The sequence below is a fragment of the Macrotis lagotis genome, chromosome X (genome assembly GCF_037893015.1).
Source record: "Macrotis lagotis isolate mMagLag1 chromosome X, bilby.v1.9.chrom.fasta, whole genome shotgun sequence".
Classification (NCBI taxonomy): domain Eukaryota; kingdom Metazoa; phylum Chordata; class Mammalia; order Peramelemorphia; family Peramelidae; genus Macrotis; species Macrotis lagotis.
The window spans coordinates 18626737-18770915 of NC_133666.1; the positions used below are offsets into that span (position 1 = coordinate 18626737).

Here is a 144179-nt window from a genome sequence, read left to right on the forward strand (position 1 = left end):
ATTGTATTGAACAGAATAGAATATCTGTGACCCAGAAAATAGACAAACCTTAAGGGGTGGGTCAGACTGTAGGCACCAGATAATTTTATTATCATTCCAAGCCCAGACTGACTTAAGATGGAACCACTGGACACTAACAATGGGGAAAGAGGAGTTTATCCTTAGGGTAGAACTGGGGGGAGGGGGAATGTAGGGATCAGGAGTAGTTCCAGAACTTGGAGGGGTGGAAGAAGACAGATGCCAGCAGCTTCTAAGATACAAGATGAGAAGGCAGTGGGGTTTCCTTGGTTCCCAGATTATAACCTCATTGTATCAAGATATGAAGTCATAATTGGTCCAGATAATTTGATACTGAGCTGCTAGACAATGCATTGAGGATCCTCTATCCTTCTTTACCCCACACTAGGATAGGTTATTATTTGCATTAATGGTAATTTAAAATTTCTATTCAACATTAAGGTCTTCTAGGTATTTCTCACGGGTGCATGATGGTCACATGTGGGTCACATCTTACATGAATCTCTTTTCTGGCCTTGATAATAACAATACCCATCAACATGGACCACAATACACATCAGTCTCACATGTTTCCATGGGGCTTTATATTTGGATCCCTGGTGCTGACTGTAGATCTGACAAGTAGCATTCACTCAATAAGTGCTTGTTGATTGATTGAGCTCTGTTCTAATCCAATTAAATTGATCTCTGTTCTAATCTACATTCCAACTTCTCCTTCCAGCCTTCTGGTACCCCTCCATGTCTGTTCTGCATCACTGTACTTTGCCACAACTTCTCATCATACATCTGTCCTGTCCCTTTACTTGTTCCTACATCTTCCAGGTATGCATATCTTACCTGTAGCTCAGTATTTTCCCTCCATTCCCATAATAGCTGTCTGTAATATGAAGCTTGATGATGTTTTAGTTCTAAAGTATAGAATTACATGGTTAACCCCCCGGGTTTGCCCTAAAGTAAACACAAACAGAAAATTAGGTTAACATATATGTTTACTGGTTCTCCTAAGCTCTGCAACCCAAAATGCATATACAAGGAGGGTTTGGCTTATGGGGCCAGGCACTCAAAGTGAAATCTTAGGACAGTGAAGTTATAGTAGATATTATAGTTCCTTTCCCTGATTCAGGATATCTGCCTCATGCCATGTTCATCCAGGGTCCCTAATTGGGGTCAAGGAATGTCACATAGTGAAAAGTTCTCCCATAGACAATAGGATTTTTTTTTATCTTAACTCAGAATGTCTTGGTTTTAGATGCCACAGAATTCCAATAAATATCAGATTCTTCTCTCCATGATATCTGCCTCATGTCAGGTTCATCCAGAGTCCCTAATTGGGGTCAAGGAATGTTACATAGTGAAAAGTTCTCCCATAGAGAAGAGAATGTTTTATCTTAACTCAGAATGTCTTGGTTTTAGATGCCACAGAATTCCAAAAAATATCGAATTCTTCTCTCCAGGATGTCTGTTTCATCCTGTCCCAAAAGGATGTTTTAATAAAAGTATCCCCTTTGGTCCACTAATGGTGATTCTGATTTCTTGAGAAGATGTTTGTTTGTTACAATATGAAATCAGTCCAGTAAGATAGATTGGAGTCAAATTGTGAAGAGTTTTAAATACCAAAAAAGAGTAAAAATCTGGCATAGAATTTTAACTCTGATATGTGCCATGGAGGTATGAGATGGAATGATCTTGGACAAATCACTTATTCTCTCAACTGCCAACCCCTCTTAGTGATCTTTCAGATTACTTCAGAGATACATGAGTATTTCATAATTTTAAATAAAAATACATGTGTGGGACATAGTTTCCAGATAAAACAGGCCTTTAAAGTACTTCAATTAGTAGATCAATTGAGTCTGTTTATAACCATTTGAAATAACCAACTCCAGGGACCAACTTGTCTACTTGTTCCAGGCTTGGTCAAACACCCTCACCAGAATGAGCATATTATTTGGCATCTATAGAGTTCTTGATGGTTTATGATGTGCTTTATAGATATAACCTCACAGCAAGCCTATGGGGTCTATGCTACAGATATTATTATCATCATTTTGCAGGTGAAGAAACAGAGTCATTCCCCCATCCTCAACTGACTCCCACCACCATAGCTGATCAGAAGCCAAGACTTGTTAACCTAACTGAATCAATTTTATATTTCCCCTTCTTTCTTTTTTAATCATTTATTTATTTATACATTAGTAAAATAGTCTTGTTGTCAGAATAAACATAATCCTCCCCCTACAGAAATAGAAAAATGTTATGAAAAATAGAGAAAAAGAAAGAAAAAAATGTACTTCAATCTGTGTTCAGATTCCATCAGCTGTTTCTGGGATGGATTACATTCTTCATCATAAGTCCATCAGAGAAGTTGCTTCCATATTTTTTCCCACAGTTGCTATTATTAATTATATTTCCCTCCATCCATTCTTCCCCACTCCCATTTATTCTATTCTCTCTTCTCTCCTTTCCCTTTGTCCCTCCTCAAAAGTATGTTATGCCAAGTGGTGCAGATGACAGAGCACCGGCTCTGGGGCCAGGAAGACCCAAGACCAAGTCCCGCCCCAAACACCTAATGACCACCCAACCCCAGAACCCTGCAAAAAACAAAAAAAAGTGTGTTTTATCTGACTAACCTCTCCTGGAATCTTCCCTCTCCTCTATCACCTATATCCCCCCCGCCACCTCTCACTGTCCCCTTTCTTCTATTCCTTTCATCTCCTTTTTTCTCTAGAGTAAGATAGATTTCTGTACTCTATATAAGCATGTGTGTTGTTTCCTCTCTGAGCCATTTCTGATGATAATGAAGGCTCACTCATCCCCCCTCACCTTCCCCCTACCACTCCATTGTAAAAACTTTTTTCTTGACTCTTTTACATGAAATATCAGCCTATTCTCACTCTCCTTTCCCTTCCTCTTTGTACAATCCTTTTTCATCCATTGACTACATCTTTAAAATATATTATACCTTCATATTCAGCTCTCTCCTGTGCTTTGTCTAAATATGCTCCTTTTAACTTCTCGATTAATTGAGATGGTTAACATGAGTTATCAGTATCATCTTTCCATGCAGGAATACAAGCAATTCAACATCATTGAATCTCTCACAATTTGCCCTTCCTTTCCACCTCTCTATGCTTTACCTGAGTCCTGTTCTTGGAGATCAAACTTTCTATTTAGTTCTGGTCATTTCAAGAGGAAAGTTTGAAAGTCCCCAATGTCATTGAATGTCCATCTTTTCCCTTGGAAGAGGATGTTCAGTTTTTCTGGGTAGTTGATTTTTGGTTATAATCCAAGTGCTTTTGTCTTCCAGAATATCATATTTCAAGTCCTATGAGCCCTTAATATAGTTGCTGCTAAATCCTGTGCAATCCTGATTGTAGTGGCATGATATTTGAATTATTTCTTTCTGATTGCTTGTAATATTTTCTCTTTTATTTGGAAGTTCTGGAATTTGACTATAATATTTCTGGGAGTTATTTTTTCTGGGATCTCCTTTGGGAGGAGATCGATGGATTCCCTCAATTTCTATTTTGCCCTCTGCTTCTAGAATATCAGGGCAGTTTTCCTGTAGATATTCTTTAAAAATGAAGTCAAGGTTTTTTCCCCTGGTCATAACTTTCAGGTAACCCAATAATTTTTAAATTGTCTTTTCTCAATCTGTTTTCCAGGTCAGTTGGTTTTCCACTGAGATTCTTCACATTTTCTTCTAGTTTTTCATTATTTTGGTATTGTTTTACTGTTTCTTGATTCCTCGCAAAGTCATCAGCTTCCTTTAACTCCATTCTACATTTGAAGGAGTTGTTTTCTGCAGAGAGCTTTCTTATCTCTTTTTCCATCTGACCAATTCTTCTTTTTAAGGTACTATTCTCCTTATTAACTTTTGGACTGCTTTTCCCATTTGACCTAAACTGGTTTTTAACATGTTGTTTTCTTTGGCAATTTTGTATCTCCTTGACCAAACTGCTGACTTGATTATCATGATTTTCCTGCTTCGTTCTCATTTCACTTCTCAACTTTTTCCTCTACCACCCTTTACTTGATGTTCAAACTCTCTTTTGAACACTGTCATAGCCTGAGCCCAACTCCTATTTTTCTTGGAGGTTTTGGATACTTTGGATTGAGTGTGTATTTTGATCCTCCATGGGACCAAAGTAATTGTCTAAGACTGGATTTTATTTTTGATCACTCCTTTCCCCAACCTTTGCCCTGGTTTGGGGGTGCTTCCTGAGCTTTTGAGAGTTACTGGTACAGCCCTGCAAGGACCACTGTTCCTTCAAGGTCTTATAAGAGGCTTTGACTGCTCTCCTGCCTCTGCTTTGGTCTATGGATGACCATAAGCACTCCCCTCTGCCCTAGAGCTGTGAGGAGGTTCCCTGTTCCTCTGTGGTAGTATGGGGGACCACATTGTGACCAGGGTTTGAATATGGACAAAGCACCAGAGTCCTGACCTAGCAACAGAGGAGAGACCTCAATAGTCTCCCCCCACCCCTTACCTTCCATGGGCTGAGCACTCTAGAAGCAGCTGCCAGAAAACTCCTTGCTGGGTAGCTCCGAAGGCCTGCTTCCCTTTCCCAGGACCCAGGATGCACTGGCTTGGGGTCCACACTCACTCTATCAAAATTTCCCTGCTTATCTTCCAAATTGTGCTTGGTGATCCTTGGGTTGGGAGGTCTGGAAATCCCTTATATTTCTATGAGCCTGGGTGCCCCACAGGGACCCAGGAGCCCCATGGACTGTCCTTGGAAGCCTCTGGAATAGAGTAATCCTGGCTGTGCTGCTGAATCCTCTGATCCTGGTAGAACAGGGCCTTTATACAGATCTTTCAAGTTACCTTGGGCTGGACAATTGCCTCAACTGTGTTTTTCTGTGGGGCCTGCCTCTCCAAAATTTACTTAGAGTCATAATTTTAACAACTTTGGAGTTTCCTGGAAGTAAGCCTCTAGGAAATCCTGCCTTTGTCTCCACCCTTCCCCTACTTTCTACTTACTTAGGCAGCTAGGTAGCATGATACAAAGATACTTGCTAGCTGTGCAACTCCACACATGGCATTCAATCCTCTCTGTGCCTCACTTTTCTTTTTTTTTTTAGAAAGATTTTATTTATTCCCCCACAGAAGGCAGTCTGATAGTCTTTACATTGTTTCCATGGTATGCATTGATTTAAGTTGAATGTAATAAGAGAGAAATCATATCCTTAAGGAAAAAAATAAAGTAAAAGAGATAGCAAAATTACATAATAAAATAACTTTTTTTCCTAAATTGAAGGTAATAGTCTTTGGTCTTTGTTCAAACCCCACAATTCTTTCTCTGTATACAGATGGTCTTCTCCATCACAGAGACCCAAATTGTCCCTGATTGTTGCACTGATGGAATGAGCAAGTCCATCGAGGTTGATCATCACCCTCATGCTGCTGTTAGGATGTATAATGTTTTTTTCTGGTTCTGTTCATCTCTCTCAGCATCAGTTCATGCAAATCCTTCCATGCTTCCCTGAATTCCCATCCCTCCTGGTTTCTAATAAAACAATAGTGTTCCATGACATACATATACCACAGTTTTTTTAAGCCATTCCCCAATTGAAGGACATTCACTTAATTTCTAATTCTTTGCCACCACAAATAGGGCTGCTATGAATATTTTTGTACAAGTGATATTTTTTCCCTTTTTCATAATCTCTTCAGGGTATAGACCCAGTAGTAGTATTGCTGGATCAAAGGGTAATCACAATTTTGTTGCCCTTTGGGTGTAATTCCAAATTGCTCTCGAGAAAGGTTGTATGAGTTTATGACTCCACTAACAATGTATTAGTGTCCCAGATTTCCCACATCCCTTCCAACATGGATCATTATCCTTTCTGGTCATATTGGCCAGTCTGAGAGGTGTGAGGTAATACCCCATAGATGTTTTAATTTGCATTTCTCTAATAAGTAATGATTTAGAGCAATTTTTCATATGACTATATATCGCTTTAATTACCTCATCTGTAAATTGTCTTTGCATATCCTTTAACCATTTATTAATTGAGGAATGGCTTGCTTTTTTTTGAACATTTGGTTCAGTTCTCTGTATATTTTAGAAATGAGTCCTTTGTCAGAAATACTAGTTGTAAAAATTGTTTCCCAATTTACTACATTTCTTTTGATCTTGGCTTCAGGGGTTTCGTCTATGCAAAAGCTTTTTAATTTAATGTAAACAAAATTAGCTAGTTTGTTTGTAATGATCTTCTCCATCTCCTCCTTGGTCATAAACTGCTTCCCTTTCCATAGATTGACAGGTCAACTAGTCCTTGATCTTCTAGTTTGTTTTTATTGTTTTTAAATTGTTTTTATGGCTAAATCCTGATCCATTTGGATCTTATCTTGGTAGAGGGTGTGAGGTGTCGGTCTAATCCAAGTTTCTTCCATAGTAACTTCTAATTTTCTCAACAGTCTTTATGGAAGAGAGAGTTTTTATCCCAATAGCTGAACTCTTTGGGTTTATCAGACAGCAGATTACTATAATCATTTCCTGCTATTTGTGCCTCACTTTTCTTATCTGTAAATTGAAGATAATATTAGCTCCTGCCTCCTAGGTTGTTGTAAGATATCATATGGAAAGTTCTTTGTCAACTTTAACGTGTTATATTACTTAACCATACTTAATCCAGGGTCTCTTTACCTTTCTCTCCCAGGCAATTGGAATAGTCTTCTAATTGAACTCCAAGTTTTTCAGTTTCTCACTTTTCCCAGCTGTTCTCACCACACACATGCATATATATTCATACACAAACTAACATAAACACACAAATCCAAAATTTTCATAATAAAGTACCTAAAACATATATGTCTGTCTGACCACATCACAATCCTGCTCAAGAATTTTCAATGGATCACTATTACCTTTAGAGTAAAATGTAAATGCTTTAACTTGCCTTTAAAGTTCTTTGAAATTGGGCCCCAGACTTTTTTAAAACTTCTTTCCCACTATTATTCCTCTCCTTGTACTCTCTGTTTCAACTAAATGGGACTTTGGCAGCTCCTTTTTCTCCTTTGCCAGTGTCAGACAAAGGATTCCAACCAATGAGACTTCTGTTAAATTTGGTGTTTTATGTTCTTTGTTGACAATTATACAATTCTTTTAAATTTTGAACTTTATTGGCACAGTAATTGACAGTATTAGTCTGACTTTACTTTTCTTCTCATTATAGTCTTTCATTTTTGGTCTTCCATGTCTGAGGTCAGATTTCAACTCAGGTCCTCCTGACTCCAGGCTCAATGCTCTGTTCACTATACAATGTAGCTGCATCTAATTAAGAATCTTTTCTCTGTATTGAAAATAAGTTGCCATCCAATATCCATTTGAAGACATGCAGTGAAAAAACTCACTACCTCCCAAGGCATCCCATTCTACTTTTGGACACTTTGAGTTATTATTACATTGAGCTTATAATGAACTGAAATACAACATTTCATTTTCTTTTTCTGTATTGGAATATTTATACTGTTGATGGTTTCTAGGTGGCTCTGCAGTGGAAAAAGTGGCAGACCTGGAGTCAGGAAGACTCATCTTCCTGAGTTCAAATTCACTCAGTTACTTACTAGTTGGGTGACCCTGGGCATATCACTTAATTCTGTTTGTCTCAGTTTCCTCATCTATAAAATTTTCTGGTGAAGGGAATGGAAAACCACTTCAGTATCTCTGCCAAGAAAACCCCAGTGGGGTCAAAGAGAATTGCACATGACTGAAATGACTAAGGAATAATTTCTGATTTTGGTGATTTAGTCTTTCTCTGCTTAAAAATTAGACTTGCTAATTGTTTCTAATTTTATTGGACTTTTAAAAATACTAACACTTGGAAGTGTTTCTTATGTAAGATCTTTTAAAATTATTATTTTTTTTTATTTTGAGTTTCAGATTCTCTCCCTTCCCCCATCTTTCCCCTATGCATTGAGAAGGCAATACTATGATACATATTATACAAAAAGTTATGTAGAGCATAGTTCTGTATTGGTTATAATCTTAAAATATCAAGAAAAAGAAAGAAAAAGGTATACTTTACTTTGCCTGTGAGTCCATCAGTTCACATAAATAGTTTTTAAGATGATTAATTGTACTACCCTTTCCTCTTACTTTGATGACTCTTTTTCTTTTATCTTTTTACTCACTGTTGCTTGGTTGGCATTTTGAGTTTTCAAAAGATAATCATAATTCCATTTTCTTGCTTTTTCCTAAAATAGAGTTTGGTGCTTTACCTTTGCTTTTTAAAACTACCTTTTCCATGGGTTTTGATCTGTAATTTGTATCTGTGTTGTCATTATTTTTGATGTTATCGACTACTGTTTTTGTCATTTTTTTCCCCTCAGATGTTATTTATTAGAGTGTTTTTTAAATTTTCATTCATTTCTCTGACATCTGTTCCGTTCTCTCCAGTCATAGAACCACCACTCTTATTCTGGCCCTTATTATCATTCTTCCTCTCAGCTGAGAACTTTGCCTCATATTTCACTGAAAAAAAATGATGTCATTCTCAGAGAGTTCCCTGTTCTCTTCTCATCTCACATTGCTCAGTTGCCTTTTGCCACAATTTCCTCCTTCACTCCTGTCTCACATGAAAAAGTGACCATCTTTCTTGTCCCTCTACATGCTGAAGTGATTCCCATTCTATCCTGTCCTCTTCAGCATTTTCCCCGTTTATCATCAACCTTCTCTTACTTCCATTCAGTCTCTCTACTGGCTGCTTCCCTATTGCCTACAAACACACATATGCTTCCCTCATCCTTAAGGAACCCTCACATAAAGGGGAAAAGGACCTATACATGCAAAAATATGCATAGCAGCTCTTTTTGTGGTGGCAAAGAATTGGAAATTGAGGAGATACCCACCAATTGGGAATGCTTGAAAAGTTGCGATATATGAATATAGGAGAACATTATTGTGCTGTAAAAAATGATGAGCAGGTGGATTTCAGAAAAACCTGGAAAGACTTATTTGCAGTGATGCAAAATGAAGTGAGTAGAACCAGGAAATCATTGTTACACAGTAATAAAAATATTGTACAATGATAAGCTATGAATGACTTAGCCCTTCTCAGCAATATAGTAATTCAAAATGAGAGAACTGATTATTAATAACCAATTACTTATATGAGGAATCCAGGTTTTTTTTTCCCTTTTCTATTTCCTTATTCAAAACCCAGTCCTTGTGAGGAATAGGGCTGGCAGTGAGACATTTTCTTCAACTTTGGAAGGGCTCCATCCAACTGGAAGATTTTATTTCTGATTAAGGCAAATTGAGAATCTAATCTAGGTGAATTCCAGCCCCTTGTGATTTACTCAGGCAAGACTTGATGGACTTTTGTCTAGATTGTGGGAAGGTAGGGGTGTTTTGGATAGAGATAAGTCTCTTTCTCCAAGAATGATATGATCAAATCATGGTTCCCTCAGTCTCCTATTAGAATAAACTTATTTCTCATTATAATATTCACTTTCTCTGATTAATTGACAACCAATCAGAGTTGATTTACACCCTTCAGGGACAAACTCTTTTCCAAGGGTATTTATGCATTCAGCGACCACCAAGATTAAGATTGTCTTTAGTTGCCAAGAAAAACCACCTCAATTTGCTGACCTCAATTTGCTAGACAAATTTAATAAACTGATTATGAATTATCCAGAAATTATATTTCTCAGACTTTTCATTTGTATCAAAGACAATTCTAAAGCACTCATGTTGGAAAATGCTATGCATATTCATACAAAGAACTGATGAAGTTTGAATGCAGATTGAAGCAGACTATTTTCACTTTTTAAAATTTTTTCATTTCTTTTTGCTTTTTGGTCTGTTTCTTCTTTCACAACAACATTATTGACTTGGAAATATTTTTTTATATAATTACACACATATAACCTATATCAAATTGTTCATTGTTTTAGGTAAGAAAGAGGAAGGAAGAAATTTGGAACTCAACATTTTTTTTAAATGAATATTAAAAATTGTCTTTACATGTAATTGAAAAAAAGTAGATTACTATTAACCGCCCCCCCCACTTGATCTATCCAGCCTCACCAGTTGCTGTCTTTTATCTCCCCTCCCTTTTGCTGCTGCCTTGAGAAGGCCTTCTAGAATCTATGCTTTTATTTCTTTTCTTTTTACTCTTTTTAACTCCAGTTTGACTTCTGATCTCATCATTCAACTGAAACTGCTCTCCAAAGCTACTAATGACCCCTTAATTGCTAAACCTATACTCAATCCTTATCTTTTTGACTTCTCTGCAGCCTTTGATACTATTACCCTTTTTTCTTGATATTCTTCTCTCTCTAGTTTTTTGTAACACTAATCCCTCTTTGTTTTTCTTCTACCTGTCTGACCACTTTTGTGCAGTCCCTGTCATTTATGCTTTCATCTTCACTCACTGACCTCTGATGACAACTTGGTCTAGACCCTCATAACTTTGTGCCTATGTTATTGCCATTGCCTTCTGCCACAGTCTTCTGGTTGGTCTCCCTGCCTCCAGTCTTTTCCCATTCCAATCCATTCTCCACTCAACTATCAAACTGATCTTCCTAAAGCATAGGTCTGACCAAGTCACCTCCTTCCTCCCCATCTAATAAAATCTGATGGTTCCCTATTACCTCCAGGAACAAATATAAAATATATTTAGCATTCAAAGTCCTTTATAACCTGAACCCCTTTTACCTTTCCAGTTTTCTTATACCCTTCTCCTCATATACTCTATGATTTAGTGAGAATGGTGTCCTTCTCTTCCTCTCACAAGACATTTCTAGCCTCTGGGCATTTTCACTAGTTATCTCCCATGCTTAGAATTCTCTGCCTTTTTATTTCTACTTCCTTGCTTTCTTCCATGTTTCAACTAAAATTGCACCTTCCATAAGAAGTCTTTCCATTCCTTCTTAATTTTAGTGCCTTCCATGTAAGATTGCCTTCAATTTATCCTCTTTATATCTTGTTTGTACATGTGAAGACTTCCCCTGGTGGAATGGGTAGATGAGAACAATTTGTTACGTTGGCAATGAAGGCACTGAAGCAGGCATTGTGGAGTGCCTAGAGCATTATCACACATCAAAGACATCAAGGTCATCAATTGCATTCTGTGCCATTGTTAGTCATCCTGAATTTTGTTTTGCCCCTGGACTTTGATGACTCTGGAAGAGCAGTGACATGTGGTGGTTCCATGACTGGGGAGGAATGAACAGTATCATTTAGGATTTGCACTGTATGATCCTAATAGAAGTAGCTTAAATTCACCATTATTTCTATTAACTGGATAAGAAGTAGCAGTATGTTATATATGTTCTATGCTAACTGGCAGGTTGTGCACTGCTGTTTTAGTAACACATATTTCTCATATCTGCATTCTTTACTCAGGCAAGTCTTCAGCTAAAGTAGACCATTAAATATATATATATATAATATATGTATATATATATATATATAATATATATCAACTTGAGGAGAGAGAAAGAGAGAGAGAGAGAGAGAGAGAGAGAGAGAGAGAGAGAGAGAGAGAGAGAAAGAGAGAGAAAGAGCAAAGAAAATACAGTTTAGAGTGCAGACATGATTTTACCTTTATTTGTAAATGAAGTCCATTCACCTATCCTTCTGGACAAAAATCTCTTGACTTTGTTATAAAAGTCTTCCTTGTCTCTTTTTACTTTTATAAGTCTCTTTGTCTCAATGGTGATGATTGCAAAGGCTGCTACTGCAGTACACTTGACTCTTCAGTTTGGACTTGCAACTAGGCAACTTTTCATAGAAAAAAAGTAACAGCAGGACAAATATAAAACTGATGTGTGTACTTGCATGCCCCCTTCAGGGAGGCAGAAGTAGTGACTCCCTCATCTGGTGGTTTTTTGGTGACTAAAATCAAGATCAGCAATATTAAATATCTTATATACATATACATGAAATGCATCATCCAGATTATGGAAAATGAGCCTATATAATAAAAGGATCTACAAACATTACATAACATGGTGACATACAGAGAAATAGCACAGGCACACATGCTCAGTGTGTGTGGGGTTACCCAGTCTGAAGTTTGGCACAGTTCTCTACTGCCTCACATTGAGTCTTTCTCTATATTTGAGGCTAAAATATGAAAATTCAGCTGTTTTTGTCTATGAAAGTGTTTGGAATCATACAGAAATCATATATATATATATATATATATATATATATATATATATATATATATATAGAGAGAGAGAGAGACAGAGAGAGAGAGAGAGACAGAGAGAGAGAGAGCATATACCAGTGAGTAATTATTAATATTTTTTTTATTTTATAGTTAGTAATTTTTTTTACTTTTTGAGATGTTGGGGAAGGCTCTTCTACCTTCCCTGTCCACAGATCCTTGTGGAAGAGAAAGTGAGGCTTCAAATCAAATTCAAATCAAGGGCAAGTCAAGATAGCCCCCCCATTATATCATTGGTCCTCTTTAGAAATGGAGGACAAACCCCCCCATAACCTCCAATTTATCTTGACAGTATCATGTTTGTGCATAGCTATTTGTTTGTTGTCTCCCCCATTAGACTGTGAGTTCCTTGAAATCAGAGGCTTTCTTTTTACCTTTCTTTGTGGACAGGTACATATATAATTTTTGTTAGTTCTTTATGCATTTAAAATATAAATATACATGCATATATATGTATATATATTCTTTGCTTTTCCCATTAAGTTCTTTCCCATTACTTTTTAGTCAGTGTATGTAACACTATATCAAATACTGTAATTTTTTTTTTTTGTTTGTTTCTTTAATGTGTTTTTCATAGTGGGTGTTGAACAGCTATTTCTTTTTATAAGATTGAAAGATTTTGACTTTTTGAATTTCACTGCAAGATTATTAGGTACATATATATTATGATGTAATTCATTTTGATAGAACCTTTTTAACATATCATATAGTTATCTACAATTTAAAAATACTTTCTGGTTTGAAGCTAACTTTGTCTAATATTAATGCTATTTTCTCTTCATGACTTGGCAGTAGCTCAGTCATTTCTAGGCTTCTCTTTCCATTTGAATCTATTTAAATTCTCTGTAAACAATATGTTGAATTCTTCTAAAACTCCACTCTGTAATCCTTTTTTTATGGGACAGTTCAGATCATTTACATTTACTGTTGAAATGGCTAGTCCCCCCCTTTTTGAATAATCACCCTTAACACAATCTTACTTATAAAAATTCTTCTTTGCCATTAGTATATTTCTTTTTATAGATTTTGTAAGCAGGGACTTTCCCTTTATCAAAGAAAGGAGCATCACTTTGGGATTACCTTAACCCATCTTTCTTCTATTATTTAATTCTATCACTTATGCATTCACCTGTCTGAAACATTCTGAAACACTTTCTCTAATGCGATACTGTTAAGGTCATCACATTTTATTAGCAAGCAGTTGATACAAACCTGAGACATAACATAAGAAATATAGCAAGGGATTAGATTGTAGAATGGGGAACCTGGGATCAATCTGGAGACCCTAGTTACATAGAGTCTTTAACAAGGAAGCAAAGTGCATATATTCTTCCCTTGCAAGCTAATGCATGCATGCCCAGCTCAATGGGAAGGGTTCAAATCAAAGTTTTTTAAAAGAAGTGTTTTGATTACTTTTTGGGTTGGAGATGTGCTTCTTGTTTAAAGAATTCCTTGAAGTGCAAAAACTTTTCAAAGACCCATACCAGGCTTGCTTTTGTTGATGATTTATGTTTAATTCTTTGTGACCTCCTTTGGGAGTTTCCTTTGTAAAGATACTGAAATGCTTTTCATTTCCTTCTCCAATTTATTTTACAGATGAGCAAATTGAGGCATACAGGATTAAGTGATTTGCCCAGGGTCACACAGTAAGTGTCTGGAGTCTTCCTCTATTCATTACCACCACCTAGACCAATGTTTCTCAAATGTTGGTCTTCAGTCTTTATATAACATCCTATATTTTGCTGAGTCTATGGTCACTGGTTCCTAATGTTATACATGTGATCTTCCAAATTTTCCCATTGTCCTTTGTCTTTCTGTGGAAGTCAGCTGTGATTTTGATTGATATATTAATTAGCTCCAATGTTCAGCTGTGATTTGGAACCACCAGCTGTGTATGGATGGAGCTTGGATCTGAAATTGCTTCAAGACATGTCTTTGTAATAGTTAATACTCAACAAGAGATTAGCATCCCCCGAGGAGCTGCCCAAGGTGCAATGGGAAATGTAAATGAAAACACTAGAAATTCCCATTTCCCTTGGGGCAGGAAGTATCATTTACGGAATAAAACTGAAAGATCTAATTAGGAAATTAAAAGCTCCATCACTCCTCAAAGGAGGGCTTTTTCCTAGTGCTTTGGTTTTCCTGGAAAATTAACCAATCTCTCAACTTTAGCTAAGTCTGTTCTTTACCCTAGGACAATTCTGTTCTTCATGATAGCAAATATGTTGTTTATTTTTTTTATTGATTTTGGGGGATTTTTCAATTGTTGGTTTTAGTTCTTTCTGTGATTTATTTTAATTTTCTACAATCTTTGATTTTATTTGTTCTCACAATTTTCTTATCACTGATAATTTATAATTTCTTCACATGAGTAATATGACTAGCAGAGTAGCAAGACTGAGTGTGGAATCAGAGAACCCAGTTTTAAGTCCTAATCTCTGTATGTCCCTGGGCACATCTTTTGCTTTCCTTAGTTCTCAGTTTCCTCATCTGTAAAATGAAGGGATTTTACTAGGTGGCTTCTGAGGTTTTATGATTGTGTGATAAAGTCATTTAATTTCTCTGGTCCTTAGTTTCCTTATTTGTAAAATGAGGGGGCTGTACTCTACCAGCAGTTCTCACGCTATAGTATTCCTGTGAGAAACTGTGGCATATGAATGCTGACGTTAGCTACAGAGAAGAGTTCCTCAGTGATATAGCTCCAGACTCATTGCTCAGGCCTTCAGATCCCTGCCACCCCCTATCCCCGGTCTCTTTTTTATTTTGTGGTGGTTTTGAATCTCCTATGACAGGTATGCTTTTACATATATGACTCTTAGTCTGGTTGCTCTTGTTTGACCTTAGTTCTCAATGACAGCAGTAGGGTGATATCTCTACTTGCAAGTAAATTGGGTTCAAGTGAGGCAGGGCTGTGCAAATTCATTGACCTTACTCTCTTCTAGGGTCATGAGATCCAATAGGAAGACATAGGTCAGGACAATTGGCAATGGCCCAGGATGCTGTGGGAGATCTTGGCTTTTTTAAACTGACATCTTTCCTAGGTAGCCAGAAATGGCCTTTCTAACACCAGGTTAGAAAGACCAGGCAGTAAACTATGGTTGAGGACTGGGGCTAGGAAACAGGGAAATCATAAACTATGTAGTGAAGTTTCTTAATGATCTACATCCTTTGAAAATCATCTGAGTACAAGTTTTCTAAGGCCCCTTCCAGCTCTAAACCTGGGATCCTTAATTCTTTTGGAAATGTCTTCTGTTCTTCTTTTGGGTCTTTTGCAAGGCAATGCAGTTAAGTGACTAGCCCAAGGTCATATAGCTAGGTAATTATTAAGTGTTTGAGTTTGAATTTGAACTCGGGTCCTCCTGACTCCAAGGTTGGTGCTCTATCCATTGCACCACCTAGCCACCCCTTCTGTTCATTTCTTATGTTTTTTGACTTTATATATGTACATGCTGTCTCTCCCAAAAGAATCTAAACCCTTTAAGGACAGGAATTGTTACACTTTTATTTTTATATGCCAGTTCCTAACACAGCACCTTATAGGTAAGAGGAACCTAATAAATGTTTGTGGATAATAGCAATAAATGCTACAAATGCATATTTCATGTGCATTGTTTCTACATAGATCTTATTACTAATTTTTTATAATATACAAATGTAGTTATATATTGCTTCTATATCTTTTCAATGGGTAATCTCATTAGCTCCCATGTATTCAATTATCATCTCTATGCTGATTCTCAGATCTATTTATGTGGTCTTAACCTATCTCCTGACCTCTAGTTTCACATCTTCAGCGGCCATACATTCAAACTGGATGTCCCAAAGACATCTTGAAATAAATATGTTCTAACCTGGACTCATTATTTTCTCTGTTCTCCAACCCATTTTCTCTTCATAACTTTTCTTTCAGAGTCTAAGGTATACCCAGTATCTCAGTACTCAGGCTCACAACTCTTCTCAATACCCTCTTCTCTCCTCTGAACCTGCCACCATCCTGGGCTGGATTCATTGGCTTCTCTACCTCAAGTCTCTCCTCACTCTAATCCATCCTCCTCCAACGTCATTGAAATTTTCAATCATTATCATTGAGTCTCCTGTAGCTCAGGTCTGACTATGTCACCTCCAAACTCCATTCAATAAACTTCAGTGGTTCCCTATTACTTCCAGGATCAAATATGAAATCCTCTATTTTACCTTCCAAATATTTCCTTTACAACCTGTCTGTCTCAAACCTTGCCAATATTCCTTCACCCTCCTCTCTTATCACCCAGCAAACTTTTCCTTACTGTTCCTCTCCCAAGACACTCCATCTTCTAACTGTGCATCTTCTCACATGCTTGGAACTCTCCCCCTTTTTCCTCTTGTTTTTAAAAATAAGTTTTTATTGATATCTTATTTCTTATATCATCATATTTATTCCAAGTATCCACTCTTCTCCCAGAGAGCCATCCCATAGAGCAAAGTGTATTTTTAAAGAGAAAAAAGATGAGCATAACTGATCAATACATTTAAAAAATCTTATAACATGTAATATGTAACACCAGTGGGGCTCCTTCCTCCACAAATAAATGGCTCGGTGGGGGGGGAAACCTTTCATAGCTTTTCATTCTCTCCCTCTTCAACTCTCTTCTGGCTTCTTTGGCTTCTTCCAAACTTCAGCTAAAACCTCATCTTCTCCAAGAAATCTTTCTCCATCCTACTTAATTCTAGTGCTTTCCAACTCTTGATTATCTTTAATTTGTCCTTTTGATATTTTTTCTTTTGCATAGTTCTTTGCTTGTGTCCCCTGAGCTCCTAGAGGGAAGGGAATTGTTTTGACTTTCTTTACATCCTCAGTGCTTAGTATAGGATCTAGAAAGCAGTAGGTGCTTAATAAATGTTTATTGACTGTCATGTACTTTAGCTATTTCACTGACTCCTTAGGATCTTTTTCTTTAAAGCATCCATACTCCTTTATTCTTCTCATCTTATATTTTGGTTCATTTTTATTTTCTTGAGGGGAGTAGGGTTAGCTATTTTTTATCCCTTTGTCATTTCTACTGGTGGTTGTTAAGGCAAGTGTGAAGAACCAGACTCTCTTCAAATGTCTCACTCTGTCATCTTGATTGCAAAGCCTTGATGGAATCCTTCATGAGACTTCTTGGATACAATAATTCTTGGTAATATTTCTTGCCACTACTTATACCTACCATGAGGCCTCTGCAATGTCTATGATTTTGATCCCTTGGAGAGAACAGTGTTCCATGATATATAGCCATTCAGCATCTCACAGATAATAATGGTGTGAAAAGATGAGCTTTTGTGACAGAGTCTGAGAATACTGAGAGTGCTTTGCAATTTCTTCAATGTGAGTGAGCTTACTAACCTATTACTAGTCTAATTCTGATCTAGCTTAATGTATTTCTGTAGCACTTGCTCAATTACACACACACACACACACACACACACACACACACACACACACACACACACCCAGGGTTGTGCTGATAAATGTTTAACAACCAGCTCTCAAAAAATTGTGCACATAACACATTGCTATACTCAATATTTGTTCTAAACATTTTCTCTGTCTCACTTTCTTAAGTCCAGACAAACATCAAAACAATGAATCTAGCCCTTATTCATTCTATTTGCTGCTTTCCAAGGTGCAAATTCTCATGCTGATCATTTAACCATGTCTGATCTAGTGCCAGAATACCCCTGCACATATCCCAAATGCAGTAACTCTGGCTGCACATCATAATCTGAGCAATGTGCATCTTGGAATAAGGGAAAGAATATTGAATGTGAACTCAAGTCCAGGAATAGGAAAAAGTCCTGGCACATAGCAGGCACTCAATAAATGCTTATTTTTTGCCTTCCTTATTAATGATGATTATGCAACATATAATACCAAAGATCTAGTGTGTTTCTCATAAAACCTGGCTATGTAGCTTGTTCATTTAGAATTGAATTAAATGGGAAAAATATACCTCTATCTATTTATTCACCTCAAAGAGTTGTATTGAAAGCACTCACATTCTATAAATATTGCTTTCTTTTATTCGTTCCTCCTAATCCCTGTCAGTCAGTAATGACCTTCCTCATGCTCACATAGCACTTTGTTTTGCAATCACTAATATTCTTGTCATGTAATATTTTACAATTAAACTCTTAGTGTTCTTGTCCTATACCCCTTACACCAGACTATAAGTTCTCTGAGGGTAAAGGCAGACTATGGCTTATCTAAAATTCTGATTTCTCCCCCTGCCTAGCACAGTGCTTTATGAACAGTTGGTTTTATATACATACATACATACATACACACATAAAACCAACAACATAAAGATTGTATTTCATTATAGTCATCAGCCATTTGCTTTTTCCTATGCAAATCTTTATTCCAACATAAGTGTTTTCTTTGTAATTGGGATAATTTTTTACGTTTTTCAAAGCATGATTTTGAAGATAGGATTCACTAGACTGCCACACACATCTTAAGAACCTCAGATCTGGAGAGTGAGGTTCAGCAGCTAAAAAGAAACTTTCCTTCATTTGGACTTTGCATGGAATAACCTCAACAATCCAGGTTTTTTTGAAAACGACTTTGAGAATATATCCCTCTGCTTTATGCTTCACTTGTTATTTATGCTCAGTGGCTCATTGAACAAAGTTATCTCTGTAACTATCTGTCAAAGAAATCTCATATGATTTAGCTTATGTATGGGAGAAAACCTTTTTGGAAGAAAACATCTGAGGCAGTATTTTGTTCTAAGAGAAATTCTTTTTTCTGTTAATAATCAACAGTAGGAATAGTAGAATATTAGCTACTTTATCCCTCTTTGTCATTTGCATGACTTTGGAAGTAGGAGATGATTTAGAAAATAGTCTTTAAGAATCTGTCCAAATGTTTTCATCAGATACATCCTTGCACCATGAATAGACTATATTTATGTGACCATCTCCTCTGCTCACTTTCACATTGAAATCACCAAATGTCAAGATATATGTTGACTTGATCTGGATCATCTTGTCAAATTCTTCATAGAATTTCTCTATTTCTTCAGCCTCCAAAATATTTCACAGAATTAGAGATTTTGAGAGTTGGGAAGGACCTCAGTAACCCTCTGGTCTAAATCAGTGGTATCAAACTCAAGTAGAAATGAAAGCCACTAATCTCTACAGGGATAGATTGACTTAGAAAACCACATAATAACATTATCTACATTCTATTACATTTTATTTATTTTGTCAAATATTCCACAATTCTATTTTAATGTGGTTTAGGTAGTGGGTGGTACCTGGGAATATTGTAGCTGGTCCAGGGTACCATTTAAACCACACCAGAAAGGAACCCCTCATTATAACATACCTATCAATTTGTCATCCAACCTCTGCTGGACTTCCGATGTGGGTTGTACATTCCCTACCAGGCAGCCAATTCCATTTCTGAGCCACAAGACTTAGAAGAAATTTTTTCTCTCCATCTAGTCTGTTTGCTTCTTTGAAATTTTCACATATAATTACTATTTCTCTGTCAAACAGAATAAATAAAATTCTTCTTTCACATAATTCTTTGAAAACTTTAATATTTCTATCTTATCTAATCCTCTGCCACCTCTCCTTTTACCCCTGCCAAATCTTCACACTTACAGGCACACTTCCTTCAACTGATCTTCTGTATATCATAGACTCAAAACCCTTTCACATCTTGATTGCCCTCCTCTGAATACTCTCCACTTTATTAGTGTCCTTCTTAAGCTGTGGCCCATGGAATTGAACACAGTGCTCCAGGTAACTCTGGAAGAATAGAGAAGAAAAATGGACCTCTGTGCAACTTTCCCCCATTGCACTCAATGCTTGCTCCAGAGGAGACAAGCAAATAAGCCTTATCTCTCTTTCCTATGACCAATCATTATATATATATATATATATATATATATATATATATATATATATATATACACATACATATACACACATGCACACATATACATACATACATGTATAGATATGTATGTATATATGTGTGTATGTATATATGAAGATAGTCACCATGGCCTCCCCTTACCCCTCAAAATCTTTTCTTCTCCAGGATAAACATCTCCAATTCCTTTAACTTGTCTCAAGACCCCTTACCATTCTGGTTGTTCTTTTCTGGGTGCTCTTATCTTGTCAAAGGCCTTCCTAAAATGTGACTCACAGATCGTCTGTCTAACACTTCATTGTACAGAGGAGGAAATTGAGGTCCAGAGAAGGGAAATAACTAACTGAAGATCACCTCCCCAAACCCCAAATGGCAGAGCTAATTCAAACCTAGGACCTTTGGTTCTTTTTCCACTGCTCTATACAGCAAAAGTACTAGACTTAAAATCAGATGATTGTGATTCAAATTCTGGCTCTGACATTAAGCAAATTACATCCTCTCCATTGGACCTCTGTTTCCTGATCTTCAAAGTGGGTACATCCAAACTAGATATTCTCTAAAAGTGAGATATTCACTTGGAGTTCTAATTTCCCATGAAATCTGTTCTGGGCTTTGTGAAAATTCCAGACCCATTGGAGTTGAACAAAGGTTACATTCACATCTGAGGGGACAAAAATGTAGTAAGTTCTAGCTACTAGAGCTGAAGTTTTATGATGATGAATTGGAACTTCAGCCCATCATTTGTTCACACTACCTGGTTTTTCTCCCATCTGCTCTTTAGTTCCATGTGCACAGCCTAGAGCATTTTATAATGTGTCTTTGTGATGAAAAGAAAAACTGTGATGTGAAAAAAATGTTCTCAGAGGAAACAGAGAACTCACCACCTCCCTTTCCTCCTTTGACAATTACTGGCTCTATGTCGGGGCAAAGCCCATGAAGATAAACTAATGTGCCCTCACATATTCTTCTAGTTAATGCATTCATTTTTTATTTGAGATAAGTACTTAAAAATGTGTTTCTCCCGCATTCCAGGAAGCCCATTTTAATTAAAAATGCCAGGCTCATTTGTCTCTCTCTCCCTAAGCCACCTGTATTTTGCCTTTGGGCTCTTGTGTAGACTTTGCTACCATTTGCGTGAATATAAATAACTCTCATTTTCACACTTGTCTTTTACTGCACTTATTCAAAATGGCTGCATATAGCAGTACATTAATTTCATACCCAGCCAGGCAATTTTTTGTAAAGTTACTTATCAACAGAAGTTGATTTGATCTTATGTGAAAATGAAACAAAAGCCGCTGGCATTGCCAGCTGCAGAGGTTTTTTGATAGAGGGCTGACTTCCAAATAGGTGCTCTGGGAAAAATGAAGGGAGAATAGCCCTCTGAGTCTCATAGGAGTATAACGAGTTAAAGCTGGAAGGGACCTGCTAGGTCATACAATTCTCCCAGTCCCTTCATTTCTTGGAGGAAGAGCCAGGCATTCCAAAAGGCAGAACCAGGAAAGAAGACCATTCTCAACATGGGGGACAGCATAGGCAAAGGAATAGAGATGGGAGATGAAATGTTGTCTACAGGGGATGTAGGATGTGTGTGTGAAGCAGAATGATATGAAATCAATCAAGAAAGATTCTTTGTAAAGGGATTTAAAACATATTTAATTTGCACAATGTATTGATTCCCATAGTATGGGCTAGAAGTGGGTCATTGGTGAAGGATTCAAGGTGGATTGTGGGGGTTTAAGAGAAGATTTAGCCCCTGTCTTGAGTGTAATTAGCCTGCAAGTAGTTGGGAAAATGATCCAAAGGATGCTCAAGTTATCTAAACACTAAGAATTGGGAGATTAGAAGATGTATCCTAAGCATAGTACTAATCTATGCAAATGGATGGTATGATAATGATATTGGTCCTTCATTCTCAAAGAAGACCATGACATCAGGGAGGTGATATAATGACGAACAAATGAATTGGATTTGAGTGAGGGGGTGTTGTGCTAAGGCAGCAATCTCACTTTCTCCTCCATAGTCATCTGGGTCCAGTCACTAGACAGGGATTAAGATGACTGGAGATGGATCTGGATATGAGGCAATCAGGGTGAAGTGACTTGTCCAAGGTCACACAGCTAGTAAGTGTCAGTTGTCTGAGGCTGTATTTGAACTCTGGTCTTCCTGACTCCAAGGCCAGTGCTTTATCCATTGCGCCACTTGGTAGCTCTCAGTGGATGGTATATGGAATGGCTGAATGGGTATCTTGTGGAGTCCTAAAGTACAACTTTGAAGAGAAGATAATTTTTTCACATTTTCAAATTTGGTTTGCCAGATGCTGATTTTTGTGTAAATTTCTACTTTCTCTAGTCTTGGCAACCAGCAAGAGTTGTCACATATGTTGTAGATCTCTGAGGTAGCCAAAGGAGAAACTTCTGTGTTCAAAGAATGGCTGCCTATACCTCCTTCTATGCCATGGGGATGATGACCATCATACTTTGAAGTGGTTGCCTTTATAAAACCTAGTATTATGTGTCCTTCTGATCCAGTTCACAGAATACATAGAACACTGGACACTGAGTCAGAGGAAATGGGTTCAAATATTATTTCAAACACTTGCTAGTTGTGTTATCCTGAGTAATTCACTTAACTTTCCTCAATTTCAATTTTCTCATCTTTATAATGGTGGCAGTAATAGCACTTACTTCATAGGATTATTGTAAGGATCAAATGAGTTAATAATGGAAAATTTGGAATCATTATTAGAGAGAGGAATTTCAGGGTTCTTCATCATTGAAGTGGAATACTTATTAATAAACAGTAAGATCAAGACCTTTCCTGATGACCTTTCAAGTTGTTTTGGGTTGGAAAATTGTTTCACCATATTTTTTTGTTTATTCTACCATTCCATGTTTGAGGTTCTATTTTATAGTTATTTGGAGGTGAATTTCAGAAAGTTCAGGCAATTTCCTGACTTTCTCCACCTTGGCTCCTGGAAATTGACAATGAGATTAAAAGAAGAGGCAACATGGCACAAGGGAAAGCTCACTGACTAGATTTAGAGGGCTTATGTTAAAATCCTTCCTCTGTAATATGGAACAAGTCTGATCACCTCCTTGGGTCTTCTCTGGAAAAAGAATAGATTAGGTCAAATGGCCTCTGATTTCCTTCCAGCTCTAGAGTCCCATTTCCCATAATTGCATAATAAGATGACCTCTGAGTTCCCTTCCAACTTTACATCTAAGATCCTATATGTATGCTTGTGGGCAAGTTAGTTCACCAATCTCTGACTAAGCTTCTTCTTTTGGAAAATAAAGTACCCAGACTAAATGGTTTCTGTGGTCTCTTCTTGCTCTAAATCTAGTATTCTATGTATGGGTGAGGTAGCAAAAAGTATAGGTCATAGAATTTGAAGAAATTTGTGAACTGGGAGATAACAGGGTGTTTGGGGAGACATCACCATGTATATGGACATACTCAGGCTTAAGGGTGGAGGTCAGAGGGGAGAGGAAGACTATGAACCATGTACTGAACTTGAAAAAGGAGGAAGAGTGACCTGGGCCTGGTAAAAAAAAAAGCCAAGATCTTGTTAGAGTGACCTATCTGGAAAGAATGAACTTCAGAGAATGAGAGGTTGCAGGTCTCTGTGAGTGCCAGAAGATGGAAGCAGTGCAAGAAAAAAAGGTCAGGGAAAAGGGAGATTTCTCAGTAATAAATGAGCAGGAGGATTACAGAGGCCACAATGGAAGGAGAGAGCAGAGCTAGATGGGAACTTGAGAGAAGCACAGTGGAGAGAATGCAAACAAGAGCATGGCAGTGAAGTCATAGAATAAAGATGATTTTCACTTAGGCAGCCTGAGAGGGATCAGAAGAGGAAGAAGTCGTTTTCTAGCTACGAATGCATCTTAATTTTGCATATTAAAACAGGGTCTGTGTTGTATAATACCCCCTTATTGCTCCCCCCACCCCCATAGCTATGATCTCCATGAGGGCTGAGACTATATCTTGTCTAAATGTCTCCTAGTGTTTGGCTCAGTGTTTTGCTGCATATAGAGTGAATGTCGGTCCAATAAATGAATGAAAGTACTTTCACAGATATATTCTCATCCACTCCTCCCCTCCACAGTCAAATGAGATGAGTAAATGAAAAGACTATTACACTCATTTTACATATAAGGAAACAGGCTCAGAGAGAAGAAAATGCCTTGGCCATGGTACTTGTGCCAAAGCTAAGAAACAGAAGAGGAAAGACTGCCTTCAACTTCTGAGGGGAAAACCTTAACTCTCAACTTTCTAAGATAGAGGTTCTTAACCTGGAGTCTGTGAATTATTTTTTAGTGTTTGGATAATTGAATTTCAGCATAATTGGTTTCCTTTCAAGATCTATGTATTTTTTGCATTAAAATTATTCTGAGGTTTATTATTCATAGGTTTCCCCAAATTCACAAAGGGATTCATGACACTAAAATCATTAAAAATCTCTGTTCTAAGAACTTTTCTGGTTTTTATTTTTTGATGGTTGGAAATCAGGTTAGTTTCTGGATACAGTGTCTGGAAACCAAAGAATGATGGGCATATCAAAGAATTTAGAACTGGGAGAGAACCTTAGAAGACAGGCAGTCTAACCTCCTCATCTTACATATGAAGAAACTGAGACCCAGAGAAGTTAATTAACTTCCTTAGGTCACAAAGGAAATGAATAGCAGAACTGGGATTCAAACCTAGGTCTTCTGACTCTGCAGTCAGTGTTGATTTGACTGTACCTAAAGCCTACTACCTGTGAGCTGTCCTTGGTTCTGGTTTTCATTGAATGAATCATAACACTCAGGATCTCTTTAGAGAGCAAAGCCTTTTCAAGGTTTTCAACTGTTTAAAGAATTAGGAATGAGAGGAACATTTAGTCAACGATGGTGACCATTTCTCTCTCAGATGGCTCCTTGCTGTCTAACTGCACTCCAATAAACAGCCTCTCAGTGGATAAGTGTATCAATATTCTCAGCCTTTCTTTTGAAAAATCCCTTGAGTCTCAGTTCATGCTTCCTAGGAAGCTTCCGGAATACTAACAGCATCAGCTGGGTATTAATGAAGCAGCATTGTATTATCAGTCAGGTGCTTGATGTCCTTGGCCTGTACACATCGATTTTCCAATCGTGGGAGCAAACGGCAACTGTTATTTGATAAGTATCTGAATGTTCTTCTTGTTAAATATGTATTTATCTTTGAAACTTTGGTTCTAGGAGTACCTTTTATGAATAATTTTGACTAAAAAAAGTTTATTGATTTCTTTTTCAGCCATGACTCCAGTAATTCTTTCATTTATGTCTGTTCCCAACTAGAAATAATTCTAAGTGGTACTTTCAAGCATATCCTCAAAGCCATCTTATGACTTGGAGGGAAAGTCCAGCTTACTGAGTCTCTTGTTTACCATTTCACTGATGCAATTTTCTAGGGGAAAATGGACAAAATGATGATCCAGACAGAAATACTTGGACTTCTTTGGAGGGACTCAGTGTGGCTAGGAGGTGGAGCAGGAGCAGGATATACTTGTTTTAGACTAACTTGGTTTTTTGTTGTTGTTGCAAGGCAATGGGGTTAAGTGACTTGCCCAAGGCCACACGGCTAGGTAATTATTATGTGTCTGAGGCCGGATTTGAACTCAGGTACTCCTGTATAGACTAACTTGTGAAGATTCTTTACCCACAGCCTCTCTTTTCTGCCTTCTACTCAAAAGCCTACTATTGAAGAATATAAGAATTAGCTAGACATTACTACAAATTTCAGAGCAGCATAGATTTAGAAGAGGATGATACCTGGGAGGTCATCTCATTGCACTAATCTCTTTTGATAGAGGAGGAAACTGGAGCCAAGAAGCCATTGAACCATTAATTTATTTTACAGATAAGAAAGCTGAGGGACACAAGAGTAAGCAACTTGCCCACCAGCACCCTAGAATCATAGACCCAGAGCTGGAAAAGAACTTGGAAGTCTGCAAGTCAAATCCTCTAGCTTAGAATTAAAAAAGGGAGGACCAGAGAGAAGAATTGACTTGCACAAATTCGCACGAGTCTTAAATATCAGAGTCAGAAATTGAACCGGAGTCCTCTTACTCCATGTCCAGTAGTCATTTTGATAACATTTTCTTCACATGAATGACCAAGAAAATTCTCATTTCTGTTTTACAAAAGAGGAAAGTGGGTCTTGGAAGTGAAGTACCTGTCCAGGATCATATAGATATTAAATATTTGAGCTGACATTTGAATACAGGTCTTCCTGATGCTAAGTCCAGTGCCACATTCCCTCAGAAAGAAGTCTTGAGATCTACTTAGAGCAACTGAAGCAGGGTCTCATGCTCTATCCTGCTTCAAGAAAGGGATGGAAATTGTATCCAATTAAGATGTTCTTTAAAGGAAGGCAGACCTCTCAGTGGAATATGAATCCTCAATTCAGTCAAGTTAAATTCAATTCAACATAATTTTATTAAGTACCTAATATGTATACTGGTATTTAGTAGCAAATAGAGAACTGGACATAGAGTCAGAAAGTCTTGTGTTCAAATTCTTCCTAAAAACTTACTGACTTTTTAATTTTTTTATTCATAAGTTAAGTGTTTGCATTTGATTGCTTCTAAGATTCCTTCCAACTTTAAATTTAGGGCTGTTTCCTGCCTTTGTGACTGAGTGGGCTGACTGTTGAATAAAGGTCCTTGTTCATACCAGACACTTATCTGAGAGATTGCCTCTGGCTTCCTTTAGTGGTGATGACTTGCCAACTGGGCAGGACTGAGTAACATAGACTTATTTGTTACTCTTGTCTAGAACGTAGCTTTTATAAGTAGGGGATGCAGATTGTTGAGACTGAAGTCAGGAAGACTCATCATGAGTTCAAAAATCTGATCTCAGACACTTACTAGCTGTATGACAAGTCACTTCACCCTGTTGCCTCAATTTCCTCATCTGTCAAATAAGTGGAGAAGGAAATGGCAAACCACTCCAGTACCTTTGTTAATAAACTCCCAAAATGGGATTATGAGAAGTTGGATGTGACTGAAAAGTGACTGAACTATAGAAATAACAATAGCATCCTATCTGCCTGTTTTAGCCACCCTGTGATGACCCCTGCCTCTGTTAACCATGTCTGTACGATTCACCCAATGTATTGTTATGCAAGCTTAAATACCACTCCAGTGACAGGTAGCTCATTGACCCTTGAAACAACTCATTCTATTGTTAGATAGCCTTAATTTTTAGGAAGTCCTTCCTTACGCTGAACTGAAATCTAATAGCATAACATGATCTAATACCTGATCTAACACCATACTATGGGCATATGTTTTGATCTTTGCAAATGAATCCTTTTGTATTTCCACATTTCATCTATTTGAAATGTTTTACCCAGATTTTGTTTTTGTCAATTCAATTAAATTTTGAACTCAGTGAAACTGAGTTTAACCTTTAAACTCAGTGAAAGAGTTTACTACTTAAACCAAAGAATCTTAACCTTTTTTTGTATCATGGACCCATTTTTCAATCTGGTGAGGCCTGTGAACTCTTCCATAAATGCATAAAATACATAAGATTACAAAGGAAACCAAATACATTGAAATAGTTAAATATATCTGCATATATGTATGCACACATAGACTCATACATATAAACACACATGCATACATATATATGCATAGATGTATATATATATATATATATATATATATACACACATACACACATATGTGTATTTTTGTGTGTATGTATTTATGTATTTATCTTCCTGGACCCCTGATTAAGAATCCCTAATTTAAAGTGCTCTTTACAAAGCAAAAAAATTCTTTTTATGAAACCAATCAATAATCCAGTTAGTCTATTCTTCTATGACTACCTATACAACAGATATAACCCAGACACAAAGTAATCTTGGCAAAATGTTTTCCTATTATTGCTTTGGAAAATTGTGCTCAATTGTTCTCACAGAACTTTCTAGACTATGCAACATGTGGCTAGCTAAAGCTCCTCTCAAATTCTCCTTAGAGATGTGATCACAGTCCTGTATTTAAGAAAAATACAATCAGCAGCTACTTGTTTCCCTTCTCACTCTAGCTCTAAGATCCTATGTATAATCTTAGGTAACTCATTTTCCCTCTGTGGGTCTTGGTTTTCTCTTCTGTAAAATGAGAAAGTAGGATCAGAGGGCCTCTGAGATCTCTTCTAAGTCTACATCTAGTACTCTCTACATGATCCTGGAAAATTCACTTACTTTCCCTTGCCCTCAGTTTCCTCCTTTGTAAATTTCTTTCAAAAGCTCAATGGCTTTTATTAGGAAAACATAAACAGAACTTTCAATCAGGGCAAGTTTAGAAAATTAAATTGTGCTCTTTTTAAGTGGGCAATTTAAACTCAGGCTCTATTGCCACGAAAATTGGAACCACCTCTATGATTGAATTTTTGACATTATATATTTTAAAGGTCATTGACCAGTCCATTGGGTTTTTTGCTTTTATATTTTATTAGCTTCTTGTTTGCAATTCAAAACAAAATTCTATTTCAATGGAGAGTCATAGTTTAAACCCATCGTGCTTCTTTTCAATGACTCTGGCCTAACCTTTATCAGAAAGGTTACCTCTATGTTCTTTCTTTCTCTAGCAAAACCATGTATTAAGTCTTAGAAGGCCTTTTATGCAAGGAACTCTTTCATTTTCTTGGTATTAGCAGTGCTAAGTCTTGGCAAATTGTAAGGAAACTATTAAGGGCTTAACAACCTGAGAATTTTAGTGATAATAGGACCCTAGTTGTCCAGAACAGGATGTTGTTATATCTTGTTCCTGGGGTAATAATTCTGCCACATGGGGAAAAATGCACAGTGAAAAACATTCGTCATAATGCAATTGGAGCAAATACAACTGAAGTTCTCAGTTCCAAAGTCCAGATCCTGAGCAGTCTATCTGTAACAAGGTATATAAGTTGGCAGAGCAGAATGACATTGCTCTCATGAATAACACCAGTTTTATTCATTGGAGAACCTAAAACATACTGAAGTGTCCTCAGTTTCTCCCAAGTCTAGGAATCCCAAATGATCACATTGGTGTCAGAAAAAGTGGTGAGACATAGTGCTGAGTCAAGTGAAAAGTCAAAAGAAACAACATTGCCCCGATGTCCCTCTAGCTTCCCAATTAATGTGTAGACTTTATGGTCCACTGAAGAACAAACTTCTCTTCAGATGCAGCACATGCTGTAGAAGAGGGAGACTGAATGGCAGTAGACTCACTGCAGAAGTCTAGACAACTCCTGAATCTGGTTACCATCCTTATTTAGGTCTCCAATACAAAGGGTCTTATCCAATGATAGACGCAAAAATCAGGTTTCCACTTGGAACCAAGGTCAGCTCTCATACCATCCTAGAGGTCAGACAGAGTGTTAACACTTCTCAAATTTTGATCTGCCCAACACTAAGTCCTGTAGCAAGAATGAGGCAAGAGAAGTACAGTGTTTGGGGACTGTGTCATAATCAGAATTCCCTACTTGGTAGGGATGGTCATGGGTCAAATCTCAGACAATCTAACCATAGTCTTCAGTCTCCCTTGCCCTTGGGATTTTGCTGTAGAGATGAACTGTTCTTTAAGGAACCCTGAAATCAGCTTGACCAAATACAATATCTTTAAGACCATGCAAACCAGTAACTGTTGGGAGAAAGGCAACACTATAAATATCATATCTTGATTTCTTTTTTTTGAATTATTAAAACTTGGTTTCCAATCAAACCTCTAGAATAGGAGTTCTCATTTGGGGTACATAAACAAGGATTTTAAAATATTTTGAAAGTTGTATTTCAATGGGTTTTCTTTTAAATACTTTGTAATTTATTTTATATCTTTTTCAAAAGGGGTTTATAGACTTCAGCAGGCTTCCAAAAGGGTTCATGGTATCAGCAAGGTCAAGAGCTTTTGATCTAGAGAATCTGACACATATATAATTTAAAGTCATTCTCCACATTTAAATTTTGGGCTTTGCCAGACATGGTCCCATCCTTTTGAATTCTCCATTCCTCTAAAGGCAATATTCCTTCAGACCAAATCAACTCTAACCCTTCCTATCTCTTTTTGCCCACTGGGTCCTCATTGAAGATTGAAATTAAAAATATTGCATTACTATTTAATTTTTAACAATGTGTATTTCTATTCCCAGAGGGCATGGCAGGCCAGGCAGAGCCTTGCTTGAGGATTTCATTTCCTTAATCACCATTTGGCATTTGACTATTTGAAGCTGTTTTTGGCTGAGTATACAAACAGGAAACTTTGAAAAATGTGGGTCAGGCCTAGACCCATCAGGAGGTTGCCTACAGTACCAAGTTTCCAGTTCTCAGCTAGTCGTTCCCATGAAAGTTGTATGCCTTTAATTGGAATGATTAAAGTCTCCCCAAGAAAAGTCATGCGACTCTGGATTTAGTAAGGATCTCAAGACCAGCCAGCATTGTCAGTACTTAAACCCCCCAAGTGCTTCTGGTTGAAGATTGCTGACAAACCAGGGGCAGTAATATTAATGGAAAGGGTCTCAAATGTGGAGTCTTCAACTCTGAGTTCAAATTCTAGTAGCTCTGTTGTTTTACTACCTTTATGGCCTTAGAGAAGTCACTTGATCTCTCTGGGTCATATTTTCCCCATAAATAAAATAATAAGGTCAGATTAGATGACTACTAAGCTCTCTTGCTGCTCTTTATCTATGATCTTTGGTACTACAATCCCATGATCTTATGATCCTATGATCTTTATTCCTCCAGAGTCAATTATTCATGACACACTATTTTCTTTTTTAAAGCAAATTTCAGGGACATTGGACACATTGTATCAGTGAATAAGTCCCTAAATAGGTTCCCAAACCAGATGGAAATGCTTTGGGGATATCTTTAAATTTTCAACGTCTCTTTTTACTACTAAAAGTATAAAGTTATTCAAAGGCTGAGAGTATAAAATTTTTCCCAGTATGACAATGGTGCAGAGGACAAATATTAGGAAGAGGTAAGTTTTAAAAGTTGGTATTGATGTATCTGTCCCCATTAAATGTTTAGTGCCTAGAAAAGTTAATCTTATTTAAAGTTCTCATCTAACCTTCTTTACTTAACTCTGTTAGGTGACACCACTCCTAGTTTATATGTCAATTGGTGACAGGCGTCTTTGGAAATCTTTTCATTCTTTTCATTTCATCTTTCCATCCAGTTTCCCCCTCCCTTTTGTTTTGTCTTTATGTTTTTCCTTTTCAGCATCTCTTAGTCTCTGTGTCTCTTGTCTGTTTGTTGGTCTCTCCATGCCACCCGCCCAGCCCCCCCCCCCCATTTAGAAGTAAGAAAAATCACACCATTATCAACTTTGTTCATAAAGAATTGGAAATTTAAACAACTGCAGCATAGAAATCGGAGCCAGGTTGGGTCCAACTTTCCCACAGGACAATTCCCCTTCTAAATTGGGACCCTGTGGGTGTTCGCTGCTGACTTCTTCTTTTCAAAGCCATTAATCAATGGCTCTATGCTGCTCTTCATGCACTTCTAGAAATTGGATCTCATGTGGGTCGGTCTTACAAAATTATTTCTGAGTCTTCTAGATTGCAAATAACTTGGTTCCCAGCTGCTTTCCAGCAGGAGTCATCAGGATGCGTCTCTTGCTGTGCTGCTTGTCAGCAATTTTCCCCTTGCCTTGTCATTCAGCTTCTTCCTATTTGAGTTGCATCTACTTACATCCTCCTGGACTACTGTACTCCTCACTCCTGCCCCTGCCCCCGAAACCCTTGCTTGTTTTTTTGCCTTGTAGCAAAAAAATTGGTTTCTAAAGGAGATTGTGTTTCACACAGTTCCCCAGATTTCACTAAATGACTTTGGGCAGATGGGCTGTGTTTGTGCGTGTGTGTGTGTGTGTGTGTGTGTGTGTGTGTGTGTGTGTGTGTGTGTGTGTATTCTTTCCCCCTCCTTTCATAAAGACAAATTTGGTGGTGATGATGGGGTAGAAGGGGGAGGAGTCCCTCTTCTTTCCATATGTGGTATTCCAAACATTTAGTTGCCCTTTTCTGGTTAGGTACCATGGTCAGCTCCCAACACCACATGGACTTTTCAAGATTGTTTGCCTGACCCCCCCCCCCCATCTTAATACAATTTTGAGGAAGTGTGGGTACAGTGAAAAGCATTGAATTTGAAATCTGCAGACATGGATTGAATCTTAGCTATATACTATTTACTCCAAAAGGTAAAATGAGGATACAGAAAAAGTATAGATATATACGGCATAACATTTCATCTAAATGTGAAGATGGAAGCAGGTATGGTATAATGGAAAGGACAAAGGAATTTAAGCTAGGAGGAATGGTGATTACACTGTGATCTTATTGGTATTGGGATTCCTGGGTGAGGAAAATTCCTCTGCTTTTGCAATTTTGTACCTTCTCTAGAGCTGGCTAGAGCATTAAGTGACTTGTTCAGAGTAAAAAGTCATTAAATTTTAGAGTTGGGACTTGAACTCATATCTTCCTGACTTTAAGATAAGTTTTCTATCTGATATGTCATGTTTCCAGTTAGGTACCCTAGTACCAAATCCAAAACATTTGACTTGGACAAGTCCCTTCCCATCACTGAGCATCAGTTTGTTCGTCTAGGAAATGGAGACAATAGTATCTGCTTTATCCGCTTGGCGTAGTTGTGGTTAGTGTATAGTGCATTGTATATTGAATGTATAGTGTATTGTAATTATAAAATTCATTCACGCTAAGGCCATACCAAATGGGTCTTCCTCTTTTCCTCACATAAAAACTCTCCCTCCTGTCTACTTGCCTTTTCACAGACTTCCCTCTATGTCCAGAATTCATATCACTTATCATCCTGGTCTTTCAGAATCCCTAGTTTCTTCCAAAACTCAGTTCAAACATAACTCCTACATGAAGCCTTTCCTGACCCCATTTCCAGTGTCCAGTTTCTCTCCCTCAAAAATGACTTTGGATTTATTTTGCATGTATTTCAAATATATTTAGATATGTATATTTCTCACTTAAATGTATGTAGGCTCCTGGAGGGTAGGGAGATTTTTGTTTTTATCTTTGATACATAAGGCCTATGGACAAGGAATGTTGATGCAGGAAGCTATGACATTGGATATGGGACTGGACAGAATGAAATCTACAGAACCCAGGTTATGATAATAAGGGAAAGAATTATGGGTAATTAACACTCACCTTCTCCATGATCCTGTCTGCTGACAGGGCCAAACCTTTTACAATTAGATTTTTAAAGAGATGTGTAAATAAGATGGAAGCAAGGTAGCAGAGAATGAATACAAAAGTGTGACATGACAGGGTCCTGTAAAAAATGATGTTAAGAGTGCTAAATCTCAGAGTGATCTGAGGCAAGCAATGAAAGCTAAGAAACCAGAAAGGATCTTTTAGCTACATTGGGGATAAGGGGATATTTATAAATCCTGACTCTGCCATTCAGTGCATTAGCTCTCAGCTTTGTATCTTCTGAAAATTTGATGAGCATGCCATCTATGCTTTAATCCAAGTCAGTGATAAAAATGTTAAACAACAGAGAGCCAACTATAGATCCCTAGGGTACTATACCAGATACCTGCTTCCAGACTGTCATTGGACCATTAACAACTGAGCTTTGAGTCTAACCATTTAAATGATTTCGGAACCATATAATTGTATTATAATTTATCCATATCTCTCTATCTTATATATTTGGATAAAGTAAACACTCAATAAAATCAAGATAATTAATATTTATCACATTCAAAAGGTTAATTTAGAATTATCTATTCAAAATGAAGCCATTTTGGACCTTTGTGATCACTGCTTAATTTTCTAGCTGTTTTCTAACCACCCTTTTAATAAAGCTGCACATTCCAGAATTTTGTAGGAAATTAAGATAAAATTCACTGACATGTAGCCTGTAGACCATTTTCCCTTCTATTTTGAAAACAGGGACCTTTACCCTTCATTAATTCCATGTCACCTCTCAAGTTTCCCATGATGCTTCTTTTTTTAAAATTTCAGTTATTTTTTCCAATTACATGTAAAGATAGTTTTCAGCATTCCTTTTTGTAAGATTTTGAGTTTCATATTTTTCTCCCTTCCCTCCCCTCTCCCCATGACAGTGAGTAATTTGATAGAGGTTATACATGTACAATCATGTTAAACATATTTCCATATTAGTCATGTTGTGAAAGAAGAATCAAAATAGAAGTGGAAAAAGCAGAATAATGGCTCAGGAACCATACCTGCCAGTTCTTTTAATGCCTTAGATCCTATGATGTGGTTATTTAGGCCTAATGAATTGGAAGATATTAAGGATAGGTGTTGTCCTCTTACTATCTCCCTATTTCTATGGGGAATCAAATCTTTTTAATGAATTTTGTTCTGGTTTGTTTTGTACAAGCTCCTTATTTCTCCTTTGGGGAATCCTAGAAAATTCCTTGGCATAACTTTCTACTGAGTTCCTTGTAGAGACATGAAGCCTTCTTTCCTCAATGTTTCTAGTTTATCCTTGGTTACTGATGCAGACACACCCACCAGTCACTGTTGTTCAGGAATATTTTAGGATGCTGATAAAAAGTTCAAAACCAAAGGGATTTCCTCTGGTCAAGAGATTGGGGAGGAATCACAGACTCTGCTTCTTCATTCCAAGGCATTCCTTCTCAGGTGTTCAGTTTGAACTGTTCTCTATTCTAAGCCAACAGGTAATCAAATAATTCTGGGTTTCAAAGTGGCTTTCTATTTTATAGAAGACAGATTATGATATGACATATATTAGTTCAATACCTTTGATTGACTGACTGATTAAATGGGCATATTAATACCTGATCGTGGTCAGATTATCTTGTTATTTTAATTGAAATGAGATGATTTATTGGTTGATTCAATTGACCCTGATCATTATAGTAAAAAAATCTAAACTGGGAGAAAATTCTGGAAATGTGGTGAGGCAAGAGGTAAACTACGACTCACCTCCTCCCTTAGGATGTCAACTTAACAAGAAAGACACCCAACAATGCAACAAAAACAATGTCAGAAAGGGGAGAAATGAATGAAATTTTGAGTTATTTCCTTAATAGAACCCAATGTGATATGCAAACTCTCTATAAGATTATAAATTCCAAAGCAGGTGCTAATCTGTTTTGGGGAAAAGTATTTCATTGCTGAATTTTTCCCACATGGCTGAAATCATAATTCTAATCTGCCCCTCCTCCCCAAAGAAATCACCAATATCAGAAATTCAAATAAACACTGGAAGATTTGTATGAACTGATACAAATAGAAATAACAGAATTTGAACACACCTTATCTGCATTGATGTAGATGACCTATCAAAGAAAACAGTACTGTGAGTAAATGAAAAATCAGGAATGGTTCTGGAGATGAGATAGTGAAATATACCTCCTTCCTCTTAGCAGAGAGGAGATAGGATGAAGAAAAACATAGACACATTGATGTATATGGTCAGTTAGTCAGTATTTATCAAGCACCAACTTCATAACAGGTCCTGTGCTAAAGGCCTGATGATTCAAAGAAAGGCAAAAAATAGTTTCAGATCTTAAAAAGTCTAAGGGGGAGGAGGAATGAATGCATAAACAACTATGTATAAACAAGGTATAGATGGGATAAATTGGAAATAACCAATTAGAGAAGGCACTAGAATTAAAGGGAATTAAGAAAGGCTTCCTGTAGAAGTTGGAATTTGAAGAAAATTAGGGAAGCCAAGGCAGACATGAGGAGGGAAGAATTGTAGCCATGGGAGACAGCCAATGAAAATGCCTGGAGCTGGGATCTCTGGGGTTGTATGAGGAACAACAAAAAGGCCAGTGTCAATGGATGATAAAGTGCATGGAGATGAGAAGACTGGAAATAGAGAAGACATGGTATACAAAGACTGGAAAGGTAGGAGGCAACCAGTAATGAAGAAAGGAAAACAAGTATTTATTAAACCCTTACACTGTGCTAAGCACTTCACACATATTATTATATGACTATTATGATAATATGTAGACCTCTGAATGCTTCTGAGCCAGGTTTGTGATTTCTGAACTTTTCATTTCGTTTCTCTCTTCATTCAATTGGTGTATAGTATATTTTGACAAGAGTCAACCCTTTGGACTTGTCCAAATACTCTTCACTCCTGGATTTTCTCTCATTTGTATATTTTCTTAGTATGCAATACTCCTCATACCCCTTCCCCTTTCACTTACCTTCTTTCTTATGCAAAAGGTTTACTCTCACAAAGTCGTTTTCTAAGTAAGGTTCTAGTCTCATAAAATCTAAATATCTTTGAGTTCTAATATGACTCCTTACACTTTGAACACAGACCTGATCCAAAGCTCTGCAGCCTTGCATTTTATTACTGGCTTATTTCATGGATTGTTTTTTTCTTGTGGGCTACTGGGTGCTTCTTCTTCTTCTTCCATTGCATTTTGGTGGTTATACAAAGACAGTTTTCCTTCTCACTCTTTCTTTCCAGCTTAAAGACCTTTTGATTAGATTTTCACACTTCCAGATAAATGCATATTTACTAGCTCATATTCAGTGTGCTCCATCCATGACCAAAAACCATTTTCTCTTCTCAGTCTCCCCCACCTCATTTCCATTACTAGACCGTTTCCAGATTCCCTGTGACTCTGATCAATAGTGCAAGCTATTCATCCTGGCTTATTTTACATCTTCTTCAAATAATTTCTCAAATTAAATGATTAAATCCCCACTGAGCACTTACTCTCTGCTTTGGACTCTACTAGGAACAGAAGGGAGAAGCATAGAATGTCAGATCTGGAAGGGAACCCAGAGACTGTCTAGCCCAAACCCTTGCTTTTACTGAAGTGGAACCTGAGACCCAAAGAGGAGTACAATATTTGTCCAAGTTTATCTAGTAAGTTTGTGATGGAACTGAATTTTATAATATATAATATATATAATATATATTTATATTATATTTAGATATTTATATTATAATATATTATATAATAGATATTATATAATATATTATAATATAAATATATATTATATTTATATATTATATATATAATTATATATAAACTCAGACCATCATATCAGGAAGGGACCATCCAGGCCAACTTCTTTGTTTTACTGGAGGAGTAGAAGAGAGTTGCCCAGTCTCACAACCCGTGAATGGCACACCTAGAAACTAAGAAATGGATTCCTAGTTCCTAGCTTGTTACATTGTATCAAATGAAATTATGCCTGCCCTCAAGCACCTGCAATCTAGCTGGCAAGAAAGTCCTTGCAAGCATTAATCAATGAAAGAGCAGAGGTAAACAAAGTCTAATTGAGCAGCAGTCTGTGGCCTTCAGGCTACTAGCCCAGCCAGAGCCCAAGGAGGGAGAGACTAATGGGGGCTTGAGAGCTCTGGGAAAGCTCTCTTTTCTCTTCTAAGTGGATTTCTTCATCCAGCCTCCAGAGCTATGACTCACAAATATTCTGACCAGCTCGCTCTTTTTGACTGGCTCATATATCAGCTTTTTGAGAGATGGATGGGGTTTCAGTACTGATAGCCCTGTCCTTGACTGTCTCTCTCTCCCTCTCTGGTTCTGTCTCTCCTCCCCCACTCTCCTTACCCCTTCTCTTCCCCTCTTCCCTTCTTTATCTTTAAATCTCTTTTCAAATCTCCCCTTCCTCTTTATGTTCTTGTGTGTCTCTCTTCCTTTCCTGTTTCTGTTTCTTCTGACTGTCTATCTCTGTCTCTGTGTGTGTCTCTCTCTTTAAATCTTCTCTTTTCAGTTCTCCCTCTCATTTCTCTCTGTCTTTCCTTATCTTTTGCTGTTTGTCTCAGCTTCTCTTTTTTTCTCAGTCTCTGTTGAGCTCTCTCTCTCTCTCTCTCTCTCTCTCTCTCTCTCTCTCTCTCTATATATATATATATATATATATATATATATATATATATATATACCTCTTCCCCCTCTCCTTATCTCTTCCTATCACAATCTCTTTTTCTGACTGTCTCCATTTCTGTCTCTGTCTTTCCCCCTTTCCCTCTCTTTTCAATTCCCCCCTTTCTCCCTTGCTCTCTATCACTCTTTCTCTGTTTCCCTCTTTATCCCTTTCTCTTTCTCTTTGTGTGATTCTATTTCTCTGTGTCTCTTTTTGTTAATATCTCTGGGCATCTCTTTCTTAACTGTTTCTCTCTCCTTCTCCCTCCCTCTCTCTCCTCATGCCTCCTATTTCTGAGTACCTACATTTTATCCTACTGGCCCAACAAACCCCTGTTACCAGGTTCCTTTGCAGAAGGGGGGACTTTGGCTTGGGGAACAATGGAAGTGTATATAGTCTCAAAGGAGAGAAAAAGCATCAGCTAGCTGGACTTACAATTGAGAAGATCTGAGTTTAAATCTTGCCTTGGACTATTAATGGCCAAGGGCAAGTTAGTTCAGCTTTCCTAGTCCCAGTGTCCTTAGCTAGAAAGTCAGGTTACTGGGTAATGACCTAGAGTTATTGTGAGAAGCAAATGAAGCATTTCGAAAACCCTAAAGAACTAAATAGATTTGAGTTGTGATTGTTTGTATTAGGGAATCTACATTGATTCAACAAGCCTTTCATTTGTTGTTCTTATTGTTCAGTCGTTTTGGTTGGGTCTGATCCTTTGTGACCTTGGAGTTTTCTTGGCTAAGATACAGGAATGATTTGCTAGTTTCTTCTCCAGAGGTTCCAGTGGATCCATTCTATCAGACAATCAGAGGTTAGGTGACTTGATCAGTCATACAGAAAGGAAGTGGGTGAGGTTGGATCTGAACTCAGGTCTTCTTGGTCCATTGCTCTATCCATTAAGCCACCAACTGCTTCCAGCATTTCATTGGGAGCTACTACAGAGAGTCAGCACGATATAGAAGAAAAACAGATTAAAAGTCAAAAGTTCTGACTTCAGGTCTCAATGCTGCCACTCTTGACTGTGTGACCTTGGATAAATCAATTTATTTCCCTGGGCCTCAATTTTTACCACTGTAAGATGAGAGTGTTGGCCTCTGAGATCCTTTCTAACTCTAGAGAAGGAATTCTGGAATCTGTGAAGTAGTCTTTTTTTATATTTTGATGACATAATTATTTTGTTTTATAACCCTGTACATTTTGATTTATGTATTTAAAATATGATTCTGATAAGTGTTCTATAGGTTCTACCAATCTTCCAAATGGGTCCATAATACCCCAAAAGGTGAAGAATCTTTATTCTACATTAGAAGTATAATCTGTGTTGTCCTGGGAAAGTCACTTAATCTTTGTTTCTTCATCTGTAACATGAGGGAATTAAACTAGGTGAATTCCCTTTCAGCTTTAAAGTGGTAATTTTTGATACTTCCAATTCTAAATCTAGGATCCTACTTGACTAGAAGGTGGAAATTCCAAAAAAGAAAAAGAAAAAGAAAAGAAGCAATCCCTACTCTCAAGGATCTCACTTGCTGGAAGGGGAAGAGTTGTAGAATAGCACAAATAAGTGAATACCACATATATACAAAGTAATCTAGGGGTGAACACTTGAGGTATCAGGTAGATCGCCATGTAGGAAGTGGTGCCTGAGCTCAGCCATGAAGGGAATTGGAGATTCTAAGAAGCAGAGGCCAGGAGCATGTGCATTCCAGAATGAGGTACAGCCTATGCAAAAGCACATAGGTCGGAAATAGATCACTGGGGATGGAGAACCACAAATACGTCAGTTAGAATGAAATATAGAATGATTGAAGGGAGTATTATAAAATAAGTCCAAAAAGATAGGTTAGAGTCAAATTCTAATGGGTATGAAATGCCAGAGGTATTTGTATTTTATACAAGAGGCAAAAAGGAGTCGTTGAAGCTTCTTGAGCAGAAGCGTGGCATGGCTAGATATCTATGAGGAAAGAAATGGGAGATCATACCTATAGCTTATGCTATGGCCATTGAACATGAGATAGTGCCCATTTTCTAACTAATGACTTTGAAGAGGCATCCAAAAGTCATTTGGACTGCTTGGGGATAGCAGATGCCAGCTCAGTGAAGACTTATCATATCTAGTCAAAATCATTTATGCCTCTTCCTCTCTTTTCCCATGATTCTCACTGCACAGAGATGACCATGTTTCTCCTACTCAAAAATTTTTCAGGGGTTCTCTCTTACCACTACGATCAAAAATCAAGTCATCCTATCACTTAAAGTCTTCAATCATTTGACTCCAGGCTTGCTTCATATTCTTCCCTTTTCATTTATTTTCCATTCTGGTCAAACCAGTTACTAGCTTTTTCCCAAACTCAACATTCCATCTCCAACCTTCACAGGGGCTGTCTTCCATGTCTCCAATGCCTCCTTCTCATTTCCATTTCTTATAAATATTATTTTTCCAATCAGTAGATCAACAAATATTTATTAAGCACCTACTTTATGCCTGTCACTGTAGGAAATCCTAGGGGATACAAAAATATGTAAAAAATACAGTCCCTCTTCTAGAGGACCTCATTCTGATGACAGAATATGCAAATAACTTGATTCATTGCAGAATAGATGAGAGGGCATCTGAGACTGGAAGGCATAGGGACCTGTGGGAGGTCACCCACAGAAGACAGTTACTGAACTGAATTGTGAAGGAAGGTAGCTAAAACAGGACAAGGGGAGAGGATACAAGGCATGGGGGACAAGTACAAAGGCAAAGAGAAGGGATATGGCATATATTGTGCAAGGAATACCTCCCCAGTGCTACCTTCTTTTTAGATTATCTTGAATTTACCTATTTGTAGACATGAAAATATTTCTTTCAGGTAGGATGCAAAGTTCTTGATACTCTGCCTAGACTCATTGATTACCATGCTCCCATTCCCTTATACTGCATTCCAATGATCTTCAACCTTTAATTGTTGCTGTAAACACCACCATGTTTCTATACAACTCCAAATCCCTCAATACTCAACTCCTAAATTCTGTCCCCCACCATATTTTACTTTAGATTTCCCTGCCTCGTCCCCCATGGCCTGATCTATAATTAAAACATTCTTTTCATTTTAAGGCTTTTTTTCTCTTGTCCCTTCATCTTCTATGACTCATTGAGACCCCTCTTCTTCCTGGGGACGCTGGCCACCTTTTGAGTCCTAGTCCTTTCTCCCATATTTAATAGTTGTGGTGGAATCAGAATATTCCCTGTATCCCAATGCCACTCCCTTCTACCATAATCACTCAGCAGCCTCACCTCCTTTGTGATTCACATCCAAATTTATCATAGAATCCAGATTTGTGTGATTATCTGCTGAGCTCAAGGACACTCTCCTTCCTTCCTTATTGAATTCTGTGCCTGGCTCTCAGACTTTCTCTCCACCCCTAGCTCCTGTCATACAGGATAACCACATTTATATAGGAAATCTGCCAAATGCATTGATAGGGCAGTGCAACAACTATACTCTGCTCTACATTCAAATACCTTGTTCTATTAGTGATTACATGTTGCTTTACCCCACCCTTGGATTACTTTCTACATTCCTGTCTTTCACTCTTTCCCCCTCATATTCATTTTACATCCCTCAGACATCTTCCTTCACTAAATTCTCCTAAATCTCTCATATAAAGAAGTAGGTCTTTTCCTTGCAAAAGTAAACTTCTACTGCTGGGAGTGGACCCAAAGGAGTGAACTAGAAAAAGTTCATATTTGAACTCTCCAAGAATTCTTCTCCAAACAACCTTCAAATAATGCCTCTTATTGGATTCCGGAATGGCAGAACCAACAAAAACTGTGCGACATTCTTGTAGCCCAAGACAACACAGGACATTAGAAAGAGAGATCCATGACATGGGGGAAGAAACTGACTGGGAGCTTGCTTAGATGAAACACTAGTGGTGAGACCAAGTGGTTCCAACAGAAGTAGTGGCAGCTTCAGGAGTTCTCAAGCCAGAGAGGGTAAGTTGACCTGGCAACTTGTCAAGGGACCCAAGTGCTAGTGATGGGTGTCCCAATAAATGAGCCCTCTCCCCAACATTCAGATCTGCTCTGGGTGTCCTTCCTGGTTTCTTGCTAGAGTGACAAATTCTAGTTAGGACTTAATTGCTGCCTCTGTTGCCTCTACTTTTGCCCAAGACCTTTTTGTCTCCTGGTTGTCTGTTATCAGTGCCCACTGCTCCAGACATGCTTGAGGCCATCAAAAAAGGTGCCCTTGCACCTTTTATGTGAAGGTCTGCCTAGAGATTCAATTATCTATTTTCAACACCTGGGGTCTTCTTTGATCTACAAAAGCCCTCTTTAACCAGCATATTTATAACTTAATTATAAGTTCTAACTGTGCCTTCATGACACCAACTTCTGACATCCAGAGTTCACCTTTCCAGATTTAATCACCTACTGAAATTATTCTTTTTCCTCTTCTTCCTTCTTCTCTCCCTATATTAATGAGAATATGTCAGATCTCTCTTTGCTAGAGTATCTTCCAACTCTCAGCTCACTGCACCATCACAGTGCCTACTATTTTATTAAATACCTACTTACCTGAGAGAGAGCCACTGTCTAGTGAATTCTTTCTCAGGTATCCTATGCCTAACACCCACATTTTGAAATTTAGTACTGGAAACAACATCAACAGAAAAATTCTAAAGTTCTAAAGAGTTCCTTTGATCCTAAAAATTAATCTCTGACTTTTATGGAGTGGATGTAAGTAACCAAATAGCTGTATCCCCTTTAACTTATTCATATTAAACATCTTCTCAGGGGTAGCTAGGTGGTGCAGTGGATAGAGTACCAGCTCTAGAATCAGGAGGACCTGAATTCAAATCCGACCTCAGACACTTAATCATTATTTAGCTGTGTGAACTTAGGCAAGAAGCATAATCCTGTTGCTTTGCCACAAAACAAAAGAGAACAAAACATATTAAGCATCTTCTCTAAGGGGGGTACTGGAGGACAGACTAGGAGTTTTGTCTGTTTCAAAAGATGCAGTCAGGTTGTGGGATGAAATATGGGGTGGGGAAAATATCCATGTCTAATTTAGGATACATTAATAACTGCTAAACTGACTGGAAAATATGCCCTGTCTTACAAGTATATAAATTTCAGTCAACATATCTCATGTTTTTCTCAAAGAGATTATGTGGATGATGGCCTTGCTCATTCCATCAGTGCACAATCAGGAACAATTTGGGGCTTTCTGCAATGGAGAATACCATCTGTATCCAGAGAAACAACTGTGGAGTTTGAACAAAGACCAAAGACTATTACCTTCCATTTAGAGGGAAAAAACTGTTATCTTACTATGTAATTTTGCTATCTCTTATACTTTATATTTTTTCCTTTTTTTCTTTAAGGATATGATTTCTCTCTCATCACATTCAATTTGGATCAATGTATACCATGGAAACAAGGTAAAGACTGGCAAATTGCCTTCTGTGGGGGCTGGGGGGAGGGAAGCAAGAATAGGGGAAAAATTGTAAAACTCAAAATAAATACAATCTTTCTTTATCAAAAAAGGAGATTATATGGGTATTTAATACAGGGGGAAAGTAACTGACTGAAGCTTAATGTTAACTGTTCATCTTCTTAACGTATATTTTGTTTTTTCAAATAGTTTTGTGTAACTTTGACTAGTATGGCCTCCTATTGTTCAAAGGCTAGGCGTGTTACATTTTATTCTTTCTACAGGGTTCTCTGGTACACTTAAGGAGTTGGAGATAGGGGTGTCTGGTCCATACCATTGACTCAAGCCCCTAATTGTGTTTCCTCACTTTTAGGGGGTCTTTAGCACCCCAGTTTTATTCAACTACTTAACAGTCACCTTAGCTTTTACAAAGGAATATTTATTTAAAAGATCTTTTAGGAAAAACAAATATATAAACAAACAACCCCCCCCATAGACACACCTAGGGGCATATTCTTTTCTGTCTCTCCTTAGGCCTCAGAGGAGGGGAAGTAGATTAGATTTATAGATTAAGTTCCAATATAGCAGAACTCCACTAAATTTCAGGTCCAACTTGCCTGGGCTTGCATCTCAGGAAACTCACTTCTCAAGGGTTTCCACCTAGGCTAGTGGCAGTATCTGGCCTGGAATCCAGATTTCCCAACTTGAAAACTTGTCTACATGTATAGAATTCAAAAGTATAAATGAAACAGACTCAAAGCCTTACCTCACTTCTTGAGGCCACAGAGCCTATGAGATGAGGAGGAAGATAACCCTTCCCTTATCCCATTCACCCTATTATAAGGTGTCCATGCTGCAGGTTAACAAGGTCTTCTATCCTAAATGGCATCAGAATTAGAGTGAGTATGCCTCCCTCCGGTGGATTTAAAAATACATCCAGTTCCAGCTTTGAAGTTAATGGAAAGAGGCTATTTCCACTCAGTAGGAGAGGCATGTCTTCTCCCAGAAGGAATTATCTGTCATATGGGTATCAAATCTGGCCTCAGACACTTAATATTTACTTGACTGTGTAACCTTGAGAAAAATCACTGAACCCCATTGCCTTGCAACAATCCAAAAAAAAAAAGAAAGAAAGAAAATATACACAAAGTAATTTAGCTGTGTAGAGGAAGGTATTAGCAGCCAGGAGTGGTGGAGTAGGGCATCAGGGTGGGTGGCATAGTGGAGAGAGCACAGGACTGAAGTAAGGAAAGCTCATTTTCCTGAGTTTGAATGATTGAACATCTAAATAATTCTAAATGGGGCAGAATTCTTAGGAGAAAACCAAGAATATCCCCAACAATTGATGGGTATGATTAGCAGAGAAAGAAGCATGTTTCCACTTAATTATGTTTTTCAAAACACAGCCTCTGTTAAAGAATTAGGATCAGGACATAGACCATGCCTTTGGTCATAGACATTTATAGATAAATGTATAGAATATAGATCATGGACAAATAGAACATGAACAAAGTTGTAAGTAGCATAAAGGAGACTTCCAACTAAGGTGATGGCATAATAGGACCTACCTTGGAAAGTCTACATGATCCAAAAACAATTCTGTAAATCTCTGTAAATGCCCTAGATGGAATAATGCTATCTATCTATCTATCTATCTATCTATCTATCTATCTATCTATCTATCTATCTATCCATTCACTTATTTGTTTGTTTATTCATTTATTTGAGACACAAGATATCCATTTATTATAAAACAAGAGACCTGGAATTTATTTGCATGATGAAACAAAGATTTCAGAATTGCAGTGGAATGGGCAACTTTCAGATGCCACTTCATTAAAGATTTCAGTCCACATATTTCTCTAAACAAGAAATAGTCCTTGTCCCCTATAACTGCTTTGGTGCCACCATATTCTGGAAGAAGAACTCTGTCTCCAACTTTCACACTAAGTGGCTGGATCTCTCCACTCTTTCCTTTGGATCCTGATCCAACAGCCACTACTGTTGCTTGTAATACTTTTCCTTGAGACTTCTCTGGAAGCATACCTCCTTTGGGAACAGTCTCAGGAGCACTCCTTCCCATCGAAACTCGGGCAAGGAGGGGCAGAAACTTTCTGAAAGCCTGCCCTGCCATGACTCCCACAGTGCCCCGCAGCTAGCTCTCTTGCTCAGTCTGTTCCCTCCGTCCCTTCCCTGGCACCGGTAGATTCATAACCCGAGCCGTGAACATGTGAACATCATGAGGGAGAAGACTAACTTCTGCACAGGCACGTCCCCACCCCCTATCTTGCCCAAGCTATTCGTCCTTCAGGCCGCTACTCAGATCCACTTTGGGGGAAGGGGAAATAGAAGATCTTTCTGGGCTTTTGGTGCTAGATAGTTTAACTCGGGAAGGGTCTGATATCTTCTCCTGCCAGGTGATCTTCAGAATCTTCCTTAGACCTTAAATGGAAGTGACTCAGTTTCCTGACTTGGTGCTGATAAATTGTCCAGGTTCCTTGGGCATATAGCCATGAGGTCAGCACAACGGCTCCATAGACCTTCAGTTTGGCGATCAATCTAATGCCTCTTCTCTCTCACGCCGACTTTTGGAATTTCCAAAATATTGAGCTTGCTGTGGCAATGACTGTGATAACCCCATTGTCAATGTGTATCTCCCCGGAAAGAACATTTCCAAGGTGATTGAACTTATCCACATTACTCAAAACTTCCCTCTGCTATAACCGATGGCTCCACGTATGAATAATGTGGTGCTGACTGATGAAGCACCTGCATTTTCTTGGTGTTCATTGTTAGATCAAAATAAGCACAAGCAGCAGAGAATCAATCCATACTTTGTGGCATCTCAGCTTCAGAGGCTACATTGAGGGCACAATCATCTGCAAACAGAAGATCTTGCACCAATGTTATTTTTTGTGCCTCTTTTTACTAAGTAATTCTCTTTTCATTATTTTCTTACATCACTCTCATTTCTTTTCTCAATTTTTTCTCTACTACTCTTATTTGGGTTTTAATTTCTTTTGTCTTTTAAAAATCTATTAATGTTATTGCTTCTAGGATCTTATCAAGCTTGTGTTCAATCTGTGTTTTGAGCTATATTGTCTCCTTCTGAGTCTGAGACTTGAGTTTTACTGTCATTATAGTAGTTATTTATGATCATGTTCTTTTTTGTTTGTTTTTTGCTCATTTTTCCAGCCTATTTCTTGACTTTGAACTTTATTTTAGAGTTGGACTTTGCTAGTCTCTGTTAGTTGGAGGAGGTAATTGTTCCAAGTTTCCAGTTTTTAAGTCCTGCCATTTTTACACCTGTAAGTTTTCAATCCTTCCAAGGTAGGGTAATCTGTGTTTCAAACTGATTAATGCCTCCTTTGTCTGATCCTTACCTTGCTCCCTCATGGCCACAGCTTCTCTAATCTGCTCTGAATCTGGGACCTGAAACTGGGTACTAGGTATTAGAGTTACAAAATGGAACCTGATCTTCTACCCAGTGCTAGCATAGAAATCTACCTGAAATATTTTTTCTGACTAGGTATACAGTTTCCTTTTCAACCCTAGCCACTGACCACTTCCAGTATTGCAACCACCATGCTGCCACTGCAGTCTCCAGGGCCCACAGCCAGTGCTGTTTCTACCACATTTTATTTTGGACCAGCTCTCACCCCAGTATCCAGAGACCTCTATTTCCGTCTGTCTAAGCTGCACTAGGCTGAAAAAATGGCTTATTGTGACTTGTTCTTGGTTATCCCACTCAGAATTTGATTTGAAGTGTTCTCAAAAGTTGTTTGGGGGGGGTAAATTGAGAAAAGCTTGGCAAAATTGTTGACTTCACTCATCATCTTGGATTCATCCCTCACAAATCACTAAAGTGTTAAAGCATTCTCCTTAGCTGAAAAAGGAAAAAGGGATATTAGGATAATATCTTGAGGGAATTGTTGCATCTAATAAAGGGTTTGTTTTTTAAGGAGTGGAAAGACTTAGGCATATTTTCATATGGCAAAGAACTAGTAGATAGGGAAAGTCTGAGTTGTGAGAGTAGTGACCCTATGTCATCAAGGGAAGCAAAATTAGTTGGGAGCCAGAGACAGTCCCAGTCCTCTTCCATCACCCCACATATCCACTCTGTTACCACATCTTGTTGCTTCTACTGCCACAGCATCTCTAGCATCTGACTCCCTTTCTCTCATTTACAGCGACCATTTTAGTTCAAGGCTCACATCACGTGCCACTTGGATTACTGACACAATCTCTTGATTGATCTCTGTACCTCATTCTCCCCACACCAGTGCATCCTCAGCATTGTTGCTAAATCACTTTCCCTTAAGTGCAGATCCAATCACATGACTGCTCTACTCACCTCTAGATCTTCCTATTACCACCAGAATAAAATAAGATCTTTTTAAGATTTTGAACCTTTCCCAACTTGGTCCCAATATATCTTTCCAACCTCATTGGAAATACATTAACTCCACTCCCTGCACTCTGCAATGCAACCAAAATGGTCTTTCTGCTCCTCACACAGAATTCTCCACCTCCTCTTTCCAGGGCTTTGCATTGGCTGTATTTCATTCCTGCAGTGTATTCCCTCCCATCTCAGCCTCAGAGTTCCAGTTCCTCTCATCCTTCCGGAGGCAGTTCAAGTGCCTCTGTCTAGATGAAGTCTTTCCCGGGCCTCCTTATTGCTAGTTATCTCCCTCCCAAACTACTCTGTATAGAACTTCCTTGTATTTGTATTCATTCTCTATAAATTTATTGTGCACATTCTTATATATGTACCTGTCTTCCCCTATAGCATATAATCACCTTCCGAGGAAGGCTAATTTCATCCCTGCTGTTTGTATTTCCAGTGCATTGTAAAGTATTTAGTAAGTGCTTAAAATGGTTGTTGATGGATGGATTGAACTGAGGAACAGTGTTATAAGTAGAACCAGGAAAACAATATACACAATGATTATACCAATGTAAAGGGAGAGAGCAGGAAGATGAAACTGTACAGAATGTGATTTTAATAACCCAGGTTGAGTCTGCAAAGAATTGAGCAAATGTACTGCCTTCCCATCACAGCAGGGGTGGAAGACAGTGGTTGTGGAATATTGAATATACTGTCAGATGCCGTCAATGGGTTTTGTTGAATTGTGCTTTAATATTCTTTCTTTGGAAAGTTTGGCTCCATGAGGTAGCATCCTGAGTATGTGTGAAAAAGGAATATAGCTGGAAATATATGTGATGTAAAGAGAAAGATAGTAATTTTTTTAAAAATAACAGCCTTGGGTAGGACATTAACAAATGTTTCACTTCCTGGGAATGTAGGGTAGGTAGGCTTTCGAATAGTGCCCGTATGGTCTGCTTGGGTCTCATCTTCACACATACACAGATACACACATAGACACAGACAGAGACACACATGGACACAAATACAAACACAGGCATACACATATAGCCACAAGCATGCAGACACACATATCACACACACAGACACAGAAAAATATGCACAGACACAAATACAAACAAAAAAGACACATGCACCACACAAAGACATACACAGACACAGAGGCACACAAAAACACACATCAAAAACACACACATGCTCCCAAGCACAGATACAAACAGACACACACCAAACACAAAGACATATACCATAGGAAAAAACATGAACACATAAACACAGAAGCACATACACCACACCCACAAAGACATACCGAGACTCAAACAGATGTTCACAGAGACAGTCACCTAAAGACACATACACAGACACACAGACACATACCACAAACAAAAACACACAGACCTCACACAGACACATCACACAAACACAATCCCAGTTACACACATCACACACAGACACATACAGAGATATAGAAACTCAGACATACACAGACACACATAGATACACACACTTTATATACAAATGCACATACAAACATACACAAAGACACATCCAGATGACTATTGTTCCTTCGGCATAGAAGAGAACTACACTGGCCAACAAAGTGATTGGTAGTGTCAGTCATACAATATATTTATTATAGTGAGAGGTATATTGCACAAGGCACCCTTCTCACTTGCCTTTACCAAATTCATTCCACCCCAGGGCCTGATTGTTAGGAAACAGCATTATTGGAGATGATTGGACTGCTGTGAGAATTTCTTGATATTAAATTGGTTTCTCTTCCTTCTGCATCAGTGAGGCATCATGGTGGCGCTTCATCAATGCCAGGGAACCACCATCATGTGATATCTGGCGACAACCCAATAGATCCTAACCTGTCTCTTGATGGCCTAATCATCTCTATTTTTCCTCTCAAACTTTCCATCTTTGAATTGTGAGCTATTTATCTTATGATACAATTGACAATAGCTAATAGGGACAATGCCAACGTGTCATTCTTAGGGTTATAGTGCTCTGCTATTAGGAGCATCTCAATAGATGTGGCTAGAACCGAGACCAGGTGTTCCTTTCTCTCAGGGTGAACCCATTCCAGGGTGACCTGCCCTTCACTGAGGAAAGAGAAGTCTTCCTGGGTTCCTGCAGGCTTTTCTGGCAGTGAGTACATTATTGCACTGGCTGCCTCTTGATGCCTGTTTCCACCACTCCAGTTTCAGAGATCTGAACCTGAGTCCCTTTCAATCAGCTGAAGGCAATGGAGGCCATCACCTGTCCCTTTGGACTGAGGCTTGCCTACCTCTTAGGACCCAGACACTCATAGATAACACAGATATGTACAAACATATACTACACACAGAGACACATACACACCAAAAACACAGGCACATGAGAAACACCTGCACACCACACACATACACAATACAGATACACACCATATCCAGAGACACAGAGGCACACTTCCAGACACATGCACAACAACACATAGACACACACAGATATATACACAGAAAGACACACACATACTCATACCCCTCTACACACACACACCATAAAGAAACATAGATACCCCTGAAATATAGATACATACCAAAACAGACACACACAGACACATACTCCCACAACACACACAGTTAACACAGACACAGTCATAGACACATAGACACATACAGATATGCAAAGAAACAAACAATAAAGACAGAAACAAAAACAGACACCACACAAAGACACACACGACACAAACAGAAAGACATATACTCACATAGACACAAATGAGACGTATAGAAACAGACACACAGGGCATACACACAGACAAAAAAAGGGTACACCCAGGCATATGCAGAAGCAAACACAATACACCCTGACATACACAATATATATATAGACACATACTACACACAGAAATACACAAAACACATCATACATGCAGAAAGTAATACAAATACATAGATATATACAGACATACACAGAAAGACACACAAATATAGACACAAAAACAGAAAAAGAAACACACAGTCACAGACACTCATAGAAACTACACAGAAACATTCTGACAAAGAGACACATACAAACAAGAGACACATGCAAACACACAGGCACACATAGAGATACACATGGCAAGTAAGGACACATACTGCACATGGAGATACACACAAAGAAACATAACATACAACATATGCAAACATAGAGACAGAAATAATCAGCACACACAAAGACACAACATACACAGAGGCACACAGAGACAAAAAAAGAGACACATAGAAACACAGAAAGAAACAGAAATACAGACAGACTCACAGGGACATACAGACAGACACAGTGGAAGAAACAGAGAGCTACACACACATGCACATACATGCACACACACAAAGACTGAGAGGTTCACATAGACAGGCACAGAAGGAAAGACAGATAGACACTCAGACAGAGCCAGAGGAACACTCAGAAAGACAGAGATATAGACACACAGACAGACATGGTGGGGTATACAGACAGACAGACCCAGAGGAACACATACACAGTCATAGTGGAACACAAAGACACATATGGACACCAACACACAGACACTCCCACCCCCAAACACACACACACAAACACACCTACCACACATTTTTACCACACTGACACAAATACCACACATACATACACATAGTCATACAGATATAGTCTGAGGGAAACAGAGAAACACACAAGAGCACACACACACATACACAAATCACACTCATGATACAAACTGAAACAGAAAGAAAGACACATACAGACATGCACACACCAACACACAAAGATAGACCCAAATACCACACACCAACACACATATACAACAAACACTAATAAACATGGATGTCCACATATGGAGACACACAGAACACACAGATGCAATGAAACAAAGATACACATCACACAGGCACACACAGAGACACATGAAGAAACACATACACACAGAAATTGAAACACAGAAACAGAAATATAGGCACATGCTGATATACACAGATCCAGCCACTGACACACACAGACACATTCACACCACAAGCAGGGACCACAGACACAGACACAAAGCCACAAAGACAGGGATACACAGGCATCCACACAAATATAAACCACAAACATACAAACACTCATATCATACAGAAATGCACAGTGACACAATCAAAGCACACAAGATATACCCAGACATATCACACACACGGACACACACTCCACACACTCCACACACACAGACATAGAGGCAAATAAACATGCACTTAGACATACACATTCCCACATGCAAACACACAACACAGCACACAGACACACATCAAACACAAATATACATATCACACCCAGAAACACACACAGAAATACACACAAAGATATATACATGTATACACACAGACAGAAACAGATACACATGATAATATACACACAGAAACTCACCAACACACACACAAAGACACACACAGATGCACAAACCATACACAGAGATACACAGACACCACCACAAACACATATACAAACATACAGACCACACATACTACATAAACACAGACACACAGAGATACAGACACACACATAACCACACAAAGACACACAAGCCAGCACATTCACTTAGATATATACACAAACACAGACACAGTCCAAGACATATATAAAAAATACACAACACACAAAGACACATATACCAAATGGATGCGTGCACAGACACAGGCAGACATAAATTAAATTCACACCATGTACAGAAAAACATAAACACATAGACACACAGACATACATACAAAGACAAACATAGACATACACAAAGAGACACACACAGACACCTACAACCAGGATGCAGAAATACACAGACACACAGAGATAGAAAAACAAACACAGTGACATATATACACATACATACAACTTTAACAGAGACACACACATATATAGACACACAGAGATATAATCCCAAACACAACCAGACACATAATCAGACACACACAGATAGACAAACAGATACACCCAGACACAAGATATTTAAAGGCACTACTGATACACATAGACACATACACACCACAAGCACACAGAAGTACACCTACCACATTCACACACCACTCGGTCACACACCCTAACACAAAGACCAGACACAGGCACATATAAACATAGACATACAGAGACACACACAGCCACATAACAAACAACACACATAGAGACACAGACGCATGCAGAGACATGCATACCACACATAGAGACACACACACTGAGACACACATAGCACCCCCCACAGCCATACACAGACAGAAAGACAAACACACAGATATAGAAACAAACACACCACACAGACATACACAGAAACACAATTAGATACACAGATAGAAATAGAAACATAGGAACACACAAGCATATGCCCTGGAAGTAAAGATGATACCAAGAAACGAGGAAATTTCTATGAATTGATGTGAAGTGTAGTAATCAGAACCAAGAAAACAATATGCACAATAATTACAACGATGCAAATAGAAAAAATAACAAAGAAAGTGAACTCTGTGTAAGTATACGGATTTAATTTGGATCCAAAGAAGAGGTAAGGGAATGCAACTCCCTTTCTTCTTTGCAGATTCTGTGGATGTGGGCTCCATATAATGTTAGTTTTACTGAATAATTTTTCTCCTTTTTATATTTCCATCTTACAAAGGGGAGGGATATATTGGGAAGTGAAGGTGATGTAAAAACAAAAAGCAGCATGAAAGAATGCTTAAAACTTGAAATTATGCTCACAGAAAAAAAGCATACTCATCTCAATGCTATCATGCTAATTAATTCCCCTGGAACTTACATCTACTTATCAAGGAGAGACTGTAGCTCTCCTATGGAAAATCCAAGCTGTTGGTTTGATGCTTGGAAGGGGAAAAGAACTTCATTAATAAACATACTTTATTTTTTGAAGTAAATCCTAAGTACAAGAAGAACTGGTAAGACCAAAGGACTTTTGAAGTTTTTTTCCTGGTAAACTGATTGCAAATGTCTGTCAGTCAATTTGATTGATTATAGCACATATAGAATGAAGCATACTTCAGACAGTTCACTTGCTCACTCAGCTGAAGCCTTGCTAGTAAAATCTTTTGTGAAGTAATTTAAGATTTAACCCCCAGAGAATCCCAAACTGCTCTTTGAAGGCGACAAGCTGTAGGAAATACACAATCACTGTACAGGAAAGAAGAAAGAAACAAAAGGAAGGAAAAAAAAAAACCTCCATCAGCTTATGTGTTTTAACAATCAAAATGAAAACTGTAATACCATTGACAGGATTGAATTTTTTCAGAACCCCAGATGCAACTGATTCCAAACACAGGATTATTGATCCTCAGTGGCCTGTCAAATACATGCCACTGAGAAACAGTGAAGTGGAAAGGGTAGATCACAGGGATGAGAGAAGGGCACCTGGATTACATTCCCAAATCTGTCATGGACAATCTTCTTAAACATAGCTAAGCTGCTTAAAATGCCTCATTTCTTTCCCATGATTGTAAAAAATGAGACTACATGTGGTATTTATCTTCCAGGTGACAGAGGTAGTGAAAATGACCATAGCATATCCAAATTCACAATGGCCAAAGATGAGAACATTTCATGTGGTCATACATGGATCCTGGTCTTTAAAAAGAAGTGTTTCAGAAATTGCAAAGAAGTGATACTTAATTCCCAGACCAGGGACCATAAAGAGAAAATTGACTCAAAGGGATAGGAGCAGGTGTGTCTTGAAGCCCAATCTGAAACCAGTGACTTATGTGAGCCAATTGTTAAATGCTGAGCATATTGTTAAATGCTGAGCATTTATACTCCTAAGAAATTAGCAAACACTATGAATCAGGACTAGTTTTGTTGTTTTGTTGATTTCTAGACTTAAGAAAGAGATGGGGGAAATGTTGATATGCAGATTAAACTTAAAAATGTATCATGCATTTTTGAAGAACTAATTGTTAAACATTTACCAGTGCATCCCTAGATAGAAGACTCTACAAAATTCAGTTTAGATGATACTATCCCATGTGAAGGGCAGTTAGGTGACACAGTAGGTAGATTGCCAGTCCTGGAGTCAGTAATTCTTAGCTTCTTGAGTTCAAATCCAGCCTCACTTAACTCTATTTGCTTCCATATCCCTATTTGTAAAATGGGTTGGTGAAGGAAATGGCAAACCACTCCAGTATCCTTGTCAAGAAAAACCCAAAAGGGCTCCAAAAGAGTAAAACATGAATGAAACAACTGAACAACGGCAGCATCCTGAATGATCCTGATGGAGGAAAAAAAGATGAAGATGTAGAATCAATATCACTATGGGGAGCTCTCCAATGAACTCAGATTTTAAAAGGACAGCCTGGAAAAACAATCTAAGAGAGAGCATGTATTGGAGCATGAATCAAAACACTGATGTAATCCTAAAAGAATGCTGTTAGTATTGTTATGGCCCATGAAGTTTTAAATCAGGGATGGGGAACCTCTTTTCTTCCTAGGATCATTTGGCAATGTATAACATCTATCACTGGCCAAAATGATTAACTTAACCTGCTATATTTGGTCAAACATTTAATTAAATCACCCCTAAAAAGCTCCTAGATTTATTGAATTTTGAGTCCCAACTGTGGTTTCCTTGGCAGAGTCAGATCAAATGATTTCACCTGCCTTATGTAGCCATGGGTCAGACATTCCCTGCTTTAGATGAGTTCTAAGGGTAAGCACTTATTTAGCTAAGTTTGGAACAAGAAAAATAAAGAAGGAACAGATCCACTTCTTACAAAAGATAGTGGAATCTTTATTGCCAATAGTGATAACAGAATTATTCAACTATGATTTTATCTCCTTCTTCTTAGTCCAAATTAATGTATGATCTTTCAACCAATTCCAGTTGTGAAGGAATTGAGTATGAGTTATGTAAGAAAATAGGGACTACTTTTTGTTGTTGCTCAGTTGTGACCAAATTTTGCTGAATCCATTTTGGCTTTTCTTGGCAAAGATACTAGAGTAATTTGCCGTTTCCTTCTCTAGTTCATTTTGCAGAGTAGGAAATGGAGTCAAACAGGGTGAAGTGACTTGTCCAAGGTCACATAGCCAGTATCTGAGGTTGGATTTGAACCCATGAAAATGAGTCTTCTTGACTCTAGACCCAGCACTCTATCCACTATACTGTAATCTAGCTGTCCCTTCCATGTACGTTGTATATTATATAATGGTGATGTATGTGCTAGCTATTAAATTTCTTCATGAGAGCTAAAATAATAGGATATCATTGATAACTCCGTAGTGGGAAAAGTATGCGTTGCCCTTCAGCAGATATATTCTCCTCATACACTCTTTGTGTATCTACTCTTTCCACTGGATTGAGTATTTGTGGGAGAGTATCCTCTAGGGGCAGCGAGTGACACTTCAGTAGAATAGAATGCTGGTCCTGAAGTCAGGAACTCATCTTCTTGAGTTCACATCTGACCTCAGACACTTACTAGTTGTATGATCCTGAGTTTGTCTGCCTCAGTTTGTCCCAGTTTCCTCTCCTGTAAAATGTTCTGGAGAAAGAAATGGTAAACCACTCCAGTTGCTTTGCCAAGAAAATGGGGTCATGAAGAATCAGACACCACTGGCCAACAACATCAATGATGTCCCAGGTATGGGGGTATTGCTCTAGGACTACTTTTCTTATTATGTGATATAACTAAATGCTTTGACCTTGAAGAAGTCGTTTTCTGGCTGACAATTCATACTTCACATATTTTTAAGGGGTGTCATCTGTTGTTTGTAAGCAGAAGCAAGTTCAAGGAAGAATGTGAACTTGGAATACTTCACCTTCAGTGAACCACGTACAAGTGTGTATTTGTAGGGCTAGTGGTGGGGTATAGGAATGTCCCTCTACATTAACTGCTTTAACCTAATTTTTCGAGCAGGGTTACTACTGGCTTCACTGCTTCAAAATTTCATCACTTAACACCCATATTTTCTATGTGATTCCATATAACTGGAAATCAGGGAGTTTCAGGATCTTGAAAAATTTAAATGATCTAAAATCCAAAAGACTATGCAGACAAATGCTTTGCATGGGTCAAAAGTCGCATGTTGGGGCGGCTAGGTGGTGGAGTGGATAAAGCACCGGCCCTGGAGTCAGTAGTACCTGGGTTCAAATCCGGTCTCAGACACTTAATAATGACCTAGCTGTGTGGCCCTGGGCAAGCCACTTAACCCCATTTGCTTTGAAAAAACCTAAAAAAAGTTGCATGTTACCACTGATGCACCATCAAGGACATTTATGATTAGAAAAGATTAGTAGTCCATGCAGTGTGAATAAGGGAAGATAGATGTATGTTTCCTCCATATTCAGTGCTTACTCTTCAGAGAGAAAAAGAGGAAGGCCTTTAGTTTGGTGGGAAGATGAAGAGTTTATTTTTGAAAATATGCCAAAGAAGACATAGATAGGACAGGGGGAAGCTTATGCACTGGAAGAGAAAACAGCCAGGTGATGTGGTGGATAGAGAACCAAGGCTAGAGTCAGGTAGACTTGAGTTCATGTCCAACCTTGGACACTTCCAAGATGGGTGAAGGTGGACAAGTCACTTAACCTCTATTTATCTCATTTTCCTCATCTGTAGATTGGGAATAACATTATCACCCACCTTCCAGGGTGGTTGTGAGGATGAAATGAGATCATATCTGTAAAACACTATGCAAACCTTAAAGTGCTATGGAATTCTATCTAATACTATGATTATTGTACCATCTTAATAATAATGGGGGTGGAAAGGCACATGCTCTTTGACCAATAGGGGGAGAAGAAAGATTCTTCTCTTTCCTTCATGCTTTCACTACACCCAAGTAGAAAATCCATCTAAGACAATTGATTTTCCAGTGGCAAGAACACTGAATCCACAGGGACACGACAATTGAAATCTAAAATTAGTCATTTGCTACCTGTGTGATGCTGGACAAGTCCCTTCCACTCCCTGGGTCTCATGTTACTCCTCTGTAAAAGTTGGGGATTGGACTAGATCCCTTCTAAGGTACCCTTCAGCTTCAAATGTATGATCCTATTGCTTCCTATCCTCTCCCTCCAAAGTCATGAGCCTAAATGCCCCTTCTCCCTCACTTCCTTAGCAAGACTGAAACTCAAGATATGACTCTGCTTGTATTGGAATAGCTTCAACGGCCTCGTTTTTGTTTCTTGGCTCCCATTTTATTTAAATATCAAAATCCTTTTTAGCAACTGCAGGTGTTTGCTGGGAGTAGCAGATGCTTCTCTGGATCTCTTTAATTTTAGACGTTCCTTTCTTTCCTGCAAAATCTCAATTTGGAGATTGCTATGGATGCAGCTGTCTAGGATCTTGTTTGAGGCTGGTGTGATCTTCTGTGAATGACCCAAGACACGAGGGATGTGCTGGATGCCAAACTTGCTTCTTCAGAAACCAGGCAGTCCAATCTGTGTGTTTGTGTGTACATGCATGTGTGGGATGTGTTTGTGTACATAGGTGGATGTGGGTGTGAACTATTTTAGATAGATTGTCAGTATCCTTCCAGTTTAGTGAAGAATGCGAAATGAAGAAAGATCAGACAGTTCAAATTCCCCTACAAAGAACAGGCCCTTTTAGAAAAGATCTCTGAGTAAAGAGAGAGAAGAGAGACACAGAGAGATGGAAACAGAGAGACAGAGAGGGAGAGGAGAGAGGTGGAAACAGAGAGACACAGAGAAGAAGATGCAGGACCATAGAGACAGAAAAATAGACCCAGAGACAGAGGGAGATGAAAGCAGAGGTGGAGACAGAAAGACAGAGACAAGAAAATAGAGATAAAGAGAGATGGAGGTAGAGATAGAGACAGAAAGACACAGAGACAGAAAAACAGAGATAGAGAGAGATGGAGGCAGAGATGGAGACAGAAATAAATACAGGCAGAGAGAGAGAGAGAGAGAGAGAGAGAGAGAGAGAGAGAGAGAGACAGAGAGATAGAGAGAGACAGAGATTGAAAGAGATAGAGGGAGAAAGACAGAGTCAGAGACAGAGAGAGAGAAAAGGAGGGAGAGACAGAGAGATAGAGAGACATACAGAGAGACAGAGAGACAGAGATAGAAGCAGAGACAGAGACAGAGAGAAAGAGAGAGAGAGAGAGGAAGATGGAAACACAGACAGAACTAGACAGAGACAGAGAGTTGGAAGCAGAAATGGAGGGAGAGAAACAGGCAAACGGACAGAGAGAAAGAAAGACAGAGACAGGAGATGAGAAGAACAAGTATAAAAACAAGAACAAGAAGTACAAGAAGGGAGAAGAAGAAAAGGAGGAGGAGGAGATATAGAGTCACTGAGGCATTCCTCAGTTCTGGCAAAGGCCCCAGTACCTGACCCAGCTATATTCTCATATGCCAGTGTAGCCGAAACCACCCCTTGAAAGTTGTCAATGAGGCTAGATCTGACAGTTCTGTTGTATAAAGTAAGGCAATGGCAATGGTCTGTCCGGATTGGTGCTGAGAGATGAAGCCAACACCTGGGGTCCAGTGAAACAAAACAGCATTCAGGTCAGTGGACCCTCAGGATACCAGCTGAGCCCCAATTCCCCATGAAGACTGAGCTTGGAAATGCTGCTTCTCTATGTTAGGCTTGATTGTGCCAAATGCATTGTTTGTACTCTTCTGCCCATTCCATGTGCCAACTTCTGGATGGTTAATGGAATTTTGTGAGTGCTTTTGATGAGTTAAAAATTAGTCTTACTGACTTGGACATGAGCAAACCTTCCCAAAGGGAAGTCAATGACTTGTTTGCAATTTCTAACCTTAGTTTCAATTCCCTATTACCAATTTTTGTTCAATCCATTCAAATCCAAGTATTATTCTTTGACAGAAAAAAAGATGAGCATGGTTTCTGTATGCAACAATCTATTTCCCACCTTTAAGCCTTTGATATTCAAGGTATATAAACTCTCTAAGGGTAGAAATTACAGACAAATTACTAAAAGATATGAAATGTCATTTTAAAAATGCTTCTCATTAGAATTTTTCTCTTTGTATAATTCACAATTTCCTTCTTGGGAGTTTCCTGTTTCTCCTGGATTGAATTCTCTGACATATTAGAAATATTAGGAAAACTACCCTTTCTTTGAACCTTTTGAAATCTCTTCTCCCATAACTTGGGGTGGATGACTATTGTCATCTTTCTCCTCTTTTTCTATTCTAATATTCTAATTTCAAATTCTAAGACTACTGACTCATTTCTTCCCAAGGTTTCCATCATTTCTATCTCATCAAATGGACACTCCTTATTGTTTCAAATCAGGTCCAGATTTTACCCTTAGAAGGGTAAAATTATCATGGAGGACAACCATTGAAGAATTAATTGTTTTGTCTTGCATAGGTCCAGCAGATGTCTGAATAAGTGAAGTCCCACATCACTATCATTTCATGCCTTCATGCTTTGGAAGTGTGATATTTCCTAAATTTGGTATAGTTTCTACTTTTGTTCAGATGGCCTGTAGTATATTTCAATTAAAGTATCATTTCTATTTCTGTCTCTGCTGAACTTCACTCAAATGTTGTGAACTATCGATTCAGTTATTCTTCCCTTTTATTCTTGAATTATTTCATAAATCTATCTTCTATGATGACATTCCTTTTTTCTCCACTGAATGGGATTTGTGACATGACCAACTTCATATACAGGCTGATCCATTTCATTTTTCTTTGGAGATACATAGTGGGGTAGTTGTACCCAAATTACCTTCTAATTTTTTTTTTTTTTGGTTTGGTTCTATGATTTCATTAATGTAGGGGACTTTTAGAGTGGAAACTCTACCTACCAATACAGATCAGCAACTTAATTACAATTTATAGTCTTTAAATGTTGTCTGCCACATTGTTGCTTGAGTATGGTCACACAATATGTGTCTGAAATGAAACCTGAACTCGGAACATCTTGATTCTAAGGCGGCGCTACGCTTACAGCAGCCAGCTGGCAATAAACAATATGTCACAGATTATCGAGGAATTGAATCTTCTTTATGAAATAAATGGAGCACTAGCTCCAACCTCCTGCCCTTTTATGTCTGACTGAGTAGAAAGCACAGACACAGCAAGGTGGATCTGTTATGGTTTCCAAAGTGATTAAGTGGATCCTCTCATTCCTCTTATTTCCATCAAGGCAGAACAAGTCATGTATCCCCCAGAGGTGGTAGCATTCATCGGCAACAAGCCATTGTGATGCTTCTCTCTAATGAGGGATAGCAGGTACCCAATTTGGAGCATTTCTGAACCCAACCCTGAAATGACCATGTTTCCCTTCATATGTAACAAGTCATGATAGGAAGTTGGGTTTAGAAGCAGAATGGGAATTCCTAAACCTTTTCTATTCTCCTTTTCAAGTTATGCACAAAAATGGCACCAAACACTTATTTAGTATCCTGGTTTGTTTTCCCCAAGCAGCCAGGAAAGCAGAGGGGGAGCTACTTCTCTCTGAACACTCCAACGGATTCATTTGAGCCATCACTCATTTTCCAAAAATGAATCTTCCATGGCATTTTGTTTCCCTTTTCTGTGTTCTTTTTATAAACTGCAATGGAAACACATTTATATTAAACTTTCAATTACAAAATCTACTTTGACTCTCTCCTGGAGGACGAAGCGTCTCTTGGCTAAGAGAAAAAAAAGATCTCATTAAAGCCCCAAATGATATACAGTGTCTATTCATCAATGAGCTGGAAATACTTTATGCTTTCAATATGAAGGTCTGAAATGCATCTTTTATGGATCAATATTGTTTCTGAGGGACTAAAACAGAATCAATACTAGACCTACACTTTGTTTTGGTAACAAATCATTAGGTCTTAGTGTTTCTGAGCCCATAACTACAAAATCGGACTGCCCATGAAGGAATTCCCAGAATCCATTTCTTTCAGTTTATCTCTTTAGTTACTGAATTGTGTTTCTGTATAAAGTGGGATCCTTCTGAGGTTCAAAGTATAGAGTGGTTCTAGAAGGCTTTAATGCCAGAGAGTACATATGTCCCAAAGGGTCTGTGCTTATTATTGAATAAGATCCAATTGGACTTAGTGTCCTGGACATCTGCTGCTTCATTCAATGGTCCTCCAGTTAGGTGGTGCAGTGGATAGAGCACTGGCTTTGGAGTCAGAAGAACAGGAGTTCAAATCCAGTCCTCTGATACTTGACACTAACCTAACTGTGTGATCCTGTGTAAGGCACTTAACCCTGATTGCTCCGTATTGAGCCATCTCCAGTTGTCCTGATTCATTTGGACCCAGATGGTTTTCGAGAAGAAGGTGAGATTGGTGACTTAGCACAGCCCTTCCTTACTCAAAACTACTACATATGACATCACCTCTCTGATGTCAAGGTTTCTTCAAGAATGAAGGACAAACATCATCATCATCATTGGCCCTCCATATGAATTTGTGGCATGAATCAATGATAATTTATGGGTCCTCTTATTGCCAAAACTAATCTTTTTGTTTGTGTCCTGGATCCCAGGGTTTCCCAGGAGTTTGTTCCTTCTAACCCCCCTCTCTCTCTCCCTCTCTCTCTCTCTCTCTCTCACACACTTTCAAATCTTCAGTCTTTGCTGAAGCAGTTAGGATGCAGAGCTCTGGGTCTGGAGTCAGGAAGACCTAAGTTCAGGTATGACTTCAGATACTTAGTAGCTATGTGACATGTGACGCTAGTCAAATTCCTCAGTTTCCTTAACTATGAATAGCAATATTACTAGCTGTAGGTAGCGTCTACCTCCCAAGTCGTTATGAGTATAAAATGAGAGAACATTTGGGAAGCTCCTAGAACCTTGCCTGATGCGTAGTAGACAGCGCATAAATGGCGGCTCTTATTATTGTTGTTACTGATATTATGATTATTATTACTATTCTCTGTTGCCAACAGTTCTATCAAAATCTTCTCATCTTTCAAAACCCTTAATTCAACCCTGGCATCCCTTCAAGCTATCACTTTTACATTTCTTCTGTTTCCTAGCCAAACTCCTTTAAAAATCTCTGCAAACCTGCCTGTACTCATTGTCTCATTTCTTCACTGCTGCCAAATGGATGCTTCTCAAACATGTCTGATTTTGTTATTTCCCTCAGCAAGAAATTCAGTAGCTCCTGATTGTTACCAGGAGCAAATAAAATCTTCCTAACTTGGCTTTAACCTATCTTTCTAGGCAAAAGCACCCTATGTTCCAACTACAATCCTTTATTTTTTGTCCTCTGTACATAACATTCTATCGACCACCTCTTTGCCTTTGTATATGTTGTCACACATGCCTGGAATGCTCTCCTTCCTCACTTCTGCTTCTTGTAGCCTCTAGCTGCCTTCAAGGCTCAAGACTTCTCCAAGGGGAATGCAAGGTCTTTTGTTTTGTTTTCATCATTGTAACTCCAGAGTCTAGCATAGTACCTTGGTACACGTAGCAGGTTGTTAATTTAAATAACTGTTTAATTGAATTGCATTCAGGATATGAAATGGGCCATAAGATAGACTCAGATGTGAGCTTTTTAAAAGAAAACCTATTGTCTGATAGGCTCACAAAACAGATACATTTGGAAGGCAATGATTCTTCTTACAGGGAAAATCTTTGATTTGCAAGAGTTGATTCAAAGATCTCTCTACCAGTGGACAGAATATGGATTCAAAGTCAAGAAGTCTATGCTCAGATCCTAGCTCTGCCACTTACCTTTTGTGTCCTTGGCCAAGTCCCTTAAAATCTCTGGGCCTCCCTCAGTTTCCTCATCTCTAAAGTCAGAACTATGTCTCTTTACTCCTAATACGTCTGAGAGGTGTTCTTGACAAAAGTGAGTAATTATTTGACAAGACTATGTCAAGGATACTTAAAGCAAATGTGTTAGGTTATTGTCAATTAAAGAACAATCAGAAGTGATGATGGGAAAAAAAGAGAAGGACTATGATTATAAAAGTTGAATTTACTTATTAAGTTTTCTACTGCCTTGGCTGTTATTTAAATCTAGACACATTTCTACCATGCTTCCATGACAAAGCTTTGATGAAGCTGGTTGCTCTTGCCACTGGGTGAAAAGCTTTGAGGGATTCAGAACACCTTCCTCACTATAATCGTGTGAGATTAGTAGTATATAAGTTATTTCCATTTGACTGATGAGCAAAGATTCAAAGATAAGAAACAATATACTCAAGGTCATCACAATGATGAGTGGTAGAACCAAGACTAGATCCTTGGTTTCATCACTCCTGAATCAGTGTTATTTCCCTTTCCTCGCAATTGTCTCTTTAGCCTCACTAAAACATTCTTTAGCACAGTGTAGTGAATAGGATCTTAGTCAGGAAGATGGGTATAAGTTCAGCCTCTGACACATACTAGCTGTATGACCTTGGACAAATTATTTAACCTTTCAGAGGTCCTGGTTATGTTCTAACATAGGAGTTCATAAACTGTAGTCTATAGACTTTGTAAAAAATTGATAATTATTTCAATATAGTAGAGCACCTGTGTGGTACAGTAAGAGTGTTGGAATTAGAATCAGGAAGAACCTAAGTTCAAATCTCAGGCTATGTGACCCTAAGCAAATCATTTAACCTCTCCCAGCCTTGGTTTCCCCACCTGTAAAACGGGAATAATAGCATGCACTTCTTGGGGTGGTTATGAGGAAAAAATGTGATATGTACAGATAATATGCAAAGTTTTTCAAAATGCCATTATTATAACTGTCAGTATTAATATTTTTGTTAGTCCTTTATAATCTTATGCATTTTGTTTTACACATTTAAAAACATTTTCAGAGTACAAAAATTGAATTCTATAGAAAGAAAGGGTAGGTAGAGTGGGGTTTACTCTCATCTGAATTGGTCAAAGGAGTATGCACAACATATGCAGTTGGGTAAAGGGATACATTTCTCTCACTAGGGAAATATGAGGAAAAGGGAAAAGGAAGGATAAGGGGGGAAGATTAAGAAAGGAATCAATTTTAAGCAAAAAACTGTTCAAATAAGGAAAATAGATTTCAGAGAGGTGTTTAAGAGAAAATAAACAAAAGACAAGAATCTGTTATTGAGCTCTGGAAGATGGAAAGAGAAAAAAAGATAAGGGAGTAGAAACTTAAAGCCCTGGTGCTGAACTCACTCTCTTCCTGATCAAGAGGACAAAAAAGTAGAAGAGAGGTAGAAGAAAGTACACAATTAATTAACTGTGAATGTATATAGGTTAAACTCAACCATAAAATGGAAGAAGACTGTAGAATGTATTGGAAACCAGAATAAAAAAATATGCTATTTATAAGAAAAATCTCTTGAAACAGAAAGATGCGCTTGGAGTAAAAATCAGTGATTGGAGAAGAATCTATCATGTTTCAAATGATCTGAAAAAATAATAGTAGATGGAAACAATGTAAAGACTGACAGACTGCCTTCTGTGGGGGGTGGGGGAGGGAAGCAAGATTAGGGGAAAAATTGTAAAACTCAAAATAAGTAAAATCTTAAAAAAATAAAGATAGCAATCATATTCACCAATAAAGCAACAGGAAAAAAAGAGAATTAAAAGAGACAGAGACAATACATTATTCTGAAAGGTACCACAGACAATGAATGGATATCAAAACTAAACATATATGCACCAAATGACAGAGTATCTAAATTCCTGAAGGAAAAATTAAATGAATTACAGGAAAAAATAGAAAGCATAATTATAATAGTGAAGGACCTCAATTTACCCTTGTAAAATATAAATGAATCTAACTAAAAATAATCAACAACAGCAACAAAAATAAAACAAGGACCTGAATAGAATTTTAGGGAAGTTAAATATGATAAGTTGCTAGAAATTATTGAATGGGAATAGAAAGAATAATCCTTATTCATAAGTGTGTATGACAACTTCACAAAAATTAGCCATGGATTAGGGCATAAAAGTCTCACAAAGAAAGGCAGCATACCAGAAATATTTAATATATCTTCTATAGACTATACTGCACTAAAATTACATTCAATAAAGGACCATTGAAGAAATGACTAAAAAATTAAATGGAGTCTAAATAACTTAATCCTAAAGTATATTGGAATCAAAGAACAAATCATAGAAACAATTATAGTTCCATTAAAGATAATGGCAACAAACAACACATCAAAAGTTTGGAAATGTAACTAGCATAATCCTTAGGGAAAAAATTATATCTAGAAACACTTTCTTCAATAAAATTATAAAGAACAGATAAATGAATCAGGCATGGAAAAGAAGAAAAATAAAACCACAAGAGCAACGAATTAAAATCCTGAATTAAACACCAAATTAGAAATTCTGAAATTCAAGGAAAGGATTAACAATCAAAAGCAGAAAAGCCTATTCACTTAATAAATAAACTAGCATCTATTTAAAAAAATAGAAAAGCCATTAGCTAACTTCATTTAAAAGATAGAAAGAAGAAAATTCACAGGCAATGAAGAAGAAATAAATGAAATCATTAGGGCTTATTTCACCCAATTAAACGTCACTAAAATTGACCATCTAAATGAAATGAACCAATATTTATAAAAAAATGTAAAATGCCTAGATCAACAGAACAAGAAGATGGGACTTAAATAACCCAGTCTTAGAAAAAAGAAATATAACAGCCTTAAATGATATCCCAAAGGGGAAAATACAAATTCCACTAAAAATTTTAAGAGTACAATTGATTCAAGCATTACATAAACTATTTGAAAAAATAGGAAAAAAGGAATCTCTAGTAAATTTCTTTTGTTAGTGGTTCTAGCAGGTTAATTAAGTATTAAAAAAAGACTCTCTCATTGGCCGTGAAGGCATTCAAGAAGGTCTGTCAGCTTCAGTCATATGCTTTTTTGGCTTTATCCTTTGACTTCTTAGATCATGGCTTCCACTGAGAGATCATGCTGTAAGGGGAGAGTCCTTATAGATGTATCTCCTCTGAGACCCTGGGACCTCTAGAGATAGTCCTTGGTCTTTTGTGAAGGGAATTGAGTCTCCAACTTTGGAATTTTCAAAAGAATGGGAGATCGAGTCACATGAATTATTTCCTTGAATTTCCTTGAAAAAGTTAGTGTCAAGTTTGTTTTGCAGCCAGCACACAGCAGTATTGCCCTAAGGAGCAGTGGTGGCTGAGATATTGGTGAGAACTGCCAAATTTATAAAATCACAAATCTGTTTAAATATCAATCAATTATCCTCCCATCTCCCCCCACCCAGGCTACCAATGTTTCCAAATTTAATCACTGAAAATTCACTGAAAATTGATTAAATTTGGAAACATGTGGTACCTCCTCAAAAACGTCCCCTATATCTATTTTGTAGATATTCTCTATATACTTGTTGCCTTCTGAATAGAATGTAAGTTCCTTGAGGGCAGGGGCTGCTTCACTTTAGTCTTTGTTTATCTGATACCTAACACAAAATATCACCTTAAAAATGTTTTTTGATTGATTGATTGACCTTAGTCAGGGATTCCCTGGATCAGTTTATGGGGGCTTCAATTTTCCTTTCCCAACAATTGTGAAAATCAGTAAGATATTGGGGAAAGGAAGAAAAGGGAAAGGGAAGGGAAGAAGGAAACCAGTCCTCCTAGTTTTCATTAGGGCCAAATTCCAATCAGGAAAAGCTTTGTGTTACAGTCTTCCTTGTCTTAGGGGCAGCTAGGTGACACAGTGAATAGACTGCTAGACCCAGAGTCAGGAAGACTCCCCTTCCCGAGTTCAAATCTGCCCACAAATACTTTCTAGCTATGTAACCCTGGGCAAGTCACTTCACCCTGTTTGCCTCAGTGTCTTCATCTGTACAATGAGCTGGAGTAGGAAATGGCAAACAGTCTTGTATATTTGCTAGGGAAAACCTCAAAGGGGGTCACAAAGAGTGGAACACAACCAATCAACAACTTCTTTGTCCCATGCTCCTCCTCTCAGGTGAGAAGGATGTCTGGGAAAGAGACCATCCTTCCAATTGTGCACGTTAGGGAGGGCATGAGAAGCAAGAAGAGCAACTGCTTAACTGTCCCTGACTTGGAAGCCCAATTCCAGACTTACAGTGATTATAATATTCAGCAGCTGCTGATAGAATCTCAAAGTAAAGGTGCTTGTTCTTCATTATCCTTCCAAAAAAAAAGGAAATAATTCAAAAACATTTATTCACCATGTCTCTTTGGAGCAAAGAGGAAGCCATTAACTGGTCTCCTGCCAGTTGTTACCTATTGGGGGCTGTCAATGATTGTCACAGCTAGGACAGCGATTGTCTGTTGAGCGCTTGGGGTGGGAGCTGGGTGCCCTTCATAGGCAGCATGGGAACACACAGGATCTTCTGGTGTGGTGTGTCTTTACAGAGAACTCTCTAATGGAGTCCGAGACAAAATTTCTCACTCTGGTCATTTGACTATGAGGCAATTAGTGAACAGATCCCAAGATTCCCTTTACCAAAAGGAAAATTCCCACTTTAACAGTCAGTCATCCAGGAAGTGATGCTACAGAACACTGGGGTCTGCTGTCCTAGAATGCACGTAGGATGTGATTGTTCAGTTGTTATTCAGTCATATCTGGCTCTTTGTGACGCTACTGAGGTTTTCTTAGCAATGATACTGAAGTGATTTGTCATTTCCTTCTCCAACTCATTTTACAGATGAGGAAATTGAGGCAAATAGGATTGAATGAGTATCCCAGGGTCATGTGGAATTGTTGGTTAGTTTTGCTGAACTGCTTTTTTTAAAAAAAATATATATAAACTTCTTTATAATAAGATAGGAATAAGGGCAAGGGGGGCATATTCAGAAATGACAGCAATGTTAAAGCAGAAGATATTAATAATAACTTAAAAAACACCATATTCTTCTTGGATGGGACTTTATGATTAACTTTTAATGGCACATATTAGTCACTGACCTCTGAGGATGCAAAATAGAAACACCTACAGATAAATTTATATTTCAGTTTACAGTGTTTGACCTGGTAGAAGGGGAAAGGTAGAAGTTAGGAAGGGGCTAGAATGGTCATTAGAGTTCTCTATCAAGTTTTTCTCTGAAATAGATATTAACTCTGATTAGAACTAGGGACCAAATGAAAAAGTAAATAATAATGATTAATATTATTATAATAGGAGCAGCATGGTTCCAAGGACAGTGAGCTTAGCTTGAAGCTAGAAAGATCTCGATTCAAGTCCTATCTCTGACACATACTGTGTGGTCCAGGGCAAGTGACCAGATCATGTGATGCTCTAAACCAGCAGTGTCAAACTCAAAGAGAAAGGGAACTCTGCAAACCTCCTATGGACTTCAAAAACCACAAATAAATATTATCTATGCTGTACTGTAGTTTTTGAATGGTTGGTTCAGCTGAGATATTCAGGTGGCATGTGACTGAATTTTATACCTAGCAGAGAAGGGGATAATGAAAGCTTCCTCATCTGGAAGTTCTCTGTATAAATGAAATGATAGATCCAGTCCCTATTATTTTTGCTATAATTCACAATTATATAGATCTTTATCACTTACATATCTTCTCTCATTTTACATTACTAACAAGTTCAAGGTAGAATCATTTTGAATTTACAGATGAGGAGACTGAGATTCAGACAGATCAGAGATTGTCAGGGTCACATTTCATATAGCGAATGAACAGCAGAACTGGGACTGGAGCCCTTCTGAGGCGGAGTCTAGGACTTTTTGGCCAACTTTGTCTCTTTTAAAGTTCTACCAGTGCATTTTTACCTTTGGAATTGGGAAACTTATTTCCTCCAAAAAATTAGGGCAGCTAGGTGGTGCTACTGTGGATAGAATGGCAAGACCGGAGTCAGGAAGACTCATTTTCCTGAATTCAAATTTGATCTCGGATATTTACTGGCTATGTGACCCTGGGTCAGTCCCTTAACCCTGTTTGCCTCAATTTACTCATCTGGAGAAGAAAATGCCAAACCACTCTTGTAACTTTTCCAAGAAAAACCCCAAATGGAGTCACAAAGAATCAGGCATGTGAAACAACTGAATAAGTTTTCTCCAGAACTGGTAAAAGTCAAACATTGATAAGTTGCTTTCTCTTTTTTCCTTCAATCAATCAAAAAGCATTTGTTAATCATGTAATATGTGCCAGGAGCTATGATAGACCCTGGAGATACCAAAAAATAGTGAAACAGAGCCTGCCCTCAATGTGCTTGTCTTCTCACTGAGGGAGACATTAGTATAATGGTTTATATGAAATAAATACAAGGTAATCATGGGAATGGAAAGGGAGAGTACCCAGCATTTAATAAGTGGCTATTGATTGATCAATTGTTGGAGTCAGGAAAGGCTTCATTCAAAAAATGGTGCTTGAAGAATACTAGAGATTATAAGAGATAGATGCTAGGAGACAGTACATTCCAGGCATAGGGGTTGAGGGCAGGCTGTACAAAGGTCTTATGATGGGAGATGGAATGTCATTTTTGAGAAGTAACAAGGTCATACTATACAAGGTAGAAAATGAAGCATTGTATAATAGATAATGTAGTTAGAGGCAGGTTATAGGAAGCTTCTAAAATGCCAGCCAAGGGAATTCATAGTTGATCCTGCAAAAAATTAATACTAGTATATACTATGTTGTTATTATACAGTCATTTCTAATGTTCCATGATCTCATTCTTTCTAGTATCTCATTCAGAGATACTAGAGTGATTTGCCATTTCCTTCTTTGGCTCATCTTATAGATGACGCTTGTCCTTCCTTCTTGGAGAGAGCCATGCCATCAGGTGAGTGATGCCATGCAAGTACATGAAGTGAATTTGAGTGAGGGGGTGCTGTGCTAAGTATCAGAGAGATATCATCTGGAGATGGCCCTAGATGTGAGGGAACCAGGGTTAAATGACTTGCCCAAGGTCACACAGCTAGCAAGTGACAAGTGTTTAAGGTTGGATTTGAATTCTTGTCTTCCTGACTCTAGGGTCAGTGCTCTATCTAGTGTGCTATCTAGCTGCCCACCTTATAGATGAGAAACTGATGCAAAATAGGGTAAAGCAAATTGCTAATAAGTGTGTGAGGCTGGATTTGAACTCATGAAGCTGAATCTTCCTGATTTCAAGGTGAGTGCTCTATCCACTGCAGCGCCACCTACCTGGCCCATATAAACTATGCAGCATGATTATTTTCCATGCAGAGCCTAAGAGCTGAACAAAATCAGTGAAGATCCAATGAATATTTTGGGCCGTATTGTTCTGATAAACCAATACTGGAAATTCAGTTCAATTTTCAGTATATTGAATAGCAAAAACAAGGTCCAGAAGGAGAAAAATGGGTGAAAACCAGAAGTTAACATCAATGCCATATTTCCCTTTCAGAAAGGGGTCCAAGCTTGCATCATTTATTCCATTATGTGGTACCCACACAATAAGGTTGTATCATTTATGATTGTAGAACATAGCAAAGGTGATATACTATATGAAATTCCTTTTTAATTTGGGCTGGCCTTGGGGCTGAGCTTTCATTCATTCATTCATTCATCAAGAATTTGTTGAAACAAGTTCAGGGAGTGAAGGATCCATTACACTGAGCCTAAAGGGTATATCAAAGTACTACTGTACCAGAATTTCTTTGTATGAATTATTGAGCAGAGCTAGGAATGGGGTGGGGGAGAAGAAGCAGTGTAATGTAGGCCAAGAATCTTCATCTGTAAAATGAAGCAATGGGACTCAGTGGCCTTCCATGTCCCTTTCAGCTCCAAATATAGATTTGGAAGGAAACTAAGTCCCAGAAAGTAAAATTACTTTTCAAAGACTAGTGAATAGAACACTGACCTTGGAGTCAGGAGGAGAGGAGTTCAAATCTGGGCTCAGACAGTTGATTCTTACTGGTTGTGGGATATTTGGCAAGTCACTTAACCCAGATTGCCTCACAACCTGGACCATGTCCAGTCGTCCTGATTCATATCTGACACTGGACCCAGATGGCTCTGAAGGAGAATGTGAGGCTGGGGACTTAGCACAGCACTTTCTCACTCAAATTCAATTTGCTTACTTGTCATGGCAGCTCCTCCTTGAAGTCATAGTCTTGTTTGAAAAAGAAGGACAAGGGGCAGCTAGGTGGTGCAGTGGGTAGAGCACCGGCCCTAGAGTCAGGAGGACCTGGGTTCAAATCCAGCCTCAGACACTTAATAATCACCTAGCTGTGTAGCCTTGGGCAAGCCACTTAACCCCATTTGCCTTGCAAAAACCTTAAAAAAGGACAAACATTATACAGGATCCTAGACCTAGAACTGGGAAGGACCTCAAACTAAAGCCCAGGGAGGAAAGGGACTGATTCAAGGTGGCAACTATGATTCCAGATTGAGAGCTGGAAGATTCCATAGTAACCATCAAGCCTCTCATTTTAAAGAAGAGGAAACTGAGGTTCAGACTTGTCCAAGGTCAGAGAGGTAGTGTCAGGGGCAGGATTTTAAACTAAGCCCTCTGATTGCATAGTCAGTGCTTTATTCATACCATACCACATTGCTTCTATAGGCCTTCATTTTCCTTTCTGCATGTTTCAGCTCTGCATTTCTTTGTCTCTAATACCAATGTAAAGCAAAATATATAATCCCTTGTTCCCTTAGCAATCATTATACAGAAAGCATCACACTCGTCTGCCTTCATAGGTACACTGCCTTCAGAAACAGTTCCCAGCTCTCAAACATCAGACTATATCAGAAAATGTTTCCTCTTTCCCAACAAACAATTTTAAAACCACCAAGGATTGAAGCAGGTCTGGAAACAGAGCTGGGTTGGTCTTGAACCTCCCCTCCACAAAAGATCTGGGCCAGGAGATGTGGAATAGCTGACCATTACCATCTCTGTGGAAGAACAGAGAACCATGGGCTGTCATTTCCTATAGCCCTAAAAATGTGAAAATGCTCCAAGTCTGTGAGTTCTCACATTGCCATATGAATCTTTTTTTTAAAGAAAAAATCATCACAGTGATGTGAGAAACTGTCAGCAACTGTGAGCTACATTTGATTCATGTGAAAGTTGACTGGGAGATTTCTGGACCATGACTTTCTGAAGTGAATATGTGTTTTTTTTAAACTGGGGAAGAACATGGGAAAATGTGAGGATTTAGGAGGTTCAAAACCTGCTGAAATTAAAATAGGCTTTGAAAAATCAGGTTTTCTTCAGAATAAGGGGGAAGGGGGAGGTGGTGACTAAAGCCAAATTATACAATTTTTTAGTGATTATTCAACTTCCCTTTTGTTGGTTCCCTTTTCTAAAGGCCTAGCTGGAATTTCATTTCAACTTTGATTTACTAATTTACTTATTGATGTATCATTGGAATTATCTGTGGTCTCATCTGGCCCCAGTCATTTCTTCTCAGTCTGATCCATGTCCTGCCAGAAAAAAAAACCCTTCATAGTAAATATAGCCAGCATGCTAGAGTAGAATTTACTTTTGAGTCTGTTACAATCTTATGAACCAGTGCAGCATCTTGGCTACCCATTTGTTGTCCCTCAGTTGTGGTGGAATTCATGATATGATGGGAAAAGCACTTAATTTGGAGGCAGAGGATATGGGCTAAGTATCTGGCTCTACTTTTTCCTAGTTGTGTAGTTAAGCATAAGTCACTTCCTTTCCTTGAGTCTCAGTTTTTTATAAAATGAAGGAACTGGACTAAATTGTCTTTAAGGTCCCTTTCAATTCTAAATCTAGGATCCTATGTGTGACCTTGAGCAAGTCACTTGAGCTTCTTAGGTCTTGGTTTCCTCCTGTGTTAAATGAGATACTTGGACTGGATAGTTTCTAAATTTCCTTCCAGATGCTATGTGTGTGACCTTGAAAGTGTCACTTGAACTTCTTGAGTCTCAATTTCTTTCTGTGTAAAATGAGATGTTGGGACTGGTTGGCTTTTAAGTTCCTTTACAATTCTAGGATCCTATGGGTGACTTTGGGTTAGTCACTTTCCCTCCACGAACCTCAGGTTTTTTTTTTTCTTTCTAAAATCAAGTTGGACTAAATGGTCTCTGCGGTCCTTCTATCTCTACATGAACCTTGCATGATTCACTTCATCTCCCTGGGCCTCAGTTTCCTCTTTTGTATAATGAAGGGGTTGGATCAGAAGGCCTCTGATCTTCTTTCCAGTTCTAGCTCTAGGATCCTGTGTGTGAACTTAGGAAAGTCACTTTAGCCTCTCTGCACCTCAGTTTCCTTATCTATAACATGTGTGTGATCTGAATTACCCCTGAGTCTCCTTCCGTCTTTAGTTCCATGATCCTACGATGTGAAAAGTAGTCTACTGATGGAGGCATAGCATCCCAAAGTGTTTACTTTGTACTTACAAGTTGACTCACCAACAACCAACAAGATATCTCTATATATCTCTATCTCTATCTCTATCTCTATCTCTATCTCTATCTATCTATCTATCTATCTATCTATCTATCTATCTATCTATCTATATATATATATAAAGAGAGAGAGAGAGAGAGAGAGAGAGAGAGAGAGAGAGAGAGAGAGAGAGAGAGAGAGAACATTTGTTTTATCCAGAGCTGTGCCTTTACAACATGATCCAATCTGAAGGAAACCACCAGTGACCTATCATCTTGGCAAACATTTTCAAAGATATTAGCAAATGTTTTCTAGCTGAGCTCTCAAAACTGACAGTCAAATTTTGATTATCAGGAGCCAGAGGGGCAGGAGAATGGCACTTTCCATTTACAGATTTGTGAATTGCAAATTGAAAAGTCCATGACAAAAGAGCTATGGAGGGACAGTGTCCAGAGTGTCATAAAAGGAAGAGATACAGGAGCTATCCAAACAAGCTTGCAGAGACTCCTCTTTTTTGGCTGCTAGCCCTGAAACCTGCCAAGAACTCTCTGGAGATATGAGGACTTAGCTCCAAGGATGTTTTGGCACTGTTGCAGAATTTTGAAGAGCCACAATAGCCCCCAATCACAAAGAGTGACTTAGGAAATATTGATTCCAACGCTCAAGCTTTTGCTTGTATGTGGTCAGGTGCAATAGACTTCGCAAAGAGATAAAGCTAGCTGAAATTATAAGGAACCAAATGGAACTTAGACCCTACCCTTACTCCCTTCTCAGTCTAGAGCCAAGTGATCCATTCTGATATAAGTCCTGGGGGAGTCTGGTCTCTATTGATGGACCAGGCACCTTTTTCTCACACTCTGACTTGATGTACCCCTTCCCTGGGACAAATTATTTAAAAATTAGATTTCATGTCTTCTGTGTAAATTCCTTCCCCATCCTACCCTCAAAACAAAAACAAAAACCAGAAAGCAGAAAGATGCGGTGTAAGTCAGAATGGGACAGCTATTTATTTTCTATACACATTAAAATACTAAGAGACACAAAAGACTCAGCAGCACAGTGACAGAATAACTTAAAACAGAAATCAGGAACAACTTACAACTATGCTGATACTTAAACTTAGTCAGAACTCAAAACATTTTATAAGATTATTGGTTAGGTATTTTACATTTCATCTTGACTTTGCACTGTCCAACAAGTCCTGATTCATGACTTCTGATAAAACAGGTCAGGCTTAGACTAATCTCATTTCTGATTATCTTCTCCAGGAGCATTGAGTTCCAACCAGATGGAACCAAAGATGATTGAACTTTCGGACTTAATGAAGTCTCCTATAAGCCTGGATAAGCTTATGTTAGATTTTTCATTCATCTTAGATCAAGAAAGAGGAAAGAATTAACACACACACACAAACACAAACATATACACACATACACACACCCCAGCCTCAACGCCAGGTTTAGGCTAATCTAGGCCCAACATATGTTTTAAATGCTATGTGCCCATGGCTTCTTAGTGACAAAAGTATGTGACAATGTAAGCCACCTATAACCCTACCTTTTATGGGAGCTTACTTACAACATTGCAGACAGAATCCACAGCCAGAAAGGAAAAGAGCAGTGAGAGTAGGACCTCTCATTTTAAAATACTGACTGAATCATTAATTTCTCAGCTCAGGGGCCAGTAAAGGGATTTTTCCCAGTCAAACTGAGAAGAATATGTTCTGTTGTCTTACAGCATGCAGAAATGAGCCTGATCTTTGGGCAGTAGAATAGCAGAACTGCCTTAGATTTAGATCTGAGTTGCAGTTTCACCTCTGATATTTATTGGCTGTGTGACCCTATAAGTCGTCTCCTCTTTCTGTTAAAATTGTACCTATTTCATGGGATGATTGTGAAGAAAACCTTTTGTGTACCTTAAATTCATATGAAAATGAATTATTCCTATTTGGGCAAGGGGAACTTGGGCACCTAGGCTAATTATCTGGATTCTCATGTCTTCTTATGTCAATGTTTCCTCTACTGGGGTAGTAAAGAGAATGCTAGACTTGGTGGCAGAAGTCATGCATCTTAGGTTTCATTGGTTTCCCTACCTCAAACTACTCCCTTTTCTAATTCATCTTCAACTCAGATTTCCTAAAACATAACCCTGACCACATCATCCCCCTCCTCAAGAAAATTCAGTGGCTCCTTGTTGCTCCCCATACCAAACCATTGTAGATTCAGTTGCAAACATAATTTCCCAAAGCATAAATCTGACGGTCGTTCCCTTGCTTCAGTGGCTGCCAATTGCCTTTACAACCGAATATCAAGTCCTCTAATTGACATTTAAAGCTCTATACAATCTGACTTCTTCCTGTCTTCTCAGACATTCATCCATAACTTCCCTTCCCAAACTCTGTAGTACTGATTTGCTTGCTCTTCCCCATATATAAAGTCTTGTCTCTTGTATCTGTGCTTTCCCCCTGGTTATCCTCTATACCTGGAATGCTCTCCTTTCTGTTCTTGGCCTCTTAGAATTGTGGTTTCCTTCTTTTTGTAGAGGTAAAGAACTGGAAATTGAGGGGATGTCCATCAAGTGGAAAATGGCTGAGCAAGCTGTTGTATATATTTATGATGGAATATTATTGTTATAACAAATAATTAACAGGATGTTTTCAGGAAAAACTAGGAAGACTTACATGAACTGATGCAAAGTGAGCTGAACCAGGAGAACATTGTACACAGTTAATAGCAGGAAGGTACAATAATCAGCTGTGAATGATTGAACTGTTCTCAGCAATACAATGATCTAAGACAACCTTAAAGGACTCATGATTAAAAATGCTATTCATTTCCAGAGAAACTGATGGAGTCTGAATGCAGATTAAAGTATGCTCTTTTTCACTTTCTGTATTTTATTTTCATTTTTTTCCCTTTGGGTCTGTATCTTTTTTTCACAATGTGACTAATATGGTAATCTGTTTTGCATGATTGAACAAATTGCTTACTGTTTTAGGGAAGGAGGAAGACATGATTTAGATCTCTCTCTTTTTTTAAAATAAATGTTAAAATTGTCTTTACAGGGAAAAATAAAATGTTATTTTAAAAATAAGAATTCCTTGGGGCGGCTAGGTGGCTTAGTGGATAAAGCACCGGCCTTGGAGTCAGGAGTACCTGGGTTCAAATGGAGTCTCAAACACTTAATAATTACCTAGCTGTGTGGCCTTGGGCAAGCCACTTAACCCCATTTGCCTTGCAAAAAAACTAAAAAAATAAGAATTCCTGGCTTTCCTCGACACAGATCAAACCTCACCTTCTCTGCAAGAAACAGATCTCAGTCCTCCAGGTTCTTCTCTCTAAGTTTCTCACCCTTGTATTTTTTCTATATGGATCTTGTATGTGCTCATATTGATGATGATAATGGTGTTTGTCCTTCATTACTGAAGAAGACCATGATATCAAGGAGGTGATGCCATGACAAACACATGAATTGGATTTGAGAGAGAGGGGATGTGCTAAGTCACCAACCTCACTTTCTCCTCCAGAGTCATCTGGGTCCAGTGACTAGGCAGAAATCAGGACAACTGAAGAAAACTCTGGATGGGTGGCAGTCTGGGTTAAGTGATTTGTCAAGGTCACACAGCTAGCAAGTGTAACATGTTTGATGCTGGATTTGAGTTCAGGTCCTCCTCACTCCAGGACTAGTGCTCTATCTGCTGCACCACCTAGATGCTATACTATGTGCTCCTATATTTATATGTTGTCTCCCTTCTTAGACTGGGAGTTCCTTGATGGGGCCTTAGTTTCTTTTCTTTGTATTCCCAGCTCTTGCCACAATATCTGATACATGTGGACTGTATAATAACTACTTGTTGATTGATTGGACTCAAATGGTGTTTCTGACATTTCCTATGTGTGTTTATGCAAATCCCAACTTCCCTGAGACTTAGTTTCCTCAATTCCATGGATTCCAATGAGTAGTTATTAAGTATCTGCTTAATGCCAGATGCTGAATGAGAAGACAGAAGACAAAAAAGAAACAGATCTTACCATGAAGGAGATGATCTCTTCCTGAAAGAAAAACAACACATACATGGATAAATTGACACAAAATCTATTTAAAGAATGTACAAGTTCATTAAGATAGGGAGCTAACCTTTGGAAATGTCTCCCAGAGGATCATAAGAAGCAGTACAAGAATTGTGTTTTGGAGGTAGTTAAGGATTCTAAAGAGGCAGTAATGAGAAGGAAGAGCATTCTTGACATGGTAAATGATCTAAAGGAGGGGAGACAAGAGTATTGTTTATGATGAACAACAAAGAGTCCTACTTGGTTGAAGTAGAGAATATGTGAAGTGGAGACAAGAGTATTGTTTATGATAACAACGAACAGAGCTACTTGGTTGAAGTAGAGACTAGGTGATGAAAAGTAAAGTGAAATCAGTCTAAACACAAAGTTGGAGCTCAATTGTGAAGGGGCTTTAAATGCCAACATAAAATCTTAAAGTTTATCTGGAGACATTGGAAAACCACTGGAGCTGAGCATCATAGAGCTGGAAGTGGCATCAGTTCAACATTCTTCTTTCAAAGATAAGGAAACTGAGGCTTTAAGAGAGGTCAAATGACTTGGTCAAAATCACTTCCTTGACAAGCATCAAGGGCAATATTTGAAGCCAGGTCCTTTGACTCCAGAGTTTGGGCCCTAGAGCGAGAGACCCCTGGGAATGTGTATCTTATATGTCATTAGAGGCAGAGTTAAACAGCAGAGGGAGCTTCAGGATAAGGGGGTATGCCAGGCTCCTCCTATTAGTCTACTGCTTGGTCAGTCTTTGTGGTCTAGAACTTATCAGGGCGCTGCTCATTTTATTTCTAATTCAGGTTCCTTTCTCAAGTATCAGAGTGACATGAGAGACCTAAAATTTAAGAACATCACCTTGGCAACAGTGTGTAGGATGGACTGGAAAGGAAAGAGGCAAAGAGCAGAAAGACCAATCCAGAAGGAATTGTAATTGTCCCAGTGAAAGATGCTGAGATCCTGAACTTGGATGGTGGCTGGATGAATGAAGAGCAAGACGTGTTGTGGAGATTGTATGGGGAGGACTTTGGAGGGTTGATGGAGGATAAGATCAAAGAGTACATTGAAGATGAAGATCTGGATGTTTAGGAAGAAAGGTAATGTTCTTGTCAGAAAAAGGGAATTAAGGAAGTAGAATGGGTTGGGGGAGAATAGAAGGGTATGAGTTTTTTTGAACATATTGAGTTTGAGATGACCATAACACATGTAAAAGAAGCAGTCAGTTGGTGATGGAAGACAACTGCTCAGGAGACAGAATAGAGTTGGATAGAAAGGGTATTCCATAATTTTTACTGTACTAAGACTTTTGAAATAGATCAAAGAGTCAGCTGCATAAAGGCTACAGTTGGAGTCATGTAAGCTGACCTTATGATCAAAAGAGAGAATATACAGAGAAAAGAGAAAAAGGTCCAGGTCAGAGACCTGGTTACTCTAATACAAATACAGAAAGACTGAGATAATAATCCAGCAATGGAACGAGAGGAGTGATAGAGAAGTAAAAACAAGATAGGGTGACATCCCAACAACCCAGAGGGGAAGGAGTATGTGGAAAAAAGTGGTGAAGAAATTCCCAAGGATGAGGACTGGGAAAACAACAGCAGATTTGGCAATTACAAAATCTTGGGCAAACTCAGAGAGATAAGTTTCAAATTGGTTAGGGAGCCAGATTGCAAAAGAGTTGAGAAGTGAGTGGGAGATAATGAAAGGAGAGATTGTAAGTGCAGGGGGTCTTTTTCTAGGAGTTTGTTGGTGAAAGGAAGTATTGTTTATCAGATGGAAGGGTCAAATGGAATTTTTTTAAGGCTGGGGGGTAGGGAGATATAGATATATTTGGGGATAGTAGCATGAAAGGAATCAGGGCAGAGAGAGCAGATGAAGGGGCAAACTGCCCCTGGGAGGTAATGCTCAATGATCTTCATCTGTAAAATGGGTATAATATTTACATTATTTTCTTTTTTTAAAATATGATTACTTAACATTTTATTTTTCCCCTAATTCCTTTTTTTCTAAAAAAAAAATTGAGTTCCAAATTCTCTCCCCCTCTCCCTCTTTCTTCTTCTTCCTCATTGAGAAGGGAAGCAATTTGACATGTGCAGTCATGCAAAACATATTTCCAAACTAGTAATGTTGTGAAAGAAAATACAGACCAAAAAACAAAACAAAACAAGAAAAATAAAAAAAGTAAAAAAGAATGCTTCTATCTTCATTCAGACTCTGTCAGTTCCTTCTCGGGGAACCGATAGTATTTTTCATTGTAAGCCCTTCAGAATTGTTGTGGATCATTGTATTGCTGAGAATAGTTAATTCATTCATAGTTTATTATCATACAATATTTGCATTACTTTCAACAGAAGTTTTTGTAAGGAAAATGTTTTGTAAACTTTAGAGCACTAGAGAAGTAAGACCTATTATTCTTTGTCCTTTTTTTCTTGTTTCATTACTTTGGTTGTGTAAATTTCAGAGCCAGTGACAGGCAAACTTGTGAAGCTCTTACACATACATACAAGCACATATGTACACCCTCACACACACACACTCACCTACACACATGCATGCACACACATACCTTAACTAAACTAAAAACCCTTTAAGACTGTGACATTAGTCAGATATGCAAGGTCAAAGCAGATAGTAAAATGGGGAAGCCAAAAGTTTGGTAAGGTTGGAAGGACCAGAAAAATAGAGTAGTTCAGAGCAGATAATGGGCCCATCAGAGAAATGCCAGTGCTGTTTGTCAAAGTAATTGACTCTTCCCTGCAGCTAGGTAGCATAGAAGAGAGAACACTAGACTTCCAACCAGAGATACGTGAGTTCAAATCTTACCTCAGACACTTTCTAGCAGCGTGACCCTGGGCAAATAATTTAATCTCAATTAATCTCAGAGATAATTATATAAATGGAAATAATTCTCCTACAGAGTAATTATGATGTACCTCTGACAACTGCTTCTACTTCCACACCTCTCAGCCCCCTACAATGTGACCATTGTACCATTCTCACAAAGGTTGGGGGAGCTTCCGTAGGAGGCAGCTGAAACAGCTCTATGAAGGGAGTAATATCATAGATTCATAGATCAAAAGCTGCAAGAGACCACCTACTTCCCCATTTTATAGGTAAGGAAACTGATGCCTTGAAAGGGTAAAGGACTTGTGCAAGTTCACACAAGTATCAGAAGTGAGATTTGAACCCAGATCATCTGATTCTTAACTTCACATTCTTTCATCTATGACACAACCTTTCATGAGAGTGGTCAGCAAGTTTCATATCTCTGGGTCTCTGCTTTCTGCCCTGTAAAATAAATGAGTTGAACCATCTGATCTCTCCAAGGGCCCGTGCATCTCTGGATTTGTGATTTGTTGGAAGTTTGACAAATGTAATGCGTGGGACCATGTCATGGAGAAAAGTTCTGCCGGGCTTTCTATTTCATTATTGCAAGTCTGTCTGGGTGGTGAGTCATCAGACAAATCAGTAGACAAATGCAGAATTGGATGCCAGGTTCTGTCTTGTTGGCACCATCCTGTGTATGCCAACTCTGTCTTCTAGAAGTCTCTTCTTTGTTGTAGTTCAGCTTTTGAGAGTGGCATTTCCTGAGTTATATTGGTTTTAAAGAGGAAGCCTGCTGCTTTATTTCCATTATGGTAATTTGGACACGCAAACACAGTAGATTCTTCCAAAACAACTTGTTCCTTCATTTTCCTGCCTTTAATCCTAAAAGTCTTGTCTCTCCTTGAAAATACAGCACATTGCTGCAAGGGTGAGGATATTTAGAGGTAGTTCAATCCCTGAATTTTAGAGAGGAGAAAATGGAACTCCAAAGAAGGGAAGAGACTTATCCAAGGTCACACAGGGAGTAACCAAGCCAAAATGAACTCTGTCTTCTGAATTCAGATTCAGTGCTAATCAATTTGCTAAATTACTGGATGTCAACTCTTCCAGGAGAATTTTTTCCTTGTCTGAACCTATAGAGTTTGAGCATCCCCATTGGTCTCTTGCTAAGGGAACAAAAGGTAATCCATGTTAAGTTTCCACCTCCAAAATGATTAGATTGACTGGGACTCATTGAACCTTATTGCCCTACTGAATAAAGTATCCCAAAATGAAAGTTCCTCAGTCTGTTCTCTTTTAAAATGTAAACTTCCTGAGGCCAGGAGCTGTTTTCACTTTTTTCTTTGTATTCTCAGGGCTCACACTCTATCTGGCACATTGGTGACTTTTTCTAAATCCTTATTGATTGGCATTCTAGAATCCCCACAATTTTCTGCATACTACCTTCTCAGCCTCATCACAAGCTATTTCTCTCCTTGTATTTTTTCTTCTATTTGTCTTTCCCCCATGTCATCCTGCACTCTCCTAGCTCTGTACCTTGGCTCACATTTTCCCTCATTTCTGGAATGGGTTTCCTGCTCTATCTCTGTTTCTTTGAATCATTCCCTTCTTTCAAGATCCAGATCTGGCACCGCCTCCTCAAAGATGTCTACTCTGATGCCTCAAAGTGAGCATGATCTCCCCACAATTCTCGTAGCCTTTGGCCTAACCCTCTTTTCTACCTTTATTAAAGTTGAATTAGCATTTAGTTGGAGATATGTCTCAGTCTCCTATTGGATTCGAAGAGGGGGTTTTATCTTGCTTCAGTTTTCTTTATCTCACCCAGTTCTCAGCACAAGGATTGGGGGCTTAATAAATATTTGTTGACTGAATGAATTATGAAAGGCTAAGACAAGTAGTTCACTTAACTCTAAAGCTATCTGTGGCTTCCAGTTTCTGGATGAAATTGCTAAGGGTAAAAATAGTTGGCAAAGAGAAAAGAGGGCCTTCCCAGGTCAGTAACTTCAATCTTCTTTGGCAATTGACAAAACTGTATATCCAAGATCCAAGTCAAGGCCTAGAAACCCAAAGTTTGTCAAGGCCTGGAAGCTACACTTTTGCAAACCTCAATTTGGCTACTAGCAGGATTTAACATGCAGCCAAGAGAAGTAAATTGACAAATACAGAGAGAGCCAAGATGCCCAAGGCCCATATTCTGTGCTGGATAGAAGCCTGGGAATCCAAAGATCTTTGTGGCATCTTCCCTCCATCTCTTGCTCACACCTGGTGCAGGGAAAAGTTGGCAGCACAAGTCTGAGCCGTGAGCAATGGGACAGAGAAATAGCTGAAAATGAGTTTCTATCTGTGCACCAGGAGAGATATGGTGATGGAAAAGGGAACTTTCTCCCCAAACCTCCATGCTGGTGTGGGAGATGGGGAGAGAGCTCATCCTTCATTTGGGCAACATTGGGCTCTAACTTTTCTTGAATTCTTATTTGAAATTGCATATAGTCCAGCAGCAAGTTTTAGTCCCACAGCTTCTCCTATCAAGGGGATCTTGTTTTTGTTTGGATAATTAGCAATGCCTTTCTTCTTTTCATTTTGAAAAGGGTCTGTCTCCACATTTGGCTTTCTTCTGCCAACAGAAGGACCCATGGGAGAGGCCAGCTGGCAGGAGAAGCAACCGATCTGATCCCAATGCAGGTCAAACAAAGGGGAGCATTTCCATTTAATTGGCATGAAGAATATTGAATCCAAAAGGTTGAAACTATGTGTTCCCATTGGCTCCGTATATGTTTGCACAGGGGTTAAAACATATGCTAAAGAGATCAAAGCATATTCATAGATTCCCAGCTCACTATTTATAAATGTACAGTCTTGTTTACGATTCATTTCTGTTTGCAAACATTCAACATTTATTGAATTCAAATTTGGGGTAGGATCCTATATTCAGTATGGTTAAGAGAATCATAGATTTGGAGCTGGAAGACGCTCCAAAGACCAACTAGTTCAAACCCTTTGTTGTAGAACTGAGGAAACTGAGGCCCAGGGAGGAAAAGTAACATGTCCAAGGTCACACCTAGATTACAAATCTAAAGACAGAATATACCTTAGAGGCCAAGTAGTCCAACTTCCTTATTTGATAGATTAAGAAATTGAGACCCAGGAGGGGAAATGACTTGCCCAAGGTCACACAAGTAGCAGGTGATTTCTTTTTGACAAGTACATGATTTGGATTCAGGTGGGTGGTGGAGGGTTGTGCTAAGTCACCAGCCTTACTTTCTGCTCTAGAATCATTTGGGTCCAGGGGCCAGATATGAACCAGAGCAACTGGAGATGGACCTGGGTGTGAGGCAATCAGGGTTAAGTGACTTGCCCAAGACCATACAGCTAGTAAGTGTCAGGCCTCTGAAGCTGGATTTGTACTCATATCTTCCTGACTCCAAAGTCAATGCTCTATCCACTGTGCCACCTAGTTGCCCCAAGTACAAAGTAGAATTTGAACTAAGACCTTCCAGCTTCCAACTCCTGCACAAGGTTATACTACACAAAGATGGTTAACAGTAGTAGAAACTAAGTCATGGACTGAGGTGCTTAAAGATTTTTACAAAGTGCTTTTCTCTCAACAATCTGTGAGGCAGGTAGTTCAGTTGAATTATCTCCATTTCACAGAGGAAAAACTGAGGTTCAGAGAAGGTGATTGACTTGTCCAGGGTTATACAACTAGAATGTAGCAGAGCTGGGATTTAGACATTGAGACCCTTTCCAACTCAATTGCATAAGACTAGAAAGCACGGGTGACTAGAAGCAGATAGTCCCTATGATGAAGAAATGCCTCAAAGTAGCATGCAGGGCAATGATTGGAAATTCAGAGACCTGAGTTTACGTAGTTCTTTCATTAATTCACTGTTTGACAATTAGCAAGTCACTTCTCCTTTGTGGATTTCAAGTTCCCCATTTGTAAAATGAATAACTTGAACTAGATGAATTTTAAGGCACCTTCCAAGTCTATACTGGTGGTACCTGGAATATTATTATTGGTGTTGCTGTTGTGCTGTTCTTATTATGATTATTACTATTGTTATTACCAGATATATGTCTTCACTCATATAGGGAACCCAGTTTGAGGAAGCCTTCCCCCAAGGCAGGTGAGCATGACCGCAACTTGTAGTCTCAAAGCATGACCTGGGCCAATGAGAAGGAAAATGACTTGAAATGTCACAGCCAGCATGTATCAGAGAGAGGATTGGAACCCAGATCTTCCTGACTCTGAGGTCATCTCTCTATCCACCACTCTGATTCTGTCTCTGACACAACAGATGCTTATGGCAGGTGACTGAGTAAATGCCTAAAATGAAATCCATAGTATTATAAAGGAAATCGATTATACTGAAATGCACTTATCAAAATATTAAAAAAAAGAAAATAAGCTCTCAGACACCATGTTAAGAACCCCTAATCCACTGAAGTTCCTTTTCTCCTGTGTCTATCAACATTCAATGATTCACATACCTTTTGCCAGTCTAAACTCTGCAATTGCAGGATGAGGATGCCGCAAACTTAATCCAGATGCCCTTAGAGATAGCCTTCTCTCCAAAGCTCATGTCAGTATGTGTGTGTGTGCATGCATATGTGTTCTTTTAACTGGTTTTTGCCATAAGAGAACTTGAAATCTGTGTGCCTAAAAGATTTAGGAGGAGATTGAAGCAATGCGGAGCTAGGGAGATGAGGGGAAGAAGCAGGGAAAGGCATCTGAAGTGAGGAAGAAGCAAGTTAATAAAGTGGGTTGAAGACTATTAAGGAAGAGATTGGTGGGGGGAAGAAATTGGAAGCCAGAATATTAGTGCCCTTTGAAAATTCTTTAAGCAGGGTGGCCTGGAGGAGGAAAGAGATTGGGTTCTGAAATTGGAAAGATACATACAGACAAACAGATGGTTTTCTCACAGGGAAGAGAAAGGGCCTGAAGGAAGAGGAGACCCAAGAGCTAACGAGCACATAGAAAGTCACTATGGATTGTCAAGGGAACTGATGGGGGGGCAACCTTTATGCCTGAGATTTGGTCACCCAAACATACCTCCTTCACAAAAAAACATCTCTTTTTAGGAAAAGAAAAGCCACATACTTCTTTTTCTTTGGAGTAGCTTCCTGAAAAGATTAAATTGCTTTGAACTTTTAGGATACTTTCCTTGGAATAGCATAATTCAAGAGGACAGAACTGATATCTTAACTGGCAGGGATTGAGGGACTCATCTAGTCCAGAGATTTCTTATTTGAGGTCCATGGATTTAAATTTTAAATAGTTTAATAACTATTTGAATATAAGGGATTTGAAAATATCTTGTGCTGCATACTTAAAATCTAAAACAAACTCCCTAGAGGCATCATCAAAGGACTCAAAGGATCCAGGGCATAACAGAGGTCAAGAATTCCTGATCTAGCTCAATCTTCTTATCTTTTCAGATGAAGAAACTGAGGTTTGGTAGAACAAGGGACACACTCAAAGTCATATAGAAAGCTAGTGGCAAAGCCACTAACACAGATTTCTAGACTCCCAGACCAGTGCCTGATCTACTCTATCAACTTCTCATTTAACAATGGCAGAAGGAAAGAAACAAGCATTTATTAAGTTCATAATGTGTGCCACTCATGTGCTAAGTACTTTTGCAAATATTGTCTCATTAGATTCTCACAACCCTGGGAGATATTGCTAATATTACCCCCCATTTTACAGTTGAGGAAATCAAGTCAAATAGAAGATAAGTGACAGGTCCAGGGTCACATGGCTAGGAAGCATTTGAGATAGATTTTGAACTCATATTCCTGAATCCTGGCCCAGCTCTCCAAAAGTACTTAGCACATGAGTGGCATACATTATGAACTTAATAAATGCTTGTTTCTTTCCTTCTGCCATTGTTAAATGAGATGTTAAATGAGAAGTTGATAGAGTAGATCAGGCACTGGTCTGGGAGTCTAGAAATCTGTGTTAGTGGCTTTGCCACTAGCTTTCTATATGACTTTGAGTGAGTCCCTTGTTCTACCAAACCTCAGTTTCTTCATCTGAAAAGATAAGAAGATTGAGCTAGATCAGGAATTCTTGACCTCTGTTATGCCCTGGATCCTTTGAGTCCTTTGATGATGCCTCTAGGGAGTTTGTTTTAGATTTTAAGTGAGCCACCTTTCAGAAGTTCTATGATTCTATACAATCTACAATAACCTGATAGCTTCTCTGAACAACTGAAGCAGTAACATGGCAGTAAAGAAATGCTGACATACTATTATTCACGTTCCATGAAATACCATGAGTTTCAAGGCACTTAGAACAGAGCCACAGAACTTTGTGACCTTACAGTGAAATACATTCACAGTCAAGCATCTTCAAGTGCCTTTTAAGAAATAACAGAGACTTCTGGCCAAGATGGCAGAGAGAAGACAGGCACAGTTCTAAAGTCTCTTGATCTGTTAGTAATTATAACTTTGAATGTGAATGGGATGAACTCTCCCTTAAAACATAAGCGAATAGCAGACTGGATTAAAAACCAGAATCCTACAATATGATGCTCACAAGAAACTCATTTGAAGCAAAGAGATACATATAGAGTAAAGGTAAAAGGTTGGAGCAAAATATATTTTGCTTCAGCTGAAGTGAAAAAAGCAGTGGTAGCATTCCTTATCTTAGACAAAGCAGCTGCAAAAATACATAGCATTAAAAGAGATAAGGAAGGAAACTATATTCTCCTAAAAGGTACCATAGACAATAAGCTGATTTCAATACTGAATATGTATGCACCAATGGGATAGCATCCAAATTCTTGGAGGAGAGGCTGAAAGAAGTAAAGGAAGACATAGATAGCAAAACTCTACTAGTGGGAGACTTCAACCTCCCACTCTCATATTTAGATAAATTGAATCATAAAATAAACAAGAAAGAAGTTAAGCAGTTAAATAGCTTGTTAGAAAAACTAGATATCATAGACTTATGGACGAAATTGGGGATAGAAAGGAACATAGATTTTTTCTGCAGTAAATGGAACTTATACAAAAATTGACCATGTACTAGGGCATAAAAACCTAATGATCAACTGCAGAAAGCAGAAATAGTGAATACGTCTTTCTCAGATCATAATGCAATAAAAATCTTATGCAATATTGGGCCAGAGAGATATAGACCCAAAACTAATTGGAAAGTGAATAACCTCATTTTAAAGAATGAGTGGATCAAACACCAAATTATAGAAAGAATTAATTATTTTATCCTAGATAATGACAATAATGAAACAAAATACGCAAAGCTATGGGATTCACTCACAGTGACTGTTAGGGAATATATTTTATCGTTAAATGGTTACATGAATTAATTAGAGAAAGAGGAAATCAATGAACTAAATATGCGACTAAAAACATTAGAGAAAGAACAAATTAAAAACTCCAAATTAAATACCAAATTAGAAAATCTAAAAATTAAAGAAGTTTATAAAATAGAAAGCAAATGACTATTGAATTAATAAATAATACCAAGAGGTGGTTTAATGAAAAAATCAATAAAATTGATAAACCTCTAGTCAATTTGATTAAACAAAAGAAAGAAGAAAACCAAATTGCTAGTATCATAGATTAAAAAGGTGAACTCACTACCAATGAAGAGGAAATTAAAGTAATAATACGGAATAATTTTGCCCAACTCTATGCCAATAAATTTGAAAATCTAAGAGAAATGGATGAATATTTACAAAAATATAAGTTGCCCAAGTTAAATGAAGAGGACATTAAATACCTAAACAACCCTGTCTCAGAAAAAGAAATTCAACAAGCCATCATTGAACTCCCTAAGAAAAAATCTCCAGGCCTGATGGATTCACAAGTGAATTCTACCAAACATTTAAAGAAGAATTGGTTCCAATTCTATATAAACTCTTTGGAAAAATAGGTGAAGACGGAACTCTGCCTAACTCTTTCTATGACACCAATATGATACTGATACCTAAACCAGGAAGAGTTAAAAATGAGAAAGCAAATTATGGATCTATCTCCCTGATGAGTATAGATGTGAAAATCATAAATAAAACCTTAGTAAAATGATTATTACAAGTTATCAGTAGGATAATACATTATGACCAAGTAGGATTTATGCCGGGAATGCAGGGTTGGTTCAATATTAGGAAAACTGCTAGTATAATTAATTATATCAACAACAGATCTATCAGAAATCATATGATTAAATCAATAGATGCTGAAAAAGCTTTTGACAAAATGCAGCACCCATTCCTATTAAAAACACTTCAGAATGTAGGAATAAATGAACTCTTCCTTAGAATAATATGCAGTATCTATTTGAAGTCATCAACAAGCTAAAGGCCTTCCCAATAAGAACAGGGGAGAAACAAGGATGCTGATTATTACCACTACTATTCAATATTATATTAGAAATGTTAGCTTCAGCAATAAGAGAAGAAAAAGAAATTGAAGGAATTAGAATTGGGAAGGAAGAGACAAAACTCTTACTCTTTGCAGATGAAATGATGGTCTACCTAGATAATCTCAAGAAATCATCCAAAAAACTATTGGAAACAAGTTTCAGGATATAAAATAAACTCTCATAAATCCTCAACTTTCCTATATACGACTGGCAAGATATAGCAAGAAGAGCTAGAAAGAGAAATCCCATTCAAAGTAATCTGAGATAATATAAAATATCTGTGAATCTATTTGCCAAGGCAGACTCAGAAACTTTTTGAAAACAATTACAAAATACTTCTCACACAAATAAAATCAGATTGAAGTAACCGGGCAAACATCAACTGCTCATGGATAGGCCGAGCAAGTATAATAAAAATGACAATTCTACCAAAACTCACCTACCTGTTTAGTGCCCTACCAATCAAAATTCCAAAAACTTACTTTAATGAGTTAGTAAAAGTTGTAAGTAAATTTATATGGAGAAATAAAAAAGTAAAGAATTTCCAGGGATTCAATGAAAAAAAGGGCAAAAGAAGGTGTCTTAGCCTTACCAGATCTAAAATTATATTATAGGGGCGGGTAGGTGGCATAGTGGATAAAGCACCGGCCTTGGAGTCAGGAGTACCTGCGTTCAAATCCGGTCTCAGACACTTAATAATTACCTAGCTGTGTGGCCTTGGGCAAGCCACTTAACCCCATTTGCCTTGCCAAAAACCTAAAAAAAATTATCTTATAAAGCATCAGTCATAAAAGCTGTCTGGAATTGGCTAAGAAATAGAGTGGTGGACCAGTGGAATAGACTAGGTGCATTAGCAGGAAATGATTATAGTATTCTGCCGTTTGATAAACCCAAAGAGTCCAGCTATGGGGATAAAAACTCTCTCTTCTATAAAAAACTGTTGGGAAAATTGGAAGTTAGTATGGAAGAAACTTGGATTAGACCAACAACTCACACCCTATACCAAGATAAGATCAAAATGAATACAGATTTATTTTTTTGGATACAGGATTTAGACATAAAAAATATTAAAAGCAAACTGGAAGATCAAGGAGTAATTTATCTGTCAGATCTCTGGAAAGAGAAGCATGTTATGACCAAGGAAGATATGAAGAACATCATTAAAATTAAACTAGATGATTTTGACTACATTAAATTACAAAGCTTTTCCACAGACAAAACCACTGTAAACAAGATCAAAAGAAATGTAGTAAACTGGGAAATAAACTTTACAACTAGTATTTCTGACAAAGGACTCATTTCTAAAATATACAGAGACCTGAGTCATTTTTTTTTTGCTTTTTTGGGGAAACTTATTTCTTTTTTTTTTTTTTTTTTTAGTTTTCTCATTTCCGTTTTTCTTTTGTATTTTTTAATATTTTATTTATTTTGACTTTTACAAGTTTCCACCCATTCTTACTTCTCTCCCCCCACCCCTCACAGAAGGCATTCTGTTAGTCTTTACATTGTTTCCATAGTATACAAGGATGTAAGGTGAAATCATATTCTTGAGGGAGAAATATAAAGTATGAGATAGTAAAATTACATAAGATAGCTTTTTTTTTCTAATTTGAAAGTAATAGTCTTTGGTCTTTGTTGGAAGTCCACAATTCTTTCTCTGGATACAAATGGTATTCTCCATTGCAGATACCCCAAAATTGTCCCTGGTTGCTGCACTGAATGAGCAAGTCCATCAATGTTGATCATCACCCCCATGTTGCTGTTAGGGTGTACAGTGTTTTTCTGGGTCTCCTCATCTTGTTCAGCATCAGTTCATGCAAATCCCTCCAGGCTTCCTTGAATTCCCGTCCCTCCTGGTTTCTAATAGAATAATAATAGTGTTCCATGACATACATATACCAGTTTGCTAAACCATTTCCCATTTGAAGGACATTCACTTAATTTCCAATTCTTTGCCCCAACAAACAGGGCTGCTATGAATATTTTTGTACAAATGATGTTTTTAACCCTTTTTCATAATCTCTTCAGGGTATAGAGCCTGTAGTGGTACTGTTGGATCAAAGGGTATGCACATTTTAGTTGCCCTTTGGGCATAGTTCCAGACTGCTCTCCAGAAATGTTAGATGAGTTCACAGCTCCACCAACAATGTAATAGTGTCCCAGATTTCCTGCATCCTTTCCCACATTGATCATTGTCCTTTCTGGTCATATTGGCTGGTCTGAGAGGTATGAGGTGATATCTAAGAGATGCTTTAATTTGCATTTCTCTAATAAGTAATGATTTGGAGCAATTTTTCATATGACTATGGATTGCTTTGATTTTCTCAGTTGTAAATTGTCTTTGCATATCCTTTGACCACTTGTCAACTGGGGAATGGCTTGTTTTGTTTTTTTTTTTTGAAAAGTTGACTAAGTTTTGAGTATATTTTACAAACTAGCCCTTTGTCAGAAATGCTAGTTGTAAAGATTGTTTCCCAGTTTACTCCATTTCTTTTGATCTTGGTTACAGTGGTTTTGTCTGTGCAAAAGCTTTTTAATTTAATGTAATCAAAATCATCTAGTTTGTTTTTAATGATGTTCTCAATCTCTTCCTTGCTCATAAACTGCTTCTCTTTCCATAGATCTGACAGGTAAATTACTCCTTGTTCTTCCAGTTTGCTTATAGTGTTATTTTTTTATGTCAAAATCCTGTATCCACTTGGATCTTATCTTGGTATAGGGTATAAGGTGTTGGTCTAATCCAAGTTTCTTTGGGTTTATCAAACAGCAGATTACTATAATCATTTCTTGCTATTGCACGTAGTCTATTCCACTGATCCACCACTGTATTTCTTAGCCAGTATTAGAATGGTTTGATAACTGATGGTTTATAATGTAATTTTAGATCGGATAGGACTAAGCCACCTTCTTTTGCACTTTTTTTTCATTGAATGCCTGGAAATTCTTGACTTTTTATTTCTCATATAAATTTATTTACAACTTTTTCTAACTCATTAAAGTAATCTTCTGGAATTTTGATGGGTAGGGCACTATACAAGTAGTTCAGTTTTGGTAGAATTGTCTTTTTTATTATATTAACTCGACCTATCCATGAGCAGTTGATGTTTTCCCAGTTATTTAAATCTAATTTTCTTTGTGTGAGAAGTGTTTTGTAATTGTTTTCAAAAAGTTTTTCAGTTTGCCTTGGCAAATAGATTTGCAGGTTTTTTATATTGTCTCATGTTACTTTGAATGGCATTTCTCTTTCTAGCTCTTTCTGCTTTATCTTGCCAATTATATAGAGAAATGTTGAGGATTTATGAGGATATATTTTACATCTTGTCTAAGTCAAATTTAAAAAAAAAACATTCCCCATTGACAAATGGTCAAAGATTACAGATGAGTAGATCAAAGCGATCTATAGTCATATGAAAAAGTGCTCTAAATGACTACTTATTAGAGAAATGCAAATTAAAGCATCTCTGAGGTGCCACCCCACACCTCTCAAACTGGTCAATATGACCAGAAAGGACAATGATCATTGTTGGATGGGTTATGGGAAATCTGGGACACTAATACATTGTTGGTGGAACTGTGAACTCATCTAAACTTTCCTGGAGAGCAGTCTGGAACTTCACCCAAAGGGCAACAAAAATGTTCATACCCTTTGATCCAGCAGTTCCACTACTGGATCTACGCCTTGAAGAGATGATGAAAAAGGGTAAAACCATCACTTGTACAAAAATATTCATAGCAGCCCTGTTTGTGGTGGCAAATATTGGAAATCAAGTGAATGTCCTTGAATTGGGAATGGCTTAATAAACTGTGGTATATGTATGTCATGCAACACTATTATTCTATTAGAAACCAGGAGGGATGGGAATTCAGGGAAGCCTGGAGGGATTTGCATGAACTGTTGCTGAACAAGATGAGCAGAAACAGAAAAACAGTGTATACCCTAACAGCATCTTGGGCATGATGATCAACATCGATGGACTTGCTCATTCCATCAGTGCAACAATCAGGGACAATTTGGGTTGTCTGCGATGGAGAGTACCATCTGTATCCAGAGAAAGAACTGTGGAGTTTGAACAAAGACCAAGGACTAGTCCCTTTAATTTAGGAAAAAAAAATGGATATTTTATTGTTTGATCTTGCTATCTCTTACACTTTATGTTTCTTCCTTAAGGATATGATTTCTCTCTCATCACATTCAATCTGGATTAGTGTGTACAGTGGAAGCAATGTACAGACTGGCAAATTGCCTTGTGTGGGGGGTGGAGAGAGGGAAGAAAGATTAGGGGAAAAATTGTAAAACTCAAATAAAATCTTTAAGTACAAAAAATAAATAAAATCTTTAAATATATATATATATATATATATATATATATATATATATATATATATATATATATATATATGTAAAATGCTAAACTGACTGTTCCCTGCTTAGGGAAGGAAGGGTGTAGGGACATTCATAACTTGGAAATATGCATGTACAAAATTGATGAAAATGAATAAATAAATTTCAAAAGAGAAATAGCAGAGCCCAAGTTTACTCACATGTGATCCCTTCCTTGTGTTGTAAGGAAACATTGATTGAAAATGTAAAAGAATGAAAATCTCATTAATAATCATTTTGTTTAGGATTGATTAGATCCTCTAACCACCCTTTAACCAGTCAGCAAAAATGACTGTGCTCTGAATTACAAGATTAAGAGAAAGAAAATGTATTCAGTTTTGAAAGAGCAGGGCTTCATATGATGTTTCCATATATCTGGCCTTTTTTTATTTTCAAGGCATAATTAGGAAAGAGGCATTATAATAATTGAAGCTAACATTCATATAATATATGAAGATTTAGACTGGGATTTATTATTTTATTTGATCCTTACAACAACCTAGGGAATTAGATGATATTATTATCCCCATTTTACAGATGAAGAAACTGAGGCAGAATGCAATTGAGTGAATAGTGCATAAGCATTTATATAATACCTTCTATATGCCAAGTACTGTGCTTTTGTTGTTCAGTGATTTTTCATTCGTGTCTGACTCTCCATGATCCCATTTGGAATTTTTTGGCAAAAATACTGGAGTGGTTTTCCATTTCCTACTCTATTTCATTGTTCAGGTGAAAAACTAAGGAAAACAGGGTGAAAGGACTTGCCCAGGGTCACATAGCCAATAAGTATCTGAAGTCAAATTTGAACTCAGGAAGATCAGTCTTCCTGACTCCAAGCATAGTATTCTATCCACTGTAACACCACTTAGCTATCCTACAGGGTAAAGACCTGCATTGTAGTTGTACCTTTGAGGGTCTATCTTTGTGACCCTGGGCAAATCACTTATTTCCCAGACATCTCTAAGGCTAAGTTGTAGGATGATTTCTGATCTGTAATGTCAATGATCGTCCCCACAAAAGAGATCTCCTCAATCTGATGAAATCACATGTCTGGACAAGAAGAAACCTACCATGTTCTTTGCTCAATCCTGGGCAAAATGCTTATTAATGAGATCTTAATTTTTTTCCATTTCCAGTAAACTTTCCCTTGAAATACAAAGAAAGAATTGTGTTAGTAATCATGAGCTCTGCTGTTTGTTCAAAAGATACTCAGAGATGCTTGACAATAAATGCATTTTTTCTGGAAGGTCATGAAGTTCTGTAACTCAGGGGTAATTGCCTTTAAGTTAGGTTTCAAGTTGAATGTTAATGTGAATGTGAATGCTTCTTCACTATCATGTTATTTCTTCAAATGTTTGGGGTGTATGGGGGTGTTCAGGGAGGACTGCCACCTCTGTTGCAAGGGCTTGCTGAGGCCTTTTCAGGGCTGCTCATCCACCTTTGGTATATACCTGATTATCCAACTCTCAACTGTGACCTCCAGAACCTGTAGCATGCAGAACAACCACACACCATTTAAACCATTTCAACAGATAGTCTAAACTAGGCTGAGGGTAACCTACAGGCCAGTCTATCCCCAAGAATGTGAAGACTTCCCCAGGGCAATAGCCCATGAGAACAATATTTTTAATGGCCATGAAGATGACTGAAGCAGGTGCTGTGGAACATTTAGAACTTGGACAGATGAGAAAGACGCCAAGGTCATCTACTGCATTCCCAGGCCAATAATAGTCATTCTGACTTTTGTTTTGCCGCTGGACTTCAGTTACCTTTGAAGAGACAGTGGGATTGATGACTTTGTTCAACTCTGCTTCACTTAAATCCAACTAGCAAGTCAAGACCTCACCCCGTTATATCATTGGTCTTCTTTGAATATGAAGGACAAAAAACAACATATATTTGTAGAAAGCATCTGATGAATTGAATAAAATCAAAGAAGAAAGAGCAAGAAAAATTCTTAGCCTTGGGACAGAGGATGTCAGAGGTCTCAGAATTCAAAATTTCAATGGACCTTAGAGTGTATACATCAAGTATCTCTGGTCTACCATTCCATAGTTAAGGTATTACATCTGCCCTCACAAGATTCAGATAAGCCTAGGAGATAGATGAGGTTCCCAGGAAAAAGAATTAAATGTAAAGGATTGGTTCTTGGGGTCTCTAGACACATACACAAGCCATGCCTTATACATGAGTAGTGTGGAAGGATCTTATAATAAGATAAATGGCCTTGGTCTGAAAAATATGAACATTTCTCAACTAGGTAACAGCATGTGGCAGATGCAATTCCATACCTCGCATATTAGTATCACCATCAGTACTTGTACAGAATTCAGTTATCCAGTAAATTTTTGTTCAGTTATATTTCAGTCTTTCCTGACTCTTCATGACCCCTCTTTGGGGTTTTCTTGGCAAAGATATTGATATGGTTTGTAGTTTCCTTCTTCAGCTCATTTTACAGATGAGAAAACAGAGGCAAATAGGGTGAAGTGACTTGCTTGGGATCACAGAGTTAGAATGTGTCTTGAGGCCAGATTTGAATTAAAGAAAAAGAGTCTTCCTGACTTCAGGCCTGGAAGTCTATCTATTGAACCACCTAGTCTCTCCAAAATGGTAGCTTCCCATTTTATTTACTTTTCTTTATTAACTGGATTCTGCCAAGCTCAATAATTTCTACCTGTAGGACATAAGGATACTCCAAATTTTAGCACTCTTGGAGAAAGCCCCATCACCTCACCCTAGTTAAAATTCTGTGAATAGCATTATGGAAGCACAGTAGTTTTCCCCCCAAGAGATGCAGAAGTCATGGGTTTCTTTTCTGGTTTTGTGACAGAAGTAGCCTGTGAGTGATTAGTGGCACCTGAAGCTAATCAAGGTAAGAGCTGCATGGAGACAGAACAATTAGGAATCAAGTGGAGAGAGACATGGCACATACTTCCAACATGCTGGGAGAAAAAAAAATGGACCTTTACCAGCAAGAGAAGATTTCAAGCATCAGGGCTAAGGATGACCACACTGAGTTAATTTCGTTATCTCGCCTGCCCATTGCTCTCTAGTCCTTTCCCTTCAGCCCCATGCCCTTGACTCTTTCCTCAACTGGCAGTTCATCCTCTCCTCGCCACTAGAATCCCTCTCCCCTCCAAGCATATCTGAAGGACCCAAGTATGATTCCTTTGAGGTCCTGGAATGAAGCTAACCATGAGTGTCACACTTGGCCTCTTTTCTCTTCTCCCTCTATTCTCTTTCACTTCTTGATTTCATCAGTTCCCATGAACTTCCACCAGTTGAATTATCACCTCTGTGCTAATGATTCTCCTATCTATTTATCCTCTCTATTGACCTCCAGTCCTGAATGTCCAACACCCTTTCAGGCACCTAGAACTGAATGTGCAGTAGACATCTTAAACTCAACATGTCTAAAATGGAATTCATTATCTTTTCTCCAAACTTTATTATTCTCTTTCCAAATTTCTTTATTACAATTGAAGGAACCACCTATCTCCCAGCCTCCCAAATTTCCAACTTAGGTATCAGCCTCAACTTCTCACTGTCTCTTATCCCCCATATCTAATCTGTTTCAAAGCCTGCCAATTTTACCTTTGCAACATCTCTCAAATAAATACCCTTCTTTCCTCTGATAGTGTTCCTACTATAATAAAGGCCCTCATCATCTTATATCTGGACTATAGTTGCTGGGGTGCTTGTCTCAAGTCTTTCTCCATGCCAATCCAGCTAACAACTAAGGTCATTTCACTAAAGCACATATCTGACATTGTCACAAATCACCCCACTCAAAAAGCTCCAGTGGCTCCCTATCACCTCCTGGATCAAATATAAAATTCTGTGATTGGCATTCAAAGTTACTCCTCCATTTTTAATCTTCTTATTCTTTAAGTCCCTACACATACTCTTCTGTTCAGTGACATTGGCCTCCTCCATGTTCTTCAAGCAAGATATTCCATTCCCCTACTCTGGACATTTTTACTGGCTGACCCCCGAGCCTAAAATGCTCTCCCTCATCATCTCTACCTTCTGTCTTCCCTGATTTTCTTCATGTTCCAGTTAAAATGCCACCTTTTACAGAAAGTCCACCCAATTTCCCTTAATTCTAGCGTTTTGCTTCTGGTGATCATTTCCTCTCTTTAATAGATTTTAAAACATGTTTCTATGATACTTCGTCCATTGGATTATAGTAGCTTTGAGGTAAAGTCTGTCTTTTGACTTTCCTTTTTTTTTAGTTTTTTTTCAAGGCAATAGGGTTAAGTGACTTAATCAAGGTCACACAGCTAGGTAATTATTAAGTATCTGAGGCTGTATTTAAACTCAGTTCATGGATGGTGCTCTATCCACTGTGCTGCCTAGCTGTCCCTGTCTTTTAATTTTCCTTGTATTCAGTTAATAAGGGCTTAATAATGTTTGTCCTTCAATTTGTTATCCATTTAAAATTTTTTTTATTTTATATTATTACAATAATCCTGTTGTGAGAGTAAACATAGACTCCCCTCCCCCCCAAGAAAGATGAGAAACCTCAACAATACTCAGAGATAAAAACAAGTGTACTTCAGTCTGTGTTCAGATTCCAATGATTCTATGGGATGAGTTGCCTAAGTCCACCAGAGAAGTTGCTTCAATATTTTCCCTGCAGTTGCTATTATTAGCTGTATTTCCCTACACTTTATTCCTCCCTACTCTCATTTATTTTATTATCTCTCTCCTTTCACCCTGTTCCTGCTCAGAAGTGTGTTGTATCTGAGCACCCTCTTCCATGATCTTCCCTCTTTTCTATCACATATTCTCCCCTTCCCTCTCTCCATTCCCCCTTCTCCCATCCCATTCCTCTCATTTTTTCTCTAGGGTAAGATAGATTTCTATACTTTATTAAGAGTATATGTTATTTCCTCTCTGAGCCATTTCTGATGAGAATGAAGGCTCACTCATTCCCCCTCACCTTCCCCAGTTCTACTCCATTGAAAAAGCTTTTTCTTGAATCTTACATGAACTGTCTTAGCCCCTTCTTCCTTGCCTTTCTCTTCCTCCCAGTACTTTCCTTTATCACCCACTGACTCCATCATTTTACTATATTATCCCAATATATTCAGATCCTTCCTGTGCTTTGTCTATATATGCTACTTCTAACTGCCCTTATGAATGAGAAATTTCATATGAGTTATCAGTATCTTCTTCCCATGCAGGAATACAAACCGTTCAATATCATTAAGTTGCTCATAATTAGTCATTATCCACCCCCCTCTTATGGTTCCCCTGAGAACTGTACTTGGAGATCAAAATTTCTGTTCAGTTCTGGTTGTTTCAATAGGAGAGTTTGAAAGTCCCCTGTTTCATTGAAAGTCCATCTTTTTCTCTGAAAAAGGATGCTCAGTTTTGCTGGATAATTGATTCTAGGTTGTAAACCAAGCTCTTTTGCCTTCTGTAATATCATATTCCAAGCCCTATAAGCCCTTAATGTAGACACTGCCAGATCCTATGTAATCCTGACTATAGAGCCACAGTAGTTGAATTGTTTGTTTCTGCAGCTTTTAGTATTTTCTCTTTTACTTGGGAGCTTTGAAATTTGGCTCTTACATTCCTGGAAGGTTTTCATTTGGGATCTCTTCCAGGAGGTGACTAGTGAATTCCCTCAATTTCTATTTTACCCTCTGCTTCTGGGATCTCAGGGCAATTTTGCTGTATTATTTCTTGAAAAATGAAGTCTAGTCTCTTTTCTTGGTCATGACTTTCAGGTAACCAAATAATTTTAAAATTATTTCTCCTGGATCTGTTTTCAAGGTTGGTTGTTTTTCCAACGAGATATTTCACATTTTCTTCTAATCTTTTTTGGTATAGTTTTATTTCTTACTGATTTTTTGCAAAGTCATCATCTTCCTTTAGTTCCATTCTGCATTTGAAGGATTTATTTTCTTCAGAGAGCATTTTTATCTCCTTTTCCAGCTGGCCAATTCTGTTTTTTTAAGGCATTCTTCTCCTCATTTGCATTTTGTGTTGCTTTATCCATTTTGGAACATGTTATTTTCTTCAGTATTTTTTTTTCTTTCACCAAGCAGTTGACTTGGTTTTCATGATTTTTCTACATTGCTCTCATTTCTCCTCCCAATTTTTCCTCTACCTCCTTAAATGGTTTTTCAAAGTCTTTTTTGAGCTCACCAATAGTCTGAGCCCATTTTCTTTTTCTCTCGGAGGTTTTGGAGATAGAAACTTCAACTTTGTCATCTTTTGAATATGTATTTTGGTCCTCCATGTAACCAAAGTAAATTTCTATGGTCATATTCTTCTTTTTCTGTGGTTTCCTCAATCTATGACAGTTTTACCACAATTCCAAGGCTTTGGGGGGTTCTTATGAGAGGCTCTGACTGCTCTCCTACCTATGCTCTGGGATGTGGATGACCACAGGCCCTTCCCTCTGCCCTGGAGCTGCTAAGAGAGTTTCTGCTTGGCTATGGTAGTATAGGGGCCCAAACTGCAGCCTGCATCTTAGTGTGGGAACACAGCAGAATTCTGCCCCAGGGAGAGCAGAGAGACCTCTGCAGTCTCCCCTGACCCCTTTGTGGGCTAAAAGCTCTGGAAGTGCTGGATGGCTCTGCTGATTCCTTCTGCAAGCTCTAACCACAGGGCTGTTCTGAGGCTGATGCTCCACTCTGGTGCAACAGAGTTCTCTCACCACCCCATCCAGCTGTCCCTGGTGATCCCTAGGCTCAGAGGTCTGGAAAACACCCCCTCTGCCACGGACCCAGGCTAATGACTGAGTTGCATTGCATTGTGGCTGCTCTGTGACTAAGGCTCTTTCCAACCCCTGGTCCTAGTGAAACAGACCTTTCCTGTAAAACTGCTAACTTTTCTTGGACTAGGAAATTGTATCATCCAGTATTTCTGTAGGTTCTACCCCTCTCAGTATTAGCTAGAGTCATAATATGATGACTTTTGGAGTTTTGGGGGGAGCAAGGTTCCAGGAATTCCTGCCTTCATGCTGCCATCTTCTGTCCTTCATTTTTAAAGAAGACTACAACATCAGGGAGGTCATGCCATGACAAGCACATGAATTGGATTTTAGTGAGGGGGGGTGCTGTGGCTAAGTCACCAGCCTCACTTTCTCCTCTAGCACCATCTGAATCCAGTGGCCAGATATGAAACAGGATGACTGGAGAACTCCCTGGATGTAAGACAGTCAGGGTTAAGTGACCTGCTCAGGGTCTCACAGCTAGTAAAAGTCAAATGTTTGATGCTGGATTAGAACTCCCATCCTCCTGACTCCAAAGTCAGTGCTCTATCAACTACATCACGTACTACCCTTAATAAATGCTTATTGATTGACAGACTGGCTCCTCACTATGGTTGCAAAGGAATCCTCATTATATCTTATCCTGTTAGAGTAACTTTCTAAATTACTCTGATGGATTATAGAATCCTAGGACCATAATTTAAAGCTAAAAGTAACATGAAAGATCATATATTCCAATCCACTCATTTTACAGATAAGGAAGCAGGGACCCAGAGAAGTTAAGTGACGTGCCTTAAATCACTCAGCCAGTAAGAAGTGGAGTTAGAATTGGAGTACAGGTTCTCTGGTTCCAAACCCAAGAGATAGCCAGTGAAGTTAACTTGTTTGAAGATTTGTCCGGGATTATTTTATATTCTATTGCTACTACATTTCAGCTTCTAATTAAAGGTTTTACAATTTCTGGGTCTGTTAGCAGAGAGCCTCTAAATACTTAGATCTGCATTAACTTTAGAAATTGCCAGTTTTTGAATTGTGTTGGGATCAGGAAGACTCATTTTTATGAGTTCAAATCTGGCCTCAGACACTTATTAACTGTGACCCTGGGCAAATCACTTAATCCTATTGGCCTCAGTTTTCTTATCTATAATGAGCTGGAGTGACAAATCCCTCCAATATCTTGACCAAGAAAACCCCAAAAGAAGCCAGGATGAGTGGGAAATAAATGAAACAACCCCATGACAAAAATCCCCAAGAGAAATAGATTAACACTAAAAGTTTCTACAACTTAAATGAACCTCTTTGAGGGTTTATTGACAAAGAGGTTTATATACTACATGTAGAATTTACAGAGAACACACCTACTATATAAAGCTAAAATCTCTCCAATGAGTAATGTGGTCTACAGAGTATGGATCTGAGACTATCCTATAATTTTTCAAATCCCACCCAATCCAGTTCCACAATATTTATTTCAACACGCCCCATCTTTCAACTTCTAATGCCACCTCTCCATTAGAATCTTTTCTTTCCTCTAATTTGGAATATTACAATTGCTTCCTAATTGGTCTCCTGGTCTCTTGTCTCAATCCTCACCACTCCAACCAACAGTCAAAGGAGTCTTCCTAATGTTCAAATCTAAGCATATTGGTCCATCACTCAAAGACATTCTATGGCTCCATATTGTCTATTGTATAAAACAGCCTCTTTACCCTAGAATGCAAGGTTCTTTACAATCTAATTCCAGATTGTGTTAGCCACTATTCCCCTCCATGTACTTTGTGTGACAGCATAATTATCTCACTTTCTTATTTGTATCTCTCTATAGCACAGAGTGGGCACTCAGTCAATGTTTGCTGATTGATGAAAACAAACTATTACCCTCTTATTTATATCCTTTCAGTATATTCTTGATTGATCTTTTCATTTAGTATATTCCATTCAATTCAACCAGCATTTATTTATTTTAAACATATTTTTATTTAATTAAATATCCCTCAATTACATACAAAATGTTTTATGATCTTTTTAAAAATTTTGATTTCCAAATTCTCTTTCTTCTCCTTACCTCTCCCACTCCTTAAGAAGGCAAGCAATTTGATATTGATTATACATGTGAAATCATGCAAAAAGCAAAAAAAATACAATTCTATATTAACCCTGTTACAAAACAAAATGCAGACAAAAAACCCCACAAAAATCAAGAAAGTTAAAATAAGGAGGCTTCAATCTGCATTCAGGATTTATCAGTTCTCTTTAGAAATGGATAGCATTTTTCATTCAGAGTTCTTTGGAATTGTCTTGGATGAATGCCTTGATCAAAATAGCTAAGTCTTTCAAAGTTGATCATCAGTACAATATTGCTATTACTAGATGCAATATTCTCCTGGTTCACTTCATTTTGCATAAATTCATATGTCTTCCTAGATTTTTCTGAAACCATTCTTTTCATCAATTTTTATAGCACAATAGAATTCCATAACAATCCTATACTTGTTCAGCCATCCTACAATTAATGATGTCCCTCCATTTCCAATTCTAGTTCACAAATTCATCAACAGGGTGTTAGTATCCCAATTTTCCATGTATCCTCCAGCACTGTTATTTTCCTTTTCTATCACATTTGTCAATCTGCTTAGTATGAGGTGGGATTCAGGATTGTTTTAATTTGTAATTCTCGAATCAATAGTGATTTAGAGAATTTTTATAATTATTAAAGCTTTGGTTTCTTCTTCTGAAAACTGTCTGTTGATGAACTTTGACCATTTATTGGCTGGGGAATTCCTCTCATTTTTATAAATTTGACTCAGTTCCCCATATTTTTGAGAAATTAGGCTTTTATTAGAGAAACTTGCTGCAAATATTTCCTCAGTTTTCTGTTTTCATTCTAATTTTGGCTACATTAGTTTTGTTTGTGCAAAAGCTTTTTAACTTGGGGAGTTAAGGAGTACTAACACATCTGGTTGCAGGCTTTGCTAAACCCTTTCAGGACTGTTCATCTACATTTTGCGTTCACTTGATTCACCCATATATCAACAATGATTCCAAGAAGCTGTAGCATTCAATAAAACCATCTCCACAGAGAGGCAAAACCAGGTTGAGGGTAATTGAATGACCTCAAACCAGTCAGTGAGTTAAAGGGATGTCTGTCCTAACCATGTGAAGAAATCTGTTCTAATGACCATGAAGGTAGGTGAAGCAGGCTCTATGGAACACTTAGAGCTTGGTCAGACATCTAAGACACAAAATCATTGCATCCTGGACTATTGCCAGTCATCTTGACTTTTGTCTTGCCACTGGACTTCTGTGACTCAGAAAGAGAAAGACTGATGACTTTGTGCAACTCTGCCTCACTTAAACTCAATTCAGTCAGTTACCCATGATGTCATTGGTCCTTTTTGAAAATGAATGACAATGAAAATCATTTCATTTACCTCCTATAATCCTCTCTTTTTCTTTTTTTGGTCATAAGTTCTTCTCTCATTCATAGATGTGACATTTTTTCCTATACCTTCTTAATTTACTTATATCATCATTGATGTCTAAATCATTTTTCTCCTTTGACCTTATACAGTGTAAACTGTTGGTCTATACCTAGTTTCCAGTTTCTCCAGTAATATTTTCCAAATGTTGAATTCTTTCCCTATAAGCTGTCAATGCACTCTTCCATTACCTGACCCTCCAGCTGACATCTTCTGTTACTCTCCTAATCTTTCTTTCTTGGAGAGACATGTTCAGTGAATTAAAAGTTATGTGGAACAATACGAAATGAACCTGTTTGAGAGTGTTGGAGATGACATAAGCTTTGACCTTGGATCTCTTTCTCTCAGCGAAAGGAGTAGTTCAATTTACTAGCCACACAATGAGGTTTAGCAAACAACTCCAGACACTTGCATTGGTGGAAATAAGATGAGATCAGCTCTTTTTTGGAAACTCTGGGTTTGTCAGTAATACCTTTTTCTATCCCCCAATACCTTTTCTACTTCAAATGAACTCTTTCTATGATCAGAACAGCTGAAACAAGAGAGCTGACTTCAGGGTCAGAAACCCAGTCCAGGGACAAACAATTTTACAACTCTCTATGAACTCTTGTTCCAAATGCCACTCTTAGTCAGAGAAAATTCCCAGGACCTTTTGGTGAGTTGTGCATGCTCTAGATGAGACCCTAAAAGGAATTTGCTGTTGCTAGTTATCAGGTGGAAGGATGCACAATCAATAAATCAATCAATATTTAGGAAGTTTCTGCTACATATTAATCACTGTGTTAGAATAAGGAGATGCAAGACCAAAAACGAAAACAGTCCTTGTCCTCAAGAAGTTCAGAAAGGAGATGTGTTCACATGTGTGTGTATATGTAAAATCTACTGATATTTATCAATATGCATACAAACATACACATGCACATATACAGTCTCCTAAACATATGTATTTATGTATACCATCTATAATTCATCATATGTGTACATATATGTGTGTTTTGTGTGTGTCTGTATTTGGGGGAAGAAAGAGAGAAAGAGACACATACACACACAGACAGACAAACACAGAAACAGATACAGACACAGACACAGACACAGAAGAACAGAAAGACAGAGAAAGAGACAGAGACAGGGAGGCAGAAAGACAAAGAGGGACACAGGGAGTAATTGGTTTTCTAACCAGTTAGTTTCTCCCCTATCCAAAAGCAAAGGACAGATAATAGATTAAAAGGTAGTGATATATTAATGAGGACTTGTTAATCTCCTGTTTTTTTTTTGACACAAACTAGCAAGGCAGTGTTGGAACTGCTATGTTGAATCTGAATTTACTGAAACAAAAACAAAATTCCACAAGCTATGTATAAATATATAGTAGTAAAAAAAAAAGACAACCTGTATTTCACAGTTTCATGAACAATTTCCCTTTGATTGTTTTTTGCCAATGCAAATGTTTATTTTCTCTGATGTTTATTACGTTCATAATCAAAAAAATTAAAAAGAAGCAGCTCTCACTGAGCTACATCTTTTAAAATTTCTATTATTCCTTTAAGAAGTATTAAAAAAAATAAACCCTTTTTCCTTAATTGGAAAGGGCAAGAAACAACTGGTGGGGATAAAGACCAGCCAATTCCCTGAACATCCTTAAAAAGCCAAGCTCACTAGCTCTGAGAGAGACTAGACTGGAAGCTACTTTGGGAATGAGACTCATATACCTATACCAGAGGTCATGGTGAAGAGAGGAGGGGGTTTTCCCACCTTTTCCTCCCCTCAGTTTTGACTTTGGTATTTTGAGGCATAACTTGATCTCTAGCAGAAGTCCCATCCAGTATTTGATAATTCACGAGTTCAAGAATGTTTCAAGGCACAGTTGATACTTGCTCTTTTGTTGTTCAGTCATTTTTCACTTCTGTCTGCTTCTCTATGACCCCATTTGAGGTTTTCTTGGCAAAGCTCCTTGAGCAGTTTGCCATTTTCTACTCCAAATCATTTTATAGATGTGGAAACTGAGGTAAACCGGGTGAAGGGACTTGCTCAGGGTCTCACAGCTATAAGAGTCTGAGGTCAAATTTGAATTCAGGTCTTCCTGACTCTAGGCCTTACTATCCACTATAACAACTAGGTTCCCCTGTTACTCACCCAGCAAGCTTCTAGGAAAAGAATTCAACATTTGGAAAATATTACTGGAGAAACTGGTAACTAGGCATAGACCAACATTTTACACTGTATAAGGTCAAAGGAGAAAAATGATTTAGACATCAATGATGATATAGTAAATTAAGAATGAAATTGAATGACAATAAAAATTATTTAATTTACCTCCTATGAATCTCTATTTTTCTTTTTTTGGTCATAAGTTCTTCTCTGATTCATAGATGTGACATTTATTTCCTATACCTTCTTAATTTACTCTGTGAAGAGACTCAGATACAGCAAAGAAAGATGCTGACAATCCAGCAGAGATGCTATGTCCATGGGTGAGTTGGGAGAAGTCTACATGAAGAAAGAGAGTTATCACGCTTTGACAATGCTGAAAATGATAGTTGCCTGGGCCATATAAGTTCCTTAGGTGTCTCTCTTATTGCCTGCTAAATCCACATTTGTGCCCACTCTTCTCATGACAATGTAATTTCATGGATGGAAGATATTGCTTCCATTAATGTATGTGAGCACTGATCTACAGCTTAGACAGCTGTCTGAGAAACAGAATTAAAGTGACTTGGACAGGATCCCACAGTCAGTATATGTCAGAGATGGGACTTGAACTCAGATCTTCTCGATTCTTGGATCAGCTCTTTAACTACCACATCATGCATAGTTAAATTTTGCAATATATTGAGACTCGGAAACTGAGAGGATTTTATGCTGCTTTGAGAATATAAAGAGCCTGTACTTTGCATCAAAATACTATCAGAGCTGTGTAGCTTTCTAATTTTAGTGACTATTTAAGGAGCATGGGATTAGGAGTCTCTGCTACTTATTACTATAACATTAGGCTAGTCACTTGACCAGTTTGGGTCTCAGTTTCCTTCATTGGAAAATGGAGAATGGGGAAAACTGTGCTAGATGTCCTATAAGGTCCCTACCAGCTTTAGTTCTGTGATCCTATATGTGATCTTCAGCAAGTCACTTAACTTATTTGGGTCTCAGTTTCCTCATTTGTAAAATGAAGGGGGGGGAGGGTGGTTCACATGAATTTTGGCATCCCTTCCAGATCCAGAACTCCTGTGTTTTTTTTTAAAATCCTTCATTGAGTGTTTCTAGAATTCCCAGAGAGCTGGGCCCAGAAAATGGAGAAACCACAGAGAAACCTTTTTTTTAATCACAGCAATTCAGAGCTGGAGGTCTTTAGAATTCATGTAGGTCAAACCTTTCATTTCTTTTAGTTGTTTTTTTTTTTTTTTTGCAAGGCAATTGGATTAAGTGACTTGCCAAAGGCCACAGAGCTAGGTAATTATTAAGTGTCTAAGGCCAGATTTGAACTCAGGTACTCCTGACTCCAAGACCAGTGCTCTATCTACTGTGCCACCTAGTTGCCCCCAAACCTTTCATTTTTACAGAGAAAGAATAAGAGGAAAATGATCTACTTTGTGAAAGTCACATGACTAGTAATTTCAGGACATGCTCCTGAATCCAGATCTTAGTTCAGTGTTCTTGTCACTGTCTCACTATTTACCTATCTTGTCTATTGCTTGGACTATGAAATCTCATTAATAATATGAAATATTTTGAAATAATGTTTCCTTATCATTCATACAAGATGTCTTGACTATTGGAAGTCACAAATACTTTTTTGTCCCAACAGTTGAGGACTGCAGGAGAAAGGTACACTTTAAAATATTCTGGACTTGAGATGTTTATGGGCTATCCAGTTGGGAATGTCTAGTGGGCGATTATCAATGTGGGATATTAATGCTGGAATTATTGTATTTGCATATCCCGAGGACCTAGTGCAGTGTCTGACACATAGCTGACACTTAATACATACTTGTTCATTGATAACTAGAAGTGATCCAGTGTGATATGAGAGAGAGAGAGAGAGAGAGAGAGAGAGTCTGTGTGTGTGTGTGTGTGTGTGTGTGTGTGTGTGTGTAAAGAGAGAAGAGAAGAAGTAGGAGAGGAAGGAGAAAGTGAAAGAGACATAGACGCATAGAAAGAGACAGAGACAAAGACAGAGAGACAGAGAAAGAAAATTATTTTTCATTGAAACTCACATTTCAACATCTTTGCTTTTATCTTAATTATTTTACTTTTAAGATGCATTTATCATTTCTGAGTTATTTCCATGCCAAAGACCTTTTCAGGTTTTAGCTTTTTGTCAAATGTAAAGTCGGATAATTTTGATAGATATTATCAATTAGCCTTCCATTTTTTCAACCTCATTTGTGGACTTCACTGTTTTGTGCTCCATTTTTTTTCCTGGTAAATTTTCACCTTCATCTGGAATTCTGTTGCACTTTAATTCGTTTTTTTCTTTTTCTTTCAAAAATTACCTCAATTAACCAAGCAATCATTTTTTCTCTTTTCCAAGTCTCTCCTACCACTGCAAAAAAGGAAAAAGGATAGCAACATACTTGTAATGACCATTAAGATTCAAATTTTAAAAAAATCCCTTATTATATTGTTGTTATTGAGTTATTTTGGTTCTGTACAACTCTTTGTGACCCCATTTGAGTTTTCTTGGCAAAGACACTGAAATAGTTTACCATTTTCTTCTCCAGTTTAAGTTTTCCTTTGTATTCCTTGGGTATTCCATTTCCATCCCTTTCCTTTCCTCCTTTTAAGAGAATCAAAATAAAACAAAATTATTGCCATGATTTCTGTCTTAACTTTATCCTTCCTATGACCCTGGTGACATTAGGGTTCTGAGGCAATGATGTTTTGTCCTTCATTCTCGAAGAAGACCATGATATCGGGAAGGTGATGATGTCATGGCAAGCACATGAATTGGATTTGAGCTAGGGGGTGCTGTGCTAAGTCACCAGCCTCACTTACTCCTCCAGAATCATTTAGGTCCAATGGCCAGATGTGAACAGAACAATTGGAGATAGCCGTGGATGTGAGGAGATACTTGTTTGTTTTATTTTCCTTATTGGAATGTAAATACTCCATCCTTATATATTCCCTTCCAATTGCTCTATGAATTTTAGATGTTTCTGTTTCTCTTGACTCTTGTATTTATATTATAAAGTTTCTACTCATCTCTAATCTTATTTTCATCAGGAATGCTTGAATGTCCTCTAATTCATTAAAGATTCATTTTCCTCCCATTGGATTAAGTTCAGTTTTTCTAGGTAAGTTATCTTTTATTATAAACCTGAATTTTTTCATTTTTTGAAATGCAGTATTTTATCTCTCCACTTCTTTAGAGTGGTAGTTGCTAAATCTTGTTTGATCCTAGCAATTATTCTCATCACTTGAACCCTTTGTATTGGGGATACTTATAATATTTTTTTCCTGAGAGTTTTCAGTTTTGAAATTTCTTAAATAGTTTATATAGAATAGGAATTAATTGTTTCTTAAACATTTGGAAGAATTTACTTGTAAATCCATCTGACCCTGGAGATTTCTTCTTTGGGAGTTTATTGATAACTTCTTCAATTTCTTCTTATGAAATGGGGCTATTTAAATATTTTATTTCCTCTTATGTTAATCTGGATAGCTCATATTTTTATAAATATTCCTCCATTTCACTTATATTGTAAGATTTATTGGCATACAGTTTAGCAAAATAGCTCCTAATTATTACTTAAATTTCCTCCTCATTGGTGGTGAATTCACCCTTTTCATTTTTGATACTACTGGTAATATGATTTTCTTCTTTCTTTTTTTTAAATCAGATTAGCCAAAGGTTTACCTATTTTATTGATTTTTTCCCATAAAAGTTACTTTTAATTTTATTTATTAGTTTGATAGTTTTCTTACTTTCAATTTTATTAATCTTTCTTTTGATTTTCAGAACTTCTGATTTGATATTTAATTGGAGATTTAAAATTTGTTCTTTTTCTAGCTTTTAGTTTCATGTTCAATTTCTTGATCTCTTTCTCTGCTTTTTTCTTATAAGCATTTAAAAATAAAAAATTTCCTCTAATAACTGCTTTGGTTGCATCTCAGAAGTTTTGATTTTAAGTCTCATTGTTGTCATTGTTGATTATGTTTGATTTGCTGTTTGATCCATTCATTCTTTAAAATTAGGTTATTTATTTAGTTTCCAATGAGTTTATTGGTCCTTTACTACATGTAATTTTTATTGCATCATGATCTGAAAAGGATGGCTTCAGTATTTTTCTTCTTTTGTGAATTTGATTGTGAGTGGAGTTTCAGGAGGCAATCAGTGAATTCTTTTTATTTTCACATTGCCTTCTTGTTCTAATATGTCTAGGAATTTTTCCCCATGATTTCTTGAAATATAGATATCCAGGCTCTTTTTTGGTCATGAATTTCAGTAAGATAAAATAGTCTTAAGTTATCATTCCTTGTTTTGTTTTCTAGGTCATTCTTTCTTGATATGAAATTTTCTTACATTTTCTTCCTTCTTTCCAGTCTTCTGACTTTTGGCATTTCTTGTTGTCTCATGTAGTCATTACCTTGTGTTTGGTTCATTCTAATCTTCAAGTACTCTGTTACTTGGTTGAGGTTTTGTACCTCTTATTCTAAGCTGTGAATTATCTTTCCAAGTATTTCCTCCATTTTCCCCCCAATCCTTTCTTTTAGTACTCTAATTTCATTTATAGTATCATTTAAAAAAATTTTTTTTCATTTTTTTAGGAATTCTAATTAATCTTGTGACTAAGCTATATTTTCCTTTGAGGCTTTGCTTTAAGCTGTTTTGGAGTTATTTTCCTTTTCTAGTTCTATGTTAAATCTTTATCTTTTTTTTATTCTGTTTGTTTACTTATTTACTTGTTTATTCATTCTTCCAGGTTTAATGTACAGATTGGGAATCTGTGTTTGGTAGGCCCTTGTAAGCTCCTGGTCTATTTTCTCTGCGGTCCTGCCATTGCCTTCATTCTGTGAGTATACAATGCTATGTTTTTCAAAGTTCACAGAGGCAATTTAGGGTAAGGAAGGATAAACTTTCAGTGGACCCTATGCTCTCTGATATAGAATATGCTGTCCTCATTAGCTATCTATGTTCCAAATCCCGTTTTGTGTTTAGATAACATAGCTGCAGACTTGCCCCTATATAATAGAGTTGCTGGCCCCAGTTGCTGTCAGCTAACTCTAAAGATCTTCAATTTGAGAATAACTATATTGTCTACTTACCTCTATTCTGAGCCTGGCCTCTGATTCTAAGTTCCTGCCCCACCCTTGTTTACATTCCCTGATCTGCTCACTTGCCCATGTTTAAAATTTATAATCTTAACCTGTTTAATATACTTGATTTCACTCTCTTCTTACATCTTTTGAGAGAAGTTATAGGGCAAGTTGGATTGTACTGCTTCTCCCTACTCGAGCATCTTTGCTGTTCTATTTGCTATGCTCTTTTTTGACAAATCTGTCCATGAATCCTGGTTCTGCCAATGCCTTTAAAGAAAACAAAAACAAAAACATACCTTTAACATTTAATTTCTTTTACCCTCCACATGAGAAAATCATTCATTATAACAAAGAGAGGCATAGTTAAGCAAACCAAATCATGTTGGCCATAGCTGATGATTTATGCTTCAATCCATACTTACTGTCTATCAGCTCTTTGCCATGAGGAAGTACATATAATTTTCCTTTCTCTGGAGTTGATTCAGCACTGCGCTGATTAAATTTTTAATGTCTTTCAGTGGTGTTTTAAAAATTATTGTGGTCATAATGCAAATTCAGAAAGACCTAAGTTCAAATTCAGCTTCTGAGTTGTGTGACTTTGGCCAAGCCACCTCATCTTTCTGCCTCAATTTATTCATCTGGAAAGTGGGGATGATAATCTACCTACTTCATAGAGTTACTGTGAGTACTAAATGAGACTTTATGTGTAACATGCTTAGCAAACTTTTGAAATATTACATAAATGCTAGCTATTATTAACAAGTAAGTTCTCTTGGTTTTGCTCTTTTTATCCTTCTTCAGTTCATAAAATAGAAATTATACTTCTATTCTATTCTATCCATATATCATAAGGTGCCTGCTTTGCTTCTAGGTTTTGCTACTACAAAAATTGTTGTTTGTGTAAATGAAGAAAAGACATATTATAATGGATGAAGAGCAAACTTTGAAGTTAGGAAGACCTGAGTTCAAGTCTTACCTTTGGCACATACTGACTGTATTTTCACAGTGCTCCAGCCAATTCCTAAGTTTCTTAATGATAGAACAAGTGCTGATCTGCATGGTAGAAGGAGTTTCTACACTGGGAGTTCGCCAAACTGATGAAATCATAGGTCTGACCCAATAAAACTGTTATTTTTCTCCCTGCTTTGTTCTCCTAAGAGTAGATACCCTATAGTGTCATCTATGAATCAAAGGATATGTAGAGTTAAGTGTTCTTTCTACTTCTTGTACAGTGTCCAGTGTCATTTCTGGTACATTGAAGGACTTTTTGCGTAATTTTTTTTGGCTTGAACCTAGGTTTGGATTTCTGTTTCTGGAAACATTAACCCTACCCATCCCAAGGACAGGCCCGGAAAACACATGTAGCCTTTTGGCTTTGACACTGAACCAGATTGTGTATGGTCAGATCCTTGCCTTCCCTTCTCTTCTACCCCAGGATTAATCAGGTTGCTGTAACTTTTTTGAATATCATCTAATCTCAATATGATTCATTTCCACAGACAGACATCTTTGCAGTATGTTCCCATGGTGGGGGGAGGTTGACTCATGTCAGTTTCTGAATAAAAATAGGGAGTGCTAATATCCACAGAGTTTTTATAGAACTCATCCCCATATTTATCAATCTGTTCTCTCTCTACTTCCCTATTTGAGGCAGATAGGTTCCTGAATGAACCAAGGACAAGTGTTACTCAGAGACAGCAGAAAGGTCAGAATCCTGACTTGCCCATTTTGTCAGATGAGTTCCACTACGTCTTTGTCTATTGATCCTTTGGGGCTTTTCATATATCTTAGCTCTTTTCATGAACTCCTATGAGCTTATTTGAAATTATTGAGAACCTGGAGATCACTACACAGAGAGAAAACTGAGGCCAAGAGAAGCGAAGTGATTTGAGGTCACACAATCAGTGGAAGAACTAGGATTCATAAGTATGTATCTGAGTTCAAGACCATTGCTCGTCTCCTATCCTTACTACTCAGAGTCACCGCCTCCCAACTTTGATGCCAGTTGGGGGCTTAGCACAGCCCCACCTCACTCCATCCTATGTATGTGCTTGTCACGGCATCACCTCCCTTGATGTCGTGGTCTTCTTCCAAAAATGAAGGACAAACATCATCAGATAGCAGGGAACACACATACTGAACCAGAGGTTCAGCCAAGTGCTATGCTCTGGTACTGGGGAGCAATGCTGAGGTAGCAGAGTAGATGGAGCCCTAAATCTGGAGTTAGGAAGACTGAACTTAAATTCAGTCTCAGAGACTCATAACTGTGTGATTCTAAGCAAGTCTCTTAACCACAGTTACTTTAACTATAAAATGGGCACAATAATAGCAACTCCCAGGGTTCTTGTGAAGATCAAATGAAATAATATTTATAAATTGCCTGGAGCGTTATTAAATGCCTATTCTTTCCCCCACCCAATACTCACAGATTTTTGGAGAAGTGTGAGGGGGAAGGAAGGAAATACCAGGGATTTTGTGGCTAAAAGGCAGGCCCAGTACTTGAAGCAGGCAATAAACAGGATTAGAATCTTCCTGCCCCATTTATAATTATGCAAATACAGTGACTAAAATGCCCATAACTTTTGACCCAAAGAAGTCACTTTTTAGGCTTGTATCTCAAGGAAGTCATTGTTGAGAAAGAAGTCAACTCAAATATTTATAGCAGCACTTTGTGATAGCAAAGAATTAGAAGTAAAGCAGAAGTCCATCTATTAGGGATGACTAAGAAAATTATGGTACATAAATGTAGTGGAATATTATTATGCTATAAAATGATGAATGTAATGAATTTAGAGAAAGATGGAAAGATTTACATGAGCTGTCAAGGAGTGACATAAGCAGAGGCCCTCAAAACCAATATATGCAAACATTACAACAATGTAAATGGAAATAACAACCACAAAAATCCAAAATAAATGTTGCAAAATTACAAAACATATCTCCAAAGAAAATACTTCTACTTTTCTACACGAGTGAGATGTTCCCAGGTGTGGTACATTACACCTATTAAGCTGATTTTTTTTTGCCCTTTTGTTGTTTTGAAAAAGTCTTTACTATATGGAATGACTTTCTGGAGAGGGAGTGGAAGGGATACTGAGGGAAATTATGGTGATGTTAAAAAAATCCCAAAAGATATCAATAAAACCATCTCTTAAAAAAGAATGTTCTTGCACCTCACTATCCTGATAGGAGTTAGTCCTAGACACACAATTTAGCAACCATTTATGAACCATCAGGTACAGACAGTTATCCTTAAGACAAGGTATAAAATTGGTTAGAGATATGGAAGAGTGCAGAAAGTGAAGCCCAAGAGATTCGTGGAGGGAGTGGTGACCTTTATTTGGCAGTAGAGATCATCATACTGTGCTAATAATGGTGGTTAATGTGTTGAGGAAAATATTATGGAATAGAGAAAGAGCACCATGCTTCCAGTCAGGAAGCAGGAGTTTGAACCTCTCAGCCCCATAGGTCAGTCACTTCAACTCTTTTTTTTTAGTTTTTTTTTTTTTGCAAGGCAATGGGGTTAATTGGCTTTCCCAAGGCCACACAGCTAGATAATTATTAAGTGTCTGAGGCTAGATTTGAACTCAGGTACTCCTGACTCCAGGGCCGGTGCTCTATCCTCTAACCACCCCAGTCACTTCAACTCTTGTTTCCTCAGTTTCCTCAGCCATAACATGGAAGAGTTAGGTTAGATAGTCTTTAAGGTTCCCTGCAGCTCTGACATTCTCTGTTACTTTGAGGGGTTGACACCTGACCTGGGCCTTGGAGGAGGGAAGTGGGGAAAGATGTTAATAAGTGAAGATGACTATGGTGGAAATGGGAAAACGTGGAAGTGGCTTAGGAGCTTGGGCACTTCCCTTGGAGATAGAAAAGCCTGAATTTAAATTCTGCCTCAGATATATACCTAAGACTATATAATTCTAATAAACTCTTTGAGCCTTAATCTTCTTATATGTAAAATGAGGATAATAGCACCCTATTTCACAGATTATTGTGGGGATCAATACATGTGTGTGTAATCCAATCCCTCACACCAATTGGTTTGGGACTCTGTTCTCACTGGTAAAGATCCGTGCTCCTTCCCTGTATGAGGGGGAGGATGAAGCTGGCCAAAGCAGGAGAGAAGAAAGATCTAAGGTCTCACTGGGGTCTTTTGACTTTCAGTTTTGAGAGAGAAGATCCATTTTGCCATCTCCTCTTGAGATTGTTGAAGAGATAAAAATGAAAAAGAGAAACTCTAGGAATAAGCTGACCTATAGAACTTCCATCATGTTCCTTTTCCCAGTTTACTGCACTAGAGACTGGGTAATTACCTCTTTGATGAGATCTCTCTCTCTCTCTCTCTCTCTCTCTCTCTCCCTCCCTCCCTCCCTCCCTCCCTCCCTCCCTCTCTCTCTCTGTCTCTGTCTCCATCTCTCTTTTGGTTGAGCTGAGATATCTTGCTTTCAGTGGAAGAGTTCCTTCATTATAGTATATATATATATATATATATATGTGTATATATGCTGTTTTACATATATATATAAATATACATATATTTCTATATTCTCCTATATACTTTCTCTGATTTGTTTTGTTATTAACATGGATGTATGGGTTTCTTTGAAATTTGCTATGTGTATCCATTGTACAAACTGGTAGTAGCTTCAGAAGGGGCTCAAGCTCTGGATAGCAAGTTTGGGGCTTTCCTTTCCCCCTTTAAGAAATTATAGAGTTTACCTTGAACCTTAAAGTCGGAGCCCCTAAACTTATAATATTTAAAGTTAGAGATAAACTTAATGTCAGCCCAGTACTCTCTCTAAGGACAGCAGAGTTGTCTACCTCTGTCCCCCCCTACTGCTTCTCCTTTTGGCAGGAATTACAGTAAAATCTCTCTTATAGAAGGGGGAGGGGGAGATTCTAGGGGTTTATCTAGTCTTGCCTTTTTGTATGCCACATGGAGACATCTATGTCATACATGCACACTATTTTGCAAACTTTAAGGTGTTATATAAAGTTTAGTTGTAATTCCTGTCATTTTTTGCTGCTTCTGTTGTTGATGTTTAAAGTCCAGATGACCATTTGCAAAAAAGGCACGAAGATTACAGTTGTTAGGGCGAGATCACAGACTTAGTGCTAAAAGGGATCTCAAAAGCTATTTAGTGTAGCATTAAGAAATTTGGCTGGAATGTAGAGGACATAAAAGGAAATGTCTTGAAAGGGACTAGGAAAGTAGATTAGAGTCATTTTGCTAGCTCAGGTGGAAGCCGACTTCCATTTTCTTTGAAAATCTTTTCAAAGGCTGTTAATTTCTTAATAACCTATTGGATTTGGAGACCTTCAATGCTATGCTAAGCAGTTAGGATTTCAATCAGCTTGTGAGGGGAACCACTGAAAATTTTTGAGCCTGGGAGTGACATGATGGGAAGTAGATATAAACCAGATGACTTGGTCCACTGAGTCAAGAATTGTGATTTGGAAAGGGTTAGTGATCTAGAATGGTCACTATTTGAATGGAAAGGTGGCCAGATGTGAGAGATGCTGAGGATGTCTAATCAGCAGAACTTGGCAACAGACTGGATCTGGAGGGGGTGGGGTGAAGGAAAAGGAAGAATCTCAAATGACTCAGAGGATGATAATGAATGCCTGTACCAGTTGTATTTTGGTTCTATGGAAGAGAGAAACAACACAGGCTCTCAGGGAACTTACCCAGTTAAAATATATTGATAGTTACACGGAGGACATAATGAGTACATGTGCCAGTCTGTGACACCTGGGCCTCCAACCTGTGACCCAGGAAGCATATGTTCTGATTTGGGGGTATATCAGAAAGCATATGAAATGCAAGCAGAAATAGGTCAGCTCTTCCAGGAATTGTAGGCTAATCTGAGTGACTCTCAAACAGAAGAAAATTCAGGCAGCTAGTGCTCTTTACAAACATTACACTTCCTCTTATTATTTTTTGAGGGGAGGGTTATGGTGAAGAATGGGCAGGGAGATATAGTGATCCCAATAAAAAGGAGATAAGAAAGAAAAAAAGTGGAAATGAAACACTTAAACTCCACGCAAGAGCATGGGGATTTCAGAAGAAGAAAGGAATGGACAGAAAAGTATTGGAACTCCCTTGTCAAATATGTATTTTAAAAACAGAGTGAACATAATAGAGAGTCACGGTCATATTATCCTCATTTTTATTTCTTTATGTATGAATGTGTTCATGCTTGTCAGATAATAGAAATCTTCAGAAATAATCCAACAAATGTGCCAATGCAGACTAAGCAAATCCCAAATTCTTTTGAATATGTCCATCTCAAGTAAGCCTGATAACGATGCATGTACAGGGTAACTGCAAATCCTTTAGTGCTTAGTGGCCACATCAGTGGAATCTTTAATCACTCCATCTGTTTAATCATTCCCTTTCTCTTCTCCTTTCCAGTCTGACTTTCTATCCATTTGATCATATTGCCTCAGTAGACTTGACAGGAATGAGGAGGTCAGGAGAAGTGGGCAGGTTTTAGAGGAAAGGTGATTGTTCAGCTTTATATGTGTTGAATTTGATGTCCAGCATGAGATCAGAAGCTTCCATTTGGTGCCTCCCAAAGGGTTATCTTTCATTCTGCCCCCCCCATTCTGTTCTGCAAGTCCATATTCTTTTTTCAGTAAAACAGTGACATACTATGCATCTCCTTTCCCATTCTTCAATTTTTCCGGATCAAATACGAACATGCCTGGTTTCTTCGGGGAAATGTTGGTGTGTAACTAATTGAAAAGAAATTTCTTAGGAGAGATCAGCTACCTAAAGTTGTCCCCATGATTATCGGGGACCTTCCCCAAGTCTTTATGGATGCTCAGTTTCCTGACTTTTTTCCTGATTCTTTTTTTTTTTTGCTGAAAAGAAAGGCAACCAAAATACATAAGAAAATAAAGGATCCTAAGCTCATGTGTCTGGCACTGGCAAAGACCTGAAAAGGTCATTCAGTCCATCCACCCCCCCACTCCTTATATATTTAAGGAAATGGAGTTTCTGGGAGTTTTCTTGTAACCATGGTGTAGGAGAAAAACATACCTAGTTTGGACTCAGAGTCAGTCAGGGACTTGAATCTTGGGTTCTGCTAGCTGTTTGTTGTGCAACCTTCCCATTTCTGAGCCTCATCTGTCCAATGAGCATGATTATGAATAAATGCTCTAGAATATTTTTCTCCATGGCTTTTAGAGTCTAGAAAGCATCATTTGTTGGGAATAAGTCACTGGCCTACACTTCTCAGTGGGCTGCACTTTTGGTCACAGATATATATATATATATATATATATATATATATAGAGAGAGAGAGAGAGAGAGAGAGAGAGAGAGAGAGAGAGAGAGAGAGAGAGAGAGAGAGAGAGAGAGAGAGCAGTGGCTGCCTTAGGTTAGTGAGGAAATGTTCTGTAAATCTGCATACTTTATATAGTGGGGCATCTTAGAGCCACAGAAGTGAGGGGTAGGATTGGGACATACATGATGAATGATGGGGTTGGGAGGAAAGACAGATGAGAGATCCATAGAGAGGCACTTTACCATGGTGTCCCTTGGAATCCTGGGGTCCATAGAATCCAGGCAAAAAGTTGCACACATCTCTGGCCTGTCCTTAGACATCTGCAGAAAGGAGATAGGATTGGTAGCTTCCTTACCCCATCTAATTGAGGGATGCCACTTTAAACATTAAAAACATTTCTATTGTTATCTTTAATATTCATATCACCCTTGTTTCTGAATATCTCCCTCCCCTTACCTATCCAGAAAGCCATCCCTTGTTCTAAAGATTTTTTTTAGAGGAAAAACTTTTACTTTATTTGAATTGTCAAGACCTAAAATAAATCAAATTAATGAATTGAGGAATAAAGCATCTTTAATTGATATCACTGGGTAGTAAACTTGCCACCCTGGAGGGTGTACCATGAATTTCCCAACCACAGGGATTGATGAAAAAGTTTTTATAATTTAGGAAGAAAGGGGGAGGAGATGGCATGGTCCTGAGACTCCAGTGGCCCTTGGCAATCCAGGCAAGGAATGTCACTTTATTCTGGTTGGTTTGACCTTCATGACATGAATATTGATGAAAGGGGTTGAGGACATCAGGAGCTGAGATCTCGCTCCTGATAGCTTCCTTAGGTTAAATCCCACGTTGGGGATTATAGCTTAAAAGTACAACCATAGATATTACTGAAATTCTGACAGTACTACGATATCATTGAAGGGAGTAGCAGTCCATATTTAATTTGGTATTAATGATTTCTGTCATTATATTAACAATTTTGTGTCAGTGTCTAACAGTATAGGCAATATTCCACACCTATAGTGCCCCACTTTAGAAAGTGCATTTTCTCATATCTTCACCTGGGCTAAGGAAGTTCATCATTATAATTAGGGGTTTTTTTTATTCTTTTCATTCAAATCATTGTATATCTAAAAATAACCAAATAAATAAATAGAAAAACAAAAATAAAATTAAAATAAGAAATTGTTGCACATAAGTTTTCTGATTCCACTTACTTTCTACTGCATCTGTTCTTAAGAGTTCCTTATTCCCCTTTCCATTTTCTGAAGAGGTTTCTATGCAATCCCACCATCTGGGGAAGTGGAGAAAATAGAGTCCATTTTTGTTCAGGGGTAGATTTTGCTTGATTCACTCGCTTGCTATTGACATTACTATTTTTTAAACATCTTAATTGCTTTTGCTATTGGATTTATACAACCTTTTTATGGTTTGGAAATTAAGTATTGTCCTGGATAAATATTCAGGACATGATCGGAATAGCTGATTTTCTCAAACAGCCATAGAAACTTGGGAACAGTAGCAAAGCATTCCAGACTTCTCAGGGAATTCAAGCATCTGGAAAATGATGGGATTGGATTAGATCCTTTCAAAGATCCCTAATGGCTATGGATCCTGTGATCTGATGGACATAGGTCCAATTCAGAGTCCACTCTTGTAAAGTCAGATTGCCCCACTGTCTGTCCTGGAAGGAGCATGGTTTGCCAGGTCCTTGAAAATGCCCCAGTTTTGATTGAAAAAATCTTTGGGAACGATGGGTTTTTTTTTTAGGTTTTTCCAAGAAAAATGGGGTTAAGTGGCTTGCCCAAGGACACACAGGTAGGTCATTATTAAACGTCTGAGACTGGATTTGAACCCAGGTACTCCTGACTGCAGGGCTGGTGCTTTATCCGCTACGCCACCTAGCCACCCCTGGGAGAGGTGTTGATATGCAGTTTGAAAGTGATGGCAGGCCAAGGCAAGTGAAAAGTGAGGTCTAAGAGTCTGTGTGTGCACTGAATAAGAATAGCCCATCTCCTTCTCCCCAGCTCAGTATCAGTGATTAAAAATCATCCCTCAGGGTCCTGGCTCACATCTCTGACTTGAAACAGGAGGTTTCCAAGTTAAAGAGCAGCTGCTCATCTGCTAGGGAAGGACTGAAGAAAATAAATCAAGAATAGTCATTTATTTGGAAGAACAACAGCATTTGAGATAAGGGTGGGGGTGGAGGCGTTAGACTGGCACTTTAAAAAAATAATTCAGCTGAAAACACTGACAACTGACTAGACTTGGAAACAAGTAAAGCCAAGCAAGGCTCCCTGGGACGAGTCAGCACTAGCCAGTGACTCATCTTGCAAGGTTTACTGGGGGCATCTCAATCTGAGCTTTGCTGCAGCCATTCCCGTGGTATGAAGTGCTATCTTCGCTGGATGCAATATGAATGTCCCCGTGCCACTACCTTCTTGCTGTAGATTTTATTTTCATGAGAAACACTTAGTTTTGGAAGCAGATTTGGTTTTGGGGGGTAATCATAAGTACACTAACTTCCACAGAAGTTTGCTGTGAAGATCATACATTGAGAATTGGAAGAGACTTTAGAGACTATTTGGTCTGATTCAAGTTCATTTTACATAGGAGAAAACTGAGGTTGAGAGAGGTTGAGTGATTTGTTCAAAATCAAAGGGGGAAAAACTAAAGGAAATAGATTAGAAACAGGGTTTTCAACCCTGAGCCCTTTTCAGTTCTTTGGCTCCTCCCTCAACATGCCTAGGCATTTTTGGAGCTTCATGCCCATCAGAGGTAGCTGGGTAGTGCAAAGGATAGAGGACTGAATATGGGTCACAAAGACCTGAATTCAAATCTTACCTCAATTAGTAGCTGTGTGATCCTGGGCATGTCACCTGTTTGTTTCATTTTCCTCCACTGTAAAATAGGGATAATAACTTACCTCCTCAGGTTGTTGTGATAGGAAAATGATATAAAATTTGTAAAAGCACTTAGAGCATAGTAGGTGCTCTATAAATGCTTACTCTCTCCATCCTCAAAGGATCATAGAATTGGAAGGAACGTTTGAGATCCCTTGGTGGAATCCCTTTATTTTATTTCATTTTTCAATTTTAGAAAGATTTTATTTGTTTTGAGGTTTACCATTGTTCCCTTAATCTTACTTCCCTCCCCCACAACCCCCACAGAAGGAAGTTTATTAGTCTTTATATCATTCCCATGGTATGCATTGATCTCAGTTGAATGTGATGAGAGAGAAATCATATCCTTAAGGAAGAAACATAAAGTATGAGATATAGCAGAATTACATAATAAGACAACATTTTAAAAAATTAAAGGGAATAGTCCTTGATCTTTGTTCAAACTCCACAATTCTTTCTCAGGATACAGATGGCATTCTCCATCAGAGATACCCCAAAATTGTGCCTGATTTTTGCCCTGTTGGTATGAGCAATCCATTAAGGCTGATCATCACTTCCCTGTTGCTGTTAGGGTATACAATGTTCTTCTGGTTCTGCTCATCTTGCTCAGCATCAGTTCATACAAATCCTTCCAGGCTTCCCTGAATTCCCATCCTGGCCTGCCTGGGTTCTAATAGAACAATAGTATTCCATAACATACATATACCACAGTTTGTTAAGCCATTTCCTAATTGATGGATATTCCCTCAGTTTCCATTTCTTTGCCACCACAAACAGAGCTGCTATGATTTTTGCACATGTGATGTTTTTACTTTTCCATAATCTCATCAGGGTATAGACCCAGTAGTGGTATTACTGGAGCAAAGGGCATGCACATTTTTATTGCCCTTTGGGCATAATTCCAAATTGCTTTCCAGAAAGGTTGGAAGAGTTCACTGTCACACCAACAATACATTAGTGTCCCAGATTTCCCACATCCCTTCCAATATTGATCATATTGGCTAGTCTGAGAGGTATGAGGTGGTACCTCAGAGATGTTTTAATTTGCATTTCTCTAATAATTAGTGATTTGGAGTAATTTTTTCATATGCCTATGGATTGCTTTTATTTCCTCATCTGTAAATTGTCTTTGCATATCCTTTGACCATTCATCTATTGGGAAATGACTTTTTTTAAAAAAAAATTTAACTCACTTCTCTGTATATTTTTGAGATGAGTCTTTTGTCAGAAACACTAGTCATAAAAATTGTTTCCCAATTTACTACATTACTTTTGATCTGTGAATATAATGCTGGGCCTGGGGTCAGGAAGGTCTGAACTCAGATCTGGTCTCTGACACTTTCTATATAAATTTACTATATAAAAATTCAATTATCATCATTTATTATTATTATTATTATTTGTTACATTGTTGCATGTATGTTTGTACATTTGCACTAATTTCTGGTTGGAAAGGTCCTTAGAACAGAGAATTTTAGAACTGGAAGTTAGGCTTGAAGGCCTAGAATTTGGAGCTTGACAGTGCCTCTAGACAACATTTGGTCCAGTCCCATGCCTGTGAACATCAAAGGATGGTTTCTTTTAACTGAATTGTGGAAGTGGGGGAATGAGGTGCTGATGGGCTGGGGTGAAAATCATAGAAATGTAGAAGTTTCCAGGTTTTGTGGAGAGGAAGGTGAGGGGACAGAAAACCATCTTTTCTTCTGACCCCAATAGGGCTCCTGCTTGTGAGAACCACAGAGAAGTGGTGTGCTCCGCTTTTTGGAGGGAATTTCAATTGGGAGCCATATGGAAAATGTCAGTTGGAAACTACTGAGAAAGTTGGAGGAAGTTGAGATGACTAGAGGTCCTTGAGAGTAACTCCCTGATAGGTTGGACTCTAGGCCTTTCCAACCAGCTCCAGCCTGGACCTAGGACCCAATCTTCAGTGGATTTGTTCTGGAGGAGTTTGGTGAGTTTCTTTCTTCTTTGGTGTGTGAGGCTTTACGTTTGGACTCCCCACCCCATTTTCCATCTTAGCCATTGTGTTGCCTCAGTCACGGGGAGAAGGAGCAACAGTGGAATAAAGACAAAAACTGCTAACAGAGAACAATTTAAAACTATTTAACTGGCTCTCCCTCAACATCAGTACCCATTTTTCAGACATTTTGTATCTAGGTGCTAGGTCTGGACACGGAAATAGGGGTTACAGGAGCAGTGCATAGGCAGTGCTTAACATTTTTTTAAACTTGAAAAAGAGGTGGATAGGGTCTTTGTCAGGGGTCAGAGATTATTGTTGTGAAACATCACATGTAACCTTAGACTTTTAAAATGTGCTGGTTAATTGAGAAGTTCTTTTCCTTGTCATATTTGTCTTGTTTATTTATTTTTATGTTCATGCATTCATTTGTTTAGGTATTTATTTATTAATAATTGATGTTCTCTGGGATAGGAAGGGATATATTGAAAAAAAGGTCAGTGAAGTAAATAAACGGTATCCATTCAAATGTTTTTGAAAAATCCAGGTTCTTTGCAGAGGTGAGTTGGCTATGGAACATTTCAAAGGATTTTAGGTTTTTTAGATATGTTAGTTAATTTTGCTAAAATATTTTTTGTCCTTTAATAACTATATTGCACTGTTCAAATGGATTGCTTTGTGAGAGAAGAGGACTGGTTGACTATAAAAGTGATTCAAAGGCAATATGTAAACAAAGACATCAGATTGGAACTTCCAAAAGCATAATGTGTTCCCTGGAGAGGAAGTAGTGACTTCATTCTTTGCAGGCTTTGGAGCAGAGAGAGTCAGGATGACCAGTTGTCTGTTATAGTGAGGATTCTGTCTGAGAATGGTTTGATCTGGTCTATATGGTTCCTGGTGATGATGACTGATTTTAATGGAGTGATATATTGGGGGACATGCTTATTTTGAAATGGTGATTTTGTTTTTATCTTCATCTTGGATGAGATGTAAAATTTGGAGAATTTGGTTCCAACTGCCAAATGAGGCATATATTCTAGATGTGTCTGGTGGCAATGCTGAGTGGATGTGATTGTGGACTGGAAATCAGTTGTTAGGGGTTTGAGTTGTCTTTGTTAATTATTTTAGTATATCACTGTGAAAAACAAAAATAATGTAAAAACAGAACTTCATTTTGACTTTAATGTGTTTTACATCTGTTTTATTTGGTAGATTCCTGTATTCAATAAACAATTGATCTTAAGATCATAGATTTAGAAGCAGAAAGGACCTCAGATCAATGATCCTTTGAAGAAATGCTTATTTCTACATGTAAAGTAACTTGTACATATCTTAAAATACTGTATAGATCTTCTCTGCAGTTCTGTGAGGTAGGCAGAATTAGTATATAGTGGAGGAAAACCACTAATTGGATTTAGGACTTGAGTTCCTATCATGCCTCTAACACTGTCAGGATGATCTTGGGCACATTATTCCATCTTCTTCAGTCTCACTTTCCTTGATTTTAGACTTCATAGATCCCTTGTTCTAGATAGATGGATCTTATAACCTCTATTATAGAAGCTATCTTTATCATCTATGTGGAGCTGGAATAGGTTATAACCTTCAAACTCAGATTTTACAAATGAGGAAACTGGATACCGATAGAAATGACTTATCCAGGTTCACAGAGCTGGTAAGTAGTATTGAGTCTAGAAAAACAGATCATCTGAGTTCAAGTCATTTTGTTTCAGTTTTATTATCTGAAAAATAAAAAGATACTACTATTTGATCCCTTAGTACTTCTTCTAGCTTTAACATGTTAAGTTATAAGTCCCTATATTGCTCTGAAACAGTTTCCTTCTCTGTAAAGTGGGAATATTAACAATTGCTAGTGCTTCAAGGGTGTTGTGAGGTTTATACCTACTCACTTGGGTCTTGCCCTTTCCTTCCTGCCCTCCACAGTGACTTCTTTGTCTCCTCATCCCCACCAGTCTTTTTCTAGTGTTCCATGCCGCTTCTCCCCCAATCCCTCCTCCTCCTTCTCCTCCTCCTTCCCCTTCCCCTCTTTTTCTCCTCCCTCTTTCCTCCTCCTTCTCTCTTCTTCCCCTTGTCCTTCTACCTCTTCTTCCCATCCTCTCCTTCCATTCTCCTTCCCCCCTTCTCATTTTAGCTTTTCTCTTTTTCCCTACCTGGCTTACTTACTCCAATCCCTCCCCCTTTCCTTCTACTAGCCCCTCAATGCTCTCTTTGTATTCTTTTATTGACTCTTGAATGCACTCCCTGACCTTCTCTTTACCTTTTTTTCTATCTTTCACTTTCTCTCCCTCTGTCTGTTTCACACTGTCTTTTTGTCTTTTAGCGCAGTCTCTTTCTTCTTTTTGACCTTTGCCCATTATGACCCTCCTCTTTCTTTGTTTCACTTCCTGCATCCTTATTTCTAGGGATTTGGTTCCTTACTTTGGGACCCCCTTCTTTTCAGTATCTGTTGGGGCTTTCTTTTCTTTACTTTGTGGGGTTCTCTCTTTTCCCTCTCCCACTTTGGCTTTCATGCTTCTTCTCCCCATCAGGTCCTTTCTTTCTCTTGACCCTCCAAGATTCTATTTACCTCCATACACCTTCCTGACTCATTTTATCTCTTTCTCTTTTCCACCAGAGTTCTTTGTCTCTGTATTCATCTCTCTATCTCTCCTTTTTTTCAATGTTCTTCATTTCTTCCCCTCCCTACCTCATTCTTCTTTCCAGTGCCCTCTCCAAGGAGCTTTCTCTCATTTACAATAACTCTTTTCACCCCTGAACTTCACATTCTTTCCTTTTGCAGGATCATGTCCTCCTCCCATTCTTTCCTCCTTTTGTCCATTCTGGAATCTCTCTCCTTCATTTATTCCTTTCTCAAATATTTTTCTCTCTCTCAATTTCTCTTTTACCCTCTATCATTCTCTCTCCTTTTCTCTTTCTTACTGAGAAACTTGATGTCGTAGTTACCTCTCCCCAGACCTCACCCCATTACTTTCTTGCTCAGGCAGCTTGACTCTCTTTGGTTTATGAAATTCAATCTATATTCCTCCCCCCTATAAATGCCTTTCTCTTTTTTTCTGTCTTTATTTCTCCTGCCTTTGGATGGCTCTCCTGCATATTTGGCTCCCATAATTTTTCCTCGACTACCTCCTCCAAAAATTCTATTTTTTGACCCCCAAGGATTATCTATTTGATAAACAGAGCTCTGATACCAGACTCTATCTTTTCCCTACCAGACCTCCAACCTTTAGCTATCTCTCTTCTCTCCCCTATGATTTATTTTCCCTTCTTCCCTTAAACCTTCTTTCTCACCATTCCAGGATCTTTTTCTTTCTTTCTTTCTATTTTTCCTCTGCCTCCCTTTCTAGACTCATTGCCTCTCCATCTTTGTGTCTTTCTTTCACTCCATATCTCTATCTCTTTCCTCCCTTTTGGAGCACAATCTTCCATTTCTGTCTACCAAATATCTTGCTTTGTTTTCTTTCTTTTATCTGTTCTCTTCTAGTACTTGGTTCTTCCCTCCCCAGAACTTTCAATATTCCTTCTCACATTTGCCCCCCACCCTAATCCTCGATTACTTCTCCCCTGACACCCTTTCCCCCTTTCTCTTTCTCCTCTAGCTAGGCACATTCCCCCACCATCCTTGCCTCAAGAGTTCTCATTCTAGTGTAGGAATAAATGGACTGACTGTTCATTAGAATAATTAGCAGTATCTATCTGAAACCATCAACAAGCATTATATTCAATGGGGAGAGGCTAGAGGCATTCCCAATAAGATCAGGGGTGAAACAAGGATGATCATTATCACCACTACTATTCACTATCATATGAGAAATGATAGCTTCAGCAATTAGAGAAGAAAAAGAAATTGAAGGAATTAGAATTGGGAAGGAAGAGACAAAACTCTCACTCTTTGCAGATGACATGATGGTCTACCTAGAGAATCCCAAGAAATCATCCAAAAAACTATTGGAAACAATTAATTTTAGTAAAGTTGCAAGATATAAAATAAACCCTCATAAATACTCAACTTTTCTATATACGACTAGCAAGAAACAGCAGGAAGAGCTAGAAAGGGAAATCCCATTCAAAGTAACCTCAGACAATTTAAAATACCTGGGAGTCTAGTTGCCAAGACAGATTCAGAAACTTTTTGAAAACAATTATAAAACACTTCTCACACAAATTAAATCAGATTTAAATAACTGGGCAAATATCAACTGCTCATGGATAGGTAGAGCTAATATAATAAAAATGACAATTCTACCAAAACTAAACTATCTGTTTAGTGCCCTACCAATCAAAATTCCAAAAAATTACTTTAATGAGTTAGAAAAAGTGGTAAATTCATATGAAGAAATAAATAGTCAAGAATGTGCAGAGAGTTGATGCAAAAAGTACAAAAGAAGGGGGTTTGCCCTACCTGATCTAAAATTTAATTATAAAGCATCAGTCATCAAAACTGTTTGGTATTGGCTAAGAAATAGAGTGGTGGACCAGTGGAATAGACTAGGTGAAATAGTAGGAAACTATTATAGTAATCTGCTGTTTGACAAACCCAAAGAGTCCAGCTATTGAGATAAAAACTCTTTTTGATAAAAACTGCTGGAAAAATTGGAAGTTAGCATGGAAGAAACTTAGGCTAGACCAACAACCTCACACCCTTTACCAAGATAAGATCCATATGGATACAGGATTTAGACATAAAAAAACAATACTATAAGCAAATAAGATCAAGGACTAGTTTACCTGTCAGATCTATGGAAAGGGGAGCAGTTTATGACTAAGGAAGAGATGGAGAACATTATTAAAAAACAAAATAGATGATTTTGATTACATTAAATTAAAAAGCTTTTGCACAGACAAAACCACTGTAACCAAGATCAAAAGAAATGTAGTAAACTGGGAAACAATCTTTACAACTAATGTTTCTGACAAAGGACTCATTTCTAAAATATACAGAGAACTGAGTCACATTTTTTTTTTTAAAAAAGCCATTCCCTAGTTGATAAATGTTCAAAAGATATGCAAAGGCAATTTACAGATGAGGAGAACAAAAGAAATCCGTAATCATATGAAAATTGCTCTAAATCATTAATTATTAGAGAAATGCAAATTAAAGCTTCTCTGAGGTACCACCTCACACCTCTCAGACTGGCCAATATGACCAGAAAGGGTAATGATCATTGTTGGAAGAGTTGTGGGAAATCTGGGACACTATTACACTGTTGGTGGAGCTGTGAACTCATCCAAACTTTCTGGAGAGAAATTTGGAACTATGCCCAAAAGGTAACAAAAATATGCATACCTTTTGATCCAGCAATAGCACTACTGGGTCTATACCCTGAAGAGATGATGAAAAAGGGTAAAAACATCACTTGTGCAAAAATATTCATAGCAGCCCTGTTTGTGGTGGCAAAGAATTGGAAATCAAATAAATGTCTTTCAGTTGGGGAATGGTTTAGCAAATTGTGGTATATTTATGTCATGGAACACTATTGTTCTGTTAGAAACCAGGAGGGATGGGAATTCAGGAAAGCCTGGAGGGATTTGCATGAATTGATGCAGAAATGAGCAGAACTAGAAAAATACTGTACATCCTAACAGCAACATGGGGGTGATGTTCAAACTTTATGGACTCGCTCATTCCATCAGTGCAACAATCAGGGACAATTTTGGACTGTCTGCAATGGAGAATACCATCTGTATACAGATAAAGAACCGTGGAGTTGGAACAAAGTTCAAGGACTATTCCCTTTAGAAAAAAAAAACAGATATCTTATTGTCTGGTCTTGTTATCTCATACTTTTTGTCTCTGAACACACTCATTTTGCATCAATGTACAACATGGAAACAAAGTAAAGTCTGACAAATTGCTTTCTGGGGGTGGGGGGTGGGGGGAGGGAATTAAGATTGGGGGAAAATTGGAAAACTTAAAATAAATAAATTCTTTAATTACAAAAAGAGTTCTCTGTCTCTCCTCTCTGTCTGTCTGTCCATGTTTGTTTCTCCCTCTCTCTCCCTCCCTCCCTCTTCTTCCTTCTTTTCTCCCTTCCATCTTGGTCACTCTATCCCCCTCTATTTTTTCTCTATATTGATCTCTTATCTCTCATTGTCACTTTTTGTTTGGTCTTACTCTCCTTCCTTTTCACTCACTTCCTCTATTTGTTTTTCTCAGTTCTTTTTTTTGCTGTCACTTTCTTATTCCCTCATTTTCTCTTCTTCTTTGTCTCTTGATTTCCCTCTTTTATCTCCCCTTTCCCAATTATTTCTTTCTTGATTGTTTTCCGTCACTCTCTTATGTCTTAAATGTGTAGAGCTCTGTCTCAGTTTATGGACCCCTATTCTTTTGTCTCTGTCTCCATCTTTCTCTTTGTCAATTTTTCTCTATCCCTTTCTTTTCTGTTTCTTTCTCTGGTCTGTCTGATTAGAGATAACTCTGCCTCTCTCTGCCTCTCTCTGTCTCTCTCTGTCTCTCTGTCTCTCTGTCTCTCTCTCTCTCTCTCTCTCTCTCTCTCTCTCTCTCTCTCTCTCTTCTATTTTCCCCCCTCTTTCCACCTTTCCACTCTTCTGGATTCCTCTCTTCCACCTGGATTCTCTATTATTTCTCTCTCCCTTTAGTACACTCAGTCTCTGTGCCTCTGTCTCCATATTTCTTTTTCTGTTTTTTCAACTTTTTTTATTCTATCATTTTTTCTTTTTTTTTTTTTTGATTCCTCTGCCTTTCATTATCTTCCTTTCTTCTTCCCTCCAAGACTGTCTCTATTATTTATTTTACCAGGATATATCTCTTGGCCTTTCATTCATTCCCCATTTTCTCCTTTCTGTGCTATTATCTCCTTTTTCTTTCCTTGAGTTCTTTATCTCTGTCTGTATTTCTATGTGTTTTACTATCTCTCTGTCTCTCAGTCTCTTTCTCTCTCCCCCTCTCTCCTTTCTTCCTTCTTTCTTTCTCCCTCCCTTTTTTTCTTAGGCTTCCAGACCTAGCTGTTCCTTACCCCACAGGACTCTATTCTTTTGTACCTAGTGGATCCAGTGCATGCTCTTTTCTCCCTTTCCACATTTTTTCTTTCTCTTTCCCCTTCCATCTCTCTATCGTATCCCTCTTTTTTCCTCTCTTCACCTCTTCTCACCAGGCCTCCTCTTTTTATTTCTGTTCCTGGCTTTCCACTACCCACTCAGGCCCCTACTCTTTCTCACACCAAAGTTCTTTCTTACTTTACAATCTTAACTGGACTTCCTTGCCTCCTACCTGGGATCTCTCTCCTATTCTCCACTTTGGTCACTGCCTTTCTTCTCATTCCTTCCCTCTTCTTCCACCTTCTCCATCTCATCTTTACTCTTCCTTTACTTCCCTTTCTAAACTTTTTTAATCTGGGCTTGTTCACCCCTTCCACTATGCTCTCTGAATGTTAAGGTTCTCTCTTTCTCTTCCCTTATTCCCTTCCCTCCTCCTCTCCCTCAACCAACCTGGTGACTGGGATCACAGTTCCCCCCCCCTCACCTCCCACCCTTTTAATAGGTCTGGAGACTTACTTTGTTTTGGGAAGCTAATTGAGTCCTAAATTGATTACACTTGTTGAGAATTAGTTATCTCTTACATTTCTTTCTAAGTCTGAATGATATTTGAAAGTGTTTGACAAACTGGACTGATTCATTAACTAGAGAAAGGAAAGGAGAAATTCCCCCCAGAGTTATGCATTTTATCCAGATTTTAGTGAAGGGAATAATTGACTACATGGGACCAGATTATCATAGTCGGGCAATTCGATCATTGGAAATTTTTTTTTTCAGAATGGGATTGTACAACTTCTTTTCCAAGATTCTCAGCTATTGTTAAATCCTGTGGTCCTAAGATGTACAAGGAGAGAACATTTATCTCAGAGGGGATTAGATACTTGATATAATCTCTGAGCTGGAGAGGGTCTAGTGTTAGTTTACTAATGAATGTACTTTCATTGGGTCCTGTCTAGAGTTTCTTGAGAATTGGTGTATCACAAGGTGGGCCAAGTGCGATGATATGTATGATTCCTTGCAAATCTGTCTCTATTATTGAAAGACTATGCCTCTATTGTCTTTCCTCTTCATTCCATCTCTTAGTCAGCAGGATCTTTTTTATGAATAGATTAGGTCTCACCACTCTTCTGATTAAAAATATTCAATGATTCTATATTTCCTCTAAAATCATTAGATTCCTTTGCCTGGCATTCAAGATCCTTACAATCTGACACCACCGTATATCTCCAGCTTTGTCTCATGTTATTTCCCTGTCACATTTTTGCCAAACTGGATTACTCCCTTGCCTCATGAACATGCCCTCTGTCTCTTTCCATGTTTTCTGATGTTTTTCCTCTTCTTTGCCAGTTTAATTCCTATCCATCCTTTCAAGCTGAATTCACTTGCCATCTGAACTTCTTGACCAATAGAAGTCCCTCTCAGACATCAATCACATTACATGATTTGGGCATAATGGGCAGCTAAGTGGTGCCAAAGCTAAGCAGTAGATAGAGTACCAGTCCTGGAGTCAGGAGGACCTGAGTTCAAATCTGACCTCAGATACTTTATACTCACTAGTTGTATGATCTTGGGCAAGTCACTTAACCCTGATTGCCTCCAGGGCCATCTCCAGTTGTTTTGATCCATATCTGGCCACTGGACTCAGATGGATTGAGAAAATGACTTAGAACCCCTTCACTCAAATCCAATCCACTTACGTGTCATGGCATCATCTCCTGATGTCATGGTTTTCCTCAAGAATAAAGGACAGAGGCAGCTAGGTGACACAGTGGATAGAGCCCTGGCCCTGGAGTCAGGAGGACTTGAATTCAAATCTGACCTCAGACACTTATTGACCTTAGACTACTCACTTAATTCCATTGCTTTGCAAAAAACAAAAAAAAAATAATGGGCAAACATATTTTTGGACATTTTTTTTAATTTTTGCAAGACAATGGTTTAAGTGACTCGTCCAATGTCACATAGCTAAGTAAGTGTCTGAGATCAAATTTGAACTCAGCTCCTCCTGACTCCAGGGTCAATGCTCTATCCACTGTGCCACCTAGCTGCCCCTTTGGGCAACTTTTGAAGACACCTTTTCAGTGATGTATCTTAATTTTTTATAATTGTAGACCCAGGAATTTCAGAGTGAAAAGGTACTTCCTTATTTATTTCATCTAGCCTAAACCCAATTTTCTGTACAGCATACCCAACATGTGCTAATATAATCTTTGCTTGAAAATTTCAAGTAATAGGACTGGTCCCAGAGTTTCTCTTTGAGTTTGCTTAAGTTATTTTCCCTTATTTTAAATCTGAATTTGCTTCTTTACAATTTCTACCTACCAAGACTGAGCAAAACAAACCTATGCTCTCTTCCAAAGATTAGTTATTTAGATCTTGAAAGGTACCTATCATATTCCCCCCCTACCCCACCCCCAATACTTCTCTTCTCCAAGTGAAACATCCTCTGTTCTTCAACTAATACTTTTTTTCCAGAATGCATTCAAGGCTCTTCACTGTCCTAGCTGCCCCATTTTGAATGATTTCCAGATTCTATATTTTCTTCCTTAAATGTGGCATATATAAATAAATACTACTTCAGGTATGGTCTGATCAGATAAGACTATCACCCCTTTAGTTTTAGATATTTTTCATATACAAATGATGCCTATGCTTGCTTTAGTATTCTGGCTGCTACCTCTGGGATTAATTTTTTTGTTTGTTCACTTTTTGAACTATTTGAATGCCTTTTATTGTCCTATTGAAGTAATTTCTCAATAATTATGAAATATTTATTATTCAATAAAAATGAAATATCCTTTGCAACATAGGGGAAAAATCAGTTAATCAAGGTCAGTTGATTGACCTCTTCTGACACTGAATTACAACATTCCATTAATGTCCATCACTACTTTATTCTCCTGGGGCAAACTTTGCCCTCAAAATTACATAATTTTTAGTTGGATCATTTCCTCTTTTCATTTTCATTATTGCAGTCATCGTATATATCATTTTTCTGTAACTACTTGTTTTATCCTCTATCAGATTATGCATATCTTTTAATGTTTCTCTGAATTCTTTATATTCATTGCTTTTTATAGTGCAATACTATTTCATTACCTTAGCATTTCCTGTCCTCTTTAGAACTCATCAATGTGCTCCGTTACTCTTTTTTTTTTGTCTTCGCCAATTTTATATGTGAGATGTAAAACCTCAGAGCTATTTAAGGGACATTTCATTTAACTATGAATTGGAACAGTTTTTCATATGGATGTTAATAATTTACAATTCTTTTGAATCTTCTATGTTCATGTAATTTGATTGCTTATTTATTCATGAATGAATCTTTGTCTTATATATTGAAGCTATTTTCCAATGTATCTTAGATATCAAATTTTAGTCAAATATTTCCTACAAATATTTTCCCATTTGGTCTACCTTTTCCTAGTTGTGAAAAGTGATTAATTTTATATGATCAATTTTTTAAAATTTTGTTTATATGTCATGGAAAGATCAGAGTTCTGAATTTGGCATCAGAGGACCTTCATTTGTATCTTATCTACCTTGTCTGAAGTCATCGTTCTGGGCCTCTCCCCTTATCTATAAAATGAAGTAGCTAGACTAGGTGACCTATGAATTTCATGTCAGTTTGAAACGTATGATGTTTCTCTCCCTTATTTGGCTGAAAATTATCCCCCTAGCGAGAATTTCATGTCAGTTTGAAATGTATGATTTTTCTCTCCCTTATTTGGTTCAAAATTATCCCCCTAGTGAGAATTTTGAAAGGTACCTCTTCCAGCTTTTTAAAATGATGTAATCTTTTGTATTTGAGTTGACTATCCATTTGGCAGTCCTTATGGTATTTGGAGTAAGATGTTGGTCTAAACCTTTTTTTCCCCAAAGTATTTTCAAGTTTTCTCAGTGGCTTTTTATTAAAGTGTGCTTCCCTGAATAGTTTATATTCTTGGATTTATCTACTACTCAATTACTTAATTCAGTTAATTCGAATTACTAATATAAGAGAAAATATAAAGCAAAACAACTTTGTGATTTCAGTTCACTCAGCAAATTGTGAAAGTTTTATCAACTTTTGTCAACAAAAGAAAGGAATATCTGGGGGAGTTTTGAAAAAGATAGGAACACTTATTACAACTATTCTGGTAAGCAATTTGGAATTATGGGCAAATAAAGTGACTAAAATGTCTAATATCTGGAGGTCTTAGTTTTAGGAGCATACCCCCAGAAGACTGATGACAAAAAGAAAGACTCTACAAACACCAAAATATTTCTAGCAGCCCTTTTTTTGGTAGCAAAGAACTGGAAACAAAGTAGGTGTCATTGAATGAAAAATTGCTAAACAATTTGTGGTACAGAAATGTAAAGGTGTATTACTAATCTCTATATATGGACAAATATGAAGAATACAGAGAAGAAAAAAGGCATATAACAGTGGAATCTATAACAAAATATATAATAAAAAATTGTTAGTAACTAAATTAGTTTATAGATTTTGTGTTATATCAATCTATCAAGGGGCTATTTCACAGAAGAGCAAAAAAATCAAAATTTATCCAAAGGAGCAATCTTAAGGGAAATAACAAAAGGGAGGAATAAAGCTGAAATTACGCTCTCATACCTTAAAACAACAAATTTACATTATCCATTGTATATTGTATTTTTATTTACTTTGCTAATCATTTCCTAGTTACAGTTGAATCTGAATTAGACTGCACTCAGCAGTTTCCTAGGACCTTCCTCTCTGCAAAACTGAAGTTTGACACCCCTGATTAATTTTTAATAATTTGTAAATATTTTTAAAAAACTGTTTTTTCATATCCTTTGACCATCTATCTATTGGTGAATGCTCTTTGGTGTTCTATATTGCTGTTAATTTTCTAGCTATCTTGAATAACTAAATCTTTACCAGAGATTTTGCAGTTAGTTTATATTGGATTTCTGTTTTTATTATTTCATCCTGCTATTTGTTATTTCTGGGATCTAAATGCTTAGAGTTTTCAGAGATACATTTTGTATTCTGCTGATTCACAAAAGGTAGTGTAGCATTACTGGAGTCCTTGGTACAAGACCTCTATCTGACATTATTACTATTTGACCCTGTACTAACATGGAGTATCTTGTGCCCCAAGGAATTCTATGAAGCTATAAATTTCATGATAGTTGCATTAGTCTGCATTAGTTCATGGACTTTCTTCCCTGGGAATTCTTTTAAAAAATAAAATCAGATTTCTTGATTCAGGGGGTGGAGCCAAGATGGCAGCAGGAGAAGAGCCTCTTTTAGGTGCTCTCTCCAAAATATTTCAAAAACCATAAAATTATGACTCTAAATTTTCAAGAGAGTGAACCCACAGAAAGATCCAGTGAAGCAATTTTCCAGCCCAAGGTAACCTGGAAAATAGTGGGAAACTGTGACCCACAGGGTTGGAGGGGTGGCACCATGCCAGGGAGAAGGAACTTCAGCCTGCTGGGAACAGCTCCAGGGCACCTGGGAGTGCTGGCTCCTAGCAGCAGAAGCAGTTTCTTGATCTGCACCCCAGGGAGCACCAGGCACAACTTGGAAGATCAGCAGGGAGACCTCTACCACAGCAAGCGTGAAGCCCAGGTCCTCAGTGTGGCCATGGCACTCAGCAGCTGTGGCAGTCCAGGTCCCAGAAAATGGAAGCAGTCCAGCCTAGCGGGAGCCTCCAGAAAGATGTGCCCTGAGTGCTCAGCCCACTGAAGTTAAGGAAGTGGAGGGAGACTGCTTAAGTCTGTCCTCTGTCCCTAGAACAGGACTCTGGGTCTTTGACCACATTTGGACCTTGGTCACAGTCTAGGCCCCCAATAGAGCAGGGGCCCCCTCACAGTCCCAGGGAAGAGGGGTACACTTTTCATCATTCACAGACCAGGAGAGCAGTCAGAGCCTCACAAACCAAGGTCCTTGTGCCAATAATACTCAAAAGCTCAGGAAGCACCCCCAAACTAGGCACAGGCTTCCTAAATGAGTAAACAGACAAAAAGGAACCTGACCATAAACAATTACTTTGGTCCCATGGAGGACCAAAATACTCAATCTGAAGATGAGAAAGTTCAAGTTTCTGCATCTAAAGACCTCCAAGAAATATAGAAGTTGGGTTCAGGTGATGACAGAGTTCATAAAAGATTTTGAAAATCAAGTAATGGAGATAGAAGAAAAATTGGGAAAAGAAATGAGAGAGATGCAGGAAAAACATGAAAAGAAAGTCAGCAGCTTAGTCAAGGAGATCCAAAAAAATGCTGAAGAAAATAGCATGTTAAAAACCAGTTTAGGTCAAATGAATACAACAATTCAAAAAGTTATTGAGGAGAAGAATGCTTTAAAAAGCAGAATTGGCCAGATGGAAAAGGAGATAAGAAAGCTCTCTGAGGAAAACAAATCCTTCAGATGTAGAATGGAGCTGAAGGAAGTTGTTGACTTTGGGAGAAATCAAGACACAATAATTCAACACCAAAGGAATGAAAAACTAGAAGAAATTGTGAAATATCTCACTGAAAATAACAACTGATCTGGAAAACAGATACAGAAAACATAATTTGAAAATTATTGGCATACCTGAAATTCATGATCAGGAAAAAAGTCTTGACCTCATTTTTAAAGAATTCCTACAGGAAAATTGCCCTGATATCCTAGGAGCAGAGGGTAAAATAGAAATTGAGAGAATCTAACAATCTCGCCAGGAAAGAGATCCAAAAAAATAACCCCCAGGAATATTGTAGCTAAGTTCCAGAACTCTCACGTCAAAGAGAAAATATTACAAGCAGCCAGAAGGACACAATTGAAATATCGTAGAACTACAGTCAGGGTTACTCAGGACTTAGCAGCATCTACATTAAGGGCCCATAGGGCTTGGGATATAATATTCTGAAAGGCAAAAGAGCTTCAAATGTACCTGAGAATCAACTTCCCAGCAAAACTGAACATTCTCTTCCAGGGGGAAAAGTTGGACTTTCAATGAACCAGGGGACTTTCAAATGTTCCTGTTAAAATGACTAGAGCAGAACAGAAAGTCTGACCTTCAAGTACAGGATTCAGGTGAAGTATAGAGAGGGTGTAGGAGGAGGGTAAATTATGAGGGACTTAATGATGATGATGAACTACATGTATTCCTGCATGGAAAGATGATATTGATAATACTCATATGACCCTTCTCATTTAATGATTAGGTAGAAGGAGCTTTTATAGATGAAGCATAGGAGAGAGCTGAATTTGAAGATATATTGTAAAAATGGAGTCAATGGTTGAAAGGGAAATGTACTGGTAGAAAGAGAAAGGAGAGGTAGAATAGGCTAAGACATTTCATAAAAAAAGGTATTTCATGTACCTTTTGCAATGGTATGGAAGAGGGGAAGGCGAGGGGTAATGAGGGAGCCTTCATTCTCATTGGAAATGGCTCAGAGGAAACAGCATACACACTCATTAGGACATAGAGATCTAGAGGAAAAAGGATAGAAAGGGGACAGGGGGGAGTAGGGGATGTGGGTGGTAGAGGAGAGGGTAGATCATAGCAGAGGATAGTCAGATATAACACATTTTATTCTTTACTTTTTTCCAAGATGCTGGGATTAGGTTGTCTGTCTAGACCCCGGGGCTGGGTGGTTGCTGGTTCTCTGGGGTGGGATGTGGTTGTGGGGCCTCCTGGCCACAAGGCCAGTGCTCTGGCCACTGTATCACTCAGTTGCCCCACAACATATTTTTGAAGAGGGACAGAGTGAAAGGAGGGATAAAATATAATAGATGGTAGTGGGGCAGAATGGATGGAGGGAATTACAATCAGCAACAGCAACAGTGGAAAAATACAGAAGTAACTACTCTGCTGGACTTACGATAAAGAAAGTGATCCACCTGAGACACAGCTGATGGTATCAGAACACAGACTGAAACACATTTTTTCTCTTTCTTTTACTTTATTTCTCATGAAGTTTTATATTTTTATGGGGAGGTATTATGTTTACTCTTTTTCTATTCCTTTATCTAATTTATTAAGTCAGGAATCCATTAACTCAAGAGGTAACACAGGCAGACACTATAGACAGGAAAATAGGTGAGCTTGTGTTGGACAGATCTGGTGAGGGTAATAGAGAAATTATTCCTAGATCTTGAGGAGGTGGGTGTCAAAGATGTGACTGCCATCCTCTTCCTTCCATGGCTCTTCAGCAAACTGCTTCTCACATTCTCTTCTGCAGACTTTGGAAGAATTAAGGAGTCAAACCCTATCGTGGACCAAACCCCAAAGGGTAGAGCACCAGAGTTCTTGAATCAATGCTATCTTCCTGACTTGTGTGCTTTTCAGTAAATTATCCTACTGACTTTTCCCATTTATAAGGACATCTAAGTAGTATGAAGGATTGGGTGTGGTATAAGGAGGCAGGAAAACCTCAGTTCAAATCCCATTTCAAATACTTCTTACCTGTGTGACACTGGATAAGTCACTTACCTATGTCTATCTCAGTTGTTCAATTGTAAAATGGGAGTAATAGCACTTACTTCGAGGTCCTTTTTAGTATAAAATAGGGTCAGATTTGTAAAACACTTTGCAAACCTTACAACACACACACACACACACACACAAACACACACACACACACACACACATACACACACACGGACGCACACAAAACAACCATCTTAAAATATTGAGTTTTCAAACTTGGCTAAAGATTTTCTTGAAAAATAGGTTTATCCAAATGAATGACCTCCAGCTACCTGAAAGAAAAAAAAGTAATTTAGATACATTTGAAATATCTAGTCACATAACGTTTTTCCCTATCATTGTCTAGCTTTTAAATTGAGTACCTAAGATCTTAAAATTTATGTAAGAGTATCTTACTTTCCCTTATTAGACCATAGAAGTCAGCAATTCTTATTTAGCTGTTTGAATATAGTATTAAGTGTTTGACTAATGTGTGAAATAGGTCCCTTCATACATTATTTTAAAGACCTTGAGAGAATTCTGGCATAGTAGAAGGAGCGTTTTGAAGTTCTGGAGTTAGAGAACATGTTCATATACTGGTTTGAATACTTAATGCCTGTGTTACTTCCCTCCATTTAATTTCTTTGGGATTCAATTTCCTCACCTGTAAAATGAAGGCAATACAAATTTCTAAGGTCCCTCCCAATTCTAAATCTCTGATGCATATGTTTTTTTAATTATGTAACCCATAGCCTAGAATCGAAATTCCAGCTTTCCCTGAAACATTTTTAGATCGAAGACTTCTTGTAAATCACTCTTTGCCTCATATCCCCCAAGAACATTAGAATGTTGCTCATATCTGGGTCACTATAGAAAAGATGAAAGTACCCTCAGTTCCCATGCAGATACTCTAATAATATGTCAAATATAGGACTCTCCCACCTGAGTCCATAAGCAATGAAGATAACTTTCCTTCCACCTCCAGTGAGTTCTACCTCAAAATGATATTCTAATAGTCCTTCAGATTTATATTACTTTTCTCACATTGTAGTTCCCCCAAAAGAAAAGCTCCAGGCCTTGTTTGGTCTAAAAAAATGCTATAGTGTCCAAGATTTTCTCTCCACGAAGAGCTTTCCTGGCTTGGATCACCACGAATTCTCAACATTCTACCTTGGCATCTGACTATTTCTATGTTTGGATTTATATGATTCCTGACTTCCCTCCAGGAATTGGAGTCTGCCTGCACAACTCTGGTTCTCTCTGTATCTGTTTGCTCTTCCTTTATAAAGGCCAAATCTAAGGGAGTACAAGTCTATACATACAGCATGGATGTATACTGGTCGGATTTTAGTTCAGGAATCTCACGATGCTATAATTCATTCATTCTTAATTTGCATTATTAGGGGATGTTTATTCTCTTTATATGGGGCATCATCTTCAACAAAGATCACCCTCTACAGGCACCTCTTAGTCACACAATCATGTACAAGAATCTAAGCATTTTGAATCAGAAGAGATCCAACCACTTCATTATATAGATGAGGAAATCAAAGCCTAGAGATTTGAAGAGTAACTTGCCCCCTGTCATACCATTAGTCAGTGAAAGAGCAAGACTAGAACGCACACCTCTTGGTCCTCCAGGTTAGTGATCTTTCTAGTATTCAACTTTGCTTCCATAGTCTAGTGAACTGAAGAGGAGGGAAATCATGTGAATACTGCCTAAGCTAATTCCTCTAATGTTTTAACGGGGGAAAGTGAGAAGACTATTTTAAGTGAAATTGAGCCTATTTGTCATAACTCTACTTAGTTCTTTATTTTTTAATTTTTAAGCATTTTTATTTAAATTTTTGAGTCTCAAATTCTATTCCTTCCTCCCTCCTTCCCTTCTTTTTTCTGCGACAGTAAGCAATCAAATATAGGTTTTATATGTTTTTGTGTATGTGTGTGTGTGTGTGTATGTATGTATGTACATGAATGTATGAAACTGAAAAACATTTCCATATTAGTCATTTTTTACAAGAAGATTTGAATAAAAGAAAAAAGAAACAAAGAAAGTGAAAAATAGAATGTTTCAGCTTATATTTAATATCAGTTATTTCTCAGGAGGTAGATAGTATGCTTCATCATAAGTTCTTTGGAACTATCTTGGATCATTGTATTGCTGAGAATAGCTAAGTCACTCACAGCTTTTCACCAAACAATATTGCTGTTACTGTGTTCGGTTTACTTCACTGAGCATCAATTCATCTAAGTCTTTCCAGGTTTTTCTGAAATCATCCTGCTTGCCATTTTTTATGGTACAATAATATCCCATTACAATCACATAGCACAGTTTGTTTAGCCATTCCCCAATTGTTGGGAATCCCTTTGATGAACAATTTAGCCACAAGAAAGCTACTACAAATAATTTTATATAAATAAGTTTTTCCCCATTTTTGATATCTTCTGAAGTGTAACCTAGCAATGGTATTGCCAGATGAAAGGATATGCACAGTTTTATAAGTCTTTGGACATAGTTCTAAATTGCTCTCCAGAATGTTGGATCAGTTCACAACTCCACCAACACTGCATTAGTGTCCCAGTTTTCCCACATCCCCTCGAACATATAACATTTTCCTTTTTTTTAACCACCTTGATAGATGTCAGATGGCATCTCAGAATCATTTTAATTTGTATTTCTTTGATAAATAGCAATTTAGAGCATTTTTATATGTTTAAAGATTGCTTTGATTTCTTCACCTGAAAATTATCTATTCAAATTTATCAACTAGGGAATGTTTTGTATTTTTAGAAATTTGACTCAGTACTCTATATATTTTGAGAAATAAAACCTTTATGAGAGATACTTGTTGCAAAAATTTCCCCTAGTTTTCTGTTTTGAAAATGTCCCCCCTTTCTGTGCCTCAACTGTCCCATCTGTAAAATGAAGCAGAATGAACTAAATGATCTTCAAATCCAGACTCTTATGCTTTATTTAGCTTTGAGTATCATAACCAACAGCATATGATTTTTACAAAACTGCTGAGTAATGGTGCACTGTTTAGTGCTTTATAAACTCACAAGTGGTGGAAATGATTCAATAAAGAAAAAAATCTACAATTTATAAATAAACCATTAAAAAAAGAGGCTAGGGTACAATTACAGTTTATTCTTTAGAATGCATCTCAATGCTTTCCTTTCTAAGAAAATGACCTACAAAATCACTGTGGCTTCATATTGACAGCAGCATGCTTATTTCATTGATGGCTTTGCAGAAATAATTAGAATTGAGCTGACTCAGGAAATATTCTAAAGCTTTAATTTCACATGAGATTTCATGATATGGCTTAGAGTTCTAGTAGGCTTGGGTTTTAATTGCAGGGCAGTGAATACTCCCCTGCTTTTATCTGGATTAACTTGAATGGAGGCATTGTATACTGACTGAGCAAAAAAGCACAACTGGCTGGACAGCCAGGAATCCTGAGGTTCTAGTTCATGATTTTCTTAACCCCTTGGCAAGTGTTTCCCCCTTTTCTGTGCCTTATCTTTCCCATTTGTAAAATGAAGCAGATTGAACTAGATGATCTCTAGAGCTCATCAATCCCAGCAGAATTCTATGGTATTAGAGTTTATTGCTATCTCCTTGCATCATCCTTTTCTGGTGAATCCTCTGGTACTAAGAAATAAAATGTGTTACTTTGTAGTTCGTATTTTTAAATTTTATTTTCATCTTATTTCACTGTATCTATTGCATTTCCTTTTTTCTTTATAATTTGTTTCTAATTACTTGCAAATGTAATTTTCAACATTCATCCATTTGCAAGTTTATGTATTCCACTCTCCCTTCTCTCCCCTCTCTTCATGGCTGCCAACAATCTGGTAAATTTGTACATATACAATCAATCATGTTTAGCATATTTCCATATTAGTCATGTTGTGAAAGAGGAATTAGAACTAAGGGGTGAAAACCATGAGAAAGAAAGAAAAAATACATTAGAAGTTTTAAAAAATGAACATAGGGCACTTTGCTCTGCATTCAAACTCCATAGTTTCGTTCCTCTCTATGTAGATGCCATTTTTATAACAGATCTCTCAGAATTGTCCTTGATCACTGAAATTCTGAGAGTCGCTAAATCCATCATAGTTGATTACCTCACAGTATTACTGTTAATGTGTCAATGTACTCTTTTTTTTAAATAAAAATTTATTAAAAATGTTACAAAACATAGGAAGGGCTAGAGAGAGAGAGAGAAGGAGAAAGATAAAGGAACAGCCAAGCAGCCTTGACTGGGCCATGGTCAGAGGAGACTGAGCTGGCCTTGAGATTCTGTCCTACCCAGGTTTTTATAGCTTGCCTCCCATCCAGAGGTCAAAAGGTAAACTTCCTTTCTCTTACCAGACCAGGAATTAGGTAAAGGGTAAAGCCTAAGGACATCAGCATACAAATTTTACATTAAACAAAGGTACTTTAAGAGTGAGGAGGGTCCCCATCCAAGATTACAATTATTTCTGTTACAATCATAATTCTCTACTTCAAGTCAATTTACATCTCAAGAGTCAATTTACATCTCCACCCAAATTCTTTCTGTTACACTGAAATTCTCTTCATCTTCCCTTACATCATTCCCCCCCTCAAATTATTCAGGACCAGATCCTTCTGGGCCTTTCAGAGTCCATTTGGAGACGAATGTATTACAGGGAGGGCTTCATTAAGGCAGGGTCCAGGGAATGATTGGCTGGCACAGCTAGTTGATATCCTGCAGTGACTGATCTTGGAGCTATACAACTAAGAAATAAAACTCAAGGGGAAAACATTGAGCAAGCAAAAACCAGAGCTATTGTAACAGAAAAGGCTATTTAACAGAGGTCTAATAATTTAGGAAACAACTCAAAGGTCTATAAGGGGCAAGATTTATAATTTATAATCCTAAGCCAATATCAAAATACCTTTTATAAGAACATGGGTTCTGATATAACAGATTCAGTGATGAATGCCACATAAATCATAAACAAAAGTTCAAATAGTATAAACAAATGTACTGAAAAAAAGCATTTTAAAGCTGCACGTGTCCAAAAATTTGCAACAAAATTTTCTATTTTGCTTTGGCCATGTTTAGAATGAACAAAATTCCAGTTGCAGAAGGATCACTCCTTTAAAGCTGTTAACTATTCCAATAGGCATTATCCTGATGCACTGGCTCAATTTCATACTTAATATGACACACCTGGAATGATCATGGCAATTTGCTATTACAGAGGAGAGAGCGTCATGAGGCCATGTTCCCTTATACAGACAATATTTTTAAATGGGTCAGGTGAGAGAGAGAACGTTTAAAAGAACCCTACCCTAGTTGAAGCTAGAGTTGTTCTTTCAAAGGTCAGTTACTGCATCTGCAGCATTTAACAACCCCGATAGGGCTAAATGGCTTCATTGGCATATTGTCTTTCTATTTTTATCATACTTGATCAATACATTGCAATATAGCAATGACCTATAACCAGA

The 144179-nt window shown here is 37.9% G+C and overlaps 1 pseudogene; it reads right to left on the reverse strand.

Moving 5' to 3' along the window:
* Positions 1-44590: 44590 nt before the first annotated feature.
* LOC141498617 (10 kDa heat shock protein, mitochondrial pseudogene) lies at positions 44591-45549 on the reverse strand (annotated as a pseudogene).
* Between the last annotated feature and the right edge of the window lie 98630 nt (positions 45550-144179).